At 38.9% G+C, this 144,179-nt stretch overlaps 1 long non-coding RNA gene across 1 annotated transcript; it reads right to left on the bottom strand.

Moving 5' to 3' along the window:
* Positions 1 to 71,392: 71,392 nt before the first annotated feature.
* Positions 71,393 to 142,252, bottom strand: LOC308058278. The gene is made up of 2 exons (XR_013925763.1): positions 106,537 to 142,252; positions 71,393 to 106,282 (listed from the first exon to the last, which is right to left on the bottom strand). It is a non-coding gene; the product is annotated as an uncharacterized lncRNA (long non-coding RNA).
* Between the last annotated feature and the right edge of the window lie 1,927 nt (positions 142,253 to 144,179).

Below are 144,179 nucleotides of genomic sequence, written 5' to 3'. Positions count from 1 at the left end.
TATGACCCTGTGGTGGGATCACGGCTGTGCGGAGCCCCTTGCTTCGTCTAGATGTAGCAACAAAAGTTGAAGAGCTGGAATATCGACTTCTAGGGGGTGGTTTCTGTGCCAGCTGTCTTGCAGCAATATAAAGCACAGTTTCAGGAGAAAGGGGCACTGGTTAGCAGGAAGCAGGAGTCTCTGGGATGAGTCAGATAAACTTGGCTCCTTTGTTGCACTTGCATTTGCAATTCTTGTGCTACTGATGTTTGTTCTGGACCTTTGCTACTCCAGAGTACTAATTTATTTTAAACTAGTGCCAACTTTGATTACGAAGACAGATTCAAAAAATTTAGAAAATCACAATCTCACACACGCTCACAGCTAAAGCAAAAATATTTCACTTAAGCAGCCTAAAATAATTTGTCTTCATTTCAGACCGTTAAATATAATGTGTAGATGTTTTAATGAATACCTTATTTTTAGTTTTTCCTTCTTTCCTATACCATCAAATTAACAAAGTTTTGATCCATCGGTTTTTTATCATGCCATTTTGTAATTCTTCAAAACTGAGGAATAAAACTCAAAATTATATAATAATAAAAAAAGGGAAAATAGAGAATTGAAGGAGGAGGAGAAGGGGAAGAGAGAGTGGGAGCTATTATTTTTTCCTGTTGAGGCTTTTGGAATTTTTAATCTTAATGAGAAATACAAAACTTTCAGGAAAAAAGGTTTTGAAGGCAGACCACTTTGAAAATAACTTTCCCTTAGCGCTAACAGATTTTGCTTTTACCTGTCAAATAACAGGAGGCTTTAAGGTTGCTGATTCGCTCCAGTCCTACAGGAGTTACAAGCATGTTACGTCAAGTTTTTTCAAGCAGTCTTTTTAAGATCAGGTTAATTGATGTCCTACAGGACTGTGAATGTAGTTAAAGTTAAGTACGTGATTAAGTGGCTCCTTGGAACCATGCCACAGCACTTAACACCTTGCAGAATCCACTTCTTAGACTGAATATGTGTAATGTGCGGTCATGGGGAACTGTCTCTTGTTAGGAAGGAGACAATTTCCTATTCCAAACCCACTGCTCTTCCTTGCTTTAGTTCTTTAAATGTATTCTCTTTCTAAGCCCAGCTCTCCTTGAACTCCCTTTCTAAACATAAAAATAGTGAAACACATAGGCTCTTTATTTTTGACTGTGCACAGGTGAATGTTTTTGTCTCTCCAGCTGCATAAAACCAAATGTAAGCTCAGAAATATTACCTTTCTTTTTTCTAATTGATATTCCAAAATGGCTTTTCCATAGGACTCTTTGTTAAAAGTGAATATCTGGGAAAAAAATAAATTAGGAAAAAAAAGAAGACTCGTGCCTTTTCTATTATGATAATTTTTTTTCACAGTAGACTAGCATAAGTGTTGCTTTCCTGGGACACTGATAGTTTGCTTAAGTGTTTAGCATGTGATAATGCTGGTTTGCATTTACAAGGACTACTAACAGGGAACTAGGAATAGATAAACATGACAGGGGATTTCCATCGCCTTAGCCAGCTATTCACAAAGTAGAAGAACTAAACAGTACCTACAGTATATTTTAACAATAAAAAAAATTCCTGGACAACTGGACTTTAGTACTGCTTGTTCTGCAGTTAATTTTGGATAGGAAAAGTTCAAGTAATATTGGCACTTTCATCAGGTGGGATTCTGGGATTAATTATTATTCAGTAATCAAGTTTTGGTCATTTTTTAAATAGGAATGTTGTGAAAGGAAAAGCTATTACATTGTTATATCGTTTTAAAGGCTGAGAGTTTTTGTTTGGATGACTCCATCACAAAGGTTTTGCTCATCCTTTGCCAATTAGGTGGAGTGTCTGTTTTCAGCAATAGTTCCTTGCCATGATCCTTTGCCTCCATCATCTGAGTAGGTGCAACTGCAAATCGTTATCTTATACTTATATGACTGTATGATAATGTTAGCTGGCACAGAGCATGAAGCCAGTAAATCTAAAGCTTTTATATTTAAAAAGCGTTTTGCTTTTATTAACCTTGTTAGTTAGAACAACTGCTATGTTTCAGAGGTAACAGAGAATTTCACCTCCTCCAACTTCTCTATTGTAGCAGCTGAGCTATATATTTTTTTCTAGCATGTAAGCGAAAGCATGCTCAGGTCTCTGGCTGCAAGTATTTAACAAAGAGCAGAATTTAAAGACAAACTGTGATACCTCTTAGTTGCACTATAGAAAATTTTACTGTGTGAATAGTGCTAGTACAGTCTACCAGAACCCAGCCCTTTCACCAAACTGCAAATCCGATACTCTTGCTAGGTTTAGGTCTGGATTAGGAGTGGGGTGGGGGTGGGTGGAATGTCCCTATGCATCTTGCTGCTTCAAGGAATGTGTATTTTCCTTAGCTGTCTGTAGCAGGTATTCTGGCAATCTCCTCAGGGTTACTGTTGCCAGCCTGTATCCCTCTGCTGTGTTCACTTTCGTTACTCACTTCGGAGCAATCCTAGTGATGGGGCTTTATTACTTTAGCCCAAACTTGTTTATGACTGCAAGGGAGAAACACGGCAGTGGTAAGGAAGAGGTAGGGGAGCTGAAAGGAAGGTGATGCTGGAAGGAGTGGGGACTCAGGGGTGTTGATACAACTTTTACTTGTACCTTTGCATTGTTTTCTCTCAAATCATGAATGTGTTCTGCGTAGCAATTATTTCCCTTTGCAACTATTGCATTTCCTGGTGCAGCAGTGTGGAAGCTGTACAGAACCCAAAAAGTGGTTTGGGAAAGAGGTTTTCCTAAGGATGCAATGGCAAGTTTTGATTTTTGCAATAAAAACTTGCAAATGTGTTAATTCTATCAAATATTTCTGCATCAGCCTTATCTTGAAGATGCTTCCATGTTAGAAAACATTAATTCTTGTACATTATTTGATTCTTCTGTATCTTTTTAGAAACAGTAATGCCTGTTTTTCTGTGACAGTGACCTGTAAATATACCCATTCTGTTAAGACCTTTGCTCAGCGTGGGATTCACAGGATAACATGCCTGCCTTTTTCTTAAGATCAGGATCACTCTGATATGAACAGGGAAGACTTTCTGAACTGTGTTTTGCATTCTAAGGATTACTTGAGTCCTTGCAAAAGTAGTCAGCTTTTTCCCTAGAAGCTTTGCTGTTCCTCTTTTCCAGTGTTTGTCCTGTTGTTGAGGTAGCATCTGTTTCTGTCTTTGAGATGGCTACGCGTCACAGCTTTTCAATTTCTTGTTGACTGATACCCATACTCCTCCTTAATGCAAGTCTTCGAGTCTTTACCCATTCATCTTCCACTGTTTGCAATTTTTTAGAGCAGTAAAAGCATTTTTTTATACCATCATGTTAGCGTGTACACTTGTTTCCAACATAAGGAAAAATGGCCTGTATTGTTTCTAAAAGATAATTAATCTTTCTGTGAGATCCTGTCTTCTCTAAAAAATTGTTTTGAGACAAGGGTGGCTATTGTCATGTCTGTCAAGTCCGTGCATGTTAAGCTGGCCCTCACTAATTTCATAGCCATGTGGTTGCAACTCTTCATAGTTCTTGCATCTTTTCCCCCAAATCTGAGTGATTTCATGGTTGTTGTTGGCTAGAGTGTAGTTTTTGTAATTCTGACTTTGAAATCTGTATGTCTTTTTACCTCATTTTATTTTTTAGAGCATTTTTGATTTGTAGTAACGTCTGTAATGGCAGAGGACCATCCACATTCCAGAAACCAGCTTATTTTGCATGGCATGTTCCCCATGCCTTGTCAAGGGTTAGCTCTGGGTCATTTAGTAGTGTCTACTGGAGTGTTTTGAGCCCAATTGTGATGCTTGGTGTGTTACCAGAGCCAGATGTTATGTGCTTCTCTGTGCAGGCTTACACTGGCAGCATGCAGTTCTGTGTTGTTGTCTTCTTACTGTATTCTGTTGAAAAATGTCTGTCTCTTGCATGTCATTTTTTTGCATGGAGTGCGTTTCTGCTCACATTCCTGTGTTGCCATTTCACAGTCAGCTGCTTCTGCTTGAATGAACTAAAACCTCCTGCAAATCTCAAATGCTTCAATGTATGCTACTGTCGGGCACCTTCTGACAGTCTCTCAGATGAGACCACTGACACAAGTGGCCGTTGAAGAGAAAAAGAGATAACATATGTTACATGAATAAACTACTCATTCCCTACTGATAGGGGGCTAAAGAGTCAGTATGTATCTCATCCCTGCAGTCCACAGGAAAAAATACCATAAAAAGTGATACTGTATTTTCAGTTTTCAACAGGACTGCGTTAAAAACCAGGTACTTGTTCATTCATTTTAACGGTGGCAGCCAGCAAAGGGAGATAGATGCTCATGTGTTAGCATCCTAATGGTGGTTTTCAGGTATTTTATATTAAATAAATTAAACTAACGCATCTTAAAAAGAAATCTGTTTTGCCCATCAAGACAGGAATATGAAAGCAACTAATACACTGCATAGCTAGAAAATAGCAGAATGTCGAAGGTGGCTCCTGCAAATGCATTGGGAGACAGTGAGTGTGTTGCTTTTGCAGATACTCTTACATATGTATTAAACTGCATGGGCAGATAGATATTTTCAGGGAAATGAAATTGCCACAGGGTGGTGGAGATAAGGCTGGCGTTATTTATAGGTATTGAACTGTGATCAGTAAAGATTATTTTGCTTGGACTTTCAGCTGAAATACTTTGTCTACAGCTGTTATGCAGGAAGACTTGCTTTACTGAAAAGAAAAAATAAATCTGTTTTGTCTGTACTGAAGTATAAAGATTCATATATCAGAATTCGTCAATTTTAACATAAGCTTAAAGCTGGGCCATGCTGATAGTGCTCACTGTGTGTTTCATCTGCTTCCCCTGATGCATGCTAATGCTTTAGCTTGGTAGAAAAGTTTGGGAGTGCCATGCCCAAGCTGGTAGCATGAAAGCCTTGGGGGAGCAGGGGTGCTGGGACTGTCCTGGCAGCGTGGTGGCAATTCCTTGGCTTGGGTCATTCCCTGATTAATAAGGTGGATCAGTAACTCTAGCAGGTGTCCTTTGAAAGCCAGACGCAGCTGAATTTTGCACCCAGAGTAGTCCAACCTGAGAGCGCTCACTGTTCCACGTTGTTTTTTATCATCCCATGACACTTGTTGGTATTTCACATTCTTCATCTGTCAAACATGCGGTGTGTGCTCCTGTCTCTGGCCTCTAGTGTGTCCTGAGGGGAGGAAGCCAGAGGAGGAGGTGGGGAGTGAGTGGGTGATCAGTCATCTCTGGGGTCTTGTGTGATTGCCTGTAGCTGAAGATGGCTGGCCCAATGCAGGTGGTACTTTTCCATTTTATTAAAAAATGCATGTATCTTTATGATCAATGAGATAACTGACCTAAATATGCTGCTCTATGGAATTCCAAAGGAAATAGTTTGTCCCATTACCTCACTACTATGTAAGATGAAATAGATTTTGACATCTGATATTTGATTTTTCTGTGAAGGCAGGTTTCTCAGTCTCTTCCTGTAAATGCTTAAAAATGCCATGTCATAAGAGCAGTCCTTTTATATTCCTTCCGGCTTACATTTTTCCCGCCCTGATTGCCAAGGACTAATCTGGGCGGAGGGAAGGTCTTCGGCATAATTTCCTAAAAAGCTAAAGGAACTCAGAAGAGTGGGAAACGGAAAGTGGGCTGCGGGTCCTGCCAGCTGGCTGGAGCTCAGCCCCAGTGAGACAGCCCCTGCTGCCAGTCCCCAGGAATGCGCTGGCAGCCAGCCCCTCACCCAGCCCGCCTGCTCCTGGGGGGGGGGGGGTGGGGGGAAGGCAAGCGGAGCAGTCCTTTCCTTGCTGGGGATTTGCCATGTGATCTATTGGACTATTTTAGATCTATTACATTAATATTTCTGGCTTTAAATTGGGAACGGCTGTGGTTAAAGTATCCTGGACTCTGTGGTCAAATAGTTGGTGTTGGCAATTTCTGTGGTCACATATTTGGTAGCTAATGCTTTTTATGAAATCCAGATTTTTCTCCTCTGGGATAATTGTGTCTCCGAAGCTAATGCTGGAAGGCTGTCACTTGGTCATATTTGTTGCTTTCTCCTTGAAGATCACAGCTCGCTCTTTACTTCTACCGCAGATACTCTGGTGGGGAAACAGCAGAACATCTCTGTAGCTACATCTAGTACATCTGTCTGTGCGAGTGAGCACGCGTTTTCCCCAGATTGTTATTTTGTGCTATGCTGTCAGGATATTGATTTGCTTTAAAGCTTGTGCTGAAAGGACTCTTAGTGAGTGCTATTGGTTTGCTTAGGAGGTGGAATTACTCATCTTTTCTGAATGAGAAGAGCTATGTTCTGAAATACGCTGTTTTAATTCAGTGAATTCAGTCTGATTAACCTAAGCTACAGATCGCATCCAGTGAGGTCTTTTTCATTCAAGGGGGAAATGGCAGTGGCTGACTACTAAATGAGTAAAAAAAAAAGAAAAAAAGGGTGTTATGAAAAAGAAAAAACATCCAGTGAATTTCTGCTTTATATTCGGGAAGGTTCTGAACGGGCCACTTCCCACCAAGAATGCGGTGCAGGCACGTATTTGATGCCATTGCAAAACCTGGTAAAATTCCATAGTACTGCCCAGCCTTTGCAAGGGCAAGTCACAGGTGCATGTCTTAGCAAGGCATTTTGAATTCTTTCAGCCTTTGATACGTGGATATTTGTTACAAATCTAGGAATGTAGAGGCACACACAGAAATCATACGAACTGAATTTATCAATATTTAAAGGCAACAGACATGGTGATTTGGTTGACCATAGCGTGGTTAAATATACATCATGTAAAGTCAGGCAAAGGTTGACAAGAACTGTGGGGTGTTTTTTAGAAAAGGAAAAAAAAGAAGGGGAAAGATAGGAGCATAACTGATGCCAATGAGCTCAAGGAAATGAAATCTTTTTAAAGAAGTCTAGTTTCTGTCAGATTGTACATTTTGCTGGCAAAAGTATCTTATTGTAGTAATATATTTAGATGTTGATAAAGTTCTGAATTTAGTAATGCACCAAATTTGTTTAATCAAACATCAGTATGCAATAAATGCTGTAAATTTTAAGTGTGTTTAAAGTGTTGTTGAGTAAAAATCATATATATGTGTAGATAGGAATGCTTGCTTTATTTTTTGCTTGTATTCTTACTCTAGTGGGAAAAAAGAAATCAAAGGATACCCCTTGAAAGTTTTTAACAATCAAGTTACGCAAAAGATGCTTTTCATTTACCAGTGCCTACTTGCAGTTGGAAATCTGAGCACATAGCCTTGAAGGCCAGCTGTTTTCTCCTTATGGCGTTAGTAAAAAGTAAAAAAACCCCAAACAATATGCTTTGTTTAGAGTATTTCTGGGACAAATTGCCAAGAATTTTCCTTCTGCTTTTTCAGTTCTTTAAGTAAAATACACATAACCGCTCTTCCTTGATGAGGTGGCAAAACATCCAAATACACTGCCCGATTTTTATAAGATCGATTGCTAGCTCTCCTTTTCTTCTTTGTTCTAAAATGTGTCTTTTTGCCTACTAATTACTAAAAGGGTATGCAATCTGAGAGTATCAGACATTTCTGTATTTCATTAAATTAGACTGAGGCTGTGGTGAAAAAGTGGAAGATGATGATTCTTGGCTGTTCTCTTCTTTCATACTGACATACTTGGGGAAAGAAAGAAAGAAAAAACCTCCTTTGCCTGTGTGAGACTGGTTTGTTTGTGTGCAGTTTTGTGCACGTGTATATATATCTGTATGCCATATAACCATGAAAAAAACTGCATTAAAGATAATAAACTTATTTTCTTTCCTCTTTTTGGTTGGCTGGAATTCACATTTCAAAATCATTCGCTGTATTGGCACAAGTGAGACATTTCACTGTCTGAAATAGAAATCATGTGACTGAATGGCAGTTCGGAGAACGAAGGGAAAGATCAAAAGCTGTGACACTGGTTGTGAATTTGCAAAATTTGCCATGCTGCGTGCATGTACTGGCACATCTGCCACTGGCTCACTGAAAGAGCGAGCCCCTGGAGCAGCGGTCCTGCTGTGGTGGGGGTTACAGTCCTTACACACCCCTGTCCTGCAGCTGAAACTTGGCCTCCCCCTTACTGTCAAGGGAAACTGCTCCTCAGTCTTCCTTATCTTTGAGATTGTCTTCCCTTCAGGTGCTGTGTTTTTGGTGAATAAAGACAGAGCGAAATTCCCATCCTTTGAACTCCAGTGTGAAGATGAAAAGAAGTTCTTGAAGGGAAGGAGTGTATTTTCTAGAGTAATAGTGAAATTATAGGATTATTGTTTTCAATCCCATTACATCTCTGGGCAGTTGACTCCAATCCATGATGGAATTTCCTTCTGTTTTGGCTGGAAATTTCCTCTGGATTTCATCTTGATATGGGACATAGTGAACAAGAGATAGACAAGAACGAATGGCGATGGCCGAACTAAGAAGAAAGGTAAAAAGAAAACCAGTGAGAGCAGAAAGGGCAGAGAGCTGTAATGAATAAGTGAGAAGAGCACAATAAGAGGTTTGGAAAATGCATTTTGTGGAAAGGAAGACTTCCATTTTAAAATACTTGTTATATTACATTATGTAACTGGCAGAACTTCTGATTCTTCTAGCTTTAATGAGAATGCAAGCCGATGTCCGGAGTCTCTGTAAACTAAGAATCGATCCTTTGCAGGCCTTCCCTCCTCTGTTCTTGCTCTTTCTTTTTCTTGAAGTTCCAACATACTGTTTCTTATAATATTACTGTTCTGACCCTTGGATTGATGAGAACAAGGGTCCCTAGCCTTTCTGTAGCTCTCAGATGGTAGCTGGTGCTTTTCTAATGCTTTTCATCTTCCTAATTCTTTCCAGATATTAACTAATTAATCTTAACCACACCCTGTCAGGGAGGTACAGTAATTCAGTGACATTATGTGCAGATGAGAAATCAAAGGAAGGGAAGGGGGAAGCATATGGGTCAGAAAGACAGTGCTGTTGGGAATAAAAGCCACTGGTGTATGCAGGTCTGACTGGCAATCAGGTAACTGTAACATATTCCTCATGTTTAAAAGCTGTTGTGATTATTTGCTCCTACATGTCATTTTTCTTTCCCAGCTTTTAATTTTCCTTTTGGTTTGAAAGAAGCAGGAATGGGCTTATGATTAATTTGGCAAATTTTAGGCAACTTTTTATTAAAGACAACCTTGTTCACTAGAAGGGTTTCTGGCATTGTTCCATCCCTTTTGAGACCATTTTAAGATTCTCTTACCATGTAAAGGCTTTCTTAATTATTATGCTGTTCATTGTGCCATACAGTATACTACATTAAGTTTAACGTTCCCTTCATCTGTCTCTTGGGGAAATACGCTAACATTTATGAAAGCAGTATCTACTGAATTGTATTTTAAGTAATTTTTATGCACTTTAAGTAACTTTCCAAAAAGAAGGTTAAACAAGTGAAAAAATGGTATTGTCAGAGGAATAATATTTAATAAAGGCAGTATGGTCTGCTAGTCAGGAAATAAAGTATGTTTTTAAATACATCACATAAGTAAGAAAGCATCTAGAGTGACAAAGATCTTCAGTTACAAAGAAAAAACAATTCCTACCCTAGTAATATATTGAAAAGTGAAATACCATCTTTACTTTCAGTTGGCCTAGTGCTTCTTAATTAACATATTTGCTAGGGATTGATCAGGGCTTAAAAGACTGATAGGGTTGCTCTTTTATGTAGAATAATTTTTGTTCTAATTGGTTAACTGTCAGAGCGCTTGTAGACCCTCAGTAAGTCTGTGGTGGGCATGGTCAAAATGTATACTGAGCAGATACATTTTCCAAGGGGGAAAACCATTTTACTCCTGCCCTTGCTGTTCACCTAGCATTTGTTTGCAGTGATGGAGCTTGTCCATGTACTGCTGAGGGAGAGACTATCAGAACTGAAGCTTTTAAAAGATTTAGATTTAGCCTTTAGATTTAAGTCTTTAGACTTAACATATTTTAAGTTTGGGATTTGGGGGGGTGGGGTTGTTTGTTGGGGTTTTTTGTTGTTGTTGTTGTTTTTTTTAACTACTTTGAGGGAGCTGTAAAGCCTTTCCATTCCTCCATCCCTCTCCCACCACCTATTTCCCCAGTAAAAAACCTCAGTCTTTCTAGATTATGAAGTCATTTTTGTGGCCCAAAATAGCCCACCGTTCTCTACAGCCCTCCCTTTCCTCCTCATCTCTGTTCTCCCCCACCCCCCACTATGCTTTTAGATATAGGTTTGAGTACCTGCCAGCTGCGTACCCAGCCCTGAAAAGTGCAGTTGTGGGGGGAATCATCTTTCTGCCTTCCCTTGCAACCAGTGAGGAAAAAGATCTTATAACAGTGGAGGATATTTCATATTTTGAGTTCTATTATTTAATTTAATCTCCTCTTTGCTTACTTGGCAAAGCAGCTATCCACCAAGAACTGCACATGTCAGATGTTTTGTAACTTGCTGTGGTTAGAAGGAATCAATATTGTGCCCCGGGAGGCTCAAGTTGAGGATGCTTTACTCCATAATCTTCCCTAGGTCTCCAAATAAAACAACAACAAGAATTTCAGACTTGCTTACAGTAGTTCTGCTGGATCAGTAAAGCAGTTTGGGCGTAGACAGCTGTTTTCCTTTCAGGATGTGGGGGAGTTGAATCATGGAGTGTGAGGGCAAAATCATTTAATGATAGAGGCTGTTAGGGAAAATTTATCTTCATGGAAGGAGACAATTCCAAACAGAATGGAGAAGTGAGTGGTTATGGCTATAGGTGAACTATCAGAGATGATAATTTGACAGATTTTCTTCTTTGCTCTATTTGCGTGATCCCAGTGAAGAGACTTGTGCGCTTCATTCTGCTGGGTTTGGTCTAGCTGTGTGCTACAAACAGGTGAATGTGATCTCAACAGTGAAGTGTTTCCACCCGAACAAATTCCATCGGGAATAAATCAGCTCAGTTGTTCACCATTTGGTATTTTTGGTCTGTGGTTCATGACCGTTGGAAGGCACATTCTCTGCTGGATTCCGTGTGACAGAAGTAAACGAGAAGTCAAGACAACATTGACCCCCTTTGATGAGAACCGTTCCATGGGTGTCTGTACAACTGTTGCATCTTTCGCTTACTGCAGGTGTTTGGTCAACAGCAGATGTACACATCCACAGAAAAATAAGAACGCAGCAAATATATAAATGAGAGATTGCTTGTAGATGTTAGAATTGTACAGGACTAATCGTCTTGAGGAAGTATCCTTCTGGCTTGCCTACATGCATGAAATAATTCAAATGGACTGAAAAGGAGAGGCCTCCTCTAACCTTTTTTTTTGTGTGCCATGTTCTATTTGACACGTTTTGTTTTCCTTTACACAGGGACAATCAGCTTGAGCTGAGGAGCCACAACATATCAAGAAACCAGTGCCGACTGGGATAAGGGAATGATTTTGCCCCAGTTTCTTCCAGCCCTTTTTAAAGGGGACTTAAGTCTTGTATGCTTGAGTGTGGAGGCATAGAGGATCCTTCAATAAATTTTTGGTTTTACTTTTAATTTCACAAACATGGAAGGAATGGGAAGAGAAACTTTTTGTCCTGTGGCAAGGTATAAGGTCAGATGGTCCAAGGAGACAGCTATCTTTTACCTCCTTGGATATTAAAAAACAGTGAAAGCTCTTTAAACTACCCATGTGGCAGCAGACGTGATGAATAAGAAAAGGTCAAGTACCGCACTGATAACATCATAGAAATTGATAGAAAAGGCCCATTAAGTCATCTTGTCTATCTGCTTGCCAGTGCAGGATTATTCCCCACAGTATATTTTCTAATGCTCTGTTCACTTTGTATACGAGAGTCGTGAGTTTTATGACTTTGGCCTTTTGACAGTACACACTTTATGGAACTTACTGATTGTTTTAAAGGTCTAAGTAAGAACATGTTTCATTGCCTGAAATTGGAGCAGAAACGTATTAGCAAAAATTACTAAGAAATATGTAACATTTTAATTAAAATTGCTAAAATACACAAGGGCAAAGCTGAGCCATAGCAGATGAATTTTGCAGCTGACAATTCTTTAGCTGCAGACTATCATTTAGTTTTTCTAATAAACTATATGATGTTTAGAGTAAAATAATCTCTGTGGTTCTCTCTTTCTCTGTCTCCCTTTCCTCTTTCCACTTTGATATCTTCCCATCTTTTATTTCTGTCCATCTGGAGCTGGAGTTGAATTATGGCATATGATTTGTATAGATTTTTATCTCTAACCCTGGATCATAACCTTCTTATTGATTCCCCCAGCTCCTGGTGTTTACTCACTCTCTTGCTTTTTCTCCACCCTGATTTTCTCCAATGGTTTTGTCTGTTTCCTGTTACTCTGTGGGCTTTCAGTCAAGTTAATTTGCTTCCCTGGTTTTAGAAAAAAGAATGTATTGGTTTTCAGTTAAGAGTTTTTCACTTCATAATTTTGATATTTGTGTCTGTCCCCCTCCGCCTCCCAACCCATCCCACCTTTCTTTTTCTTCCTCTGGGCTACAATACTGTCATCTTGCTCCAACAGAGAAAGAATTAGAACAACTTATCTAGCTGTGAAATGGAAAGACTTTGTTCCAAGTTGCCATCCGGAAGTTTCTGGCAGTGAGAAGAGGTGTTAACAGCTGCCATGAAAGGGCTACTGAACTTGATATTATTACAGAGGTTATTTCTGCCTCAGCAATGTGACTAATTTGCTAAATTAATTAAAATTTATATTTGCTTCCCTCAAGAAAGAGCAGAGTATGTCCACATGGAATTTTGCTCCGTGAATGGAACAAAAGAAAGCAAAACTGAAACAGAACAAGAAATTCTAGAGCAGACTGCAAATACGTTAAAATATTGCCTTGGGCTGTAAAACTGACTCCTGAAACGGACACTTATTTTTCATGCACAGTGTTTAATATTTAGTTTTGGTTACTGATCCTATCAAGGCAAAAGATTATTGTAGCCTTAAGCCACAGTGTAACTCAGCTCAGTGCTCCACTGTTGGAGTTTTCATTAAAAAAGATGTATTTTGACATTCTAGAGTGAGTGCACCCACAAGGAGAGAAATGTTTCAAGTATAATTTATAGGTCCTTCAGTTTACAAAGCAGGGGCAGACTGCAGCTGCCTTGGGGAATGTCACTGAAACCTCTGAATTTTAGTGAAGCTAAACTGAAGCTCCTTGATTGCATGGTGCAGATCCGAGGCAGAGTTCTTTGGGATATCCTTTAATACTACTGGAAACTTGGTTCTGGGTCAAATGTCTCCAAAGTTACAACTGTTTTGTCACCCTAACCCTAAACAAAAGTATAAAAATCTGGCATTTTCCTGAAGATAAAATAATATAGTAATACTTTTTCTGTTTTCTAGGCTTTAATTAGAAAGCTCCATGTCTTGCTGTTTAGTTCAGGTATGAAACCTTGCAACCATAGGAACACCAGACAGTGCTAATGAAATCTGAATTGTCTCTGGATGTTGGCAGTGCCTACCTCTGCGTTATGTGTGTGCCTTCCTCATTCTTCCTGTGATCACTTTAAAGATTTCCCTCTCCAGCCCACCAAAACACTTGTGAAAAATGGGAAGGAACTGATCTCATTGGCAGAACCACAGAGTCTTGCTCTGGGCGCGAGTATTGCCCGCGTGGAAGGAATTAAAACAACACCTTAAATCTCTGTTTCGTAAGTGAGCGATTACTTGTTAATTCCACTCTAAAGCATTGCTAACCAATACCTCTATAAAAATCTCTGCCTCTGTGAAAAAACTTTGAAAATAGGCTGGAGTTACACCCATAAAACGTATTTGTTGCTTACAGCAAAGAAGATAATCTTGCTGCTGGGTTACTGCTTTTTGAAAGACAGAAAAAGCTCTATGGTTTGGTGTGAAAATTAATTCCTGACCAAAAGGCAGCATATAGAATTTTATTACCTCACAGATTAATGAAATTTCATATGAAGAATGCCATACTGTGGTGACAGTACAGCCCTTATGTTCATGAAATGGCACTTTTTTCAAGTAACAGCTCCAGCTCCGACCTTGCACTTTGGGTTTTCTAGAGGTCTAAGCCAAAGTGGCTTTTAACGGGGGGAAGAGATTGTTTTGATTAAACAGAAGCCAGATATGAAATTAAAGAAAGGGTTCAGAGGTTGCTATTATATTTTGGCACAGAAATGTCCTTCAATTTTTAGCTTTTTATTTAGAGACAGCTACGCTTTTAAACACTTACTCGCTTATCTAGAGGGAAAGGCCTAGTATGTGAAATAGCATTTATGATTTATAGAAAGAAGTACAACATGCCTTTCCTTTAGGAAACATAAGAAAGTTAGGACTGCCATGGTGGCAGGCTAATTCCATCTAGTTCGCTATCTCATTTTTGACAGCTACCAGCCTCAACTATTTGAAGTGCAAGAATTTGGTTTTATTCAGCTGCAGCATACCCTGCCTCCTCACTTAGGTCTCATCCTGTCTGGCTTCTATAAGCACATCTATCTTCCTCCCACTCAGGGTCACATTCTACCTTGTGCCAGAGGTCCAAAATAGCATACAGTGGGTCAGAGCGTGTCAAAGAAGTGTTTCTAAGCTTGAAGAGGCACTGCCTCCCTGGGACACCTACGGCTTTTCCTGTTTCTCTTTCACATGAAGTTGATTAACTTTGGCTCTGTCTTCTTTAGGGCTGGCTGGAGTGTTTGAAGTTTAGGTGGTGGTGAGTTAAAAAAGATGTGCTGCTAGTATCTCCTAAAAGGGTTACAGTCATGACCTGGGTTTTTCTTTAAAATCCTAGTTGGGTAACCAGGTCAGGGATGATGGGCAACTTTTTTTTTTCTTTTTTTTTTTTTCCAGCTTTCAATTTCTAATCCTTTCTAACAAAACCAAAATCTCTTGCAGTAGGTTGCAAACCACGTAGACTACTTGAGAAGTGGTGCTTCCTTGCAGTGGGAAGAAACTCGAGACAGTTTCGCAAGGAGTGTCATCTTTGGATATGGCACTGATGTTCAGATGCCCAGACGAGGGGACCAAAGGTTGGACAGGTTGGGAAGGTCTTAGATGTACAATTAAAATTTTCCCACTAATTTCTCAAATAAACTGGTAGTGCTGGCTGCAACAGACCTTGCCATTTTTCTCAGTAAACCTAGAACAGATGGTAGCATTTTGGCAATTAAAAAAAAAAAATCATCCTAACAGCAATTTTTCTATACTCTAAGTCTATTGTGTCTGTTGCAGTGTGCAAGAAGCCAAATCATTCCACGGAATTTGTTTCACTGTTTAATTGTTCATGCCCATTACAAATAGGCAGATTTGACATCTATGCAAAAGCCATGCTATCAGATCCAGGCTACGTGATTTACCTCTGTAATTGTCCTAAGGCTTAATACAGATGGTTTTAATTGTGCTTATGGTGTTCCCTGGGCAGCAGTCCTTGCAGGCTGGGAGAGAGCAGGGACCTCCCCAGCACAGCCAGTGATCACCAGTAGATACCTTGCAGTGGGTATTGTTTGGAGTGGAAAGAATAAAAATATACCATATGTACCCTGTACTCTGTAAAAAGAAACTGGTTTGGATTTCGGTTTGGGGTTTGCACTTTTAATATGGAATGTGTATTGACTTTTTCTGCTGCTTTGCATAGCTGAGCTGCATAGCTGAATTAAAAAACAAAAAAGTTAGCAAATGCTGATTTGTGGTCTTTTGTGTAAAGAGGCAAAATTGGCAGCTTTAACAAGGAATGAATGGGCATGGAGACAACTATCCACTTGTGCCTCCGAGGCAGCTCCCTCAGATAAGGACTGTGGTTTATTGGCAGTTGAGGCTTTACTGCAGAACCTTCTCTGGGGATAAACTTTTGTTGTCTTTTGGTGTTTTCACTGTTCTAGCACTTTTCACAAATACATGTGGCTTTGCATTAGTGTTCTTTAAAGACTGTTTTCGAACAAGCCTGAAGGAGTACAAAATTTAGGTGTTTGCAGAGAGAAGCCACAACGAAAAGGTCAAAATGAGGTGTGTTTGCAGACTCTGATCTCTTCAAAATCAATTCTGTCATGTGTACGTACAATACAGAGGAGAGAATGGGGACCTGTGGTCGGTGATAGTACTGTTGCACATCATAACGTTTTTCTACTCCATTTAGCAGCAATTTCCTAGATGAACGGTGCTTTCAGAATTTGTACTGAATGTAACATGGGATTTAGAAAGGACTTCGTAAACAAAGGAAATGGAAAGTTTGGTTAAGATATTGTTGGCTAAGAGAAAAAGGCTTATTACCAGTCTGAGTTTGTTTTGGGTTCTTAGCTTGGAATTAAAATGTAGGTTTTCTATGACTGGAAATATAATAAGAAAACACTGAAAATTTCCTCTACATAGCAACAGTGGAATTTAAACGTCTGTGATATTATTCCATGTTTTTTTTATGAGTGATAAATGTTGTTGTTAAAAACACTGAATTTGAGAATATACATTTCAAAGAGCACGAAGGCTGGCCTTGGTTTCCTATGTTTCTATGCTAATGCAGAAATGGTCTAGTTGTATTTAAAGCATCTGGGTCTCTCTAAATGTGTGCTCAGTAGCAAGAGGTTGAAACAGCTAGATAGAACTGTAATGTGAATTTGTAGGTGGAAAAAAATGAGAGAGGAAATCACCCTTAAATAATGATAAATGTGCTCATTTCTGAAATGTAACAGCAAAAAAGATGCAGCAGCAAGAATCTTCAAAAGAAAACCAAAGGAAGTACAACTGGGAAAAATGGGTGTTTTACTGAAAGTTACAGATTCTGGAATAAATAAGATTAAGATGTTATACATAACTGTGCAATGAACAAATCTCCTTAAGTCCTAGTTTACTATAGATTTGATCTAAAATAATGCTTCAAGGAGTGCACTTTGTTACTTTTTTCAGATTATGATGTGGGGTAAATGTTTTCATTTAAAGTTTCTCTGCCAACTGGCTTTTGGCTGAAGTTTTAAAGGTTTTAATATCTCTACCACTGGAGTGTTATAATTAAGCTCATTCTAGGTAGTCTTGATATCTGGAGAAGGAAATGAATTTGCTAGAGTCAGAAAATGTAGTCTATCGATGCGATACTCATATGCTCTAGAAAATAACAGGAATTCTAATGGGAGTTTCACCATTAAAGCTTTACAGAGGCACGTTCTGCTCGGGTATTTTGACAAGGCTATGGGGATAAGAGGATAGTGGACATGTCAGGTTGTGCCTTTTATTGTTTCTCATAATTAAAATACTGGGTGTATCTCTTAAAAAAAACCTCTGAGTGATCTCTCTATGAGTTTTGTATTTCCAGCTTTTAGCTGCGGTCTAGTAATCGTGATTTATAGATTCAGACACAGCTTCTGGCTAGTGTTGTGATTCTTCTGGGGAAAGAGTAGAACTGAAACCACTGGGGAAAGAGGTATGTGATTAGTGGTCAGCTGTGTGTGTCACCAGTGTGGGACTGAGACTTAATGTTATCGTCTATGCTACTTTTATCAGATTTTGATCCTGGTGTAGTTTGAGCAATGAATTACTCTGAGAGAATTCTACTTAATCTGGTGGCTTTGTTAGGAGAAAAGTTTTTGTGTTGTGTGGGTTTTTTTTTTGTTTTGTTTGTGTTGTTTTTTTTTTTTTGGTTTTTTTTTTCAAATAAGGGTATTGTTGAAACCTTCATTGACTTTTAATGTAATAAATTTTGTTACCATGGAGTTGCTTTTCCTTGACTTCAGCAAATATTTATTTCTGGTGCTTGACATTTAATTACTGTTTCCCCGCTTTGGTTTCCTAAGGGTAACTTGTGTCTGAATCACTCGTGGGAAATTCTAACTAAAGTCATTAGTGCTATCACATCAGCTCTCAAGTACTGCAATGACTCTTGAAAATGGTATTTAGCAATTAAAAAAGTTTACTTTTGTAAAAAGACAAATGTTGGCTATATGATCGGAAGAAAAGAAAACAAGTTTCCACTTTCATTGCTATGTATTCCGCAAAGGACCGAGACTTGACACGGTTCATGCGGTCTGCGACTGTCATGAAGCCATATGACAGCCAAATAATGTGAAAGGGAAATATATATGTACTTATTATATTTTCGCTTTCCTAGGAAAGAAATGTTATTTGCACCTTGAAACAGCCTTACTACTCCAGTGAGGATTTAGTCAATCTATAAACTATGCTAAATCATTTCCCAAAGAAGCTGTGTGAAACAGTAAACATATAGAAATTAATCTTTTTCTAGTGCTTCCTGTGTCCTACCTCTGTTTCAGGGAAGTGTCCAGTTAGAACATTAATGCAACATCTAATCGTGTAGTCAGTTAAAATGGTACAAGCATTTCACAGTGTGAAATTTGTTGGTTTGGTTTGTTTTTTTTTTTTTACCCTCCTCTTCCTTTGCTAGCTCCGTCTTATCCCACATTAAAAGCTCTGATAAATAGACAGCAGATCTGAAAACTTTCTTGTTTTTTTATGGGATCTGCTGTCAGAAGTAGGGAGGCTTTATACCCTAGCTGGCTTCCCACAGATATAGGTGGGTACGGCCATATCTACGTTAGCAAGTGATATGGTGCAAGAGGAACAGTTGAGTTGATTGAAGGAATTGATGCTGACACCTCTGCATTTGCCTGATAGGTGATTTTGAGGGTTTAGCTTTGTTCTCAAGAAAACACTTCCTTAACCTTCTTGTGGTCTTCTGAAGAAGCTTCTTTCTGAAGCTTCCCAAAGAACAAAGGTCTGGTTTGTACCCTTGTGTCCCTGGTTGTGTTGGGTGTATGTGTTGTACTTAGCTCAAGCTCACCAAAAGTGCTCTAAAGAAATGAATCAAAGTATGCAAGTGTGAATGATAAGGGGATTCACTTCAAACCATGATATGTCTGCAAGCTGAAACAATAATACACATGCAGGCTTGCACTCCTTTCCAAGTTTTTTTTTTTTTTTTTTTTTAAAAAAAGGTCTGACAATATCTGTAATTTTTTCCCCTCTGCAAACATAATACGTTTTCATGTGGGTAGAGAAATGGATGAGAGGTAAGGAATTTTTGGCAGTACTAGATCTGTAATTCCATTTAGCTATACATCTGTTCTCTTTTAACTAAGGACCTTCTTAAATTTACAATTAATATTTTATTTGATTTTTTTATAGAAATCTACAGTCTGTTTGCTGAAGTTCCCTTGAATAGGGAATGGTCATGGATGTTTAGAGATTTATGAGTTGTCAGAGCAGATTTTGAGATGGCGGATCTTGACATTCATATTGACTTTTGAAAGGTACAAAAGTAAGCAACACACTATTGAGCAGTAAGGTTTTTACAAAGTATGATTTTTGTATAGCATTTAAATTCTCTGTTCTCCTTCTGAAGACACATTGAATGTTCACTTTAGAAAAAGAATATTAAATGAGAATCCTTTGGAGCTTTTTACTAAATTTCTTCATTTTCAGAGTTTTATTTATTGGAGTTAAGCTTAACTGAAGCTAGTGAGCTTGAGATGGGGGCTTGAAAAAAATCAGGATCTACTTGCTACATTACGCATTTTTTTTTCAAAGAACCTGGTATTCTTGCTGAATTGCCCCATAACTCAGATTTAGTCTTCATGTCATCACTTCTGTCTGAGGGAGTGTGAGAACACAAATGGCAGCCAAGGAGAGGTGGCACAGGCTGGTACTTGTTCACTTTAGCACTGATGTCATGAAGGTTGGCAGAAAGTGAAGTAGTTTTTTCCATTAAGAGGTGTGACTTTTTCTCTAGGGGTTGCATATCATTTCAAATGTATTGTAATTAAGATCTTTAGGTCCTTGGAAGTAGTATAAATGGAGTATTTGGGGTTTAGTTCTGCTATGTGTATGAGACATTTGTGGTTTTGTCTAATAGTATAACTACTACAATTATGTATTTGATGGTCACTGTTTATATCCAAAGGTAAATTCTTCTCTATATCCCTTCAGAGCAGGAATGCATATTTTTTTTTTCCTTTATTTTTTTGTTCAAATATCCTCTTTCCTCTGTTCTCCTCATTCCTGTCTCAGGTAATCTCTACTGTATTATGGCCAAAGCAAGACAGTGTTTTTGGATGAGTACTGGCCGACTCCTGTGTTTGATCTGAAGACTGTTTTAGTTCAGTCTGTTGTCCACTGCTTTCCATGGGGACAGATTTAGATCCAGACAGGATTCAGACTTGTGGGCTTTCAAGCCTTAGCTGTTTTCGTTTGTTGCTGAATGGTGTTCTGTTCAAGCTATTCCACAAAAGCCACTTGAAGAAAGTGATTTAGCACATGACTTCTATTAATAGTCATGCAAAGATGGACTTCAGCTTCTATTTTTTTATTATTTTTTTTTTTAGTGTTTTGGTTTGTTTAGGGTTTGCAATAGCACGAATAGACGTTCTTCAGTCCACAGGCTCAGAGCAACAATGTCCCTTACAGGGGTGCGTGTGCACGTCCCTCGTGTAATTCATCCGCTGCAGGAAGGAACACTTTTTTTTGAAAGTTAGTTTTTGGAGGCTGCGGTTCTTATGGCTAGTCAGTGAGGTAGGACAGTCACTGTATTTCTGACACTGGTTTGAGAGTTGCTCTTCCCTCCTTTTATCATCAGCCATGTCTCCATTCCAGCACTTTGCCATCCCATCAGATGTGCCTCTTCAGCTGCTCGGTGGGCCTCTGCTCTTAACCAGGTTAAATATTCCTTCTGTCCCTTTATTCCGAATGTTGGTTTCAGGGTGGGTGTTGTCAGTCTAAAGTGGTACAGCTGACACAACAAACTGCAGCGTGTGGCTGGGAATTAACATATCTGGTCAGGAATTTCTGAAGCTGATTTTGTTGTAAAGTCTTACTAAAATCTAGCGAGAAGCTCATGTTTGGTTTTTTTTCTGTGTGTAGTAGAGTGAGGAAAACTTGTTTCTGCTGTTTCTTTTTTCTAAATATACTCAATTTGCAAGAGTTAGAATTCATCTAGTCCGGTGCTTTATGCACTGTTGCTTGTAACAATTAATCTATAGAATGAAAATACTTCCTACACAGTTACAACAACTAAACAAGTTAACAAGTACTCTTTTGCTCTAAATGGAAAATGTTGGAAACTGTTGATTAAGAACAAACAACTGTTTATAACAGTATATGAAATTGCTCTTCTCTAGTATGGGTGTATCACGTGCCTCTTGAAGGAATAGTGTAGATGAAAACATCATGATTATACATTCAGAAATGTGCTATTTTTCAGGTAAAGAGTTTCCTTTAGAGGTAGGCAACTTGCAACCTGAGACATTAGTACTGCTGTGAGTTCCACATAAGTGGTGCTAATCCTTTTGTGCTGAGTTAAGGAGCAGGCTGCTGAAACATGATACAAGTGAGATATAAAAATGAACTAAAGGTGACTATTGAAGACCATAGAGACCATTCTGTCTCCATACAGAATGACTGCATCAAGGAGATCATATTGCCATTCATATGTGTCCAGAGATATAACCATCAAAGATGGTTAACTTTCATCTCTCGCTGATTTCCTTGCAGTCTTTTTTTTTTTTTTTTTTTTTTTTTCTTAGCCAAGGCAACAGATGCTTCTCCTGGGAAACGGTGTAATGGGTAAAGAATGGTTTAAGAAGTTTTGGAAAAGCGTGTTGCATGTTTGAGAGAGCAATGGAAGAATAAAATTTTAGCTGGTTAAGTGCTTATTCTACTTTTATTTTTCCAACTGTGAATCATTTAGCATCTAGATCTTGATCTGACAATCCTTCTGGTGTAACTTCAGTGGCACTTTTGGGTGTGAAAAGAATATATGAATGGCTGTTACTAAGCTATGGAAAACAGATGACTAAAACTTTATGATTTGGTACTTTATGCATTTTGAATAGTACTGTCTTCTCTGTTCCCCTTGTGATATTAAGAATTATAACATTTTTTTTTCCATTTAAATTTGCACAACATACTCCTATAGGCTTCTCTCTCTGATCACCTGCCTGATCTTGCTTTAAGTATCCTTTTGCATGTGTAGGCTGATCTGAGTTAACTTGCAAAAGGTCATGGGGAAAGGGGTACTTAGTCATGATATTTCTGACACTGAAAGAATTTCAGTTAGAATTTTTTTTAGCAACCAATTCTTGCTTTCTAGCTTGTTTTTCCAGACCAGAAATCATGCTGGACAGAATAGAGTGTCTCATTCCAGTGTGTCAATTGATGAGTAAGTTAAGATGTGTTTAGGAATATTTATATAGTCTATGAAAAGCTCTGACACTGAGATATTCTTGTTGTCTGCTTGTTCATAGAATAATGAAAAGTTTGGTGGTTTCCTCCAAATTGTATGTGTTGGCAGAACAATCTGAGACACAGATTTCACACAGCATGTGGTATAAACTGCCTTGTTTTCTCATTTTTAGAGCGCAGTTAAAATGCTTTATGATATTTTGAATGCATATATTTGATGCTGTAAACTGCTTTTAAGACTGTCATGCTTTTTTAATGTGCTGATTTTACCTTATTAGTATCTGCATTTTTTTTTCCACAGAAGCATTTAGCTTATTGGCATTTGTTTTTACTGCTGACATTTTTTTTTCAGCATTAATGTTGCTATGCAATTTCACTAGAAAAATGTTATGGTAAGCTGACTGAAATGTCATCCTGTCTTTATTTCCCTACACATTTTATGGTTTTAAATAAGCACCTGAATAAGCTTTTTAAATGTGTCAGATAATGTAATTGCACAACATTATTACATGCTTGTTTCAGTTGGCACTTCATGCAACAAACTGTTTGTATGGCTGTTTGCCTTTCTGGAGCATTTTAAAAATAGTTTTGAACTAGCATATAAACATATTTGTAAGAGGTATAGTTATTAGGTTATTTTTACCAACGAATTTTGGACCAGAGATGTGTTGGCTTCTGAGTATTTTTCTGATAGTGGTTTATGTTTTAGTGATTTACTGTATGAAAAAAAACTAATGGTGGAAATATTTCATATTTACCCAGTTGGGCAGACAAATGCCCTTCTCATCAGATTTCTTATTAATAGTTCTTAAGAAAGCCAATTTTTTGTTGGCCAGGGTTCATTTTTTCCCCTCTCATTGGCTATTCCTAGGGAAACTTGTTTCCAACCTAAAGAGTGCTAGTCACATTTGAATGACATATGCCTGGTGATTTTTATTCTAAAATACATCAGAGGCCAAACCTTATCCATATTATATTTCCATTCCTTGATGTCAGTTGTTTTATTGAAATTTTTAATCTATAAAATATATTAGAATCTGCTTAATAAAGCTGCTAGCTACACTAGCTGAAAGCAGGGGAAACCACTACCATGGTCTGTTCCGCAGTTAGACTGTGACTGAACAGTTTCATTTGAACGTGGCGATAAGACCTTGTACACGGAAATGGAAACGAGAAAAGGGGTGGTTTGGCAGCTGATTATTTTTTTTTTTTAAATGTCATTGGATGCAATTTAATCGGAGGGGTGGCTGTGGGGTGTACTAGATGAAGTAAGAGATAGACTATCAAAATTGCAGTACAGCTGCCTAGCCACATCCACTGTGAAGGAAGGCTGCATTTTCCCATAGATCCATGCATTTACTCATGAAAATGTGTCTTAATGAAAAGGTCGCTTATTCTGTCCTTGTTTCCGTGCTAGTTAGAGCTTAATTTCTATCACTGAAAATGAGCATGCACATCATATCCTGTGAGCAGAAGGATAATGCTGATGGGACAAACAGGAGTGAAAACCATAGCATGGTAATGAATCACAGATAATTTTACCACCATGTATCGTACTCTTTGAGTAGAGTTACACTACAAAGATTAAGGGTGCTGGAGCAGAATAAGTTATTCTAGTTTTCCTAGTGCATGTAGCGAGACCTCCTCAGCTGACTGCAAACCTTAAATAATTATCTGTACTTCAGGCATGCCCAGAGTTACCCCGTGTAAACATGGAATGATAATTTAAAATAATTTTGCCAAAACTATGATCTGCTTGTTAATGTGTCTCAATTTTTAGGAATAATTAAGATTAAAGATGGGAGATATTTAATTCCCCCCCCCCCTTTTTTTTTTGTTATCATCTGGCCTAATTCCTCATAATTTGTTTTTCTTTGAATGGTACAGGTGACCTGTGTTTTGTTGTGGAGATGGGGAAAAGCTCGATTTTGAGCATGTGATCCTCTTCGCTGTGCAGCAGGTAAGTGAAGGGAAGGTACCTCTTTCAGTTTTCCTCTTTAATCAGAAGATTTCTGCTATTCTGCTGCTATGAACCAGCGATGGCCATTCTGTGCACCATAAATCTAGATGACGTCTGGAAAGAAGGGAGGTGCTTCCACTCCCTGCGTTTTTTCATCCTCTGTTATGTTACATTATTTTTTTTTTTATTTTTTTTTATGGAAACCTGCTCAGGGTTGTGCCTGCTGGGGCGGCTCATTCTGTGCAAGTGAAAGGTGTTCTTCCTTACTGCTGTGTGACTTGGAGGGAGCTGAGCAAGGTCAGATTTTTGGTTTCCTAGTTCTTACGCACTTTGTTATTTACATCACAGTGTTATTACTAGAATCCTAAATCTTGATTCTGTGTTATCCAAAACAGCTGTTACAACCTTCTGTTAGAAGGCCCCTAACAAGTCAGTACTTCTGTGTTTCTGTGGCTCTTCAGCATGAGATACTGACGAGAAATGTGCCTGTGATGAACTGAAGTTTTTCTTAATTAACATGAAGATTGTTATGGGAAGAAGGGAGGCCATAAACATTCTTTTATTATTTGGAAAGCCTCATGCTTTGCTGTGTTGTTTGAAAGAGAAAGGAAATTGTCTCCTCTGCTTATATTTGTTCCAAACATTTATGAAGTAGCCTTTTAATCTTTTATTAAAGTTCATTACAGAGATGTCTGAATGCTGGAAGGTTCTCAGCACTTAGGAAAAACCCCAATGTATTGAGACAAATATATTTTGGTTTTATTGGAAATTAGTTAAATAAAACTTGTTTAGTGTAATTATATTCAAGTTTTAAAGTACAAATATATGTATAAACATTTTTCTAAAATGTATGAGATGAGTGCAGAAGGGCTTCAGGACGGCTGGGACCTTTAGGCATAAGTGAAATAAAAGTGATAGTGCTGCCAAAGATACCAATGTGAGTGTTAAAGCTGGAATCGAACAGTGAGGTCTGGCCATGGCACATTTCTTCCTTTAACCTCTCTGGCTCTTAAACCTGTCTGAGCACTCTTAGTCTTTCCTGTTAGCTTTGACTGAACTCTGCTCTTGCCTCTCTCTTTTGCAAGAAAATAATTCTTTCAGTTGGTATTTTTCCTTCTTTCTCTGCCTTGAGGGCTTCATGACTTCCCTCACGGAACATTCTGCTGTCTTTTGGTTCTGGTTTTTTACTTCCTTCAGTTTCACACATTTCATGGGGCTGGACCGTCATGTGCCATGTTGTCCCTCCAACAATCAATTAGAACAGACTTCCTACTCATCTTTTACGTTAATGAACTCAGTGTACTTCCCAGTTGCCACGACTTTATTCTGCTTCCACATCAAGACAAAATTCAGGCACTTGCCATTCTTTCTCCCCCTACATGTTGGTTTCTGTTGTGAAAGCCACCATGCTTTGTATGCATGCAGTGTAAATTGTCCATGCTCTTTGGTCCAAGGACTAAGACTGGGTGTCGGAGTGCCTGTTGTTGTGACAAACTGCCTTTCAGAAAATGTCACTTACATGAGTGAAAATTACTGTAGTATTAAGGGCTCTGTTGCATAAAACTAGTTACCTAAACTTTTATCACATACTTTGGCTCTAAGTGATTCCCAAATAATAAATATTTGTAAGTGTAAAAGGAGAGATGAGCCTTAAGTTACAGAACGGACATGAAAACACGGCCACAGCTGAAATTCACTGCAACTGCAGGAGGCTGCTGAGGAGCTGCAAGGAGCAGGCTGGGCTTATTCACAGAGCAATGATTGGGGTCTGCAGCTGAAATAAAGACCCCCACCTGTCCTGAGATGCATTTTCATAGGCAAATAGCGGTCAGTTTAAATCGGAGCTAAAATAAAAGCAGGAAAGGTTCAGGCCTTTGGGTCTCACCATACCTAGAAGCACCAGCCAAGTGGGTAGACTTACCGGTCTTTGCACAAGACAGACAGAATGTTTCATTTGTGTATAGGCCCGATATAATGGAATAACTAAAAACGGAACGTTTTTCCACTACTTACGAGGGGATAAATTCTGGGGCTAAGGGATGGTTCCAAATATTTTCCTGCACTTGATGCATCAGCAGGGATCTGGCTGGTCCCTTACAAAAACAGAGCACATGTTTGTGCACATTCACCATCCCCTCTGAGACGGTTTCCTCAAACTGCCATTGAGGTTGTGTTTGGCACCTGAGGTGTTTCGGAGGAAAATGCAAGACATTCTTGATGACGTACTAGGGGGAGAGTATGGAGGTCTGCAAGAGATGAGGTTTTGATCCTGGGAAATACAGTAGGTAAAATTGTGAGCAGGGGTTTGCCGTAGCTGCGAGCCTACACCTTAGGGGGCAACTAATGCGTGGTGCGTGGTGCCCATAAAAACTGGGCCCCATTGGGGTGCCTGAAGATTGCTTTAGGATTCTACCATTAGTCATGTATGGTATAGCACAGACATTTGTATGCCACCCCCAATAATTTAGGAGAGATCAGGGAGTTTGATTAACAAAATGAATAGTTAATGAGCTTTTTCAGTTAACCAAATTATTATCTAGCATTTGTCCCCCTTTTGTGGCTCTCTAGGCCATGAAAACTTCTCATTTTAGATTGCAGCTTTGTCACATTACCCTTGCCATTTTCCCCTCTCCTGAGATATCTGAAAACAGTGGACACAGAGAATTAGTGTCCCTGCAAAATATTCAGGTGTCTGTGCCACTGAAAACGTTTATCTTTCAATTTTTCTCTTGTCACAGTTTAGTCTCTATTGACTTAATCTAGTCTTTCTTATCCCTGTGTTGAAAGCATTGTCAAAATCTCATAATCTTGAGGTGTCAGCATCATTTACACTGTTCCAATATTTCCATCAAGTTCTTGATTTAAACATGTATTGTTCCTTTTAAGTAGCAATTAACAGTTGATTAAGCAGAGGAATCCCTGTGGTCTTTTGGAAAGCTTGGGTGTACTACTCAGAATTAGAGGTCAAGCTTAAGAATTTTTCTGACAAAGTCACTTTAATGTCAAAACTTAAACTTTTGATGCAAGCATACCAGTTTCAACAAAACTTACAGCTGGAAAAGTTTCTTGGTGCCAGGGTACGATTCCTGGTTAAATCCAGAATCTGACACTATGGTCCAGTTTTGGGATTTGGTAGACGCAGATTTGAGTGCCTGGTCATTTACTTAGGGATGTAAAAGCGCAAATAGGGCTGGAGAAGAACCTGCTGTAAAAGCCCACGAGCTCATGTTTAGGGAATCTTTTTATAGCCTTTGAGGCAGAGGGCTTGAGCACGGGTCTAAGCCCCTCTGCCAGGGCTCTTGGGACCCATGTCCTTTATGCTTGGGATAGAGCAGGGAGCCCTGCCCTTTTGTGTGACACCAGACTGAGCTTGGTCAGGTGACTAGAAAGCGGTTTCAAGTGTCTGCAAGTGGTTCAAACAAGATAGCTTCCTGTTCACATGATTTAAAAGAAGCTTTGGATGCAAAAATTTGAGGGCAGTCTTAATTTAGAATACATCTCCTCTTCTCACACAACGGATCGCTTCTAATTCATGTTATCCCATAGATCATGCTTCACTGTGTGAAGGAGTCAGCTTTATTACTCTTACATTTGTCTTCCAATTCAACTCTGTCGTTTAAATGTTGGAACAACTTAAACATCGATATACAAATTGTGATTTTCTTTTATTATTATTTTGAAGACGAATAGCTCCTAATAATAAAACTGGAATTATAGCCTTAAGGTGTAAAATAATAAATACTTTGGAAAATACTGCTGTAACATACCTCCACACTGTCAACTAATCTGCTAGAACAGTCTTGTAAACATCACACCAGGTTAATAAAAGGTTGTGCCAGTTTTAAGGTAGTAAAAGTAGAACTAAATAAAGCTTTTAAGTAGAGTTTTTAAGCTGTCTGACATGACACTTGCCAGAAAGCATCAGAGGACTGTGCCACTCGGGCTGAGAGACGAGCAAGGCAGCAGCCATTTCAGCTGCCTCCCACCCAGCTCTGCTCTCAGCTCCACTGCCGGAGTCAGATGAAGCCTTGTCCATAGCTCTCGGCAAGCCTGAAGCTCAAAAGCTGATCTGTAGTTAATAAATGCAGGTAATTGGGAAAACACTGGAATTCAGGCTTTCCCCCGTGTGTGTTCATGGTTAAGAAGCAGATTCGGGGAAGGGAGTTGTTTGATAACAAAAAGATTGTGCATCTTGTTTTAAGCTGTTGCAGGAGTCAGAAGAAAGCTCTTGAACCTTGATGCTGTAGAGCAGGTCCTATCGTGTGCACATATTCCAAGGTCAGATTTTTCCTTGGTTAACATTCATAAATCTTGTAAATTCTGTTCTGACTGAAGGGCTTCCTGAAGGCCAAACTAATGTGGCTGAAGGCAATGTAGCAAAAGCTATTGATGGAAAAAATATGAGTGAGAGCATGAGAAGGAAAGTGATACGGGGACGTGGCAGGATTTGGGCAGGAAAGTAGTCGTGTCTAGTTGCTGAAGCAGGTGAAGAGTCTGGATTGTGGTGTGGGCAGCTGTGGTAGGTATTTGAGAAGAGGTTGGGTCTGAGACAGAACTCCTGGCCCCAGACGTTTGCGTTGCACTGGAAAACATCACAGTTGCAGATAACAAGTTGTAATCCTTCACCCTTCTGTATTCAAAGCTAAGCTTGAGCAATCTTCAGAGAGGCAAATACTTCATTGGGTCTACCAGTAGGTTTTAACCCCATAGACGGTAATAACATGAAAAACTGATGTAGTTGAAGTAGACTTGTGACTTGCATGTCATCAGTGATGATCACATCCTGTAAGACCCAGGAGGACTTGCTGAGTCTGAAGTCTTTATTCATCAGCCTCCCACCTTAACAGCATTTGATGTTGGTTCAGAGTAGCATAATTTTTTTGAAATCTGAATAAATTGTCTGGTTAGACTAAGCTGAAAAGTAATTCCTTTTACTCTAGTATGTTTAGGAAGGAATATGGGTGCAGACTGAGTGATGCCGGGCTGCTGACAACCTATAACTGCCTGATTTTCAGAAACTGGTAACTGGCAATCACAGCATGTTCTAATCATTAAAACACAAAGGTACAGCAGTAAGTGTAACTTGACAAGTTATCTGGAGTAGTTGTTCTGTTCAATACTGTTTTGCTAGCTGTAATGTCACCAGTTGAGAACTTTAGCTGCTGAACATATCAGAGAATGTGCTCTGGTACCTGAAGCCTTACAAATCACAAAATAAGCCTTTACAACATGCTGCTTGTCTACCAGATTTATTTGTGTTGAGATCTAGTGAGGTCTCCACTAGGGCTTTCAAAGGGAGGAACCTAGAATGATGGAAGATACAAGGGGTTAAGTATTTCTTTCAATCATAGGTGAACAGTTTATTGAAAACATTGTCTGAAGAAAACTGTGCTTGATGTAAATATTGCTTTTGGGGTGTGAAGGCAAAAGCAGAACTCATCAGAAGGGAAGGATACACCTTTTTTTTTTTGTGAGGTTGCCTTTGTTCTTATGTCTATAGCCCAGGCTCAGCTGATAGATCCTTTAAAAGTGATCAATCTGTTTAGAAGATATGATCATTAGACTAATCGTCCTCTTCTGCAGCAGAAGTTTATGGAATGACACTTAGGGATATGACCAGGACCCTTTACCGATATCCTAAAATACTGCTTCTCTGTGCTTGCTTGTGACTCTAGCCCCTGCATGGGTCCATAGACCTTGAGGAGGGACCAAGATAGAAAATTTTATCATGTTTTACATGTGCAAGTCCTGAGGATGTTGTTTGGATGCCTATTAAACAATAACCTCCTCCTGCAACTTTCTGAGAGTCTTGAAATCTCATGTAAGTCAGGCCCAGTATGAAACACACTGGTTGCCAAAAAAAGAAAACTCTTAACAGAATGTTTCTAAACTTTTGCCTTTGTAGTTACCTCAGGTCTGCTGCTATAAGGGAGCCATTGTTTTATTATTTTGACTAACCTAATGCAGAATACAGACAAAAATAGAAATCGTAAAGTACCTGCCAATGCTTCTTGAAGTGGCTCCCTTTAAAGAAAATATGTAGTTGAATATAAAAACATAGCCCAATTAGGTAGCAATTTGGTAAAAAAATCTGGAAAATGGAAATCCTTGAGATCAATATCAGTCTCAAGAAGTGTGGATACCATCAATTTTACTGAATAGTGGGAATCTCAGAACCTCAATGAGGGAAAAAACCTAATTACATCGGAAATAAACCAGTTCAGGAAGAAAATCATAAAAGTGCTTTAAGTTAGGCCTGATCAAAAACATACTGGTGAGAATACTAGAAAAGAAAAAACAGAGAAAGATTTATTGTGTCTATCAAGCATTGAGTTGTGTTCAGAAACACTTGTGTTTCCATGGGCTGAGAATTACTGGAATAAAACATTTACTTAGAAACAGAGAGAACACGCAGCCATTACGCTGATTATGGTGTGTTTGTAGGGAAAAGGAAATGCTTTGCAGGCAAGGATGGGTTATTAGGCTGGGATACACGATTAATTTCTTTTACTAGAAATTTCAAGGCTAGATTTCAAAGAATAACTATACAGTGCCAGACACTGCATTATTGACTGCCAGCTACAAAAACATAACATAAAGGAGGATGGATCTTACCTGAATATAATTCTTTCAAGAGCATCTTAGGTATGTACAGGGTTGGAACGAATTGCTATCTCAAGGTGCTATTCTTTCATGGCTCTCTGCAGGGGCTGCCCGCACAGCTAGTTCAGTGTAGATGCCAACATCTAGGGTAGGTAAGTGAAGAGGAGCTCTGTCGCAAAATTCACAAAGTATAATCATTGCAAAATTTGTGGGGGCCCTGGCTTTTATTCTTCTCCTCCTACCCAGATGGATTGTTTGTTGTATTACCTTGTGCTACTCTTTCTGTCCTGAAAAAAACCTAAGATTACTACTAAAACCAGCTTTCTCAGAGATTTGGCAGAAATAGAATGTTTAACTGTTAATGTTTATGAGTGGTTTGGGAGTTCCACTAAGTTAACTGTCTTGTAGCTGATAATTTTTAAAGAGCTGTTGAGTTAATGAGATGATAGCTGTAAAAAAAAAAAAAAGGAGAGGTTTTAAAAAGAGAAAGATCAGCTTGTAGCAAACAGAAATATTGATCCATGAGTAATCTGAAGATAGAGTTTCATCTGTTTTCTAAAGTAAATTGGTCAACAGACCATAAAATAAACCTGGTCACTCTAACTGGTAAAATTGGTGAAGTTCGTGAGAGAAAGGAGATACGGCAAGTGGACTGGCTGGGGACATAGTACAAAGAAACTAAGAGGGAAAGACTAAAAATCAGTCATTCCTAAAAGAGGAAAGGACAACTGATTTCAAAGAACTGTTATTGCTGAACAGTCTGAACATACTAAATGAGAACAAGTCAAAGCAGGATACTACTTATAGTCTAATTCAGAGCTTTTGAATGATATTAAAAAGAGCCTTTGACTTAAGTGCTCTTTGCATCTGACTTAATTGTAGGAGATAGAAATAATGTTTTGTCAAGTTTTTGGTAATTTGTTGATGATTTAATACCGGACAAGACTCTTGAGGGTCACTGCATTTGCATATGGAGTATTTTTTTTCTAAGATTTTTAATTTCCATACTACTTCCAAGATACCCAGACGTAAAAAAAAAAAATCCTAGTTTTTTATTATTCCCTTTGAATAATTTTTGCTTTGCCCTACTGTCAGGAGAACAACACAAGACAAAGAAAAAAGCCAAGAACATGAACTGTACAAAGCATTTATAGGAAACATATAGGAAGTCAGCTTTGATGTTGCTAATAAAAGAGCATGTGGAAAATCTAGCATTAGCATTGCAAAAATATTACACATATAAATCATTAAAAAGCAAACAGGGCCAGATGCTGCTGCTACAATTTCAGCTTCGTCTAATGTGTGAGGCAGGTGCTTTCTCTGGTGGGTGCATGAACATTGGTTCTGCGTTTGTGTAATTTGGGACAGGAATGGAGCGTCCTGTGGGTAGTGCTTGTTCTGTGCAAGAGAAACCCAGCCAGGGTATGAAGCAGGAGAAGGCATGTAACCTTGTGTCAGCACCTGTGGGATGTGTCTTGTGTCCACCTTGTGTCTGTTGAGGAGTCTAGTAGAAGAAAACTTGTAGTAGAACAGCTGGAGGAAAACCTAAATGTTTAATTTTGTTTTGCTCATCATTTAAATGTTTCAGATATACCTAAATTTGAAGCACTTTAACCAGCTTTATGGTAATTTCTTACCCTGGCCAGCACGTGAACATTCCCTCTTATCTCCTGTGTTTTAAAGATGGACCTTTTAAATCAATTTTTCATCTTTTCAGGATAAAAAAATCTTGGGCTGTCTGCTGAGTTTCCTGAGACCACCTACATCTGACAAATCAGTTTTAAGTTCTCGCTGCAGTTACTGTGAGAAGAGAATATCAGGTGAAGTTCTAAGTTTTCTTGATATCCATTTACATTTATTTTTAAAGATCTTACATTATTAAAGTTTTCAAGATTCCTAGACTTTTGGCTTAAGGTCTTGTAAATTTGGGGGGCTTTTTGCTGATTTTCCAGATCTGTTGTATTGAAGTTTGTAACCATGTATGAAAATGAACAATAAAAATCATTTTCCGTTACTTAAAAAAAAAAAAAAAGTAATTGAAAGGAGGGGAAGTCTGTTTAACGATATGACTATATAAACATATGAACATATGAGAAAATAATTTTTTTTTATGTATTAGCTCACATAATTAGATATTAGAGCACTATTGGAAAACAGCTATGGGAATAGAGGAATGGCACTCATTGCAGCCAATATAAGGCAATGGTTGTGGCGCAAAGATGCCAGAGAATATAATAAAAAATATCTGTTGTGATCTAAATTTAGTATTATCAGAATCTGGGGAAAATTATGACTGAGAAGTCATTAGGGCAAGAACAAAGTCTAATGCTGCAGAGAAAATAGCTGATGCCAAGCTAAAGGCATCTTTATTTACAGATGATTCAGATCTGAATAGCAGTTCAGAAAATTGCTCTCTAAAAATGGAAACCATCATCATATTAAACTTCACATGGAAGTGAGAAAATGGGGAACAAGAGCCGCAGTGCTGTCACAGCAGTCCATGTGGACTGGACTTTCTTGTGATGTTTAAATATCTGTTCATGTATATTTACTAGGGGACAACTCTCTGTCTGTGTGGTGGTGATGGTGGGAGGGGAAGTTTGTGGAAATCTATTGGGGACAAACATTAGGAGAGGTAAAGGGCGGGCAGCTGTAGCCAAAGAATAAACTGATGCATGTCTCCAATGTAAATGATGAAATAATTGTGTTTTTGTCACGAAGAGCAGTTTTTCTTAGTGTAAAATCATCTTTTCATTGTAGATCACTGAACTTAAAAAGTGTATGTGGCTGGACTACACCTCTGAATGTCACAACTTTGAAAAAGTTCAGTATTTGAACTGGTTTTAGATCCATGATTTTCATCTACCTTCACTTGCTATAAGGGGTTTATCCAAACCCCAGGTTCAGATAGTTTGAAATTTGCCATTGTTCCAGATGCTGTCCTGCATTTCTGTTTCTTGGGCCCATAAGTGATATTAAAGTTCTCCATTGCTTTATACCTCTTGCCTTTTGTGGTTAGCTAAGTAGTTCAGTCTGAATGTAGTGTGAAACTATTTTAAAATCAAGTAAAATTCTCAGTATTTCTGAGGTTTTTCAGAAATACTCAAAGCTAAACTTTATAGCATACAATCTGTGTGTAGCAATTTTGATGCAACTTACATTTGACCTGATCACCTTAAAGGAAGATCAAATGAATATATCGGGAATATCCCACATAATAATTACTTTAAGAATTTTTTAAGTAGCTGTGTACATTATGTGACTGTAATGTGCCTTCAGATATTTGACTATGCAGCTTTGACAGATGCAACTTTGAAAGGCTTCAGTGTACATTTTTTCTGAATGCAGAAATGGATCAAAAAAGTCAAGACAGCCATGTCTGTACTTTGTGGAGCGTACTGAGCGGCTGCAAACTTGTTTGAAGTCATTATGTCAGGGAACTAACTCTTCCTTTGAGAAAATTATAGAAGAGTTATAGAAAGCAAAGAAACTAATAGAAAAGCTCAAAGCTAACCCTATGAGATGGATGAGAAATCACACATCTTGCACAGTTTTGTGAAGTGAAACTTCCTTTGGCAAAAGAAAACCAACACCAAGTGGTTTGGTTTTTTATTTTAATATTTTTTATTTTATTTAATGTCTGCTTCCATGTTTGTACACAATACGTAGTTTAATAGATTTTGTAGTCAAAACAATAGATATTACCCTCACAAGCCCTACAGGTTTGTCTTAAGTTTACAGTATCTTGAGTTGTTTTCTTTCCATTTAATATTCTTTATTTATGGTTCACATGAAACAACAGTCAGTGAGGAATTAGAAGATGGTTTTCATTATCTGGCTGTTGTCATTGATGGTGTATGAAAGCATAAACCATCTTGAAATTTGTGAGCTAAGGTAATTGTGCAGGAATTTTGATAATGAATACTTGTTTTGACTAGTAAAAGATATGGTATGAAATTAATCATCGTAGTATCTAAAGCATGCTCCAGAAAGGGGTAATTTTTCATCTAAGAAGCACTTTGAAGTATACTCTGTGTTTTCTGTAGTATCTCTTGACAAAAAAGCAAATTATAACTGGGATGATGTTTTGCTGCTTTTTTAGTGTGATCCTCTAAGCAAAGCCTGAGTGCTGTAGTTAAGCTCAGAGCTGTTTTGCTTGGAGCCATTGGAACGTCCTTTTTCCACTGGAAATCTACAGCTGGGGAATAGAAGCCATTTCTGTGGTTGCTGACCCAGACACCACTGCAGTTTGTCCTTTCTGGCTCTGCTGGTGGGTCCCTTTTAGACGGGTTTGCAACTTCTGAAGGATAAAACTCCTGAGACAACTGGACCTGGAGAAACCAAAAGTGATGTGGGAAGAATTTTTGAACTTTTACAATCAGAAAATAAGAAAGTTCACTTCTTTATTGGTGAGCACCAGGTGGCACTGTTACATATGATGTTGCATTTCGCTTTTTGTTGTCTTCAAACAAGGTCTTCATAGTTATTATGTCCTGAGACAATTGCTTGAAAGGAAATAGAGCAATAAGCAAAGTTGCTGCTATATTGTCCCTATTTTGAAGGGATTGTTTAGATGGCACTGCTTGCAGGGAACAAGAAGTTTGTATGTCGACTGAGCTTACTGCAAAGTGAACACTGCTTATGTGCTCCTTGTGATGGACACTGCACCAGGATTTGTGCAGATATGTGAGACAAGTTATAGATCACTTCTGGAAAGTGATCAATGAGGCTTCCACTGAGATTGGTATTGTGTTAAAATTATCCAGTAATAATCTCATTGGTACACTTGTGTTCTTTAGGAATAGCCAAGATAATGGGAGAGCGGAGCAAATAGCTGTTGTGCTCTTATGGGGATGGGCACTGATTTGTTTTTTTGTTGATGTCCTTTATGCTGACTTTATTTTGTATTTTGGAGCCTTTTCTTACTAGTTTATTTCTTTACAACATATACATTGTTTAAAACTTAAAGCAGTTTTGTAAGTAAAATATTATTACTTTTACTTAGTTCCATGTCAAGCCTTGGTCAGTAACAATTTTTAATGGAATTGTTGAAAAACTGCTCGACTACTAAATGCTGTAGTACACTGGTGTTAGCTTTCACCTATGCCTCTTGTACCACATACAAATCCAATTTATTTTCACCAAAAGTAGACATACCTCACATTTAAATTTCTCTTCATTTTCAGGTGATTTTTAAGAGATGGGTATGTAAAACAGCACTAACGTACCTGTATTGCAAGTTTGTGTTTGAAAGGTGGTGAGATGAACTAAAAGACTTTAGGTATTTACTGCAGAACATTGCTAGATCTTTTGACTTGTTTGAAGGGAGACAGGGCTAAAAAAACCCTCAACTATTGAAGGAGGAGGGATTTTTATGCCTTCTATTCTTTAAATACTTATCCAAAATCTAGTGGAGAACGAAGTCCAGGTAATAAGGGAGTATACAACAGGTGAAGTCTGAGGAGGCCTTTCAGAGCTGCAAGGCACTTAATTATGGTTCGCACCTGTGATGCCCGTGGCTCTTAAAAGTCGGCTGCTTCTTGGAAAATGTTACAGCTCTAGAAATCTACTCTGTTCTCCTTTAACTGTAATACTATATCAAATGGCGATATCTTAAATGGCTCAGAGCAGACAGGGAAAACGGTCTTATTGTAAGTGGGCTGTTCTGGCACTTGGGAGAGCATGTTTAGATGTCCTGGTTTGTCCCTGGGTAAATCACTATGCGCCTGAAAGGCCTTCTGATGCTGGTCCGCTCTCACCTCACACCAGGAAAGGGGAGGAGGCTACTTCAACATTTTAAATAAAAATTAGAGCTGGCCAACATTCAGAATTTATTCAGTGTGCATTTCTGGTTGAACTGGGCTAAACCATTTCCTCCCTGCCTCCCCCCCCAGTTTCCCGAAAAATAAAGATGGAGAAATGACTAACTTTGTAACAAAACACAGCAACTGTCATCATGCCCAGAGGGTGTCCTAGCTGTTGGGTTTTGCTTAGCAGCTGGGGCTCCAGAGGTCAGTGGGCAGCACTGGGACATGGCAGCCTCCAGGAATCGCCTCCCAGGGGGCCCCTCTTCTGGCAGTCTGTGCTTAAGGAGAAGGTGGCATCCTTTGCTCGCTATTCGGTAAAGACCCACTGCCCCAGCCATTAACTTCAGCTCACTTGCAAACGTTCCTTGCTTGCAAACAAACAGGAGTTTCCTTTGGGGAAAAAAAATGGAACTGAATTTTATAAAGATTTGTAAGGGACCATAGTAACAGAGATCATATAAACAGTTACAGATACAGAAAGCTAGCAAATAAAATCAGCGGAACAGGGAGAGGGGATTTATTAACATATTACATCTAGCCTAATTTTAGGGCTCTTTCCAAATTCTGATTTTGAAGTCTGCTTTCCTTGTCTTAAAGCTTAGCTAAGGTGAGTAGCTGTTTGAATCGTTCAGTGTATGGGATGTTATGTTTTCCCACCTATTATCAGAGGACTGTTGAAGTCACTACGAGTGACTTTTCAAAGCTGTGTATTGATTCTGATTGAAGAATTTTAAAGGATAACTGATACCCTAGATCCACGCAGCTGTGAGTATCTCTATTGAGGTGGCCAATGAAAGTGACAATTACACTTTTGGTCAGTTTAAAAAATCTATAGATTAACAATTTACACCTGGAAAAGGACAGGAGGTTTTTTTCATGTGGACCACTAAATGACATTAGAAAATAAAGTTCTATTTTCAGCTGTGGCAGAGTTCTGAACCAGTTACATAACCTGAGAAAGTTGCGTTTTATTTGCAGGAGCCCCTATTAACATCCAAAGATGTGCAGTTATCTCCTCTAATTCTTACGTAGGATCCACAAAAATGACACTGATGTTCTTCTCCGCAGGCAGGCTTTTACAAGATCAAATGGAATTAACAGCAGATTTAAAACAAACCAAATCAGGTATTTCTCCACACAGTGAGAAATCTAGTCTGCAACTTATGGCTAGAAGATGATATGGATGCCAGAAATTTACATGGCTTCAATAAAGCAACCATGAAAGAAATTGTACTTGGAGCTATTAAAAACAGAATTACATGAAGTTCAGGAAGTCTGAGAATTGCGGGTTGCTGGGGCTAGGCAAGTATCAAGGAGGTACCACTCTCTCCTATGTCATTCCCTTCTCCATGTGACTGCTGTTGGCTGCTGTCAGAGTTTAGAGAGGGGACTTCATCCATGTCCTGACATGATATATTTATTCTTATATTGTCAATACTATGCAGGTTTTACTTCTGTGCTATCAATAAGTGGGTATAATGGCTTGGCGTGTCAAAATAGTTGCTTTCAAAAATGACTTTTAAAGATGTTTTTCTTGCAGTGAGTAATCCTTTTCTAGATTCAGTTAGATCAGGGCGCAGCTAATAAATACATGTTTTTAAGCTGTTTAACACAGAGATCTACTTTTCTGATTTGTGTGTGCATTCTTTTTCTCCAACAGTGCTTGTGTATTGAATTACCTAGACTTCAGAGCTGGTTCTACCTAGTTCCTAAGTGCAGTGTAGAAGAAGGCGTAAGAATTTCTTGCTTGAGCACTCAGCAGAGATTTTTTTGTTACAGGAGACTTCCACATTTTAGGCTGTGCTTTAATAGATATTGATTAGAGATCTGTGGTGTTTATTATGCTCAAAAAATGCTGTAATGTGAGCGTACAACTATGAGCCAATACCAAGACAGTATGCTATGTTTGTAAGAGTGTAGTGTTACTCAGGATTTGACACAAGAATGAACTGCTGCAGGACACATCTCCCAGGAGAGAGCTGAAACCAAAAGTATGAAAGGAATAGCTGGTCTAGTGTGGTTTATGAATTTGGAGGGAGCCTAGTGCCACTTGTACTAGAAGACAGTGAATCTTTTATCATCAAGGGACAGTCAATACATGAAAATGCATAGCAAAAATGAGGTATAGAGATGTATAACAGTGATTTTTTTATTTTACTTTTTTACAGACTTGGTATAGTAGCAACTTTAAGTGGTGGCCCATATCGGCCTATCTTAACAGGCAAGTTATGACCCTTGAATGTCACGAAGAACTCTTGAAGAAGGCAATATGAGGCAAAGAAAAGATTGTATCTTTGTTTTGCACATGTAACATTTTTCCATCAAACTCTTGAAATCTGTATTCCGGAATTTTTACAAAACTATCATTGGAAAGGGTATGAGGCTATGTTTTGGTTGGCAATGTGGGTTTTTTTTTGGTTTGTTGGGTTTTGGGGAGGGTGGGGGAGGTTTGGGGTTTTTTGGTTTGTTGGCTGTGTTGTGTGTTGTGGTTTTTTTTGCTTTTTATTTTAATGTCTTCTTGAAAAATTTGAAAAATACTATGTTTTTGCCCACAGATTCTTACTTACTCATTTCAGCAGATCTTACCTGTTCCTGGAAAACACTTTGCCAAATTATGTTTAATTATATTCAGTACTAAGGTGTGTGTTATATCTGATGATCTGTCTCATTTGTGACCTCTCTGTTTGTTTGGTTCATCATTTGTACCTGGGCAAGTGAATACACAAGCAGTATTTGGTAATACTGTAGGAAAACCTGTTATGTCAGTCTTCATGTGTAGAGGCTTCTCAAAGCTGTGTTCCTCAGGAAATTCAGAGCTCGTTGTGATGAGACTGAGATACATAGGCTTGTTTCTGACAAGACAGAACCATCATGGTAGTTTACCTACTGGTGAGGATCAAAAATACTTTCATGTGTCTGTTACCATGTCCTGGATGTGATGGTGCGCCAAGTGCTATGGGTTACAAAGTATGTCTCTCTGTCTTAGCTTTCACACAACATCTTTTTCCAAATGAAATGTCACTGCTTCAGGGTGTCACAACCGCTTTTACTCATTTTCCTCATTCCATTCCTCCTGTTAAAATGCAGACTCCAGCTCCCAGTTTTCTTGGGAGAACTGAATTTCTCAGTTCATGCTTGACATAACATAGGTAGAAGTTACTTGAACCACTCACAGAAGAGCCTAGCCTGGCATCTTTCTGTTGCTATTGCCAATAAAATGTTACTGAAGTCTGTGCATGGCAGTTGAGTGCGGTAGCGGGTGGTATAATGACTGCATGGATAAGCAGAATTAATTCCAGGCAAGTTTTGATGGGAAACTTGAAAAAGCCTTTAATGATGTTGCGTTAGTTCTTGCCAGAAAACATGGCAAGGCTGTGGTAAAGTATCTTTTTATTTCTGTTTAACATGAATACGAAAGACATACACTATAGATCTTTAGTAAGTTTATTTCTGAAGGAAGATATTATTTTGGCTCTTGTGATTTGTTAAATAACTTGCAGACTAACAGTCAGTTAAGAAGTTTGCCTGGAGGAACTGGTGCTGTATATCTGTCGTTCCCTGGATGGGCATGAATTCTGTAAATGTAAAATGGTCTGCTTATTTTACTCTACGGATGAATTGGTCTCTTCAGTTAAAGACCGGTAATAGTTGGTTGGTCTCTCCATGTCGAGCTCCTGGAAGGCTGCTGCCAAGGTTTGGAGGTGGTAGTTAACTATTGGCTTCCAGAAATTCCTCTGCTCTGCTGTGAGCTGTGTTGCAGATGGCCTACTCAGGGTAGTTAAGGGCATGGTCCCGAATTCTTCACAGGACCAGTGTTGAGTAAGCAATGTTTATATAAACATTAAAACTCTAAAAAATTGCATTGAACAAATATTTATACTATCAGATGAAATCTTTGGTTCCTCTGATTGGAAGAATTTATATGGCACCAAGCACTGAGCATTAAAGAACAGGATTAGAAAAATGCTGAAGCTGGTGTGTTTTCTATAAAACAATTACATTCCTAAAATAGTTACATCCTTTCTCTTGTTTGTACTTTTCTTGTTGTTGTTGAAGAACACACTGTTTCGCTTTAGCACCTGACACCCTTTCATGCATTGCTTGCAGTCCCAGTAGAGCTGAAGAAACTAGCCCTCTGTCCAAGAATTTTGCTTACTTCTCATTTCTTTCTTCAAACTTAATTAGATCCAAAGAGTCTGAAACTTTGAAAAGAAAACAGCAACTTATTTTCAGAAGGAGTAGAATATTTGCCCCATTTTTACCTTGTCTTCCGTCCAGGTTTCCCCTGCCAGACTATCTCGGCTGATGCTGGCTGCTTGTTGCAGTCAGTAAAACCATCTGTGGCTACGTGTTTGGCCAACATTCAGTCATCTCGCGTTAGCTGGCAGATAGCGTGCTTCTGCTGTGCTGGCCATTTTATGTAGTTTCTCTACATGCCACCTGCATGCCTGCTGAAGGTATCGCGCTCGGCTACAGCTCAGCATTCGAGGGTTGGCTTGCAATGTGGCTTTAAGTCTTCCTTTGCCAACCAACCATATTTTCTTCCAGCTGTGAGGTCTGGGACTTAGCTCTTGCTGAATTCAAGGGAGATGGAGTGGAAAGGTGCTTTTACAGCACGTTTGTGGCTCTCCATATTTTTGGGCTGGCGGGGGACTTATCTAGATCCTGATTTAGTCTAGGTTCTCTAGGTTTTCTCTAGTTTACACTAAGCCACTCCTTTTTTTCCAAGGGGTTATCAAAGAGGTAGCAGTGCCAGCCATACTCCTAATGTCTGCAGTCTTCTGGGATGCCACTGTATTCTGGAACTGACGTGTACGTTGAGGGTGGGAAGCAGGGGGGAAATATGTGGTACCTGTCTTTGCTGATAACGTAGTTTTTCCTGATCCTTAGGCTGTTGGTATTCCCTGGTGTCCTCTGTAAACAGACCTTTTGAGCTCACATGTTGAGAATGAAAGTTGCACAGTTGACTTCTGCCTCCTTTCCTGCTGTTATGTGTGCATTTAATTCTTTTCTCATGTCATGGGGTGTAGAAGAATTAGATATGTTGTAGTTGGACGAGCTGTACAGCTAGCTGTGTGCTCAGAGGAGCTTGCTAAACATAAAGTCTAACATCCCTCTCTTCACAGGGCTTCCCAGCTTCCACCCTTTGCATCTCATGGGCCCACCTTGAGGTTTTGTACTTTGGGATGGAAAAAATGTTCAGAATATGTTGCAAAGATAACACGTACCTGGAATTTCAATGGGCATTTATTTTGCTGGAGATCTTTTTGAAAACTTTGAAACAGCTGCAGGACATTTTTTATTTTCTTGTTTGTTTCACAGGGTGGTATAGGAAAATCTATACAAATACCTGTTAGCTGTTTGCATTGGGAGGAAGATCAAATATGAAAGGACTGGGCTGCTTTGTGCTGTTACAGACGGATACCTGGCTGGCTGGCTGCTTTGGCAAGGAGATAGCAGTGTCTTCTGTGACACCTCCTTACATGCACAAGCAAAGCAGCTAAATCTGGCCAAGGTGGCACGTAGCCATTTTTAAAATTCTCCTGTTTTTCCCTGTCCATATGGAAACCGTCAGTTAGACCAAATCCCAGAGTCCATAATTTCTTGTAGTGTTCAAGCTTCTTCACTTTATTCCATGCATTTTAGCCTATACCAAGTAGACCTGAGGACAGGAAGGCCCATAGCCAGCTTGAATCATCACCATTTATATTCTTCAGTTGTATCATATTATATCATGTTCCCAAAGCGCTCTCTAACTTAAAGAAACATAAAATAAAATTCATCCCTCTTTCAAATAATCAGGTTTTGCTCGCTTACTGCTTGTCACCATCAAGTAATCCTCAAGCTGCTTCTAGCCTTCCAAGAGAAACAGGGCTAACCAGCTTGAATTTCTAATGTTGAATGCAAGTTGCATTTTATGAAAACTTCATGAATACAAAATATTCTGGCCATTGTTATTAAAAATATTTTTAGTAAGGAACAAATTACATGAAAAGTTCTAAACTTGCTGTCTTCATATGACTTAAGGATTCCTTCTTAAATATGGTATCTGTACTGCAGAGGTGGTATTGAAATCAAAATAATGTCATACATTCATAGATAGCATAGCATCAGACAGGAGCATGGACATTGGGTTTACACATGTAGTAGGCATATACAGTGAAAAGTTGGGCTTGCATACTAGTGAAATGCAGTCATAAATGTGACAAGTTTTTGCAAAACAAGACTGTGTTGTTGCTGTTGGTAAGACCCAAAGCATGAAACCGTAGGAAGCGTGGATATAGATCAAGCCTGTCTAAAAGGGATTTTTTTGGTTGGGCTGGTGTTCCCTGAGGTATTGTTTAAAGTTCCTTTGCACCTAATAACAAATGGTTCGTTGCAAAGCCCCAGCTTGGTTCTTCTGGTTCTTCTAGGCTCTGTCCAAACAGCCCAGTGCTCTTTTTGCATGATTGAAGGAGCACAGCTCACAAAGGAGAAAGACCAAGAACTGAAGACAGGCATTTTTTTCAGTTGTCAAGGTTAACAGAAACGTTTCCCTTTCCATGTCTCTTTTTTTTTTTTTTTTTTATTTTATTTTCCCCTGAAATATGAGTCGGGTATCAGCTAAGTATGAATGTATTTAGAAAATGAGTGTCATAATATTAGCTTACATGGTCTTTTATAATGTAAGTATTACCTCTGGGTAGCAAAGATATTTCTAAAGCAACCCAGAGCTCAACTGCAGAGTTGCTGTCTCTAGAAGCCCACACTGCTGAGAACAAAACTACTCCTTAGTACCAACCTTGAGAATTGGAAACCTCTTGACAAATCATTGTAGGTCTCTTTAGTGACTTTTGCTACCTCTTACCAGCAGAAAGATTTTAAAGCTCCACCGATAGAACCTCAGAGGCAGTAGAGTGACATATGCATCAGATTTGGGTTTCAAAAATACTGATACTCTCATTTAACCAAAACAGGCTTAATTCAAACTTGAAAAAATGAATAGAGTGCTAGATTCTTTTCTTCTGAGGTAATGTCTTTTCCAAGGTTATATTTTGTGTGTGGGTCATTGAATACTAATGCTAATGCATCCTGCCACAACAGTGGAATGAATGTCTGTGTGCTAAAGAAATGTGGTCCGTCCCAGGTGCAGCATGGTATCTGTCCTCTATACTTTTCCTGAGCCCCACCCCAAGTTATTCTTCTCCCTGTCCAGACGTGAGATGTGAACGACTGGAAAAGAGGTGGTGGTGCTTGGTAAGCAGAATAGATCCTGCTCTCTGGTGCCTGTAGCCAAAGTAAACAAAACCGGAGTAATTGCCACCACAAGCATTTTACAGTAGATCTGCGTTTTTATTGATGTTGTTATTAAACTGCTATAAATGTTGTAGGCTGCTGTTGGAGATGAAATTCTCCCTTCCCCCAACTTCTCAGTTGCTGTCTGTCACTAAATGCTATTAAGTTTATCATCTAGCAAAATCAGACAGTGCAGGAAGCAGTCTGAATGTTAATGTTAGCCTATAATAGGTTTTAAATAGCTATAAAGAAAAATTAGACTGCAGTGGGACAGGAAGGCTAGTTTACCTTAACATAAAATAAAAGAGGACACGTTGACCTGATTTACTTAAACGTAGCTATTATGTGCTCTTTAGGGAGGAAACTGGTGTACCAAAGCTTACACAGGCAGGAAAAATGTCCTTTACCTCACTCTGTACAAATTATATCAAGGTTCTTGCTTTAATTAAAGAGTAATTCCATAGGTGCTGCATGTATATATTAATGCAGATGTCTGGGTACTTTTAAAATTAGTTTCTTCTATAATAATATTGTAAAAAAGAGTATTCTGAAATGTGCTACATCTTGTTTGGGTTTGTGTGTTGCTTTCCCTGCCCCCCCCCCCCCCCCAAAAAAAAAAAAAAAAAAAAAGTTCAACATGAACTATATTTGCAATCGAAATGTGAAGGTAATAAAAATGGATGATCTGTCATCTGGGAGTTCCCATACTGTCCAAGCTGGCCTAAAACTTTTACAAAAGTGTGTGGAAAAGTCATGCGTGAGCCCAGCTCGCTTCCTCCAGCTCTCTCCATGTTTGCTTCCAAGCTCCTGGCAGCCAGCAGCTCCCGGCATGCTCTTCATGCCAGCATTTGAAATGCAACCACAACAGAAGGCGTGCGGGTCCCTCGATGTTCAGGGAGGCATAACTGGACTGTGTAGGGAAGTCAAGAACAGGTCACTGGTATGTGATGAAAGCCCAGCGCTGAAGGAGAAATTAGTCTGGTTTTCTATGGTTGCTATGAAATTACGGAAAAGGTCATGGTTAATGACATGTCTGCTCAGAACCATTATAATGTGAGGCTGCAATTCGTAAAAGATATTGTCGGAGACTGGGAGAGGACAGGTTACTGGCAGCTTCAACTGCCTCATTTCGCTCCTTTGGGACATCTGAATTGTGAATGTCGTGGGACCAGCAGGGTCCACGATGGGAAAGCTGTGCCTTCAGCCTCTTCAAGCTGGGGGCACTCTAGGCTGGGCCTGGGTGTTTGCTTTGGTTGCGGTCTGCCTGGGAGTTTTAATACGTGTTTTCTTAAGACAAAATTTTACTTGCTTTTTCTGTTCTTTGTGCAAAATAAAACCCTGTAGATCTAAACGTTTAAGCACAATTCTAACACATTTTATTAAAATCATTACAGAATCGGTAACTCATGCTAATCAGTCCTAATAGAGTCAATTCTAATAATCCACTTAATTGATTTATTATTTAAAAAACCCCACAAGACTGTGCTGTGGTAAATCAGGCATATTGCTTGGGTCAGTCTCCTTAAAGGAAAATCAGATTATTACTTACAATCTCGAACAAAGCCTCTGAACCAATCTTAAGTATTTATTCAGGATTGTATTCTTCCTGAAAGATAAAGCTTTTCATTCCTTATTTAGCTAATCAGCTTCCTTCTTTTGCTGGCAGTATCCGGCATTGCACACAACACGCTATCTTCCCTATTATTAGTAACAAGATGCTGAAATTCATTGTTTGTGTATCCGGGTGAAATTCAGGATCGGTGGTATAAAGAGGTTAGACTAAGTGGTTTGATTGTCTCTTCTGGCCTGTGGCATAGGGCAGTCCACCTCAGATTTTGTGTTTGGTCACCATAGGTCACAGAGGGATATGGGAACCTTCTGGAGCTGTTCATACCAGGGTCTGCATCTTCTAACCTGAGAGGGCCTTTCTATTTCTTGAGAGATCCAGATTAACTTTTAGACTCTAATTTTGACTCTTATCTTTAAAATTAATATGAAACAAGGATTATACAGAAACCAAAAGGGATAACTTCCAGTTTTGTAGGGCTTTGAAGATGTTGAAGTTTTATGTGATTCTCTCTAGGCTTGTTGAATCACCCCTGTGTTGTTTCCAGTGCTTTTCCTTTTGAGTTTTATAGACGTTCATAGACATGTATGTGCAGGGCAAAAACTGCTCTGGCAGTCTGCACCAAACAAGACTTACATTTGCAGTTGGATTGCGATTTAAAATGTTTGTTTACTTTCTAGTCTTCAGACAGATAGTGAGGCCAGCCTTGAAGCAGGGTTACATTGTGAATTATGTATATCATCACCTTTTGTTTTATAAATTTTAAAATGCAGACATGTTTTTCCAAGTACTAGCACAATGAAAGCAGGACTGAAGTACCCTTGAGATTACATACAAAGCAGATTTTATGCCCCCAGACCTACAAAGGTAAGAACGGAAGAAAAAAATCTGAAGGTTTTGTTCTTAGATCTGTGGAATTTTTAAAACTTGCTCTTAGGAAGATAACCCCCAACCCCCAGCCCCTTAAAATTGTATTACTTCAGATAATTTGAGTGACCTAGTGAACAACAAATAAGAGTAGTAGAGTTTTAGTAATAAGTAATTATTTAATAACAATAATAAAAATTATTAGATTTAGAAAGTAATCTATAAATAGCTTAATTCTAAAAAATCTCCCAAATTAATGTCATTTGAGCCAATGGAGTTGTAAAGTCAGGGAAACTCAGACAAGCCACTATGCATTCTCAACGACGTTGACACAAATTGGGATTAAGTCTATCGAAGTGAATAGTTTGGTACTGATAATATGCCATAGCAAAACTTCACTCACTGGGAGTTGGTCATTCTTCATTTCACTCTACTGATTTCGCTTCGCTTTACATCAGATGATTATAGCTTCCTGTTACTTTGGAAAACGTCATCTACATTGGATATATTTTTTTACTTCACAGTGGAAGCAAACTATGGCACAGGCAAATTGCTGACAATTTGTGTGGTTTAAAAAAAGCATCTTCATGGTAAAAACGAAGTAAAAGGTAATTAAATAGAGTAATATTAATGCAAAATGATCCCTCCTAGTATGAAGAAACCAAAGTTCTTCAGACTTTTTTTTTTTTTTTTTAATTCAACATAGAATTTTAGGAAGTAACTCTTAGTGAGTTTGTTTTCTGATGTAATGTAGAGAGCTGGTTATATGCTATGTATGCAGTATACAAATATAGCTCTACTAAGGTTTAGTATCTGAAGTATTAATGGTTTGAGTATTTTATCCAGCATCAGATGTTAAACATCATTATGTTTGCTTTTGAAATCAGATTATTTAAAATTTCAGGTTTTTAATTATTTGTGAAGTGGTTTCAAGTCAGTACCAATTTTTGTGATATCTCATGTTTCAGTTTGGGATATTCCCTCCAGCCTCTTAGTGATGCTGCTCCAAGTGTCAAGAAAGCTTGGGAAGTGGCAGGAGAAAATAAAGGGCGTCTGTGTGGCAGAAAGAAAAGTGGTTGAGCAGAATGTTATTTGACCTGAATTCTCACATATGTAGTCTGTAGTAAATGTAGTTTTGAAAAAAATAGAGCCACGTATATCTCTGAGGATAGGTGAAATTTTGTTCTATTTTTCTTTGCAATGGAGTCAGGGAAAAGCTAAATTCCTCTGTTTATATATCTGTATTACAACAACAGGAACTATTGCATATTTCATGTATCCACTAGGAAAAAAAAAAAGTAATAAAAAGAACGATGATAACATATTCAAGAAACATCAGATGTTTCACAGTTAATTTCACTGCCAGGTCTTTCAGCAGTGTATGAAATGTATATGTTCTAGCTGAAAGAAATAAATTAGAGGATATAAATCAATTAATTATGTGCTTGCTTCATTCCAAGAGCCCATTTCAGGCTGCAATAAATTTAAATAACAGATCTGCATAGACTTTTGGTCACTTACTAACAACTTCACATGCCAGCTGTTTGCTTCTGAAAATTAGAAGTGGTAATAATTTTCTGAATTCCATCTCTGTGTAAGTAAGAATTCATGATTTATTTTTTTTCACTCTACAGCTTATCAGTTTGTATTAACGTATTTGATTTAATTTTCTTGCTGTGAGTTACTTTTGAACAAACACACAGCTAACTCATGAAACACTGTTAGAACCAAAATGGAACAACCTGAAATATCTTGAAATTAATGGTACAATTTTTTCTGGAATCTGGGAAGGATGAGAAAAAACTGGTGTGTTTATTTCTGTATTTAAACATTTAGGAATTCTTCTTTGTGAGACTTAAATAGACATTGGTGTCATAGAAACCTTGACTACTTATTTTATTAACATTAGTTTAGTAAGATTAGTTGATTAAAACTTTTTTACATTTTAAGTGCAATTTTTGATTTTCTGTGAACTGTAGGGAGAATGCTCAATTGGAATTGTTAATTGTACTGCGGGATTAAAATTGAAATCCATTGCATTGTTGTAGATTGTGTTCTTTAGGGTACTTTCATGTTTTTTTAGCCTTTCAGTAGGTAATTTGAAATTTTTTTAAAAAACTTACATAAAAATGAGATTTTGAAGCGGTAAAAAGAAAATGAATTTGCCAGCTTAAAGCTGTTGCACAGGAGAAATATTTAATTGGGGAAAGTCTGTTTTCAAAAGTTGACAACTCTTTTTAATACTGTATCCAGCATGATGAACTTAGGACAGAATATGACAGGCTTCCTGGGCCTTTTTTCAGTTTGCAGGGAGCTGATTGCCCTTCAGAAGTCCGTTAAAGGCTCAGCGTGTTGTAGCATTTTCCAGAAAACACTGCTTGAGATGACAAAATTAAAGTGATAATATTTGTGATTTTAGTGCATGCTATCTTTCCTTAGGTCAGTGGAGGATAAAGCAAGCATTAAAAAGGAAAAAGAACTTTGGGTGTGCTGCTGAATGAAACGGCTGCTGCCTTGCTCAGCTTGATGCCCCACTTCTGTTGCCTGCTACAGAAAAGGTGGCTCCGCTTTCCACAGCGGAGACTTCCCTTATCTCCTTCCAAATTGTGTAATCCCGACTGTCTGATGGAACGTGAGACCCAATCACCAAATAATTTAGGCTGAAAGGGACCACAGGACCTTGCATGGTCCAAGCCTAGTCAAAAAGGAGCTGACTGTGCAGTTAAAGGCAACTTAGAGGTCAGTTGAGGTTGCTGGGGCCTTTTCCAAGAGAGTCTTGAATACCTCTAAGAACGCAGATTTCCCAGCAAAGCAGCTCGTTCCAGTGCGTGACCACACTTTCTGTAAGTGGTGGGTTTTTTCCCTGCTGCCTAACAGTAATTTCCCCTTTGTCCTCTTGCAGCTGGGGTCCATTGTCCTCTTCTTCCTTGTCCTCTGAGAAGAATCTGTCCCAGTTTTCTCGTTCCTGATGCTCTCCCCTGGCTGCCACATGGCTGCACTTGTACCATATTCCCTTCTGCCTGCCTGCGTTGGGAAGGATGGTGAAGGTTTAGTGAGTTAATGTCTGCACAGTGTTTCAAACGTCTGCAGTGCTTCATAAATACTGGTTATTTAGCTGCTGTGCTGGTCATCTTGCTGTGGTAACTTGATATTACTCTTGAAACAGCTATTCTTTAGAAATAAATTCCTGGACTAACATGAGATGGGAAGGAATATAACGTACCTTCCTGTGTAAAATGGAAAGCACACAGCAGCAGCCTCGTGAATTGCATCAACATCAAATTGTTCTGCTGCCAGCATTGTGTATATCACTGCTCTGTAAATTATTTTACACTTCCATCCCAAATCTTTGGTACCTCTGGAGCTGTTGCTGAATCTGTTCCAATTATCCAGAACCTTGTAACTTAATATGCCCAAGTTGTAAAAAATGGTTGTAAAATGCAGGTTTAATAAAGAATTACATAAATAAGAAGTAGTGAAAGGTGCCTGAAACTTGATATTCTAGCTAGACACTAGAAAAGATGCTGGAATTCAGTTTGGTAATGAGTTTGTAGACTGAGATTAGCAAAACCATTTCCCAGACACTGGGAAAGCAAACTCATTTAGACATTAGGAGTGTTATGGCTGCTGAAGTAAAAACATGGATGTCGGTGAATGGAAAAACGACTTCTTGTGGCTAATTATCTGAATGTTAGAGCCGTTCAACATGCACAATATATATGAAAAGGTAGAATATTACTTTCTTACTGCCTCTACATTCGGTATGCATTTGTTAACATGTTAATTAAATTGCAATGCACTGCTCCTGTAACATTAGTAGTTATAAGAGCACTGAAAGCCTTTTGCCAGGCTGTAACAACTGAAGCCAAAAGTTAAATTTACTGTATACAGGCATTTTCCTGTGTCAGAACCTTATTTTGTATGTATTGAAAATTCAGGACTGAATATCTCTTTACATTGTATTTGGATACAAGCATTCAGAATCAAGAAAGGAACTGAGACTTGCCTTTTAGGCAAATGTTGACTTAACTACTTCAGGGTGTTGAAAAATCAGAATTTTCAGGGTATGAATAACTCTGATGTTTCAATATCGTTTTTGTTCTGGAATGGGAAAGAAAAGTCGAGGGCAAGTTCTGATCTACTTTCTCAAATAATATGTTCAATTTTTGTTTTGCTTGCATACTGCCCAGCACTTCTAAGACTGACGCACCACCAGTTAAGAAAGGTGGAATTTCCAGTCTCCAAGACAGAAAAAGAATCATGGAAAAGGAGTCTGAAACCATCATCAAAACAATGAAAACATTAATTTTCCAGTGGAAGTCTAAAACCTTCCATCTTTATCAGTTCAGAATCTGGAAGGCTCTGAGCACGGTTAGTGCCAGGGCTTCTGCGTTTCTGCCTGTGAGCTTTGTGGAAGAGTTAACACAAATGTTTGTTGCCCCAGTCAGGACGCTTATGGCCTCTAGACTCTCTACGGTGATCTGTGACTTTTTAGACCTAATGTTACCAATATCAAGGCAGGCTGTATGGCAAAGCTGTCCTAGGCTGAGGACCCCAAGAGTCCTGGACTATTAAATTACAGGGTCCTCTAAGTGGTGATGCTGACCTAGAGCTGTGAACCTGGAAGAAGCTTAGGGATTCCTATTTCTGGCTTATTAAGAAAGCTAGCGGGCAGCCAGGGAAGCTGCTGATATTCCTTGCACATGCACCTCCCCCTACCCTGACGCTTTATATTTTTGTTTATTTATTGTTTCAAGTTTTTTAGAAATTTTTTTTTTATACTCAGAACTTCTTTCATAATGAAACTATGAATACTTATCTGTAGGTAAGGCTAGGAAGAAAAATTTCAGATGCACTTTTTTTCTGTTAGAAATGTTCTGAAGCTCTTTTTAGCAGCAAAGTACAGCAGGCATGTACATTTCTTCTATGTCAGCATGAAAGGAAGGATGTTGGCCATGTTTCCTATGCTAATCTGCAGTTAAGAGACTCTGGTTTTCTTATTAGCAGTTACAGTCTGTGATCTGGCCGTGCCTCCCATTGAAGAATTACAGGTGTGTTATGATTCATCTCCATTTCCCATTTGTAGGAGTTATTTGATACACAGTACTGTGCGTTCCTCTTTAGTGCCTTTATGTATTAGTTTATTACATTCTTTGATTTGTGAATAGGAACAATCAAAATAACCATTCCTTAATTTTCCACAAGTATAGATAACAAAATATAATATGTTTTTGTGATAGGGCTGCATTAACATCTTGATTTTTCTTGTTAAGGATTTTATTCCAAAATTAACGTCTGGATTTGAGAATGTGTGATCCACAGCCAAAAAAATGTGTTTTGCTGTCTAGATGAAATAATTCAAACCTGAAATGTCATAGTTGAAATGGTGTACTTGTCTCTTCTCGCTATCTGGAGAATCAGATTCTGGCTTTAGTCAAAATAAGAACGAATTTACTCTTTTCACAAATTTGTCACATAATTTCATATTATTATCTGGGTCTCAATGAAGTCTTGCAGTGGGACTGTTCACCTCCAGGGCTAGAATCAGGACAGATTGATGTCTATTGGGAGACTTGTACAGTATGCCAGCATCAATGCCTTCCTCACTATTTCTGGCTCCAGAGCAAATAGCTTATTTTTTTTCCTGTCAAATGTGAAAGAAACTTGAATACAGTGTTGAAATCAATGGATCTGCGCCAGCTTCACAGCAGCTGAAGATCTGGCATAGGTTTTTACCTAGAAATGCAAGAAGCATACATGAAGACAGCATTTGTGTTGCTAAATATAGGCTGCCCTGAGAGTTCTAGGCCTAAATTTCTGTTCAGGCCATGTAGCAAAAGTAACAGGATGCAGTATTTTTTGTCTAAAACTATGCACTGAAACTGATAAGTATTTGTAATGTTTAAAAACAAAGGAACAAAGACCTTATATTTTCAGTTATCTTAAGATAAATTTTTTGAAAGAGGAGTGCTGCTTCTAGGCAGAAAGATCTATCTGTCTGTAGATATATTTTATATATGCTAGCATGTATAAAGCTGTATGCCTGTTTGAGACATACTCCTACAGCTGTTCACATGCGTATAAAACATTTGCAGTTTATGCACAGATAGGCATGATTTGTAAATGCTGAGTTACAAAACTGAAATAACAGAATTTTCATTATAGACAGATCACATCTCTTTACATAAAGTTTCAAAAACAAGTGCTAATGTTGAAACTGGCTATTAACCAAAATGTTTGCTGTCAAATTAAGTGTTCCCATCTGAGATGATAAATGGAGGCTACATGGCTATAAGCTGTGGCTTATGAAAAATAATTCTTTGACATCTGGCTCTAACATCTGGTTTTATAATTAATGTTCCAAAGCAAATGGAATATATACTTTAAGGGTTTGTTTTTAATTAGTGTTCAGAAGCATGTATTTCTGCATTGTGCAACTATCATACAGTTACAGATGTCTGAAAGAAAAGACTTCAATTCACACCAATACTTGCAGGTATAAACCCATATAAATACTAGTGCTTTACCATTTAACACTGGACCAAACAACATCCAGGGAGACAGAGGAGGGGGTGATTGTAGCACCTGTTCAATGCCTACCAAAACAATACTTAAGGGAACGTTCTTTTCTACTTAGGATTAAAGAAAAATAAGCCTGGTAGTTTTACCTCTACTGTTACTGCTTTATTTCTATGTATTTAAGTTAAAGACAATAAGGAAACCTGTGTCAGAAAGTTGTCTAGGTCACTGAGTATTAAGAGACTTCACTCCCCGCCTTTCTACTGCTAACATCTTTAAAATTGTGAGCAATTTTAAAGGTTCAAAATGGTCTTACATCTTGGCAGCGCTTGCATGCTGGACTACTCTGGGCTAGTCTTAGTGACTAATCGCTTTTCTTCCTTCATCAGTTTTTCAAAATAGGTTCTGCAAGCCACGTGCAAGCTCCTGGTGTGTTTGGTAAATTATTTATATCGCTGTCATGCAGGTGAAGAGCTCTCATGATACATTTAAACATTAATATTACTATTAATATTGCTGTATTTTTTTTCTTCATTACGGTAGCAGCGCAAGACCAACTCTGCAAATCTGTGAGAACTGTTCCAGGCACATAGTAGATCCACTGCCTTGAAGAGTTCATAGGGAAAACAGAAAAAGAAGGATAAAACATAAGAACGATGTGCTTGTTACAACCATAGATACACATACTTTCAATTACCTTTTTCTCCAGTTAGTTATCACTGGATCTATAGGTATTTGGAAGAACAAAACCAGATTTAATTTACACATGATGTACTCCACTCCTGCACGTATTTTCTACACGGGGCACCCATTATCTACCTGTTTATTTTTCATTTGATTTCAGGAGGCCTAAAAGAAGCTGAAGTTAAGGAATGAGGAAATTCTGAAGGTCAGTTTAGGAACAGTTTTTTATGCTCCAGAAGCGATACACAGTGAGTCAGAAAGAAACAATGCTTTCCTGATATCCTCTTCCTATCACCTTTGATTTTGTGACTTGTGCTATTCAAAGTATCCCTCATTAAAAGAGGCACAAAAAAGGCTGAAGAGGAAAGTAAGGCCAAAGGGGACTGCCTTACCAGCATGCGGTTAGTAGATGTAGTAATGTAGGAGCCCTGGAAGTTGTAGCATGGCACGTGCCCCAGCAAAGCGGCAGTGGGCAAGGCGTGCTGCTGCTGCCTGACACGCTCTGCAGCATGAGTTGTTGTATTGGGGAGGTGGTGGGAGACTAGGTCCGTACCTATAAATGTCAATTAGCAAAGACCTACCAAAACATTAGTGCTATTTTTTTCAGTCTTATAAGGTGGTGATGTTTACAACATCAGACATTTTATTATTGAATCGGTATGAAAAGCCCACATTCATTGTCAGTATGTACATCCTTTAAATAACCATTTTCTTCCTTTTAACCAGACAATGTTTTCCCAAGTTTTCAGTGGCTATGTTTTTACACAGCTCAGGCTCAGCCTGTGCTATAAATTTTGCTAGTTTGGGGTATGCGAACTGGAAACTGGGAAGATCATGTCCTCCTCCTCTCTTCATTGCTAGTTTCTTGTTGCCAGCAAAATGCCTTGGGTAGCTATATCTCAGCATTGGATTAAGTCCTGTTGTTACCTGTGTTTATGTCTTTATGTGACTAGTGTAGCTATTTCAGTATGTTGTCTCTCAACGAGGGAGTCTCCTGGCATAGTTTTGTTGGCTGACGTTTTCTGCAGTGTAGCTACGCCTTAACCCGTTCTATTTTCCAGCAATAAAAATGGCCATATTTTGAGAACATGTTAAAACTGCCATGAGTACTCACACTGACAGACATGTGTATTAGAGATTAGAAAGCTTCTGTCTTTTCCTGTATAAATTCCTCATTTTTGAATGTTTATTTGATCATGTATTAAAAAGCTTAGTTTTTTAAAAATAAACTGGGTTCTCAGTAGTGCTGAGATTTATCTCATAAAAGTCCACTGTTAGTCTTGCAGATTTATGGGGTGTAGCTTGATACTGAGGAAGATCTGTAAGTCAAGAAAAAAAATGGATGGGACATACATGAGGATCTCATTTTAGTAAGGTTGGTCAGTGTTTTTACTGATAGGTCCTTCCCCAGCTCCACAAGCCAACCCAACAAATCAGAAAGGTTCTCAGGATTTCCACTAAATGTGTGCTACTCCTAAGAATGATTTATATCCTTTGAGTTTTCCAGTGATTATGCTCTCCTCTTGTTGACTTTTATATTTTTGGCTTCTTCAATGCACCTAAAAGCAGGGCTGGAAAAAAAGGGATGGTTTCAGAGAGTTTAACAAGGAAAATGCTCTGTTGTGCTGCCAGAAGCTCTGAATAGTAGATATTGTTTCCCAGCTGTATGAAATATATACATTTTATTTTACAGTACACAAAAAGAAATTTTTCATAGCTTTGCAGACAGACCAATTAAATGCAGTTCAGACTTGCGGGGTCAAGGGTGGGGGTTACGTGTTACTGTCAGAGTCTTACTGGGATTGACAAAAGCACTTCCTGATGTTTTCTTTCCACTAAGGAAAGAAAACCCTTCCCTGAACCAGTTTCAGTTGCTTTTCTTTACATATATCAGGGTAATTACTTAGGATAAACTTTTAAATATCTCTCAAAACACTGCAGCTGAAATCTTGCATCAAACAGGCACCTTGTCTCCAGCCAGACAAAATGTCTGTTACAAGGTGGAAGTGCAAGAAGTCATTTAGTAGGTAATTATGGAATGACCTACCTATAAATAACTAGTTCTTAATCCTCGTTTCTCAGAGATAATTGAAGACTGCAGAAAAATAGTAAGTCACTCCTTTTTTTTTTTGATTGTGTGGGGTTTTTTTGTTTTGTTTAAAACCCCTATGTTTAGATGTCCTTATTCCCCATAGGCTGTTTTTGAAAGATCAACTTTGCAAAACACGCGTCTTTTAAAATGGTTCTGTTTCTTGGATACATCATAGGCTGTTCTATTAACAGGATCTTTCCAGAAAATTTTAGCAAGAAAATTCTTAAAGAGGTATCAGTACATCATCAAATGAACAGTGTTACTTCTTTTTGATGGGCTGTTGCCTTCAAGTGCCAGAGTACGATATGACAGCCAGTGAGTAGTTATCTTCACTGCTGTCTATTTTGAGACACGCTAAAGAAAACCATATATTTTTATTGGTAGTGTGATTACAAATGTCAAATTTACAGAGTTTGAAATCCTAACTTAGTAAGTGCAATAGGTGAAGTATATGCTGTAGAAAGAATTGCATTCTAGTTGCATGTCAAGATCTTTCTAATCTCTATCCCCCTCATCTCCAGTTTTGGGTCATACATTCTATTCTCTGGCTAATTTAAAATCTCTTTTCACGGTCTGTTCTTTAATCCAAAGTATAGCTGGCTATAAATTTTGAAGAGTCTCATTTGCTTACAGTTCATGTAATATATAGCCAATGCAAAAGGAAATATAAATTATTTTGGTAATAATCTGGCCTTCCTACGTCTCTGTTTAATCCAGTAGACCATATGTGCAGTTCTCTTTTAAGTCAATCCAAGAACACTTCAGAGAAAGAGAAAAGGTGGTCATAAAGTATCATAAGACCTTGACTTCAAAATTATTTTCAAATTAGGCCAGTTCAGAACTTAATGATAACCGTGATAAGTTTCATCTGCCTACAGTTGACTCCAGAATAGAGGAGAGAAAATCTGAAGATGTTTTGGTGTATTTTAAAACCAAAAAGCCCCCACTTAGCCTGTGTGCACAGTTGAGTGTGTTTGAATAAGTATTATCCCGCTTTTCAAACTGTTGAGGTTTTAGGTTGACAGCTCCAATCTATTATTTATTGCGTTCATTAAATATTGAAAGTTTATTTTACTATTGTAGGGAATTATTTGTTTAACTATCAATCTTATTTCCTATTAGAGTAATTGGCAGGAAAACCCACTGCAGTTCTCTGCAACCAGGCAGAGATCCTACATCCCTTAAATCCAAACTTTGCACTTCAGTTGCTAAACCATACTTCCTAAGCTATGGCTGTGTTCTTCTTGTATCTTAATATTTTAGATGCCCATTTTACCCAAAGGAAAGAACTGGTATTATGATACGTATACAAGTCCTTAGGGAGATGTTTTATATACATAGGCTGAAATGATAACTATAAACACCATTTCTGCTATATAATTGAACTCCAGTGATATGTGATTTTATACATAAAGTACGCTGTACAATCATATATAAAATATTTATTGTTATATGAAAAAAATCAAGAATAATAAAGGGGCTATGTAGGGTAAACATCGGAGAATAATAGCAAGTGATTGACATGGTGGGGGAAGAGAATTACGCAAAGTCTGCAAGCAGTGTGGTCAGCCTGAGTGACCTGAATAAGTAACTTTAAAATGGATTTTCCACAAATACATGGTAAGAAATTCATGGGTCCATTTCATATCTGTCTATAGATACACATTTATACTTTCTTTAAGCAGTCTCAAATAATGGATTTCTAAAGTTGCCGGGTAAGATGTGTAGAATATCAGTACTTAAATAATTGTCACTGAACTACCACGTCAAAAATCTGAAATGCTTTTAGAAGACTCTTCTAAGAACAGGCAATACAGTTTTAGGTGGTTCAAGAAACAGCACTACTTAAGATTATTTCCTGTGAGTTCACCTGTTATTTGGGTGTACATAACTCATTGGCCCTTAAGTGAATTATATTTCTAATGCTTTTCATTTTGATTGAAGAAAAAAAAAATATTCTGTTCTGATGTGGAAGTATTACACAGTACTCGAATTTCAGCCATGGCAGAGAATTGCTGGGCTTTGAGAATGCTTTTTGCTGAACTGTAAAATTTTACAGTTGGGTTCAGGTCCTTGTCTGTGTTTGTAAAGCACCTAGCAGAGCAGACTCTGATTCTTCCGGAGAACTTCAAGCATTACCATAGTGAGAATAAAGAGCAAACCCCCTTCCATCGACGCAATGCTATTTTTATTTCTAATCTTACTTTATGTATTCTGATATTCTTTTATGTTATCTGTATCCTAATGAAACATCACGACCGGACTTTTCCTGTCTTTGTGCACACGCAGCACACAGAGGGAAGAAATCTCGCAGGAACTGGCTGTTGCTTCACTCAGGGCTAATTAAAGCCTTGAGAATAACAGGAGTTCAAGAAGCTTAGGGGCTATGCTACCGCAACACAATTGATCTAACAACTAAGTCTATGTCTCTATCGCACTGTCACTGTAATTATTATCGTTGCTTCCCAGCAGACTTTTCCCCATGAAGGGTATCTGTCTATGCCTGAGGCAAGTACCTCTCATAGCAGCCCCATCCCGGTAGGTTTTGGAGAGCTTACAATGGCAGTGTTCGAGCCCGTGCTTAGGCTCAGTGTATGCACAGCTTGCCTATCTGCCTTTGCTCAGGTGGTGCCTATGCCGGCAATATCGGTGTAACGCCAATGGTGAATTAAGAGTATTCCCGCAGTCATGCCTACATCCCTGTGCATGGAGCAGGGAGCTGACAGAGACCTGCCCTGGGACTGCTCAGGGCACTTTCAAAGGAAAGTTTAGTTTCGCCCCTGGGAAAAACAGTTCACAGAAATCTAGATTGTTTACAAAGAAAGGCTAGCTTTAAACAGCATCTGATAAAAGATGTGTTTCTAAGTATACTTATACCTGTTTCTGAATAAAAATAGTCAATATCGGAGGGTTGAAGTTACTTTTTTCCTTTGGACATGCAAATTGATGATAATGGATATACCAGTTCAAAGTGGAAACACCAGTTTTCAAAATGAGCCAATAAAGTTTTTATTAACCAAAACCAATACATTCATTTACAGTGATGTTTTCATTCATCATAATTTTCTAGATTTTGAATGGAACGGCAAAGGAAGAAATCTTGAACCTCTTTCTAAGGGAAAAAAAAGCCCTCCTGCCCAGATATCACTACCTGCCTTGGGCTGAAGGAGTTGGAGCCGTATTCCCATCCTCCTTTCCGTGATGTAGGTAGCAGCAAGGGTTTCCATGCAGGGCTATGTATCTAGCCATCAGCAGCTTAAAATCCACCCTGCTGCCTCCAGGTGCATTCACTGCAGCTGCTTCACCTGATGGGCCTGCACTTTTTCCTCCAACGTTTGAAATGCAGTTTGTTTTTATTTATAACCCTCCCTGGAACAGAGAGTAATGTCTGTTGGAAACTGATGCAGCTCAAGCTCCTCTGTAAGAACCCGTGAACATTTCCCTTTTGGACTCGACTGGAAAGTTGCAGTTTTCCATTTTAACTAAAAATGCTCTGTAGGGAACAATCCTACATCTGCAAGGGAGGCTATATGACTCAATGCAAATCTTTTCCTTCTTTAACTTCCGTTCTCATTCTGTTTTGCTAAGGCATTTTAGTCTCAACTTTCTTCTAAATGGGGGATTCAAGAAGACGAGAACTTAATGTAAAAAGAGTAAAAATGTGAAAGATTTTGAACCCCCCTATTGGTTGTTGACCTCTAGATTTGGAAGAATGAAGACATTATTTCTTTTTTAAATTTATTTCATATTTATATTACTACATATAAATAGATGGCTTATCTAGAACTGAGGTTTGAAAAATGCTGTTAAGGAGTTTTTGGGGCATGCACTGCTGTTGTAATAAAAGTAGACTGAGCTTGAGATGGGAAACATGCATCTAGAAATGAAAAATTTGCTCTTGGTCAATTTGTAGGTCCACAGTCAAACAAAGGGTCAGTTGCTTGTCTTTGATTCTTCTGTTATTCAACATGTTGAAAAAGGAGTAGCTCAGTGTTTTAGAAAAAGTGTAAGGGAGCTAGACCTGCACACACTGAGCAAGACCACATACACGTGTATTAATTGTTGAATGATCAGAATTTTTAGAAAATGGAGATTAATCTGGAAGGGAGTGTATAATCTTAGGCCATCCAAATAGGTGGTGTAGCATTAAGTGACTAACAGCAGACATGCAAACTTTGCCCAAAACTTGCTGTATTGCCTTAAGAAAAGGCACTTAGTGGAGCAGTTGCAACAGCTGCAGTCATGTCTAGTGGGTGAAGCTAAGGCTTATAAAGCATTAGGCAGCGCAGTGGTTCTGGGTCAGTTGTTCATCTCCAAAGCCTGAGTATTATGTGTTGAAAACATTTGACAGGTTGAGCTAGAAACGGATTCCAAAAAGAAATTCAGTTTCGGTGTTACCCTGAAATAGAGTTCCTCATGAATAACTATAAAAATAATAAACCACCTGGATAATAATTAATTGAACAGAAAAGGGTATGTTCAGTCCAAAAACATCATAATTGCCGGAAAAAAAATTGGTTTAGCTAGTGTCTGTTCTGCCCACTACCCCCCTGTATTTCTTTCCCTTCTTTCACCTTCTTTCATTTTTCTAGTCTACTATTGAAGAAAGGAAGGGGTTGAAGAACAAGCTAAAAAGAACAAGACCTAAAAAGAAAAAACCCAACCAAAAAAAAAAGTTTTCAAAATAAACTGTCTGTTTTAAGAATATTTGTTTTCGCAATAAGAAGAAACATCTGAAAATACTTGAATGCCATGTATGCAACAATGCAATTTGAGTAATGTAAATGACTTTGCTGTTGCAGTCTTCATTCAGATAAAATCAATATACTTATTTCTAGAGATATGTCTGGCTAGATTGGATTTCAACAAAATAATGAAAAAAGGGCAACTATTACTGCCCTTCTGGAGTTACTTTTAAAAGCAACATGCTTCAGGGGATGTGGAAAAGAAGGGAAATGGAACCTACAGTAAAGGCACTATGGAGTCCTTATGAGAGTAGGATTCAGAAGGAAAGGAAGAGCAAGAAGCAGGAATGGAAAGGGAGCAGAAAGAAAGAATAGATGTTAACTGGAGCTCAGCACAAAATAGCTTTTTTTTCTGCATTGTGAAATTCTCTAACTTTATAAAAATGTGCCTGTATCTATGATAGGATGACTCCAAAAGAAAGGCTTGGTGTAATCCTATTTAATTAAAACAAATAAAAAGCAAAATAGAGTGTAAGCTGTCAAGTTTACAGTGCTGCTGTTAGGAAAAATTTTGAGGTATTTTGTGTGGCTGGGTTGTGGAGGAGGTTTGGTGTATTTTGTTTGTTTGGGCTTTTATGGGGGTTTTTGTCCTGGAGGTTTCCTGCAACAGTATAAAGAGGAGGACAGCTTGTTCAAAGAAATGTTTGGTGCTATAGGTGCCTGAGTCCATATGATGGTACTAGAAATATTTAGTTATGTTCTCAAACAGTTCTGGAAACAGGGTCTTGGTTTGTGTTCATGTTTGCTGTTGCTGCTGGGAAAAGGAACTGGAACCGAGGGTCAGTAGTTTGCCTGGTCTCTCCATTTGCCACAGGGAGGCACCTTCTCTTCAGCTTGTGCCTTCTCTGTTGCCCCGCAATATATTAAAAAGCACGGTCCTCTGGTGTTTTAAAACTCGGTGAGTGTATGTCTTTACATCAGTTGTGCTGCTTAAATTTACAGCCGGACTGAGTGCAGTCCTCCACTCAACCGTAGGTAGAAATATGTTTGTTCATCAGTTTGGTATCACAGGGATATACATTCTGTAATGAGAGACTGCATTAGAATGTTGGCGTTCTTATGCTGATACACTTTTCTTTAAGTATTCCTGAAATCAGCAATCTGATTTATTCCTTTTACCCCGCCCCCCACCCCCCAAAAAACCAGCACCCCCGAACAAAGCTGAAAATCAACAACGAAAAAACCAGCAGACCCCAAAATCCCAACACTGTCCCCAAGAAAACTGCCTGTCATCACAAAGGGAAAAATCTGTATGTGCTTGACGAATAGTTATCCCAGCAGTTTTCTCAGGCTGAAATATAATAGCTATACACAAAGAAAAATTACTCAATTATATAAAACGGGTTTATTTCAGGAGTTTTGGCATGTATAGCCCAGATTATGAATATATTCTGAAGTATAAAGACACTCATTCTTTAAAAGCTATTTAAATTTATCTTTTTTTTATGTGCAAAAAAATGAATCATAGGGAACTTAATTTGTAGTTTGGAATATTCAGAGAGTTACAGGAGGCTTTCTTAAAAAAAAAAAAGATTTATTAATTCTTTCTTAGTCAAAGGTATAGTAAGAAAATATTCTAATGTCTGTCTCCTAGTCTGGATATCCTACTGCATTTGAAATGATGCAGTTCAATTTGCAGCAGGCATAAGACTTATATCTTGCAAGGAGGTTATTTTAGATGTAATTTCATCAGCTCTTGTTAAGTGCTTTGAGTTGCTTTAGTAAAACAAAAAAAAAAAAAAAAAAAGAAGCTGAGATTCATTAATATGTTAGCTTTTTTTGTTGTATTTTAAGTTCTGTTCTTTTCCTTTCCTGAGGGGAAAAACATAAACATAATTTTGGTTGCAAAATGCTGTGAAGACATTGAAATATTGCATTCTAGTGTGAAATTGTAAGGCTTTTTTATTATATTCAAAAATGAAAATTATATATGTGAAACTGTACCACTACTATGCTTTTAAAATCCAGGATATATAACTATCACAGTAATTGCAGGGCTAGACTATGAAAGTAGTAGCATGGACGAGAAACATCCTTTTCAGTTTGGGTGTTATTTTAGCACAAGCTAAATCGAGGACAAATTCGTGTTATACAAATTTTGAAAAAGTCCTTGTTTTGTACTATCATCATTACGGTGCAGTGACTATTGCAGAAAATGTTAATTCTTTGAGTGTGGGAACTGAAATATTTCAAAAATAAGCTATAAAGTGTCAGCACGGAACTGAGGGTAATGTTCATGCTTTTTAAGATCAACTCTGTGTGATCCATTGCTTCTTCTTTTATTGATGTCTTAATTGAAAAAATAGCTGGTTTCAAAGTCATGAATACTTATGGTATGTATAAAAGGATACATAATCACACCCAGTTGAAAATTCCCAGTAGAAGGCTCTCCTCTTCACTCTTTTTTCCAATAATATAGTGGCATTTCCACTAACAAAATTGGTTTAACTTAAGTGTACCCTTCTGAAGCCCTGATAATATGGCTCATTTTTAGAGAGCATTATTAGTAAACTTTAGTACATCCTTTGTAACTTCTGCCTTGGAGTGCTGGGTCCTTAAAAAGTATTAACAAATCAAGTCCCATGCTGCTGCCACAGAGATGAACTTCTTCAAATCATAAAGTGCAAAAGTGAATTTTCTGTTTTGGATATCCTATCGGGCAACTCAGGCTTTGGTTTTCAAAGAGTATTAGGATTCACAGTCAGTGGGAGCTGTAGGTAGTCAACTTTTCAGAAATCAGTCTCCAGTGAGTTGGTATTTGGGACATGTTCGTATTCACAATTGAGACCAGATTTTTAGAAGAACTCAGCTCTTGTTTAGGTGTCTAAATATATCACTAGGTTTCCAAGAGCTTAGCATGTTGAGTGTGGTGAGAGCTTCCAGCTGCAGATCATTTCTGGAAATCTGACCTTTATTTAGGTGCTTAAATGTGTTCCGGTTGCTTCAGAAAGTCTGGCTTCATGCATCTATATATAGGCATCCAGTATTAGAGATAATCTTGAAAAGAATTGGCTTTCATTTTTTCCTGAAAAACTGTTATGGGTTAATTTCAAAAGTAAAAATAGAATTCAGACCTTCTAGTGCCATGTGCTAACTGTGATAACATACTTTGTGCAGAGAGCCAAAATCATTCAGCGTAAAGTCCTACGTTTGGATGGGTTGCAAAGCCATGGCTGAGCTGAGGTTTTTCCAAGTCTCCTGGAGGAGAAGTCTCGTCAGAGAGGAGTGGACAAGATGAAAGCTAGCTTTCCCTTCTCACAGTGGCACCGGATGGGAAAGGGAGGATCAGAAACAAATTGTAATGTAATCTACTGGAGAATGCCTAGAAGTAACTCATAAAGATATGATGTAGAAAACAGAGCCCGGTGGGGTTATACAGTGAGGCAGAGGTTGGCATTTAGAGAACAAGTGAAACTAGCTGTCAGGCTGCAGTCCAGCAAAATACTCTGAATGTATAGGTAGTTTAACTGAATACCCAAGACTGCTCTTTTGCAGAAGTTAAATCAGTAGGACAACCTACATGGTTGATTTGAGATCCTCCTATCTTAATTTTCATTGCTCTTTCATTCTTTGCCCACTGTATCTCCCACGCTTTATTTATGGTTTTAGTTGTAATTTCATTCTTGCTTTAAAAACAAAATACAAAGCTAATTTTCATTTCAGGCATAACAAAAAGAATTGATTAGAGAGAAAATCCTAGAACTCAGTGCTCATTATTGAGCCAGAAATGACCTATTTTCAAGAGAACTTACACTGTTGTAGCCTGAATTTAAAAAGCTGTGGTTCCCAGGCAAGCACCATACTAAATTCAGCTTTGCCATAATTTACAGTAGATTACTATTTTTCCTTTAAGAATATACTATGACATGTAGAGATGGAAGAAAATATCGAGTATAAAATTAAACAATCTTATTATACGATTGTAAGAAATGTCTGCAACAGATCAGAATATTCAGCACTGGGGAAGGAGGAATGGACTTCTGTGCTACATTCTGCTGACAAGGATGATGAAATATAAACAAGAGAAATAATGTCTAACGATACTTAAACCCACAAAGTCTACTTCAGACTTCTCTCTGGTTTCCTTTCTAGATTCTAGCTAGAATTCCCGAGACCCTGTTCTCACCATTCATCTATACCCAAACCTGTATTTCAAAAAATTGCTTTTGGTTTCTTGATTGAGAGATGTCTCGTTAGTCTTGGAATAAGAAATCAGACCATCGTTTTTCCTTTGTTGTTGAATTTAGATGAAATGGGAGCATCCGTCCAACTGCTTGCTGACAGGAGTAAAGGGGTGACTGAATGTTTTCGAATTTCTTTCTGTTGGTGTGTTTGCAATTTTCAGGTACAGACTACCTGCTCGCAGTTCTGCATTTGTAGTTCAGTCTCAGTACACGAGCCTTTTGATCTCAGTCAATTGTTTTGGTTGATTCTCTGTAATAATGTTGATTTTTCCTTTTACTAGTAAAGCATCCATGAACAAAAAAGATCTATATGTAGGGCTTAGCAAAAAACCCAACACCCACAGCTTCATTGTTCAGTGATTTTTTCAGGTCAGCGGTCACAGAAATCTTCAGTGACCATCTGGGACTTGTCCATAGCTGCTCACACTAACATCCATGTAATGATAGTATAGGGATGTCAGTAGTAAAAGACCCTGTGACAGTTTGGAAAAGTATAGCAAGTCAGCTGGGTTGGCAGGAGTATCTAAGCCACATGACCCAACATTTGGAAGAAGCTGTAGTAGGGAAGGGGCAGACCTGGAAAATAAGCTTGGCCATGGGGGGAAAGAGGCTAGCAAGAATGAGAAGTAAAAAAAGGGATAGAGAGGGGGAAAAGAAGTCTTTACCTGGCAAATATACTGGACTTCCTTGACCAAAAAATTAGCCAAGTAAGAAGTCTGTGTATAAAGAAAAAAGAAAGGCAGAAAAGGCTTACGTTCAGGACAAAATGTACATTCCTTTGAAGTACGTCTCAGAATGATGAGGGAAAACAGTCAAGAATGACCCATAATTATCTCCTGACCTTATAAAAATCTGTTTAGTGTTATTTAAAGTAAAAAGTCATCATATTGCCTTAAAACCCCTTACGGACCTGTGTATTATATGTCCTCAGAGAGGTAAATAGTAAATCAGAAAGCTGTTTGGGGTGAAGTTATATGATATGGCCAAGCTGGTTTAACTCCTTGGTGTGGTAGAAGGAGAATGGTCTTCATGACAGTTTCCTCATCCTCCCCACTTATTTCTGCTGCTTATTTTGTGCTGTCTCTGGCACTGTTTGGATCCCTACCTTAAGTTGGTTCAGCTCGCTAACTGGTGACATTTCTGTGAATTGTGTTTGCCGCATCACCCCCTCATTTAGTTTTCTGCCTGTTGGGCAGCTGAACCAGTTCACCAGATGTGTGGTGGTCTCTAGCTATCAGTACAAGGGAAGGAGCTGAACTTTTTAGCTTAAGCAGGGAAGAGAAAACCAGCCAGGAGAAAAATGCTGAACTTCCAGAGTGGCTCAGCTCACTGCTTCGTCCTCACCTTGAATTCAGGTTACAAGTGTTTGTAAGTTAGTGGGGCTTTGGGAGAGCCAGTGCTCAATCCAGAGAACCTGATCTGTGAAGTCCCACTTCTAAACAGGATGGGGCAACTCTGCCAGAGAGGCCAGAGAAGGAGACGATGCTGGAAACCACCCAAACCAAAGGAGGAAGCCTAAGAGCAGAGCACGTTAGGACATGAATACAACAGCCTGATGAATGTTCAGTAATTCTGCAGCAGGCCCCATTGGTTTGGTTCCGACCAGACATGTGAAAAACAACATCCTTGGCCTTAGTTATAGTCCTTTTTAAGTACTGCTGATTTCTGTCTGCCTCTCTGCAGTTGAGAAAAAGTTTCTGGTTCTTTACTGTATTTACTTCCTTTAGTCTAAAATAAATATTATTTATTCTTTCCTGCACTTATTTTTAAATTCTTCAGACTGATTCTGTCTTTAATTTCCTTCCAGAATACTTATATTTGATTTCATTCCCAGATCACATGTGCAAATGAATCATACCAAGTTCAGATATCTATTTCTATCATTTATTGTTGGATAATGTTCCGGAAACCTCTGTTCTTTGGTCACATCCAAAAAACCCGCGAAAGAATATTTTATTAGTTGTAGTTGCAAGTCCTTGATTTTCTTTAGTAAGTATGGCATATACTATCTGTTTTGGTATGAGAGATGTGTATGTAGAGAACTGACTGGCACGGAGGTTAAACTAAATGCTGAGCAGCTTTCTGGAAGGTTGCTTAGTGTTCAGTGTTACAGTTCCAGTTCGTTTCATATTTTACAGATGAAGTTAAGACACCAAACTGTTTTAACACTCACTCAGGAGGGTAGTATCTCAGTTAGAACAGTTATGAGTTCTAATATTAAAGGCAGAATGAAAAGAAGCAGTATTACTATGATGTAGGGAATAAGTTTTTTTTTAAAAGATTCTGTGCCTGATATAATATTTTCCTTCTTGTAATATTTAACTGGAAAAATTAGTCTGTTCTGTAACGCCAATAAAAAAGTTGCATTGAAATAAATAGTCTCCAGTGTTTCCATTGTGTTTTGGGCACAGTAAGTGGCAGGTTTTGTAGCTAATAAAATATTTGTAAATTTTCAAGCACTGCTGGCTGAAATGTTTTGTTTTGACTGTTAGAGCCTATCTGCTTGAACTTGCTGTCATGCTAAATTCCCATCAGTAGCTGTTACATTCTCCTTGACTTCTTACAAAAGCCCTCCTTTTATCAATGGGGTAACATTTTTCCCCCCAAAGCAGGAACATAAAAATCACTGTTGGTCTCCTCAAATTTTGCAGCTGAAAATACAGTGCCATAATAAATAGGCTAAACAATCAGCATTATTTCAGAAAGGCAAATATGGCCATCTGAATAGTCCTGCAGAGCTGGGCATTAACCCAGCGTGCGAAGAGTGGCAGGAGAAGGCAAGGCAGAAGGAGAGGGACCACAGCTCAGGTGGTCACAAGGTCCTTGTCAGCAAGTAGCTCAGTCCTCCGGCATTTGGAAAGACAAGCAGAGCAGGGTGGCAGTGGTAGCACAGCAAGCATGGGCAGCTCAGCCTCCTGGCCCAGCCTCTCTCATAGAGGTTGTTTGTCCAAACAGGGTGGCTTCTAACCAGGAAGGGATGCAAGTGAACCTTTGTCGTATGGTTTATCTCTTTTCATTAAAGAATGATAATAATAAAATTACATACATATGTATGTATGTATTTAACTATCCTTTTCCTAACGCTCCCTAGCTCTTGGTTGGCTTTGTGGACTGTGGACATGGGTCAGAAAGTAATTCTGCTGTTGTTCTTCAGCAGTGCTGGTGATGTTCTCTGCAATGAACAGAAGCGTTATCGCAGGAACCGTGATATACCCTAATATAAAGCAACCGTGAATATTTTAAAGTAACTAAACCATTCTTTAGTGCTTCTTTATTGACTTTTTCTACTACATCAGGTTTTGGAGCAGAAATGGACAGCTCATTCATGTATCAGTTAAGTTTTATCCCGTACAAAGCCACAGTAAGTATATGGCTTGATAGCAGGCTGACCGTAACTTACCCAAAGTCACTTACAGAGAACAATGTGGAAGTTTTAGTTTTCCTTTAGCAGAGAATGTTATCTAGAAATGGGTTTTAAAAATTCTATTTTGTGTAGAAACTAAGGAAATGGCTTTTATACATTTCCTGTGGAACACGATGAGATCCTCTGCTTCTTGACTGAGCAATAACTGAAAAACAAAACCAGTGGCTCATCTTTGTCATTCATGCACAATTTTTACATGCTCTTTTCCATGAGAAAACACATGTGTTTAAACAGATTGCTGGGAATGTATTTTGATTTTACCTAGATGTACTTTCTTTCTTCAGGCACCCTCGCTTTCTTTGTTGTTTGCAACAGAAAGGTTGTATCAGGAAACATGGGATCCCACGAATGCAGTGTGAACCAAAGACATCGACCTTGTGACTGTTTGTGCTTGGCATGTTGTCACCATGCCCCATTTTGTCTTTGATAGATTGAGAGAGGTGGGAAAAGCAGTAACATGGAGGCAGCTTGAAGAATTGTTTTAGCCCTTTGCCTTAGAAGATGGCCTTGGTGAGAACCTTTGTGACGTGCTGTGAAAGAGCTGGCATTGTGGTGGCCAGGGCTCCACTGTGTGTTATCTGGCTGCAGCTTTTGTGACTACAAATGCTAACTTTGGCCCTTCTCAAGGGACATGAATAGTCTTGTATAGGACTTGGTAAATGAGCCATAGAGAACAGGGAAGGAATCAAATCAAGTGAAATAATCTCAGTGACTGCTGTGAACTCCTAATAGGGGGATAAACAAGAAACAGTTTGTACGAGCTCTCATGCAGAGGTGTAAATGTCTTATCTCTACATGCTAGCAATGGCTGGGACTTTTAACGTTTAAGATGAAACAATTCCTGATGGTTTGCATGGTCAGGAAACAAAGCTTATTTAATTTCTTCCTCTTAATCTTGTTTTTCTTGGTATTTTGGTATTTGGTTTTGGGGTCTTGGTTTGTGTTTGTTGTTGTTGTTGTTGTTGTTTTTTAAACTCGGGGATGTTTAGAAATTCACATTTTAATTCATATAGAGGCATTTTAAACAGCCTTCAAAATTTGTAATTATTATGCTATTACTTAAATAAAAAAATGAAGCTCTTGGTGAAAAGGCTTGGAGTATATTCATTACCATAGTGATGTGAGGAATACAGAAGGAATATACGTAGTACTTTCAAGTAATTATCTGTATTTTTTCCAGCTTTCCAACTGTTCCTCATCTCCTCCCTCTACCTCCCCTAGTGATGCCACTGCAATTGTAGTGGGTTCTTTGTTTATAATAAAAACAGTGAAAATAAACCCTTGATCTTTGCATTCCAAGAGTGTCAGTCTAGCTTCCTGAGGTTATTTCTCAATCCTTGCAAATATTTTTCTAAGAGGTTTTTGAACAGTTCAGTCCACTCCAAAATCTGAGGAGAGCATGATAATGCTACATATATAAATATACAAAACCTGAATTTTGTTAAAAGTAGGAAAAGTATGAAGCATGTGTTCTGAGCAAGTATATGCAACTCTGGTCGTTGAGAGTGTGTGTAAGCGTATGTAGTAGTTATATATGTATCTATCAGGTTCATTCATGACTTAAAACAACTTTTGTTTTTCATGAGTTACAGCATGTTAAATGAGGGATAAAGTGAGATAGCATTGGCAAGCAGAAAGCATTTTTTCATGCCCTGGTTGTTTAAAGCTTTGCATTATCCTTTTGGCACATGGTAATATCCTGTGGTTAGTAGTTTTTAAATGTGATAATGTTTTTTTGTAATTTTTCCAGTGTCCTAAACATAGATTTTTGCCTCCTGCAGTCACCTGTCAAAAGTTAGTTTTCTACAGGTGTCTCTGATTTCAACTGCTAGATTAGCTGTAATGGTGAAAAGTGAGGCTGCACTTTAATTGATCCAGGAGGCAATTTATAACCCACCACTACACTTATTACCCCTGTGCAGTTCTTCACTTCCATTGCTTCAGTTTTTAAATATGTTGTGTCCATTGCTGGAATAAGTATTTCTAGGACCAAGTGTTTCAGTTGGAAAGTCAAAAGGCTAGTACATGTCTGGAAGGAGACAGTGTATGCCTTTCATTAGTGGGCTGTTAGTGATGTAAGGCACTTTTTTTTGGCCTTTTTTTCCCCCAATTTTATGACTAAATGAAAAAAATAGGGAAAAATAATTTCATAATGTTTTTTTTCCCAGCAAAAGAGAAAAAAAGATACATGGTTTAAAATCAAATTAAATAGTTGTTTTAAGATGATAGTTTTGGTTTGGGGTGGTATTTTACATAAAAAGGGTTCTTGGCTACATTTTTGAAGAATATGTCATTTTGATATAAAATAATGTTTTGGAAATGTGGAAATGAAAGAGTTTGGTTTTTTAATTCATAGTTTTCAAATCGGAGGCCATTAGCTTGGTACAGCACACATTTGTGAACATTTACCCTTGACTCCAAAGAGTATTTTTGGCAAATACACTGTTCACTTTGCACCCACCCCAACTGCTTCTAATTCAGGCATCTAAGTGAAAAGCTGGAGCTCCTCCTTGCAGGAGGGTGGGGGGAGGGAGAGGTGCCCTGGGAGAGCGATGCAGCTCGTGGTGCAGTGGGGCAGAGGATGCCCTCGTGGGGTTTTCACCTTTGTGCTCTGACCCCCCACGTTCCCCGTTCCTGACTCGGCCCGAGACCAAAAGCAGCTGGGTGGGGAAGTCTTATAACCCCTAAAAAATCAGTATCACCCAGAAATCCCCCTTCTGATGCTGGTGGTCCTTTGGAAAGGAGCCATCGTTTGCTTCTCTCTTCCTTCAGCGTCTGGCATGTGGCGGTGCTGTTCTGCACGTGGAGCACGCTACCAAAAGGGATGCTAATACCAACATTAGAAATAGCCTAGAAGCCACTATTCTTTCCAAAGACTGTCATCCTCTGCCTCTTCTTGACAGGTGCTACGGCCTTGATGCCTGCTCATTCCTGGAGCTCTTGCTTTCAATCCATTTGAAAGTTTTATCACACTGGGTTACCACCTGCCAGCAGCAGTGCTGAGCTTACCCGCTCCCCTCATGCCGTCCCCCTGGTTCCCCTGCTTGCCACAGCCGGGGGCTGTGTGCTGTGTGCTGCCAGGGCTGCCTGCCTGCCCCTGCCCCCCTGGCTGGGAGGGCTCTGGCCGGCGGGTCTTGCGCTGGCCCCTGTGCCCCAGTCAACAGTGCACAGAGGCGGCTGGATCCGGGCTTACTTGCAGCCCCTGGGTGAGTCCTTGGTCTGTGTCTTACCTCGAATATCAGGCAAGTGTGGCTTGTCACAGCTGGACTACTGGTGATGGAGGGACTGGAGTAAGAGTGGCAAAGTCCTGACTGGGTGGCCATGGTCTCTCTATCCTGGCAGTGAGAAGTGACAAAGAACAGAACAGAGTGTGCTTTCTGTGACATAGTGTGAATTAATTCTTAGGGCCCCCGTGAATGGTCGGTCATGTTGTGTCCTTGGGGAATTGCTTCTATGGCTCTTAGTTGTTGTTGTGTGGTTGTTTTTTCTGTTGTTGTTGTTTTCTTCTTAAACCTTTTCCTGTTCTTTCCTGCTGCAGGAGTGAGTTTCTGCTTCTTTGCCTGAGTGCGTTACTGCACTGATGCTCAGAACACCCTTTTTCTGAAGGGAAATCCTGCTTCATGCTGGCACTTTTCTAAAGATATTTAGATCTGGGTATTTCTAACTAGACACCTTAATTCTTGAAGTTTTTATTATTTTTCAGTGCAGGGTGGCCTTATGCTGTTCATACTTCACTCTTTAAATTTAGGAACAAATCCTCTCTTTTCCCACATAAGATTTATTTCTTTTCATTTCCACTGAAATAAAATTTTCCTTACTCTGTATTACAGATCCTGCTTTTCCAGGGAGGAAGCTAGCACCATTTCTCTTACATATTACATGCGGCTCTCTCATAAGGTAGACTTGTTCATTCATGTCAGACTGTTCAGAACTTTACATGTAAGACGCGTCAGCTGGGATAGGTAAATGTTAATTATAGGAAAGAGAATAAAAAGCTGGAATAGGTTTTTAACTTCCTCTTTCATTTACATGAAATGATTGAGGGTCACTTCACATTAAAGGGGAGAAATGTTGTTTTAAAAATGAGAATTGGAACCTTCATCTCACATGGATCACTTCCTGCTGAGAGGAAGTGGCAGCAGCCACTTTATAATGAAGACAAGAGTTGGCTGAAGTCAGTTACTCACTGTGTAATTTTGAAAGAAAAAAGATTAAATTAGTGCTTGCAGTGTGCAGTGACACTGAAAAGGGATGCAAACTTACTGTCTGCAAGGGGATGCTGCTAGTGTGATTGTTTAAATTTCTTGGTCTAATGTCATAGAAAGCAAATAGGCACAGAGAAATGCTGAAGTACTAACCATACCGAAATCTGTAAGGTGTCTTGTCTGTGGTTCTTCCCCGAAAGATCTTACAAGCTCATTTTTGATACATGAGATCTTAGCACCGACTATTTATTCTAGGAATCTTCTTCTATTGGGCCACATTACTTGCTAATAGCCTTGTATTAGAGAGTTGAATTCCTTGGAGTTAACAGTTGATAAAACAGAGAATGCCTATCGCCATTATTTTATGTACCACCGTTAATTGCTATTGACTGATTTAATTTCAAAGGTTTAAAAGAAATAATTTGCTCTTTCCTCTATTTTTCTTTAAGCATTTTTTTTACCTTAGAATGGTTAGCCCAAGCCTTCCCAAATCCTAAATATTTCTGTAATGCCTGCGTTACCGTAAGAATGGCAGCTATAGAATGTAGAAAGTTGGTGGCCGAGGTAGTAATCCAGTTTATCTTTTGCAATGGTCTCTTAGTACGAATTGCTAAGGTAAGTAGAGACACTCAGTAATTTGATTGTTTAAGGATCAGAAACCAAACAGTTGAGTCAGATATATTTTTAATAGCAGTACTTGCAGGAAGACCTAAGTTTTTAAGGCTTGGTGAAGGAAAAGGAAGCAAGTTATTTTAGTTTTGAAATTACTTTATTGACAGCGGGGGAAAAAGTATTCCATCATTTATAAAAATAACACAGATTTAGGAAAAATGTGTGCTGAGATGAATGAAATCCATTGGGAATGAACAAACTTGGCCTAATGCATGTATTTGGCTCTTCTGCTCTGCTTTGGAATATACATCAGTTCTGATAAGCGATGTGTGCCAAGATAAATGAAATACAGCAAATTGCACAAAATACTCAACTGTGATAGTAGAATACTGGGTGGGACTCCACTACCCGCCTCTTCACTGTCTAATGAGTGAGATTATGCATCACTCAAGCTGTGTAATCATTCTAATTTTGCAGAAACAAACATTGTGTGATATAAAGCCTGTGTAACTTACTCTCATTGCATTCTTATGCATATAGAAAGTTCCACTGGAAGCACTAATATAGGTAGCTAAATGACAACAGTCTGATTTTTGTTATTAAAAATAACAAAAGTTAATGAGGAAGAGGTGCAAGTTGGATTAAATTTTGCAGCCTATGTTAAAAATGTGGAATCCAGGCCCTTCCTCATGAACCAACACCTAGACACATTAATGTGTCTTTCCAGCTCTCTGTATATGCCTAGGGTTTCCAGAATGTTAAAAACAGTACTTCTCGTGACTAGACAACGTTTGATACCTAGGCATTCAAATTTTAAGCTTCTTTTTCATATTTTCCTTGGTTTTTGGTTTGTGTTTTGTTTTTTTTTTAATACTGTGGTTTTCTTAGCAAACAAACATGAGGGCTGGAACATTCACTGATAAGGAGAACAGAAATAGACTGCACCAAAATAAGAATAAACATGAATTTCAAGTTTGTAGGCAAGTGAATCAGGATGGGAAATGTAATTTCAAGTATTATCTTTCTTCAGAGAAAAAACAGAAGCAAAGCATACATACAAGTTCAGTGTTCAAAAGACCTTGAGTTCTGAATATTTAATGTTCACTGAGATTTGATTGTAAATTGCCAGTAGACCAAGTATCTTTTATAAATCCTATTTGGTGAATAAATTTAAATAATGTATACATTAGAGAAGATCGTGATCCTTTAGATTACAACTTTAAATGATAAAAAGGATCAGCCATACTTTCTTAAAGAACTACTCTGGTTCGTTAGTCTCTTGGTGATTAGTTTCTGAAAATCACAATGTTGAAAAACAAACATTGCTTTTCATCTTGCAGTTGAACAATGTTCAACCTTTGAAAATTTTAGCCTGAAACTTTCAGGCTTTGTTAATTTGTTTTACATTTGACGATATTATGGCATTATTTAAGATGGTTGCCATCGGTTTTCAAAATTGGAGTTTACTTTTGAAAAGTGATAACTGCTGGAGTTGTTAACTGACCCCAGTACTGATCTAAAACAGTTGGTTTTCACTCAGTATATTTCTGTTGTTTGAGTCTGGCTTATTGATGGGTCTACAATAAAAAATAGTCACTGTATATATTCAGTCTTCTGCTTATAACCCTTGATATTTACGAGAAATAATGAAAACCCTGTCATATTCTTGACATTTCTAGAACCCTGACCATTTGCTGTTGGCATCTAGAAAGATTAGCTTCCAACGATTACATTGCTTTTAAATTTCTAGGAGCAGTGTGCATGTCAGATGTTTTTTGCTCCTACAATGATGCAAAGTAGCCATATGCCTAGTTAACCCTCTAATTAAGCTTTGCATCACTGAAGCAACAGAAAAGGCCTAGAGTGTTTATTGTTCACATACCCAACATTAATTCACCAGATACACTTGTCAGCCTAGGAATTAGAGAGAGGAGCCAAAATGAGGGGCCTATTGTTCAATACTTTGAAGCAGACTTGTTAAAAATCTCTGGTTTCCCTCAATATTTGTTTTTATGAAACACCACAGAAAAATAATTCCCAGGGTCCTGGCTTGAATGATGGAAGCAACGTTTACAGCATAGCATGGCTTCAAAACCTGAGCTTTCCGGATTTCACTGCAGTTTTATTAGCAGGTAATAAGATGTATGCGAGTAGTGAGCTTGGTATTTTGCTTGTTGTTAGAAACCTTCCCTGTGTGGAAATCCCACAGACAATACTTCCATCATATCAGCTGGGTTTCTTACCAGTTTACCACTGTCTGTATCCTTCAGTCCTAATGGAACAGCCTAATTTATCATCCAAATGTATAAAAGATATCTGATAAAGTGAAAATAGCTCCTTCTTTTGTTACCTTTTTTTTTTTTTTTTTTTTTTTTTTTTTTTTTTTCCCCACAGGGTTATACAAACATCTTTTGCTTGCTTAGGAGGCAAAAGGGAGGCAAACTGCACTACAAATGGCAGGTAATCAGATTAATTGGAAGGTGGTATTCTTTCCTTTTACATGGCCCTAGTAGGAAAATACATGAATATATAAAAATAGTTCGGTTTTCCATTGTTAGCCTCTTTCCCTCTTTTTCCCATTCTTTTGAGTATGACCATCAAATTCTAAACCCATTGCAAAATTATGCCTGATGTAAAAGGAATACATTTTCTTTTTTCCTGTTACCAGGTTCATAAAAAGAGATAATAGCTTCTTCCTCCATAGCTCTAAGAATACTCAAATTTTTCTTCTCACTAGACTTTGGGATCAGATGTGGCTTGGAGGTTTCTTCCTCTCTATTTCCACCTACACATCAATGTTCGAGAAGAGCATGACCAAGTTTGTGCTGACCGTTTCCCTGCCTCTTTGGCTTTACTTTTAGTTTCGCCCCAGCTGGGCCTACGTATTAATGCACAAAGGAAGAGGGACTAGCTGTGTACAAGTGGTCCCATAATGCTTGTTTGCTTAACCATGTCAATCTATGTTCCATCTTGAAGAGTAACTAGTAAAAGGAAACCATTTGGACTTAGGATGTTTTAAAAAGGCGTTGAATAATGAAAATGGGAAAAGTCAGGGAGACTGAGGGAAATGTGATCAGATACATTGGTTACAGATCTTTCTGTGAAGATTGTCCAGATTGTTCCATAAACATAGATCGGAAACAACAGTATATTAAGGGTACATTGGAAGGAATGACCTTCATTAGCAAAAATGTGGGTTTCTTGAAAGGCCTTTTCTGTCTAACTTCTACAACCTGCTGCCAAAGAGACAGATTGAAAATCGATTTTTGGAAAATGGTTTTCATGTTCAAGACTGCCTTTTTTTCAGATATTGCAAAACCTACAATACATTACATAGAGTGGAAATTTCACCTTGCACTAACATCCTGAATCTGTTTAGTCAAAGACTTTGGACGAGTGGATTGACCGAGATTTGTTTTGGCAGTTAAAACTACTTGCTGCATCTGTCATTCATCTCTTGGAAATCCATGAACTATAGAATGGGAGACAATGCATAAAAAGTGATGTATGCAAAACCTATTGTCAGTGCAGCATTTGCAGTAGCAAGCTACCAACATTTTTTTTTTGGCTTTCCGTCTGATTGTAAGGTTGATGAAGTAAACAAAACCTGTTCTACTTCAGGCTAGAAAGCCTCTCGTAAAGAAAGTGTGAATGTCCACCCATGACTGAAGATATGGCTTCACCTTACCTTGGAAATTAATTCCTGAAGCGTCTAAAATGGGTGCATTGTTACTCTTAGGGAGATGTGCTCCCAAGACAGTGATAATTACAGTAATCCATAGAATAAATGCGGAATGGCCCAGATAATAACATATTTACCTTGTTAGATGCAGTAAGGACGTCTTCTGACCTACTTTGGCGAGGTAGGTACTTGGCTTGTATATGTCTCTGGTGTGCACGTGCTGGGAGTGGATGAAAGCATTAAAAATGCTAGTTTCTAAGTTTGTATCCGGCATTTAAGTTCACATGGACTGTGAAGGTTAAATTCAAAGAATTTTACAAGTGTTAGTCTTACAGAAGCAGGAATGAACAGAAAAAGACTTCTTTATGATCAAGATCTGAAACCTATTGAAATTATCAGAACTTTGTGGGATCAGACACTCTTCAATCAAGCTGATGTCAAGGTGTATGTAAATTAAAGTCTGCTCCTGTAAGCAGCTCATTCTTTTTATAGGTCTCTCACTTGTATGGCTTCCATTTTTGATTGTAAATCTGTTGTCTGCTAGACACTGGAGCTCAAATGGCAGAATAAGTTATTAGGCTCAGATAGACACAGGTCTCTGCTGTCTCATGGCTGTAGAGCCGTCCCTTTGTCTCACTCCTCAGTGTTGCAGCTGCTGCAGCCTGAAGGGCGTATGAGTAATTTTCTTTTTTCAGGGCACTTCAAAGTACAATGGCTGAAAGGAAGATTAACTATGAAAACATAAAACATCTTTGTTGGGACACATTGTGTTAGAGTGTGTGCCCACCATTTGTAGTGCGCTGCTTCTCAATGCTTCGAACAGATGGGTAGCTTGATTATAGAAGAATTTAAACTGGGAATATTTGTACAATTTGTACAATTGTCCTACTGCTAATGTTTTCCTTAAATTTTGGAAGAACATTGAGGGTGATACTGAACAATTCTGCCTTTAATTCCTGCTTGGTACAGGACAGGCATTGCAAAGATTTTCCTCTAAGAGAGCGCCTGAGCACAGCTTTGGTCTGGGTCCTGTTTGTGCTCTGGTACATGCCGTACATTTAACTTCTCCCTCTTACAAAACCATGTTTGCACATCCCTTTGGGTCTAGTTTTTTTCTTTTTAAAAAAGAAAAAACAACAGTTAAGGTGAAGATTAGCAAATCACCTCAGTCTGACATCGCTCCATTCTACTGCCCACATGTCTACTGTCTGCCTCAAACTTATTGTCCATGTAATACTTGATTGACTAGCCCCGCTACTGGGCCACTGCACCCTACCCAAACCTTTTTACGTGGAAAAGATAATAAGATTCCTCTTGCTAGCATCCAGCCCTGCTGCTTCCCGTATTCCCAGCGTGCCTCAAATTCTGTCTATAAACTGGGTTTTGCTATAGGGAGAAATAGGAAAAGATAAAGATGCTAAGAAAACCAGTTGTTGCTTATGGTAGTATGTTAGCTTAAGCTTCTAGACTTAAAAATGGCTTTGCAAGTGCAGGACTATTGGAAGGAGACTGTTATCTACTTCACACTGCACGTTTTCCTGTGGCTTTTTTTTTTTTTTTAGTTTTCTGTCGCTGCCACCCGCACTAAAGGATTTGTGTACAGGAGGCAGAGAATCTTTCAAAAGGTTTGATTCAGCAATTTTGTGAGGCCTGTAGTCCATTAAACTGAGGGACCAGCTGAATCAAACAGGCTGCACAGTCCCTAGTTTCAGTTCTGAAAGCACTGGTCCCCAGGAACGAAAAGTTATAAAAGACAGCAGACCTAACCTTTTATTTTTCTACCTTGGACTGAGTTCTACTTAGCAGCGACACGAAATTTCTATCAGGTTCCCTCCATACGGTCTTTTCAAGGCTCCAATAAAGGACTGAATGCCAGAGCAGAGCCTTTACCCATTCAGTTTTCAGCTCTGTTAGCTTTCAATACCAGAAATGTATTTAAAAGTGGGTAAGGTTTGTTAACTCTAATGTACCACTGTCACTCATCCTGCTCCAAAAGAATAAAACTATGTATGTGTTGGGATTTGCAATTCAAATGAAACCATTTTACTTCTTGAAAATGGGCTACTGTGGAAGAAAAAAAGGCTGTATAAAGGATCACATTAACCTACAGCAATAATATTATAACAGCACTGTTCGTGATACTATAGTTAGGACTGTGCCAACTGGTTAATTTATGAGTCTTCTCCTTCCTTTTCTGAAATACTCAGCTGCTTCTCCCCCAGCTTTATAGTTTTTTGATTAAAAGTCTCAAGTAAAAATGCTCTGCTTGTTAGAAAATGAAATTCTGTACACTCAGCTATCATCAGTTTTACTTCAGAATGGTTGAGGTGGGTTTTTCCTGTCCTTTTTATTTGTTTATTTTAAAATAGGAATATAGCCCCATTTATTTTGTTTTCAATATGTTGCATATGCGTGATCATGGTGCCATACTTCCAAACCGCTTAATTTCCTAAGGAACATTGCTGTTTAGCTTATTGCGTTATTGTAGAGACTGGAAAGGGGCTGTTAGGGTGTATTTCAAAGTTTGTAAACACAGAGTTACAGAAAACAGTAGATTTCATCTGTCTTACAGAAATTGTCACCAGTGACTGAGGAGTTTGTTGATAAAGTGTCTGGGCTGCGTTTTGGGGGAAAGTCATTGCAGGAATAGTTCTGTCTGATGTTGTCAGTCAATGATAATTAAATAAGAGGGTATTTGGAAAGGTATTGCCTTTTAGGCTAAGAGTCACTGGAACTGTACATAACTGACAGGTAAAAATCACGCTAATAAAAATTGCAGTGTGGTGGGCCAGGTAAGAACGAAGCCAGAAGTATTGATGTTAACATTAATATCACTGACATCAATGTTAAAAGTGTTAATACCAACGCTGCTGTGTTTATGACAATTGAAGCCCAGGGTGTATGAGGAGAGAGAATAGATCTTATAGCAGGGCTGAGTGAGTGGACCGAATTTTAAAGCTCGACATTCACTTGAAGAGAGGGGAATTGTTTTCAGTGTCCTTATAGCAAGTGCGCTACGGAGTACAAAACTACGTGTGATTAAGAAGGGGGGAGTATTTCCAATTCTAACTGGATTCAGAGATCGAGACTTCCAGAAAACCAATATGCCCCTGTATTTGTCTGTATAAAATATGAAGCATATTGGGAATAGGAGCTTGAAGCCTAAAGAAAAGGTCAGCTTTAAAAAATGGTTACTGTTGAGCAAACCTGGAAAGTCTTGAAATACGGTGCATACTTTTCATTTCTGAATGTGTGATTTAGTGCTGGAGAAGGTGATTACCTGACCCTATGTTCTACTTTTTGGTCTGTGAAAGGTTTTTTTGTGAAAATCCAGAAGGAATTAGAATAGAATTCATCATGCTAGCTAGAGTGGTTGTCTGTCACTCATTGAAATGACCCAAAACATGCTTTATTTTTGCTGAAATGCTCAGAAAGGGGTGCTTCTGTATTGAAGTTGTCCTGAAGCTTGTGTTAGCTTTTGTGGGAGGTTTTGAGTGTGTGTGTGTATGTGTGTGTAGTACAGGCTAGCACAGGGAAACACAGTCAGGCCAACACTTGTGGTGTTTTTCTAGAAGATCACTATTCCAGTTTCATCTTTAGAGAGCACCTTTGCCAAAATATTTCCGGGTGTATGTCATGAACTGCTCCCCAACCAGTATTTAATGTATTTTATCTGTATTGTGTGTGTGTGCACACGAGCATATGTCTAACCAAACTTAAATAGATGCACATATATGTACTTAGATATTTATACCCAGCATATGTTTAAGAAATTGGGTAGCTACAAGTACACCTATTGTGTACACACATTAATACGTGTATATGTATTGATATTTATGGAAATATTTTGGTCCATGTGTGTTTCTCTAAGGTATTTTGTCAGCTCTGCGCAGTTTGTGAAATGGGGCCGGGGGGGAAGGTTCAAGCCCAGAGCCAAGGACCTCTTATTAACTCCTGTCACTACTCCTTGTTCTCCTGTTCATGGCTGAAGTCACTGAGCACTGATAGAACTGTAACTCCTGTATGCAACAGAAACTGCTGTTTATGGGGCCCTATTAATGTTGTTTTACAATTTTTTGAATCCTACTTTTTCACAGAAGGATTGAAAAAAACCTGATTTAGCAGCCCTTGTATTATGGAAAAACATTATATCATTGTCTGAGAGGGATATTTTGAATGCACGTTTTACTGTGAGCACATCAGCTCAGGATCTGGGAACACTGAGTTCCTGGAACTGGAATGCTGTCTGTCCTCACGGTAATGCAGGCTCAGAGCAGCTTGCTTGGGAAGAGCCAAAGGGCTCTGTGGTGGACAGAGCTATGCTCTCCCTATGACTTATCCATCCACGCTGCTTGAAAAAGAAGCTGGGCCAACATTAACACGTTATGTTGTCTCGGTTTCTCTGGCTACTTTTTACATAGTAAATATAAAGCCTCAGGGATTGTTTTCTGGTCCTGAAGCCAACTGGCCCAGCCTGGTTTGCATCAGTACAGCTAAAGTCACCCTCACAGAAGAGGGTGACTGCATCCAAAGTACCACTGGGAAAGAGTTCAGGCTCACGCCTGAGTGTTGCCTTGCAGAGTGCTTGGGTGCTCAGGCCAGAGTGGTGTCACATAGCAGTGCTGAGATTTTAGCAGCCTGGACGGTACGTGAGGACTTGGGCTCATTCCCTGGCCCAGTTTAGTTTGCTAACATAGGCAGGTTAGAGTCTCTCTGGAGAGACCTGGCTGTTGAGCTGATGGTTTCTTGAGCGTTTGCTCCAGAGGGTTGCAGTGTAAATGCTGGGTGAATCTGGTCTTTGGAAATACGCAGATTTGCTTAATTCCTGTTCCTCTCTTCCTCTACCCCAGCCTAACCCTCATTAAATATTAAGCCTTACAACTAAAATTTCTGTCCATAAATAAATTCATGTGTTACTTCCTGATAACCTTTGGATCTGCTGTTTAATTCAGCTAAATTTGCCAAGGGTTAACAGTTGAGAGGTCTTAAATTGCAGAATGTATGGTGAAACAACAAGAGCTGGTAAGGATGAGGGCTCCAAATGAATGTTTCCACCAAGAGAAGGCAGGAAAACCTGCTTTCTCTTGGTGGAAGGAGTCGTGACACAAGTACATCTTGCTGCGTGGCTGATCAGCGCAGCTGCTGCTTGCCTGTCTGATAAGGTAGCTGGGAGTACTGACTGGAAGAGGAGGGAAGCCATAGGGAATAAGAGACAAAAGACAGAAGATGCAAATCTAGAGGAAAGTAGGCTTCCAGAGCCTGGCTGCTTAAAAATGTGCATGTTTATTTTATTTACTGGAGGGTGCAAAAGACTTTTAGGTAGCAGAGATCTGCTATAGAGGTAAGAACTGTAAATTTGAGCGTCTGGCTGCAAAGAGGAATCCAGAGTCCAAACACTGAGTGCCTTGGTGGCGGCATGCCGTGAAGGAGGTGTCTCAGAAGAGGAACATGCTAAGTGAGGAGATGCTTCCAGACAGTTAATATAAAGGTGCTGAACACAAAAGTACAGAAGATTGTGTCCAGTTCTAATCGCCCTCTGAGATTTAGGGGCCTCACTCAGGACATAGCCTAGTGACTTGAGTTGGGTGCGCATTTCTGAAAATACTTTTTCTCTCAAAGAACTGAATAGAGATCACCCTTTTCTTTTAAAGGAAAAGTGGTAGAAGGAATTAGGTAGGGTTTATATATTTCATGCAGTGGTGTGAAATACAGGTGAAGTCTTGGAACCAGAACCCAGGCTGTCCCTTTCTTAGTGAGTGAGATAACTATTAGACTTTAGAAACACGGTCTGTTGTATGCTTTTTTTCTGGACCAGTGGGTCTCATATTTTACAGGAAAACATGACAGTGTTTCAGCAAAAAGGCTGAACAATGCCCTTTCTGGTGTCTGGTGGTTAGATCATTCGCATGGGTGGTGGCAGAGGGTAAAAGAGAACTGCTTGGATTGTAGGTGCTCTGACAATTAGATTCTGGTATGAAAGCACAATTTACAGTTTAAAGCAAAGCAATTTTTACAGCTATGTTTTGCAAGGAGCTTTATCCTTTTGAATAGATATGTGAATTTATATATTTCTAAATTAAGTATGTCTATTAGATCAACTCTTTGAGATGTGACAGTTTCATTTCATTTTTCTAAATCCAGATTGATTTCATGTAAGCTAGTTTTTGACCTGATCGACCTTGTTAAGACCATGGCTGTTGTCAGATATTGGCAGTTTGTAGCTGTGTGACAGACTTCCCACTGCTCAGATGGTACGGTTTAAAGCACTCTGTGGTGCCCTGCAGTGAAATGGGCTAAGGGTGCTCATGTAAGTCAGCTGCTGCATCTCAGAAAGAGAGGAACTTGTCTGATAGTAGCATACATTTGTTAGGAATAGGGTCTTTAACTGCTCCAGCCCCTTGCAGAATGAACGCTTGTGAAGTGAAAAAGAACATTTACTGAGTACCCCTTCTGCTCGGTCCACATACAGGCATCTGGAAATGAAGGCACTGTATCTTGCAGAGAAACAGTGAAGATCGTCGGTTTACGTCCGTGCAATTAAACTGGCAGACAGCATCAGCCAAGGTTTCCCCCTGTTGCCGCGTCCTCTGTGCCTCTGCGTGCATTACCACAGGATTAGCTCAGTCAGGAAGACGGGTTCTCACAGCTCTGCTTCCTGTGCTCAGATGTGGTGTATTCCAAATGCTCCTGAGGTTTTACTCTAGTTACCAAGGTATTTGCAAAGCAGAAGAAATTGCACCTGAAAATGTTAATGTACGATCCGATTGCCAAACATGTGTGCGTTTTAAAAGATATTAAATTGGCTTGCTCTGCCTACCGTTCTCAGGCTGTGGCTCTACTTGCCTTCATATGGGATTTGAACTGTGCTTCCCACAGCAGATTCCTCTCAGCACATCCCATCTAGAGGTACAGAAGAATGAGATGTAGATGATCTAATGGAGAGAACCTCGTGGATGTTGAATACCTAATTTAGATGATTGGGGATTATGTTCCCTAAGTATTGAGCAACTAGTCCCAACCAGAGCAAGTCATTACAGGGTTTTTCATCGGTTTTCAATTTTCAGACCTTCAGGAATTTCTTAACGGAGTTATGGACGCTGTGCAGCAAATTCAAGCCTACTGGCAATAGCTATTTTGTAACTGGTTTAGATTCAAGGGAACAACAAACCTTAGGTTTAAAGTCATGGGACTATATGAAAAAGTGAGACAAGTCAAGCCAGTCCTCCTAGACAGGAGCTGTGCTGCCCTACCATGCTTTGGTTAGCTTTACCGTTCCTCGTGCCACCTCGCCGCATCAAGTTCAGAAGTACAACAAGTACCGGATCGGGATTCTGCCTACAATATACAATTAAAGCCTTCAGCTTTGTGGCTGTTACTTCCATCATAGTACCCACATAACTAGATATGTTTTATATAAAAATACTTTTTCAGTCAAGTGATTAGTTTGCAAATACAAAAATTATTTGCTTTCATGAGTAAAGGACCCTTATAAGAAGCACTGTTGAAAATAAGCCCAAACCCCCTTCTGTATTACAGAAAATTACTTGGTTGAGCCTTTAGCCCAGTGGTTGTTCTCTGGAATGCCTCTGAGGCTGAGCTGTTATATTCTTTAAAATATTAATATTAAATCAAGCTTACCATTCTTTAGCAAATGTCACCATAATTTGTAACAGTTTTATGAAACAGGTTTCTAAGACTACAAATCCATAACTGGCAAAATAACAGGCTCTATACTTGGTAGCTGTTTCATGTAATACAATTTCCATGTAAGTAAATATGGCACTTTTTCTGAATATGCTGACTTTGGACCCGAATAATGTATGCAGCAATCTCAGTCTAGCATGATACTGAAAGAAGCTACCAGTGACCAAGGGTACGTTATTGTCTTGTGGCTAGTTTACATCCCATATATTATTGTTAAACTTGATAATAAATCTTTTATTCTGTTGGAAGTCAGAAATAATTAAGTTGAATCCATCAGAGTTAGACTGGCCTCAGGCAAATAAACTAGAAATTTGGGCAGTCTTAACCCAGAAGCCTGGAAATTGATGATGCAGGGACTGAGCTCTCCGGTGGTGTTCAGGTGTGTCTCCAGGTCAGTGTTTGAAGTGGTACATGGATGACTCGGTCATACTCCACACAGTGTATTTGTTCACTCCACCTTAATTTCTACCCTTGTGACTTTGGCCCCTTTCCTTTACAGAAAGAAATACTCGAGTTCATGAATATAACATATTTTAACTTTGAATTTATGTGATTATGCAGTGAGAGCATAACTAACACACGTTCTTCCATGATCATATGAGTAAATAAAAGTAGGAAAAAAAGACTTTTTTGGATACATTAGAAACAGGAAAATAAGGCAAATTAATGTCTCTGCATAATTCCATGAGTCTTTTGTCTTAAATAATGCATGGATTATTATAAATATAACAAAAAGTCAGACTTATGTGAATGACGCTGAACAGCTGTTGAGAAAAGCTGACAAATAAAGGCTTTGGGCTTGCTGCATTTGCACATAGCCAACTATGTGGTAGAGTCGCCTCATAAATGGGACTTCTTAGATCTATAATGTTGTTTATATCCATATATTACATCCTAATAGCCAAAGTTCCTTATTAATTTGTCAATACATTTATTTCTTTTTAATTTTTAAAGATATGAAGAGGTCAAAGTATTGCATTATTATGGTTAACTCAAACCAAAAATGCTCAACAAAATACTTTTTCACTTGAAAGGAGATGAGGAGTAGTGTGGAAGGGTTTTGTTCAAGAATGCATTTGAATTCAGGAAAGAATATGAGCTTGTAAACAGGAAATTCTCTTTTGCAAACTGCAATGACAAACACATTTTGATACATACAGAAACGATCATAAACTGCTTTTTGTTTACACAGCTATTATAGCTTTAATAGAAAGATTATATTTTGGAAGAACTGTGTGGAAGTTGTTGTGGAGGGCATCGGACATCCTGCTTCACAAGCATTTTAGTTTGGTAGAAAACTTTAGTTTGGTAGGTGTCAGTACCTTTTCCTGTTGCTCATGTGCAAGTGCATTTTTTAAATATACTTTTTTACAGTCATCATCAGTTTTGTTCTATATGCAGCAGAGGGGACTACTGCCCCTATGAAAAAATGGACAGAAAGTAAATGTATGTAGTATTGTAGTAAAACCACTGAAGGTAGAAAATGGGGGTTTCAAAGCTAATGTAGGTACGTGAGGTGATTGAAGTGAAAATTATACTTTGTGAGAGAGGATGATGCCTTTTTAATGATACTTGAGATAATGCTTTTGAATTAATGGCTGAAATTGAATTTGGTTCAGGTAATTCATATGCTATCTGAAGAATAAAAGGTCTTGGAAGGAGTTTTCACCTTTTACTTTAACTAGCATTAAAATATTCAGCTGGGAGGGTTTCTTGTGCCATTGTTTATTCTTTCTTGACCTAAAACCTATGCCAAAGCAAGATTTTTATGCCAGATAGTGTTAATACTTGCCCTGCTGAATAGCTCTTTCTTTCACATAAGGTAATTTCCATGTGTGCTGCCCAGCAGGGTATTTCAGATGAAGAATTGATATGATGTTGGGCATTTAATTTGAAGGTTCATATAACAGGTTTGCTATCCATGCAGTTTTGTTATTATCTGGAAGGAAAGTTTTGACATATGTAATTGTCCACCCACCACTGAAATATTCAGACATGCTTTATAATTATATGGAGAAACCTTATGGGCTCAGCTGCAAAACTTACTGTCCAAAGCAAATAGTGGAGACTTGGCTGCAGACTACGTTCCCCTCCTCAAATAAGACATTAACAGAGAGAAAAGAATAAGACTCCTGTGTGAAAAAGTGCTGTGGCATTTAATAGAAAATGATAACCTTTCTACATGAATTATGAACCAACCTATAAAAATGAACAAGAAAAGGTATGCTTCTTCTCTAATCCTGCATGACAATTAAAAAGTTATATAGAACAGATGCTCAGTTTCTAATGCTACGCATTTTTACAGCAATTATTTTAGAATTCTCATAAATTATCTATTCCTAAGGATTAGTTCATATTGAATATTAAAGGACTTCTATTTTATTCTCTTTTATGAAATTCTAAAAGATCTTGCCATATGAATGTGAAGGCCATGGTTGGAAGGCCTGCTTTTTCTTGAAAATCAAAGGAAAACACTGATTTCAGTGGTCTCGCCACCCTCTGCATATGAATTTTCTCAGTCCAGGATAGCTGCTGTTCTGTGGGGACCTCAGTGACCGACTCGGTGAGAGAGGTTTGAAGTCTGCTTTTGAACTGTGGGGCCACACTGTTCTCGGTTTTGTCAGCAGAGCTGCTATAATGAAATTCAGAAATTGTTGAGAGCGGGTTTTGGACTGCTACCTGTAGATCGTAAGTTTGCAGATTCCTGTAACATGTAATGGGATGGGCAGGACGTTTTAGGGCAGCCATATGATACAAGGACTATAAAGATTTTTGGTAATGTTCTTAATAGTGTGGGATCTGAACATAAATATGTTTGTTGCTAAATCCAATACTTGCTTGTAACAGGTACAGGAGAATAGAAAGCCTGTTTTCTCTTAGAAATTATTCTATACTGATTTCCTGCCTTTTTTGGTCAAAATGCACTTTTAATTAGAATTTCCTGGCAACTTCTTCTGCTGCTGTTCATTGCAATTTTTTGTTATATTTGAACTACCAATGTATAGCCGCCTTATGCTTGCATCATGCCGAAGAGTGTTCAGATTTTTATACCTAGGGCTGGCACTTTGTGTGTGTGTGTGCAATAGGCACGTGTGTACATGGATGTCATTGCTATTTACTAACATCATTGGTCTATATTCCCGAGTTGAGCACCACTGCCATGCACAACAATAATTTTCCATTCTTCATTTTATATAAATTTGTGAACTGATAGCTTGTGAAGATGATTTTCCTTCCTGGCTTTGCAGGTCTGACATTTCTTGGTTATAATAACCTTAGTTTGTACTGCATACAGTAGCTGTACTCTGTGAAAAATCTGCTTTGGTTGTTCCAACATGTGTAGTTATATGTGGTAACTGCAACTTAGTTGTAGAAATTTATACAGGGGAATATGCATAAGTCTACGTGTTGAGTTGAGGGTACATTGGTCTGAATAAAGACAAAGTTTCCAACTTTGTAAATAAATGAGTATTTCTCTGGATCCCGGTTTCCCACAGTTTTTATTGTATATAATAGCAGTATGTCTCAGACAGCTTGTCATGTGGAGAGAGGTTTCATGTGATGGGTTAGTGCATCACATGATATGGATTTACATGTTCTTTTTTCTTTTGGTGGTTGGTGTTTGTTGTTTTTTGGTGTTTTTTTGGTTTTTTTTTTTAAGCTGAGATTGAGGCACCATTGCAAATTGAACTTTTGGAAGAGAACAGCAGTGACAATATTAATATAAATACTTCATTAAAAAAAGGCAAGCTTTTGCTGTGGTTCACTGATTGTTGCCAAAGACATACAGCTGGCTCTCTGCATCTTTTTCTAGAAAGGCTTAGCAATAACTAGGCATCATTTCTGACAGACCATTGAGGTTTCGGACTCCTTGGAAACCCACAGGGATTGGTTTGTTGGAGATATTTTCCATGAGATTCCCTGGAGCATCTGTGTTTTCAAAGAAGTTTCACTTCTCAGCTTGACAGGCAGGGACGTGTGCTGTGTTTCCCTTTTCAGAGGAAGGAACACTAAAGCACAGCTTGCTCGCTGCTTTTAGTGAGAGATGCCAGAACCCATCTCTTCCCTGTCCTTCCCGGGCAGCAGCTCTGTTGGATTCAATGGCTTCTTGCATCTCTGTAATAATTCATAGTACCTCAAGCTGAGGTTAAGTTGTTGCTTCCAAACCTATAAGCATGTACATGAAAACTTACTTTTTTGAATTTTGCAAAGAAATCCAAAGGCAAAATACATGGAGTGTGCAAAGCCGGTTTGCCTTCACCAATAGCAATTCTGCTCTCTTCCATTCACTCTTACTGAAGCAGGGTAACTCTGGAAGGCTTCTTTCGGAAGTTTGCTTTGTCAAAAGTCATCACAAAGAGGTTTTATTGCAGTTAGAGGCAAGGATTTATATCAGAGTAAGTCCATGCAGGATAAATCCCTCCCTCCTGAAATAACTGTTTGGAAATAAGATACTATTCTGTCTATCAGAGGCTAGGTTTAGAGAGCAAGGAATGGTGTTCTGGCCAAGAGGTACCCGAACAAAAGCTTCAGTCAGACTTCAAGATATTGAGCTGTGTGGGTGGTTCTTAATCTTTTACCTCCTTACCTTCTGTCTGTGCTAAAAGATTAAAGAGGCACAAGGTGTCAGATTAGGATTTATTTGGCCATGACCTTTTCATTTTATTGTGCCTTTTTTCTGTACTTTCTGGTTTTGTAGCTCACTTCTGTGATACTTGTTTATGCCACTGCTATTTTATGCAGGGCTAATCAGTGTTATTGAAGAGTTAAGGAGAACGACTTGAGAGCTTAGCCTTAGTTCTTGGATGGTAACAAAACACTGGGGAAAGAATAGAGCTTGTTTTAGGCAAAGGCTAATTAAACATAGATTTTTTTTTTGGTGGATTTCTTTAAAGATTTTTGAAAGGGATGCATGTAGGAATAGAGTTCATGTAGCAGAGTTAAAATCAGCAATCCGTCTTTACCATCTATATCTTTAAATTTTTTTATTTTTTTATTTTTTTTGCACTGCTAGGGAGTTACTGGACATTCACGAACCTGTACCCTATCCCAAGAAGTTGTTATGCCTGTGAAGGGAAAGGGAGCTTGTGCCTGCAGCAGCATGTCCTTCTCACCCCTTGTGGGTTAGGTTGTTCTCGTCTCCTGAACAGGCTTTTCAATAGGTGTGTGAAATACCTGCTCTTTGCTAGTTTCACCCTGGCAAGTGAAACCCTGGGTGAGCTGAGGAGACAGAAAATGGAATGGAAAAAAAATGGAACTTTCTCAGTTATCATAATCTTGGTGGTGTTTTTGACTCTATTGCTTTTAATTTAACATTGTGTGACTCCAGATACTGTATCGGGCAGCACAACATGTAAGTGAACATATAGCACTGTTAGGTTCTCCGCACTGTGGTCTGTTAGTTAATTATATTTATAATTGTTCCAGTTAACTTTTATGATCAATTGTGGTGTTTGGGAACGGAGTTTTGTCTGAAACAAGGTACTGTGGGGTCAGTTGGAAGTCCTGAATGATTCTACTGATAGCATTAATGGGCAGCCTGGCTGAGAGTGTCTAAAATGGGGGCCCTTGGGAGCATCCCACTTCCCAGAGGACAGCAGGTCTATACTAATTTCATGTTGGGACACTTTTTCTCAATGGCCTGTATCCCCTGATTTCCTTCACAAAGGAGCTTTTAATGAAGGGTTAGGGAATTAATTATCCTGTTCTCTACCAGTCCTACAGCCCAGGATAGCAAAAGCTCAGGACTGCAGTGTACACTGTGATGAACAGCTGAGCTGCTGCTTAGAGACAGCCACTGTTACTAGTCACACCTGGAATCTTGGCTATTTGAGATTTCATCCCAGCTTTACTTGCTTTACTTCACCCGAAGCATACTTGGCTTTCTGCATGGACTTGAGGAATTTACAGGAGACATGTAGTTTAATGCATAAATCTGGCGCATAAGCAGGAGTAAGGTTTTGGTGAGCAGCAGCACAAAGGAAGATCAGAGGGGACTGAGAGCGAGCAGAAGTCAGTATTGTCACGCTGTTGTAGAGGAGGAACTTGGTTCTGAAAAGTATTTGAAAGAATAACTTGTGAACAGTAATTGCTATGACTAGCTGAGTACTTGTGAGGTACTGGCGGTAGCGTTGCATCCATATTTCAGGGAGCCACATTTTAATGATGTAATTAAAAAAAAATAATAAAAAGGAAAAGAAATGCGATAATAAGAGAGAATCGCGAGGATAGCAACAGGCATAGGTTTGGAAAGCATGATCTACATGGAACAAATAAAGGAAAACTTCAGCAAAGTATTTTAAGGAGTAGCCTGCAGGCTGTGGGCCAGACAAAGCTTGCCTTGCCAAAATAACTCGTACAGCTTCTGTCAGCTCCTGCCTACCCCCTTTCTGAGCCATTAACTCATGGACAAGGCCCAGGTTGTGGTGCCCACTTACCCATTTTTTTCTTCAGCATGTGTGCTGTGGGGTGCTGGGGGACCTGGAAGCCAGTCATTTGGTGAGCCATGTGTGCACACGTGGGAGCGCATCCCTGCCGTGTGTCCAGTGATGGTGGGAGGTACCAGCATGGTTTACTCGTGGGTGGCTGTGTGATAGACCTTGCAGGCTCTTCTGGGACAGGTGGCATTTCTGGATTAGATAAACAGCTGAAGAGTATTTGCAGAGTGATATTTAGTCCTCCTTCAGAGAAAGAGAAAGATATAGGATGGTTGTTTAGAGGTCTCCAACCGGTAATATCTACCTATTTTCAGTTTTGCTTTTTAGAGGATATAGTGTGAAAGCTTGGGGTGGGGGAAGAGTGGAACACATGGAGAGTGAAAGGTGGGAGGATGTAAAGCAGTGGTCAGACTTCACAAACTGTGAAGTATTGTTAATAAGTTCTTTTTGATGATTCTCTCTCATGAACAAATTCTTCTTCCAAATGCATGGGAAATGCTTGTCAGATGCACGCTAAAATACCAATACCGCTGTGCTGCCACCTGCAGAAAATGTCACATGTCTTGGCTGGGAGATGCAAACCTGACAGGGTGGAGTGAAGCCTTCATAAAATGTAGGAATAGTTATTCCTCCTTATCTTGACCTTTTTCTATTTAACGTGGTATTTCTGAATGCTGATGAGACAACACATGGCCAAACAAGGATTCGTTTAAAGGATATTAAACTCTCTAAACTAAAATATTTTGGTAGAAGTCATAGATGACATTGCTCTTATTCCAGTGAGTGGTTTTGCTAGTACCACCGTACAACTAACAGTTTGGAGATTGCTGTGTTGGTCCATTTCTAATTAAAATAGTGAGCTGCTGCCTGCTTTCTGTTTTCTGGCCTTCAATCCTTTTACTACCTGAATCTGGAGAACAGGCTGTAAAACATTAAATATGGGAAAGCTGGGAAATGTAACACGCTGTAAATGTATGAAGGTAGGAGCTCAAATATGTGTGGACATAAAGATTTTATTTCTTTACATAAGGTTTAAATGAAGAGTCTGCAGTATAAATCTCTGCTTTCAAAGCGAACTATCACTTTTCAGCAAGAAGGAAGGCAAGAATGACTATTAAGAAATGAAATATTACACCTTTAGGAAGCATCAAAGCAATTCTAATAAGGTCATCCATATATGCAAATAAGTGAAGACCCTACCCTGCCCCTAGATATATCATAGGACTTTTTCTTTCAATTTTTTAATTTTATTTTATTTTTTTATCTGCAGTCTGGAATTGTATAGTTTTGTGGTTTTTTTTTAAATGTTGTGAACAAGACACGCAAAGGTCACCATTATGCAATGAAACTGTCAGGAGACAGCTGGGAGGTCTTAATTTAATGCCCATTATGCCCCATATTTGATATCTGTATCTGGCTTCTAATGTGTGGTAGGCGGGGGTGGAAGATGATTGTAGTTTGGAGGAAACAAGATGTAGCAGCTCACTGGAAATTGCTGGGAGGACAGGATAGAAGTGATGTTTTTATAAGCAGTGTTGCATTTAACTGAAAAATATTACTTCAAACCAAATGTATTTATAAACAGAATTGCTGAACGCTCTGAGAAAGCTGTTTTAACACTTAGAAATGAAAACTGAGAAATCCTAAACGTTTAGTGTGAAAGAGTGGCCGTTCAGATATCAGGGCCAAATCTTGTGTGATTTATCTTAAATGTTTTGTCCAGTTGGATTGATCACATTATTGACTTTTTAAACAGAATTTTGCATTATGATCTATGTGATTTATGAAAGGGTTTTTTTTCTCAGCTGATTATTGAAGTGGTGGGATCAGCAGCACTCCCCAGTATGACTGCTCTGAATATTTGTTACTTAGATGGACCTTAAAGGAAATCTCAGTCTTCCTAAACCTGGAACAATGGAGCATCGTGAGTGGAGATTTTTCAGCAAGTGAGCTTGACTTTTCTCTATTCAGTTGTGTGACAATATTTTTCTCCTGTGTACTCAAATAATATTATCTCAACTTCATTGAAAAGCCACCCCAGTTGAAAAAGTAGTAAAATCCATGTTATGTACAGGGGGTACAGTCAACTAACCAACTGATCTGCTTGCATCCTGTGTAGTGAAGTATCAGGAAGCTCTGTTGGGTCCAGGGTATGTGGAACAAAACCCATCATTGTTCTACTGAAATGATGAACCCCGGGCAAGGAAGAAACGAGCACTAGGCTGAACTGATTTACTATTCAGAAGAAACATGATGCTATCATACTTCATATGAAAACCTCTGGTGGCTGGCGGAAGGCAGTCTTTTCCTTTGCCCAGCAAGTCTGAAGTTAGTTTTGGCTTGAGATGGAGGCAGAGGGTTGAGTATCTCCCAAAGACATTTGCTAACTTCATATTGCTCGGTCAGCTGTCTGGAATGGATGATTGCAATGAGGTAGGTTTCTGCACAGTATTGATGTTCTGAGTTGTTGGCATGGGGTGGATCTTGAAGAAGGAGCCTGCATCTCATAAAGATCCTATTGATAAAATGTTAATAAATGACCTCTGCGTCTAGCTGTTATTGGTATTCTGGGGCATATTAACTGCACCTGAATTATTGCATAGGAAAGACCTATGAAATTTATTTGACTTCAATGACCTCCTTAGAGAATGGGCTTTGTAATATGCTGAATGACTTTTTTTTTTTTTTTTTTTTTTTTCCCCCCAACATACCTTTATGAGGTTCCCTGTTAGGAACACTGTCTGATATAAGTTTTCTTGATTTTGGCCCTTGCCATGGGCTTGTAAATTACTTTCAGCCATATACGGGACTGTGTAATACCTCCCAGAAGTCTAGAGCATAAAAGAAATGAAGATACAATCTGGGCTATGGTATCAGACCATGCTATTACGTTTATTGCTCTTACATGTTGTCATCCCGCTTCTCAGATTCTGCTCCTTCTCCCAAGAGCTACCTTTTACTTGTATAGCTGCCTCTGAAATCCTGGTGTCTCTCAAATCCTTGTTTGTTCAGACCTACACTGCCGGTTCTGGGACAGAAAGGTCTGACTTAGCCGAGCTAGCCTGGACACAAAGCAGGCTAGAGCAGTGACACCGTGGTGTTTCATGGAGTGAATGTGACCTCTCCTTTGCAGCTCAGACGTGTCCACTCTTAATATTTGGCACATCTTGCCCTTACATTTCCCAAATCCCTGTCATTGTCAGAAGTTTTTAATAATCAGATCCTTATGGATAGTTTATCACAAGCAGCTGAAAGAAATAGCAGTGACTATAATGACTGCTTTTGTACAAGCCGCTGAAGCTCACGTAATGCAAATGTCATAGGCAAGTAATTAAGTTTGTGGTGGTTAATTATGTTTTAATAACATCACTGATTTTCTAATGCTTGTAACTTTGCCTTCACAGAAGAAAAAACCCTTGAAAAAAACCCCTATTGTTCTCCTGTGGGTAATTTGTAGGTATAGCAGTTACGCAAAGTCAATAAATATCTCATTACGGTGATATGATCACACTTATACCACCATATGAACTGAAATTTCTTCTTTACATTGAAGACCTATACAGCACAATAGGAGCTGTGAACTGAAGTAATCTTTAATTTTCTGCTAAAAATTAAATAGAGTCTCACCAGAGCAGAATGCCACTAGATGGCAGCGATACACAGCAAAGCTGCTTTCCTTACTTCTGTCCTTAGTGTGCCTCGGAAAACTTGCAACAGTTTGGAAGGATAAGAAAATAAAAATGGATCTGTGCATGCATTTAAAATGATACATTTTAAATTGAAACCGTTGTATTATGGGTTTTTTTTTTTTCCTTAATAGTTTTTACTACAGAGCGAGGACACGTTCTTACTGGAAAACACATTGTAGAGCAGTCACTAGTTACCATTGTAAAAGGTTTGTGTTTAGGTAGAATAAAGCAAGAAAACTTTCATTTTTCCAGCATGTTCCCTAATTAGCTCAAAGGTTTGCTGCTGTTGCAGTCATGGGTCTTGTGGTCCCCAGGATGCAAATACAGGGCAGAGGAAGGAACTGCAAATGCTCTGGATAAATTTTGATTTGCAGGGTAACTGTCAAGCAAATGCTGTAGTAAAGCCTCAACCAAGTGCTCGAAGCATCTGTCTCTGAGTATGCAATTTTTGTCTGTTTCTCCATTTTCTCTGAAGTGTATTTGTGCTTTCATTTGGTTTTGGACATGTGTGTGTTCTCCATTGTGATAGACTAGTGCAAAGATTTTCTTCTTCCTCCTGCATTCTTCCGAAGCTGCTGGATTCCAATGCGTTTCCCATGCACATAGACCAACTCTGTACATCCTTAACATAAAACAAGTTCCTTCCTATTGGAAGGCAGTAGGAAGAAAGAACAAATGTTGAGTTTCTGAGAGAAACCAAAGTGGGCATGTCTTCTAAATAGGTTGGAGTAATTCAGGGTGAAAGCACAGACTAATCTGACTGCAGAAGTTTAAGAACTTAACCCCACAGCTGTCTGCTTCATCCTTCTGCTGGGGACAATCATCCTTGGAGCAGAGCTTAACACAGGACTAGGGCTCAGCTATCTCAGTGCACCATCTTAATGTGAATGGCTAGTAAAAGGATGGGATGGTCTTTGTGTTGTAGGTAAGGATGATCCAGTTCCAGCCCTACTAATGGTAACTGGGAGGCAGTTTCCCTGCTAGTGAATCAGTTCTGGTTGAGATCCACAGTGATATCTAAAGTCACTAACTCCTTATTTTATTGTTCTTTCACCCAAGGTTTGCTGTGTATGTCCATAAGGTACCTGGAGCTCCACTTAGGTTTACACGTAATGTGTATGTGTGAGGGATAGGCAAAGAGTTCCCTTTGTTCAAATGTTATAATTGGGCAACCTCAGTTTTCCTAGTAATTCTGCTTTCCAGATTTTCGTGCAGCTCCTCGTCCTTTTTGGTTTGTTCGGTTTGTTTGGTTTTTTGCTTGTTTTGTGGTTTGAGTTTGGGGTTTTTTTGTGGATTTTATTTTTGTGGGGTTTGGTTTCTTGGATGTGTTTCATGGATTTTTATGTTGTTTGGTTGGGTGGGTTTAGGTTTTTTTGTTGTTGTTTTGCATGTTGACTTTACAGGAAGCTCTGAAGAAGACTTTAAACTGCAGTGTCGTTAAACTAACATTTTGATTTTTATCTTCTTTTCAGAAGAGAAATTCTCCACTCTTAGTATTTTCCCTGAATAACGTTATGGTCTCACAGTTATACTAAATCAAGTTTATGTGCCCAGAGTTGTATATGGCCATTACTTGGTGATCAGATAAGGGTCTAGCTGAGAGTGGACCGTCTGTGATTCGACACCGATAAAACAGCAGTGAGGCTTTTTTTGCTTGGAGAGACATTTGAAAGAATGTGTAGAGCTGGGTTGTGATTCATTCCTGCTGGGAATGGAAGCTGACTTAGCACGTCGGAGGGCACAGGACTGGGTGCAGGTTAGCACGTCATGAGTTGAAGTGTAAAGAGTTTGTGCATTTGGTGTTTATTTTTGGTTTTATTCCTAAATCTCTTACTGTAGTGTGTTCCATGGACTTCATAAATGCAGACTGGGCAATCATTTTGTATACTGTCTAATAACAGAACAGCTTTCAGCTATGGAGAAGTACTAGTGGAATAGGACAGCATCACCAGCTGTGTCCATTTGGACAGGCTGAGGCAAGCTAGGGGAAGCTTTGTGCTGCTACTGTGGCTCTCGTTTGGAGAGGGTGCCTGGTGCAGGACCTTATGTCTCCATTGTGGGACTTGCACCTAAGGATCCTGTGCCTTGAAACCAGGACGTGGAAGACAGGACTGGTGCATGGATGAGCCTGCCCTGATGTATCTGGGATGCAATTAGGGTGCAGAACTAGGAACAGAAATTACTGCTGATTTTTTTTTTTTTAGTATAGACGTAATCTAAGTGTCCATAAGATGTGGCTCTTGCCTTACTGTAGTCTTCGTATTGCATGATAAAATCCTGTGAGCGTGAATGAGGAAAGAGTTTAAATGCCTGTGGTGATTTGCCAGAAAGGAGTTAGGGTAGGCCAGCTCAGGCTGATTGTAGGAATTCTCAGCCTTCTTATGTTGTAATCATTCTTCTCACCATGATGTAGTTTTGCAGTCTTGGCTTTCTTTAAAGTCTGTCACTGCCCTTGCAATCTGGAGTAGCAGCAGTAAGCAATAGTGCCTTTCATCATCTGCAGCTAGGCAGGAGACTGGGATCACTCCTGCAGAGTGTGTAATGGCCCTCCATCCCTCTCACGGCAAGGTTAGGCTCTAATTAAAGCCAATCTTTGAGGAATTTACAGCTATTACCGAGCACTCCCGTCTGTGAGGTGAGCTTCTGAGAGAGGATAATGCTTGTGCTCTTGTTTCTGCACTGGTTTCCTGTTCCCATCCAGGTGCAACCCAAGCTGTTGGTGATGACCTTCAAACCCTAGCGTGTCTGGGACCTGTTGTCTAAGACATAGCCTCTCACCTCATACTAAGCTGTGGGACATACAACTAGCTGTTTGTTCCTGAGGCAAAGCTTTCCGTGGGAGGTTATGGGGTTTTCCTGTTAGAAAGCTTCTCATCTCAGGAATTTGCCTCTTCCCCTTCCTTCCTTGTCTCCTTTTGACAGCCTGCCAACACACAGGTCTAGGATTTTCTGACAGACGGTATGAATTAGTTGTCCCTTTTCCCCTGTTTTGGTACATGTCATTTTCTAGTTAATATTTGTGGGGCAGTAGCTTTCTCAAAGTGGTGGTTTGCTAATGTCATATGTTGTGGGTACTTCGTGGAGTGATTCTCTACCTATTCCTCCCTGCCCTCTGATTTTAAGAGGAATGAGTTTGGTTGCCATGGCCGTAGGAACTATACAACTCTATTAATGAGAATATGTGATGTAAACATACATAAACGATTAATAATTGGTTTATGGATGACTTTAAATAGTTACATAATTCAGCCGTTAGGATAGCTAGAAAGAAATACCTTCCGAATTTTAACTATTTGTGATACATGTGCCCTTCGTGTCTGCAATGTGTCATTCCTTTCTCACTACCCCTTTTCAAAGTATCGTATAAAAGAACGTTAATAAGAAGTATCACTAAATAAGGGATTTATACTATTTATTTGTGTGGGGAGGAAAGATCTCATTTTCCTGTGCAAGAAATCATCACTTGCACTTAGTTTAAGAATGTTTGGGATCTGGTGGAAAGGGTCCTGAAATTTCTTTCTCCTTTGCTCTTGCCCTCACTTTTTTTTTGGCGTCTGTTGGCAGCTCTTCTTGTCATAGAGCACTGTTTCAATATCCTCATTAGGATTCTCCAGAAAAATGATTTCTTCCCCTGTCTTCTTGAGGTTGATGGCTGCCTTCCCATTTCCTCTTCTGGAAGTTGTCTGTTCCAATACCACAATAGTAAAGATTTGGATTCATTAATACGGCACTGGTTATGGTTCCAATAAGTTTTAATTGTAGTGAAATGGCAAGATGCTTCATGTCATTTGTCCTGATGTACCCTAACTGCGGAGGAATAGCCAGTATCATATTTGTTCAGTCAATCCTATAGGGCCGGGCTCAGCCACAGACAGATTTTGAATTAAAGGCAAACCATGAAAAATGGGTGTCGGCACCCGTCCATCTTTCTGTAGCTGAATCCAGAAGTGCTCAATTATATATATTACTGTAAAGGGAAGAATCTTTCTGTCAACATATATAAAAACGAATGAGGTATCCAATTATGTAAAATGTTATACCTCTAGAAATTGTGAATATTTAAAGAGTACTCTTTGCTTGCAGAGATTTCCCTTACAAGAGGAAAAGGGAACGTTACCGTGGTAGTTGTACCAGCTCAGTGTCTTGTGATAGCTTCCTTTTGCACACAATTTGTAGAAGGGTGAGAAGGTGCTACGTGAAACTTAGAAGGTTTGGAGCTCTGTGCAAGGGCGTAGAGAGCTGATGGGTCCATAAATGGGTAGACCACCAGCCAAATTTTATGGGACACTGGAGGAGATAAACAACAGTACGGTAACTCTGAAAGAGAAGTAAGAAGGATGGGGCATGGTGGGGCTTCCCCCTTCAAGCAGGACAGATGTCTGGGTTTTCCATACTTGTTTATTCCTTATGGATAAGGAAGGAAACTTTGAGCTATCTCACTCAATGTTGAATGTTGAAGGATGTTGAAATGTCATACTTGTTGGATTGTTGTAAAAAGATGACTAAAGTACCCCTCAAAGCTTCACTCAGAGCAACTTATGTTTATTCCTGGTTTATCCTGAAACAGCTGGTCTTGCCTCAGTTAGGCAGGACTTAATGAAAAAAAGGTATTAACCACGATTCTTTGGTAACATCATCTCCCACACAGTTGTGCTCGTAAAAAGAAAGTAAAGCAGCAGTGTCAGACATGACTTTTTAAGAGTGTGATTCCTGGAGTCTCTTGCAGTTGGTAGGGGATACAGCTGTCTTTTTCAAGGCTACACTGATGACCCCTCCACCTGGATTTGTCTTGAGCAATTTTTATATGAGAACTGGTCCTCGGTGCTGTTGTAAGCTGCCTTACAGTAGTGCTGGACAAATATTCATGAAGATAGCCTTTGTCTGAAGAATGAGTGACAGTCAAAAGGCATATCCCCACTGTCAAAATGCCAGAAAAATCATTACAGCTTTCAAGAGCCCTTTCTGAATCTCAAGTATTTGGAGGTTTTTCTACCTCGGAGCTTGAGGCCTTGTCCTTTCAGGACTCTGAATTCTGAATGAAGCCATTGCTGTATGAACATTAATGGATTTCATTATTCTTCAAGAACGTCCTCTCTTTACATGTTAAAGAGCATGTGACTTGTGGCTTCACTCCCAGGGTCACAGTCAAAATTTTTTGTAAAATTTTTTGCATTCTTTTTTCCACATAGCCCCTGCAGTGGCAATGAACATTTTCAGTATTCATCGTGCCCTAGGTAATAAACCAAAACCATCAGTGCTACAACATTTTCTTATGGTGGTTGTTATCTCTAGAAGTTTCTATTTCATGAAGGTAAGCTCACAAGGAGTAATATATGATAGGATAGACTCCTTTAATCTGTAACATGCAGTAAAGTACATAGATGAATGACAACCAAAGAGGGCCAACAATGTAATCATCTAAATGATTGCAGACAATAAGCTTAGGCATGGCTTTAAGCCTTTCAATAACTATGAAGAATCTTATCTTATGCTTTTGATTAATTCCTGAATATACTCACCTGATCTCTCCCTTTTCTGTATTGTCATCACCAAAACCCAAATGCAGACATTCTGCAGATGTGCCCTCTATTTCAAATCCAGGACGGCTTTGACTTTAGGGACTGTAGGTGGGAGAAGAATTTGGTTTTCTACTTCTAGGTAAGGTTGAAAGTTTAAGACAGAAATGCTGTGCTAAAATACCCCGATTTCTCAAGGAACAAGAGAGACCTCGTGAAAACTGAAGGTTGAGAGAATTAGGGGAGCTGGCCAGGAGACCTCAGAGGTGACTGACTGGTCTCCCTAGGTTCCCGTCAGTTGGCTGGGATCCCTAGGGTCTGCTGTGTGAGCGGGAGGTGGCAGCTGTGCTCCACGACTTCAGTGATAAAGCACATAGTCTTTATGCACTCCTCATACTTCAGCACATAAAGCTTTACAACTGATTTTCAATATTCACACTTTTCACTTAAGCCATCAACAGCTGTGGGAAAAACTAGAAAATTATGACAAGTGGGGGTTTCTTATAATTTGGGCTATTAGTAACCAAGAATTTATAAACTCTGCCGCATGCAGCTGCAACAAGCGTTCCTGTAACTAGGAAACTGCAAATATGTCAAAACCAGCAATAAATATCTACGAGTTTCTATAACAACAACGAGTCCTCAAACACCACCACAAGAAAACGCTTGTTAAGGCCTAGATCTGCTTAAAATAGAGAGTTATAGACACTTGAGCAGCTTTTTTTCCGAGATTGAACTTGCCAGAGCTGATTCAGTTCTCCTGTAGGCTTGAAATGGCTCAGCCAGAGGAGTCCCATTCTCACGGCAGGAAGCTACTGTCTTAAAACTGCATGTTTAAAATATAACAGCCTGTAATACTAAACGCCTATGGCACCAGAGCTCTAATTTACAAACCTTTATAAGAAACTTAATTTACTAGGCCAGAGGTTTCTTACACTCTTTGGGAGAGAAAGCAGGCATCCCGTCTCACTTTAGGCCGCTTTATTTGCAGTTTGAATTAATTAAAGAAACACAGTGATTGGCACCATTCAGAGAACAGCAAACAGTGGCACAAGGAGAACAGCCTCAGCCTGTGGGGAAGGATGGGGAGAACTTCTGATTCCACTTCACTTCTGAAAGCAAATAGATTGTGTGAATGCAGCCATAAATGTCTTGGGACATCTCCCACAAAAACTTGGGAGATTATTGCCTTTCCGTATTTCTTCTACTGGGATCTGAAACAGGAATTGGGAGGCAGGTAGTTACGAGGACATATTGGAAGAGTGGGACACTGGTTGAAATGGGTGATCTGTAAAAGGTTTATAGGAGGACTCCTGTTAGAGTTAAGTGGTCACAACATCTTCAGGAGGTCCTCTGGGGACACAGCAGTTCCAGCTGCCTCTTGCACTGAGGGGGGCTTTAAATATTCACTTGGTTTGTAATCTCAAAGCGTGTATTTTCCTGCAATGTTTGGTTTAAGAAATCATGACAGAATAATGTATCAGACTAATAAGAACTTTAAAGCTTTATTTCTTTTTCAGCATGTAGTAAAAGTTCTCTGTGTAGCTTCTGAAGTACTGCTTTATCACTATGTATCTTGCTAGTTAGAAGAGGATAAGGAGAATAATTGCCATTTTGAAGCTGAAGGACTGAGGCACAAAGAAGGCAGGGCTTATTTAAATTCACCCTGAAAGTCTGTGGCAGAGCAGGGATCTGGCATCCTAAATGCCAACCTGGCAGAGGGCTGCATCCCTAAATACTTAGTAAATAATCATGTGGATTATGATGTGTGCTGTCTGACAGATTGACTAAGCTGAGAAATACAGTCTTTAGAACTCTTGTCTCATAGGAAGTCTCTGGAAGTGAATCTGATTTCTCCAGGGAGTGTTTTGTCCTTGGTCATTGGAATGTGTTTTTGATGCTGAATTTATGAGACTGTGCATTGAGAAGGCTTAGTGGTGTACCAGTGCGCTACCAGATGCAGAAAGCAATAAGCTGGTATGTACAGCTCAACCATGTGTGCTGGTGTGGAGCATGAAGGCAGTAAGACTTGCTAGAAAAATATGACGTGTGAATTTAAAGTTTGGGTAAATGTATCATTCTGCTTTAGACCTTTAATCGATATGGTTTTAATATCTGCATTCTGAACTTCCAGAGGTAGACAAGAGTCAAAAGAAAACAGAAGAGATTTCAGATCTCAACAAATATCAAGGTTTTAAAGCTAAAAATTAAATATATCTATATATATTTTGAAAAAATGAAGTATATTTACATATACATATATACGGATACTGAATAGCAAATAGTAGGAGTGTTTTGAATGAGATCACGCTAACATCTGCAAGCATGTGACTGACATTCCAGGTGAGAATCTCAAGTTATTAGTAAGGTATCATTCAACTGCATGTTGTGAAACCTCCTCTATCATTAATTGGGCTTTTCATACTGTTTGTGCTCAAGGAAAGCTCTAATGACTTTATGGGTGTGGACGTTGGGCAAAGTGACATGTTAAAAATTGCATGGAGTGGAATTTTCACAAAGCGGTAGAGATTTCTTTGTAACTTGAACCTTTTAAATCAGGAGTGGACCTCTTTCTGAAGAACATGTCATAACTCAGATGGAATCAATAACCTTGATGCAAATTGGGAGTCATGTTTGGTGGTCTCTCTTGTGGAGAAGGTCATATTGGAAAGACAAATTGGTTCCTTTCAGCTATAGAAATCACAGAAGCTCTTGACTTTTAGATCTGTAACTTAAACTTTAAACATGTCTGCAAGGAAAAAAGTGTGTGGATATGTGTGATAGGGAAGATTTTGAAAAAATTGCTGCTATGGTGGACAGTAAAAGACAGATCTCTTCTGTATTTTCCCAAAAATTTCAGCCAAGTGCAAGCTAGAAGAAATCAGCTGGAAAAGCTGCAGAAATTTGCTAAAGCTAGGTATAAAACCTCTTCAAGTCTAAGTACTTTATCACCAAACATGGAAGTAGATTTGTAGCTTGCAAAGACTAATGTAAATGTAGCCTTAGGAAGGAAGACTTTTGGTACAAACAAACCTTGCCTCCTTTTGAGTCCAGTGTGGTTAAAGAACAGTTCCTGCTGTAGTGTGGAGTGATGAAGTGGATACGGCAGAATGTTATGGGAAATGTAGATGCAAAAGAAAGTGTGAGAACTCAAATACTTAAGAAAACATCAGGACGACGGGCATTCATCTGGTGAAATTCAGCATAAGTCTTTGTAAAACGTTCAGTGGTCTTGCAGTACAGTTATATGGATTTACACCACATTGTGTCTGGGCTAAGAATGATGCACAGAGTTCAAAGGGAGACAGCTCACCTATGTGCTTGCGATCATTTTCCAAATGCCTAACAGATGATTAAATACTTGTCTACTGCTGTAGGCAAAACAAAACAAAAATTCCCTCATAAAATAGTCCAGATAAATCTAGTGGCTTAAAAGGTAGCTTTCCTCAGCTAGTCAAGGGGCACGTGAACAAATGGCAAACAGGGAATAACAGCCCAAAACATGAAGTGGCAGACAGATGACTTGCCATTAGAGGGCAGGATGAAACGGTTTAATCAAAAAGTGGAGCAACCACAACATTCCACCTGTGATAGAGAATGTAAATCAGTGGTGGAGATAGTATGCAGAGCTTCAGGGCTTGCTTAAATACTTCTTTCTGTTATAAAAAATGAAGAAATACAGCGTACGTTTGAATCTTAAGGTACGTTTCAAAGAATGTTTCATAACCAGCTCATCCAGGGAGTAGAGTCAAATCTGGCCCAAGCAATGTCTGTTTTGGTTACAATGTAGTTAACTACTTCTTTGCTGTAGTTTTGCATATATGCAGGACAGTAAGTTCTAGAAATAATACGGAAATATAATAATACATCTGAAATAGCTTGGTTAAATTAACATATGAGACAGGAATACAGTCTAAAGACTAAATATCCCAAGTTGTGTGGGGTAACCTGCACATTGATTTTGAGAGGGGCATGAAAGGCTGTTGGTATCAAAGGATCAAGCCTATCGTGTCTGTGTAAAAAATGATTATATAAGGGTCGTGACTAAAGCAATCACAGTATAATATTTTGTATTCTAGCCTCCAGAATTGTGATGTGGGGTGTGTGCAAGTAACAGATGGGCATTTAGACACACAGATCATCTTAGGCAAGATGAGATTTACCTACCCTAAATTAGATGGCTAAGTCTAAGCTAGTCAGCCTAAGGTCACGTCACAGTCAGTGGGTATGATGTCTCAAGGGGCAAGTCATTTTAGCCTGAGATTGGCCCTGCAGTAACACAAGTGAGTTGTTTTCTGCAAGTGCCAAGCTGTCTGTGACTGCATTATTTTGACTCTCTCTTTATTTTTTCTTTGTTTTCAATTTTCATTTTTAAGTTAACTGTTTTAATTTCCCAAGTGAAAACCATGAAAAAAATCTCCTTCCTTTCAGTATATTTAAAAGCTTGAAAAGGGCAGGAAGCATTTTGCTGTAAGGTCCTGCCATTTTTTTCCACAGTGCCTTATTCTAAGCCTTCTAGACAATAAAAATGTAATTTTATTCATACAGCACCCATGGACAGACTGTCACCACTTTCCTTCTTTTTTTTTTAAAGCAGCTCTAAGTGACAGCGAGAAAGAAGAATGGAGTGCCTTGCAACTTCATGCTTCATGTGGTACACCTGAATCGGAATATTCCATGGGAGAAGATGAATTCAGATTTAAATCTTGTAGGTTTACCAGAGGAAAATATAAGACTTTACATTTACAACTGCAGATCAAGCCTTGAGTTTGGATTAAAAAATCCTAGGTACTGACAATTGCAACTGAAAAACTAATTCAAAGGAGATCAGGCAACTAGATTTGAAGGTGAATGAGGGTAATAATTTATAGCCAATAACTGTATACATGAATCTGGTTCTGTTAACTCAGGCAAAATCAGGTTAATTTCCAGCTAGCCAGGGTATTTTGGTAGAGCTCACTTATCCCTTTGTCATCCAGATCAAACAGCAGAAGTGGAAAATTCTGCTAGTACAGTCTTCAACAAGCCTCAGGGAGGGATGTTTTGGAAGGGACTTTTCTTACCCGTTCATTGAGCATGGAGAATTGTAAGCACAGTTGTCCTTAGCTATAGCTTATTGAAAAGGATTCAGCCTCATCAGCCATTTAACACTGAATGCGTCAGGGCAGTACACATCCTTCTGAGTTTAAACACAGCACTGTACAGGGTGACACTAGTTTTTTTTCTCGTCCAGAACGTCTCATCTGTGCATCTCTAGGTCTTTCCTGTTATGACACAACCAGCCTTCTCTCCTTTCAAAGGCATTTTACTTAAGCACATGACTGCTTTCTTAATCTTTATTTATTTATTTATTTATGTAATGATGGCACTTCTACACTTACTGTAGATGTGAGCTAATGCTGTTAAGGGAACATTGTATTATATAGAGTTATCCTGTTAAAAACCAACACCATCAGAAGCCTTGTAAAAAAAACCACTCAAGTGATGAACTTCCAGAAGATGCTAGTTTAGAAAAAGTGTGAATTTGTTGTATTCGTAAACAGAGAAGTTTTAAAGGAATTGGTGACTTGAAAAATGAATGTGATACATCTAAACTCCCTGTCTTTACTCTTTTCTGGGTTTCCCTAATCAGTTGCATGCCATTTCTTCTTCTCTGTTGCAATGCTGCATTGGTATCCCTCACAAATTTGAACAACCTCCACCCTTAATACCTTTAGCACCACATGGATTGTTCCTTAGTTTTGCAATACATTTATCTGACTTAATTAAAGTAGGATATGTTTGATAACAAAAGGCAGATTTTTCTCAGACTATATTAACACGCTGCCCTTGTTGAGTGGCATGTTAAAACATTGGTGTCTCTTCAGGTATCTGTTAGAAGTGTGTTCAGCTGTGGTTTTCATGGGACATTCTGGTGTAGGATGGGCTTTTCTAAAGGAATTTTGCTTAAGGTATATTCTATCCTTTTTCCAGGTTGTGTGGCAACCATTTAATGTAGGCTGGATTAGAAGAAATTGCTGATGTGATTAACACTGTTTAACATATTGTAAAAGTAAACAGTTGAGCTTGTCACTTGTCTTTACTTGATGGACATCACCCTGCGAAAACCTTTGCTCAGAAAAAAGATAATGCAATAAGTCTTCTCTTAAAGCTTTTAAAGTCCACATTACTGGAGGTTTCTGTTCTCACTATATGGCCTGCTTGACCTTGAAAGTGGAAAAATATATTAATGCCTCGTATCTGTACTGTTTGAGCGTAAATACTGGCACAGAGATCTAGAGATGTGGTACTGTTTTGTTAGCAAATCTGCCACAGGTGGAAACCAGGGCAATTAGGTAAGTCTTAGAGGAGCCTGGGCAGAGAATGTACAGGTGATGTTCCTCAAGTTATGACCCCACTGTGTTCCTAAAGGGACAAGTCATTGTCAAAATTGCAAAGATACAAGCCTTTCTTTGCTACTTCACTATGTGTCTGTACCACTGGAAAAAAAACAAACCAAACCACAAAAACAACCAGCAGTGGAAACGAAGAAAAATGGGTTTTGAATTAGGTACACTCTAAATTGGATGTATGTTATATGTGTCTGTAAATACGGTGCAAATATTGTACTTATATACCAGTTGCCTGCTGTTGTTTTTCTATTGCTTTCTCTACAAGCTCTTTAGCTGTCTCTGCTTTTCCTCTGAGTTCTGTGCCTGAGCAATGTTAGGGTGCTGGTTTGCCTGGTGATGCTTTATTGGGCTCCATGAACATTACTTTCCATTTGACTTGACTATCTTGAATTTGTTGCCATAGTTTATCAGTTTAACTCTACCCTGTTATGAAATGTATAGCAAATCTAAGATGTTTTGGGATCTATGGTGTGATGCTATCTCCATCTTTCTGCTTTTCTGTTCTACCCTACGCTTAGACTGAGAGAACTGAAAAATCCTCAGTAATCACTGAGGCCATGACAGCCTTTCTATGTGGTCCTAACTGCTCTCCTTGTCCTAGGGCAAAGAGCTGTAGCTCTTTGGGATCCCCAGACTCTGGGCAAACACTTTCTTCTAATAAGGATCACTTAGCACCTGGAGGAACCACTAAAAAGCTAAAACCACTTGAAAGAAGTACTTTGAAGGGTTAGAGAATATGACAGTAGAGAAAAAAATGAGTGAGTCAGTAAAAGCCCTGAGTCCTTCAGGTTTTCCAGCTGAAGAGTAAGCAAGTGGAGGACTACCTTCCAACCTGCAATCAGCAGACAGATGCTGCCTCAAGGAGATCAACTATCAAAGCCATAGGTAAAGAGTCAAATTTTATCTCCTGCGCAATCTGATTCTTCCAGATTTTGTCTCTGGAAGAGACAGCCTTGACCTGGGGATGCAGATCCTACCTGTCCTGTCAAATAGCCAACTCAGCAGGATGCTGGACTAGATGACCGCCTGGGCTTCCTTTCAAACTCTATTACCATGCAACCCTGTAATCCTAACCTTTATTGAACCAACCTTTGCCATAAGAAAGCCAACAGTGTAAGGAAAACTGTCAGTAGTACAAGAATGGAAAGTAATTGATGCCAGTAGGATTTTGTTAGTCTGAGCCCCAAAATGAGTTTGCTGTATGGTGGAACCACTGCCTAAGCATTTTCTTCTGAGCTGAAAAGGATGATGAGAGAACACATTGTCTTCGAAAACATTGGAATAAATCCAGTAAGTTTCTTAGCCCTAAGAATGCTGTTGCTCCCCTGGAGTACTTTTATTTTTTACAACTACATCCTGGACCATCCTAGTGTGAGTCAAATATTTTATGTTTCCCATTGTACTGCATGGTTGGGAAATGCATTATTTATCTTTCCTTTTTTTGATTTTGATTTTCTCTTGCATTCCTTTTTGGGTGGCACAAGCAGTTCAGAACAGACCCTCCTGTTTTTCTGTGCTTTTACAAAATGTTGTCACTGAGAAGTGTTACTGATACACACAGAAGGCCAGCTTTTTGGGGAAAACAAATCTTACCGCTTTCTACTGTGTCTCTGTTCTCTGCCTTTCCTCCTATTTATCTTCACTCAGTTCTTCCTGCTGACCCTGTAGCATGGCTGCAGTGATACATTCTTGAGTGTTAGAGATTAAGTGAAGGTTTCATAACGTCGCAACCTAAAGATCCTTTTGCTGATCTGCAGGCCAGGTGAAGTTATGACAGAGAAGTCTGCAATGCACTTTCCCATGCTTTTCTGCCAGGCCAGTTTGTTCTTTTTCAATGTTGTGATTCCCTGGATGGGTTCTGTGCATTTTTGTTCATTGTACCCATAGTAGATGATGTTTTCGACTGGACATTTCCATTTTTCTTTTTCACAAAGCAGAGAAGAAATGTTCTTAATGCATTTCTTTCAGTAGTTTTCTGGAACCATCCATTTGGGGAAAAAAAAAAAAAAGAGCAGAATGTTTTCTTTTTCTCATTATTTAATATTATATTTTATATAAAATACCAGAGGATTTATTAAACTGAATCATTTCATTACCTTTTTATAATGAGAAAAGTTTATTGGAGAACACAGAGTCATAAAGCCTTTTCCTATAAACATCTTAAATGATCTATTTGGGCTTCAATCTGCTCTTTCAACTCCTTCAAACACCATCACCTCAGTCACTCGCTGCCAGCCCGACTAGTAATCTGTTCAGACTGCTGATAAATATCTGTTTCCTTTGCAGACCTCCCTGTGCCGCACCTTCTGGCTTACTCTTACTGTTCCCTCTAGCACAATAGTATCAGCCGTTTCAAGTCTGAAAAAGATCCATTTGGGGGCTCTACACTGATCTTTTCTTTAGCACAGGGAGAACTCCAAAATGTAAAGGGAGAAATATCCACATCTCGTCTGGCATGTTTGCCAGGACTGAAGTCAGTGATGTCCACCAAGAAAATGAGCATCTGCCTGCTACTTTGTCAAGCTGCATTTTCACTGCTCTGACCTGCTTATGGTGGCCCAGGGGAAACTCATGGGCATAGGAATTAAATTACCCTCCGTGGGCGGTGAGTACAGCATCCTACTGGAGTTAGGCCTGTCACCTGATGGCAGTGCGCAAGGATAAGTGAACAGTACGGCTCTCATGGACCGATTGTAGCTAAACAATCCCATTGTATGAATCAATACCCCAGCGAGTAAACATTGGCTTGCATTTATGGAATGAATACACCCCTCAAAATGAACCTTTGGTGGAGAACTGGAGCATTTTGCCACTTCTGTTGTTTCTTGTGTTCCATGAAATTCAGTTGAATACCAAATTTTGTCTTGACAATTAGTGAAAAGCTGGTCATGGAACTGTCATCATGAATTTTGAAGGCAACACTTTTGCCGAAATGGTTAAGGAATTTTGTAATGTTCAAAGGAAAGGGTCTGGAGTAAAGTATTGTTTAGCTCTGTTGCCCAGTGAATCCACAGAGTTGTTGTGTAGGCAGAATTCTGTCACTTGTTTGTTCTCCCCATAGGCCTGAAAGATGCATTTGTACACTATTTTTCTCTGTTCTTATCACAGATAGAGCTATATGCATCAGAAAAATGTTAGAGTACATATGTCCTTTTCCTGCATGACTAAAAGGGAATTGTATTGTTTCATGTCTCAAAACCTCCTTTGGCAACTCTAACTCCTTATTAATTCATTAGCGAATTGGCAAATCGGCTGTGCGGGAAGAGTTTCAAGAGTTGCATCAGTTGGATCTGGATTAGTTTCTGACTGGATGTGAGATATTTCTGTTGCAGAAACATGCGCTCGACTTGAGATGCTACCTGCCCATGTTTGGAGCTCTCTACCATTTGAAACTCTCAGAAGAGTAACTGCAACTAGATCTCAGTTTATAGCATAGAATTACTATAGAAACACAGTGTTGAGTAAGTCGTGTGCTTTTTAGGAAAGAGCTGTTATTGTAATCTCCAAAAACAGTGGTCAGGCCTTAAAGGTTAAAAAAAATAAAGAGAAGTAAAACCAGAGAGTTGATGAAGAAAGTTTGAAGTTGCTATAAAGACTAGTTTTGATGCTTTAACTGATTATCAAGAAAGAGAAAATGTGAACAGTGACGGTATGGAAAATAATTGCAATAAATCTAAAAGTTTAAAATTAATTTGTTTTGAAAATGTCCAGAAGCCTCTCTAAGGATACATTACGTATGCAAGACTTAATTTTTAAGAGGTAATAACGTGAAATCAAGTTCTTTTTCTGAACAATTTTGAAACCTAAGGAAACAAAAAAGTCTTGAACAGATAATTGTAATAAAATGTTCATTGATCTTCCTCCCCCTTTTTGATGACTTTAGAAAAACTGTAATACTAATGATAACATCTAATTTTTTGAAATTATTACATGAAAGAGTTTGAATAGACTTGGGTTATGGGATCTTGTTCCTAAAAGATCTGAAGCAAATGTTACTTTGACTTCTGCAAATACAGTATTAAGTAGTCTTTAAAAAAAAACAACAAACAAACAAAACAAAAAACCCCACACCACCTTAAGTAACACAGTATCATTTCTGTCTCCTAACTAACTGGAAGAAGCAGCATCTGAAAAAAAATAAGTGGAAAGTAAATTATTCTTGGATTGAGAGTGTGACACACCAAGGACAAAGAGCAAGGAGACTAGCAGGCCTTGGGAAATCTTTAGGATGTATATAACCTTTTCCGGTGGTCTTCTCCAGCAGAAGTAGCATTTATTTTTGGCTATGTACCTGGACACCAGATTTAAAAATAGCTGGGTTCCTTCCTGCCTGAGGAAGAGAGAAAGACGTAAGCCAGATTTATTGGCTGACCTACAAGCTTTACATTTAATGTCTTTCTGGTCACATTTCTTGAAGACGTTGCTTTACAGACAGGGTGGTCAAAGCAGCAGTTCCACTGCTGATCCACATTAATCTAGATATTTACATGCAAACATATTTGTTCAGGTGCTGCATTCAGAAGAATACATACTCCATCCCAAACATTTGTGTACACAAAAATACTTTGCACAAATATTCCCAGAAAAGCAAACCAAAATGAATGCTTGCTTAATAATACAGGGGGGAATTTCTAAAGTGCTTAGCATTGCTTGTATTATGCTCCCCTATGTTTGTGAGAGCTTTAACTGCAGGCAGCAATAAAAAGAGAGTCAGAGGTAGCTTAACTCTTTGGAAAATTATATGAATTTTTGCTTGCACTTGTTTTCTTCAGAACCGGTGGAGATACATTTCTGTGGCAGTGTTTAAGAGGTAGAAATTCTTCTGATGTAGGATGCGAGTACCATCATATGGCTTTTTTTGTCATTGCATTGTGAGCTCTGTCTCTGAGACAGCCTTTGCAAACTGTATAATTGGGGAGACGGCAAGTGGAAGGACAGACATGTACTAATTTTCGGGCCTGGTATATATGTAGTGTATAAGAAGATGTTCATTCCAGAAGAGCTGTCCCAAAGCATCTGCAGGGACACGGCCACAACTGGCTCGTATTTTGGCAGCAGTTGAGGAAGTGTGGGAATTGGTCCCATTATATTCAGGGAAATTTAGGAAGTGTATACCCTGAAGTAAAGCTGCCCAAAATCATAATGCTTTTGCTACCACTTATCACTCAAAAAATAAACTTATCCTAAAAATATTTGACTTTCAAAAAAAAAAAAAAAATTCCACACATGACCTTAACTCTGTGATCTATGATAGTTTATGTAGTGCTGGTATAGATTAATGTAAGTTTTGCAGCATGATTTACCGATTAATGATGATGGCATCCAATTGTATGACTAAAATAGATGTCTGAAATTTATATAATGACTGATCATGTATGTCTACACAGTTGCAGATATGCACACTCAATATAAATATATATAAATATGAGTGGGGTTTTGTGTATCGTACCTGTCATTTAAATAGACAAAGACATATGGGCTTTACAGAACTTTCCCATTTTGGGAGATGTTTCCAAAGGTTCTCATACCCACTGGGCTGCATTGGCTTCCAGCACCACAGTCAGTGTGGCTTTTAATTTTAAGAGTAAATCCGTATATAAAAACAGAGGTATTTGGCATGTGCTTGCATACCTGTCTTAGCTCATTCTACTTGGCGTGATAAAATAACAGTGAAGCTGAGATGGCATGAGTTTTTATATATAACAAAAACAGAGTGCAAAGTCTCTCTCAGCTGTGGTGGTTATGTCCTGTGATCACAGACACAGGGCAGAACCCATAATGCTGTATATTCACTGCTATTGTTACCTGGATTAGTTTAAGCTATGATGTTTATCATCATGTGTGCTGTAGTCCCATTTAATTTTTTTTCTTTGATTACATCTAGGTCACTGTAGGACTTTCAAAAATCCTTCTCCATACCACTGAAATAAGAGGAAGAAAGAGAAGATACCAGCTTTTAACATTTCTGTTGCAAGACAGCATTTTTGAAAGCAGGAGGGAAAGTCCCGTAACTAAAAGCTGCTGATTACACTATAATTCATGGATTATTAATTACTGAGGTATTTTGCCATGTAGGCAGGTAAAGCTCCTGTTACCTTTTGAGCTGGTGATTCCAAAGCCACCTTGGTCTACAATTGGTCTACGAGAGCCGTACTGTTCACTTATCCTTGCGCACTGCCATCAGGTGACGGGTCTAACTCCAGTAGGATGCTGTACTCACAGCCCACGGAGGGTAATTTAATTCCTGTTCCCGTGAGTTTCCCCTGGGTCACCATAAGTGTTTTGTCTGTTCAGATGTTGGACGACTTTGTTTTCATTTGATCCACATAAACAGGGTCGTCAGATTTCTAGAAAGTGCTCAAAGTCTCAGAGGATTTAATCAGTAAATCTGAAGTGTCCTTCTCTGCCTGCAGCAGAGGTGGGATTTGGTGAGTAAACCGAATGCTGTTGTTTGCTGGGGCCTTTCCATGGCAGGGAGGCAGATACTGTTCTGTGGCTCAAGCCAGTAGCTTCCTAAGTAAGCTAAGTCAGGATAAGATTTAAACAGTTCCTTGTATGTAGAATAAAATCTGTGATCTGAAAAAGCTGTAAAATGACTGCACGTTCTGCACACCCTGGTACTTAGGATCTGTCAAATGAGGACAGATCTACTCTGCAATGACAAGGAAACAGGAGTATTCAAATAGTTGACTGTTAAAATAAAGTGGCAATAGTGGGATGAGATTACATGGCCAAAAATCTTTTGAAGAACCAGCACCTAGTTCTAGAAATGGATTTGCCCCTGGACAATTGGTTTCTTTACAAGTAGGATCAAAAGTTTACACAACTGGAGAACAGATCTGTTTTCCTTCTGATTCTTAATTTCTTGTTCTTGAGGCACCTGAAGTGTCATGGAAAGGCTAGGAACTTTTCATCCAGAGATGAATATCAGTTGTTTGGTTTTATTATACGAATAAATTTGCTTTCAGCTGGGACTTTATTTTTAACAAATAAGCTGTTTTACAGCTGAGCAAAATCTATAATCCCAAGTGCTAAGCTATGAGCAACAGTTCTTTCAGGGCTCGAAACACTCAAAAAGTTGGAAACCACAACAATTTAGTTGTGAAGTGGAATTACTCCGCTAACAGTAGGAGGGGTTTTCAAGTAGTCTTTGGTTTAGTCACCAAGTTATCGTAACTGTGGCCCTCTGCTTCTGATGTGGGTATTTCCAGTACTAAAAGGAAACTGTGAGTAGAAGTCTTAAGATGCAGTGTGATTAAGTCAAAGATATAAAGGCATGGATCTCTGAGGACCGAGGACATGAACCCAAGCAGGATTGATTTGCTTTCCAATTTTTTAAGAGCTTATGTTAAAACACACAGCTCTGTCAACAGAGCTCAAGAGATAGCTTTTACATCGCAGTTACATGATGTCTGTAATAGGGTTCAGTTATCGTGCTAACTGTATGTGAGGGATCTGCAAAAATTTTCCAGATTTGTAGGAGAAAAATAAAATGAATGCAGTCTGCTTCATATAACTGTCTGCAGTGAACAATAAAATGGCTGTAACAAGGATAATTTCTTCACATATGGAAAAAATATGGGTTTTCTATATACTTGTAATATATTTGCTTAAAATTTATTGCACATATATAATATATATCCCCTGTATAAAGTACTGTATGTTTAAAATGGGACAACTTTGCCAATTTCCATAATATTTCAAATATGTGGTATAACAAAATGCATTCAAAGTATCATTAGTATCATTAAAAGTTGATACTTCTAGAACATTTAAAATGTAGTTACATGTTGTCTTGAGTCTTTTTAAAGAAGCATGTGTGCAGTTGATTTTTCAGATATATAATTGATAAGCAGAAAATGGAGATCCCCTTCCCCTTTTGTGGAATATGTGACAAGATTTGTTCCAGAATAATAGTGTACAGCAGACTGAAGGTATGTGCATATGTTATCTCCCTGTGCTTCACGTCGCAGTGGTGTAAATATTTTCTGTCAGCTAGACTCAGTAGAAAGTCCTGACTTTTCTGTACTCTGATGATGCAAAGTATCCATAGGCTTGGCTAACCTGAGATAAACCAGCTTTATAGCTGTTTTGCGTTGCCAAAGGACTGCAAAGCAGCTGGAACTTATTGGTGAATCTGGTCTTGTATCTCTTCAGTGCATTTAGAAACCAATGTAGTTGGTTGGGTTTTTTGTTCTTTCCCCCCTCCCAGACATACAGCAGGTTGCTGTGCATAACGCTGCTCTAGAGTAGAATGTTTGGGAAAGGCTGTTTCGTATCCTGAAATGAGAAGCCAGCGTAGGTCAGAACTTAACAGCTCCTTGATGTGCAGTACTTGGGCCAAGCTCTGCCTTCAGAGATAGGATATAAGTAACTGGGAGCAATACACTTGCTTTGATGGATATATTTTATTTTTGGAAGTCACTCAAAAATGAACCTGGAGCGCTAATTCCCTGATGGCAGTTTAACAAAAATGGAGAGGATAACTGAAGGTACAGAAAATCCTACAATGACCAAACGGTGCAGTGTTGAGAAAGCTGTGCCTGAAGCTGAAGAGGAAATAGATTTCCTGGCCTGCAAGGCGGGGGCAGGGGAGAAAAAGGGGGAATGTAGAACTGTTCATACTTTTTATTTGGATGAAAATAGCAATTAAGAAAAAAAAAAAAAATCATAAGCAAGACTATTCTGTCCTTATAGCTTCTGCTTTGCATGAGTCTGAGGTTCAAGACCTCTTCTCTCGGAGTCAAGCCAGGACTTCAGCTTCAGCCTGTATACCAGCAGTGTGCCTGTTGTTTGGCCCTTCAGGTAGTGGAAGGGAAGGGGAGGGGTAAGAAATCATGCGATTTAAACAGAATTTGGGTCTTGGATGTGGAGCACTTTCCTTGAAGTTTAAATTGATACACTCCTACAAAAAGTTTGGTTTTGGCAAATCCATGCTATTTGAAGAGAAACACTCCTGTTAAAAAATAAAATAATAAAAAAAAATCGGAACAGCTGTAGTTATGTGGCCATTTTGGACTAAATCTACTTTGGCACACCTGTGTCTAAATCCTGTGATTCATGTTCTAAGCCTCTAACACTGAAATTCAGCCCCTTGGAAGCTCCTGTCCAATACCAGTGTTTCCAGCAGCCTTTGGTTGCTGCACTGATGTTCTTCGGGTACCAAAAGCGTTGCAGCTTGCTGGGCCCAGAAATGCATTGCCTGTGGCAGCATTAAACGCCAGTGCACCTGCCAACAGATGCCATGTCCAAGGCTGCACTCTGGGTGTTCTCCCACCTGAGTCGCCAGTGGGGTGCAAACCCACCAGTGTGTGCCGAGCTCACCTAATAAATAGCATTGGCTCTCTACACCGAGGCGCTGCTGCTGTGGCAGCTGCCATCTTATTACCCAGTTGCTCAGCATTTTGTCTCATGTCCAAGGTGCCAATTCATTTTATTTCTTTTCCTCTGCCTAAAGTGAATCAAAGACAGACTTCTGTGAGGATGCCTCGCCACTAGGCTGTGGGAGACTGCAGATGACGCTTTCTGCCCATTCCACAGATGCCATTAAAGTGTGCAGTGCTCCAAAGAGTACAGAGAACTTGCATATTAGCGCTTCATCCAAGATTTTGAAATGTTAACTAGAAGAAGGACTGTAGCTTAGCTTTTCCTCATGCTGGGAAGGTGCCTGATGATTTCACACTCTCTCTTCGCTCCAGTTACTATTTAATTATTACATGTGAAACATTTAACAGGAAGGACTGAGCCTATTTCTCTGCAAACTATAGAATATTTTGGAACGGGCAAACATCTTGTGGCTATTAGGGCACAGGAAAGCTAAGCATCTTGTTTAAAGTCCCACCAAGAGGTTCTGACAGCTGGAAATGGAACAGGCACTTTTTGATGCTTCATCCTGTATTTCAGCCATGAAGTGTTTCCTGGGTCCTTGATAGTACAGTAGGTATTCTGAACTACGATATTTTCCAATAAACTGACCATTTACTCTCTTCGTTTTCTTCTGGATGTGACACTGTTACATGGCACTAGCTGTGTCATGGCGGTTGTGATCATCAGTCACTTCCCTTATTTTGCAAGAAGGAGAAGTAGAAGAGGGGGAGCATTTAATGACTTACTACTTTGTGTGTGCAGCCATTCATGTGATTTCTGGATCTTTATGTGCCTCCCTTGCTTGTCAAGGTAATTTATTCTTGTGGTCCTGTACACCCTCGTTCATCCAGGAAAACCTTGTTTCCTACTTCCCATTCGTGCTAAAGTACTTTTTCCTTTAGGGAAGATGACAGAGAAGCAGTTTTTCCTTTTGAGATGTTTTGCTCCTGCAAGTATCTTCTGGTCAGGTAAACATTGTTCTCAGTGGTTTTCCTAGATGTTATCACCCAGATCTGCCTGCAAAACACTGGGGCCAACTCATAGACTATTTCTGAGGAGGGGAGGTCATACTGCATGTACACCAGGAGCTGTTAGAGCTACCTCAGACAGGTTATTTTCCCCTCAGGATACTAAATAGTGTCTGTGGCTTCACAGCTGTTGAGTTCTGGTAGACTTCAAACTACAGAGCTTTAATGGCAAGGGACAAACATGGCTTTGTTCTTAGTTTTCTACAAATTAAATTATTTTTAAGGGGTTGTGAACTTGATCGTGAACAGGCTTTGACATATATTCTTTGTTGATTTTAAAATTTCCATTCTATTAAATGGTTTGACAGTTACAAATTTATCCATGGAAATTACAATCTACTGTACTAAATACATAAAATCCAATAATAAAATTATGGGGAAACCCCCTGAAGACATTTATAAAGCCACATATAGAAAAATGTAAATCATTGAAAGAAACACCAGAGCATGGTGTAATTCATAACTATGTTAGTCAAATAGCCATGAATTGGTTTTATTAATAGGAAAAAAAAAAAAAAACCCACCAACCCAAATTATCTTACAGACTAAGCAAGCATTGGAAAACCCTATCTCCAGAGATCTCCATCACGTGCAGAAACACTGAAAGCAGTATTCTCCAGGAAGAAGGTTTCCATCTCTAAATCTCTTCCAAGAGCAAGGAACAAGTATATGTATAACATCTTCTCTCTCAGGTAACAAAATTTAGGTGCAGAACTGTTTTGAGGGAAGGGGTTGGGCATAAGCATTTGGACTTAGTCAACTGAAACTGGTAATAGACTTATGCTTGTTCTTAAGTAAAGGACAACAAAAGACCTAAAAAATATACAACACTACTGGATCAAATAGTTTTAAATGGTTTCTGAAAATGCATTTTCATTCAGAGCCTTAGTTATCTCTTTTCCTTTTTTTTCTCACAGTTATAACAGTGTTCTTTAATATTTTCATTTTTCTCCCTGGAGTTCTGGATGGGTCGTGTAGATGTTGCTTATCATTAAATGGCATCAAATGACTATACAACTTACAGAGAGAAGATTGCTTGCTACTTTTTGTGCTTACCATTAACTAACTACAAGTTCAATTAATTGGAAGTTAAACCCAGAGACTTTTTTCTAACAGTGGCCGATAACATGTATTTCTTGAAAACCTTGCTAAAGTTGCTTGAATAACATGATAAGCAATGAGCAACATATTCAAACAGAATAATAAAAACTCCCATCAGATCAAATCCTTTTCAAGCCAACCAGATGCTAATACTTTTCAGCAAAGTTCCAGTGAAATGGTTAACTTACTAAGGGGAGAAAAAATATGTGCACCTTTACTGTTTTAATTATTATTTTTAAATCTAAAAAGGCATAATTATTAAGAGAGCAATCTTACAGCTCTTTCTATCCATCAGACTCCTGGACTGCTATAAGTCTCAGGAGAAAGTCTTTTCTCGCAAGAGTTATTAGAACATTTCTAAATCAGCTGCTGGCCAAAATGAACCTCTAAAGTTTTAGAAGTTCATAAAATGTTAAGTACATATTTCTTAGGCTGTTCCTGGTTGTTCTGGAGGACAGCTTAATCAGTTCTCTCGTCAGCATTGTTTCTTGTTCCCCAAGGGAATATTCTACAATATGTTTCCTTTGACATGTAATACAACTTCAGTTCAGTGTAATCTCTTGCAAGATGATAGCGTGAATTATATAGAAGAAACATATTTCAGTAAGATTTTGGTTATTTCAGGAAAAGTCAACTGCTAGACCTAGAGACCAAAACCTGTAAAACTCCTAAAGTTGGCTGAACTAGTGAGTGGAGGGCCCTTTTATGCAGTTTGAGTTTTGAGAAAGCAAAAGCAGAAACCTGAATGGAATGCTGAAATGATTATTCGAGCTCATATGGATGAAAAGCTGCTATAAGACCCATCTCAATTTTACCTTTATTTTGCTAAACTATATATAGATTAGGCACAGTCATGTCCATTAGTAATTTCTGTCTTCCTCTCATGTAAGCATAAAACTAGTTTAACAGAGTTTCCTGGGAAGAGCATGATGCATCCAAAACACACAAGTCCTCATCCAGCTTCCTGTCTGTAGGTAAAGCTGCAGTCATTTTGGATTAGCGATAAACGGTCATGAAATTGGAAACAGGTTCTCCCAGCTTTACAGAAGAATCTGCAAAAACATGAATACTTGTACCCAGAAAGTATGATTCCAATTCAAACATCATAAAATAATATACAGTGCATGCTTAACTGCATGCAGGGCCATAAGAACGTATTAAATGACATTGCCAGATGCCAAAGACAAATATAGTTTCAGCATTCAGATGTATAGGAACCTGAAGGAGACTATGGCTTAACTTGAACTACTGTCAGGGATTTATTTCTGTAAAATTATTTTCTTACCCCATCACTTTTTGCCCTTAGTTTCTGTTATCATTCCACTTGTTCCTGGCACGTATGTTGCAACGTTATATCATGTGTCTGAAAAAGCTCTGATACAGCCTGAGCACTGTTCAGCTGTGTTGACTAGGTGACCTCTTCTTACCATTCCTTGAAGCCCTTGAGTGTGCAAGTCCCCTCCTGGAAGTGAAGAGTGATAGAGATACTGGGGGAGACCTCGTCAAACTTAATGTAAAATGTATGTTTTTGTTCACAGGCTGCGTAATTGAATTGCCACCCATGAGCTTTCAGCTGAACAGGTTTCATTTTTGCAGTCAAGTGATGCGAGGTGGGAGACCTGAGGGAGGAGAAGGTCGATACAATCGTCGTTAGTCCTTCATACAGCTACTGCAGTTTCTACACGGTACTACTGGGATCACAAAAACGAATGTTGAGCTGAACACCAGCCCCATGCAATCTGAGAGAAAAACACAGGTAGAGTGAGTAATTCATGCTATTCATTATTCTAAGGACTCGGAGCGTGAAACTGTATTCAAATTTAGATTCCAAACTACAGATATATGTCATAATTAAATGATGCAAGTTGGGAGGGAATGACCTGAGAAATCACTTTAGGTATCTCATAAAAAAATTGGGGGGTGGGTCATTTGCCAGCACATAAATCTAAATCTGGAGCTCAGCTGAAGCAGTCCAAAGTGAAAAATCAACATCTTTTTGCTCATGCTTCCTGAAATGTTTAGGCTGCGAAAGATGAATGCTAGCAAACCAAGTTTTTTCAACCATAAGATAAAGTAATAATGAGAAGTGGCTATGAGGAAGACCTGTAAAAATGACAAAAGTAGCCAGACTGCTGTTTTCCAAAATACTTCCTCTCATGCTTGAAATGAATTAGGGATTTCCATAGGTTTTCAAAGTGCCCTTGAATTATAGCATTGGTGCCAGATGATAACATCTGTCCCAGCAGGATATGAATCAGAACAATATAAACCAATGACCTTCAGCTGAAAATCAAAGATGCCCCATACTTACCATTGTAAATGTGGGTTAAAATCTCATATTTTTTTATTGCTATGACTGATATTGGTGCCTCTGCATGGGAGTTGCAGACTTGCAATCACAATTGCTCCGTATCCTGTAATTTGTCACACCAATGGAGTTTTCAGGTTTTCACATTTAATGCCAGTTTTGTGGTACTGGGGTGGTCACCAGTTTGGAAGAGACCACTTAAAGAGTCTTGCTTTCTCAAATGATCGTTCTCCTGAAAGACTAGGGCAAGTATTTCAGCTCCCTCAGGTGCCAGAGGTGGAATTGAAAAGCCTTACAGTAAGAGTGCTTGCTAGGGGTCTGCAGCTCTGAGGTGCATAAGGCTTGAGCAGGGATCCGAGTGCTGGTTATTCACATCCCTGGCAAGCACTCCTGCAGGCTGGTAAGTGAGTGACTCTTCAGCTGTTTGCTTTTCCTTCATAATCTGCAGTAAGAGCTCTTTCACTTTGCCGCAAAACTTTGAAACTTGCCAAAAGCTTTCAATTTGAATGGAAATTTCAGTTGCCTGGGAATAGACTTATATTTTGTCTTGGACCCTCCTCCTTTATGGATGCAATCTTGTCTCCAAAAGTTATGTTTACCAGAAAAAGAAAAGGGGGAAAAAAATAAATTCAGCTTTGCAAAATGTGGCACTGGTGGTTTTCTTACAAAGCAGGAGGAGAAAAGAAATCATAACAAACCAAATCTGTACTGCTGTGTACTTGAACACTGAGGTGGATTTTCTGTACTGAGTAGTCCATTTTCTTCTACAATACCTAATTTCACAGATACACATGTTACGGGAGGAACATGGAAGACTTGTGGATATACTGATAAAACTCCACCTCTCAAATATACCTGTCATGGTACTTGGGAGAATCGTTCTACCATTGTTATATTTTCTTTCACTTACAACAGCAGTGGCAGAAGGGCAGAATGTGATTTCACAGGTGCATTTCAGATTTACTTCGATAATCTCAAATCACATGTGTGATGTGCTGGACAGTTCCCCCCAGATCACACCTTCAACTGTCTGTCTGATCTCAGGTGTTTATCTTTGAAATGTTTTTCCTCAACAGGCATGCTAAAGCTTTGTGGAGTTAATAAATAACTTATTTTATACCAGGCTTCTGGTTTAGGCATCTTTGATTGTCTTTCTGCCCTTTTTCAGTATTTCAGGCCAGTTCTTTTTACCTACCTTGTCCATTATCTGTGAGAGAAGCAGGTCAGTTTTGCAAGAATAACAAAGACCTTTCCCTAGAATTTCGTTACTCAGATTTTCAGATTCCACTGCCATTCCCAGAAAAGTGAGTTTGAATGAGTTAACTGTTAAGATAGTTACAATATTAACATAGTTTCTGGTTCCAATGACATCTAAATTTGTGTCATTATTACTGAGGGATCAATTTTACCTGAGGCCTTTTTTTTTTTTTTTTTAACCTAGAAAAGAAAATCAAAATCCAGTGTAATCAAGAACAGCAAATATCTTAACCCACAGTTGCAGGTAAGCTCCGAGGGGGCTAGGTTGCATTTGCAAAGTTAAATAAATAAACAGAGGAACTGCTGGCTGGAGTCAATGAGCCATACTTAGATTTTCACAAAGCCACTGTTGAAGTGCTGTTTTTGCAGAACTGCCACACTCTGCAGGTCATAAGGACAAACTAGGTCCGTAAGGGAAAGCATTTTAGGGTTTTGGGGGAAAAGAAAAGAAAAAAAAAAAAGAAAAAAAGAAAGAAAGATTGTGCTGATTTGGGCATGTGTAATCTTTATGGCACTACAGATACAAAATGCAGTAGCTCAGGCAGCATGCTTTGTGTCAAACTGCTGGCCTGCCTTTCTTTAGGGGATCTGGAGACATGCAAAGCTTGTGTAAATGCAGTTTACATATCTAAAGCTTTCTGTCTTTTACGGCTCTGCTGCAGATGCAGTTTGTACTTAGTGCAGTGGTGTAACCTGGAGTCTAAATGGATGGACTAACAAGCCAGGGGTGTAACCTAGAGGCCCTGCAGTACCAGGTGCTGGCTTTCAGCTACTCGGTCTGTAAATTACCCCAATTTCTTACCCATTATGAATCCCAAAGCCTTAATTGGTGACATTCACATCAGTGAGAGATGGGCTTAGTCTGGGTCTTAGTCACAGCTGCGACAGCGGTAGTGATTAGTGAGAGATCAAGAGAGCAAGGTCAGTGAATCTTCTTGCTGTATTTAGTAATTGCCTTGAGACTTTTCTGGGCTTCTGTCACTATTCCTACATCTTCAGCCATAGTAGCATTTCTCTTGAAGATCAGAGACACGGCAGGAGGTAAAGATGACCAAAATTCAGGTGTGCACTTAGGGTTACCCACATGACATGTTCTGGTTTTGAGGTCTCTGCATCATTCCTTCCTCACAGGAGCTGTGAGTAAAAGAAGATGATAAAGTACTTTACTCACCCATTTTCACAGAGAGAGAGAGAGATATTTCTTGACTGTGTGATTTTTTTTTTTTCTTCTTTTCCTGAAAGGCCGGTGTAACTAACCTTGATTTCTTTTGCTTTGTATTTATAATCACTGGAGAAGCTTTAGCGGTGGAATTTTAACCCTTCCTTCTCTCAACAGCTTTTGCATCGACTTTAATGCTTCCCATGGGAAATAAGAGAATTTGTTTAATCTCTTTGTATGGTGCTAGCCATGGGTTATTGAAAATGACCTGTTGTTATTGTGCCAATGAATAAAATGTCACAAGTAATTTTGGCAGAACTAAAGAGCAAACTAATTGAAGCACTAGTCAGTTAAAGTCAGAAGAATTTCATCTGTTTTTAATATCTACTAGGGCTTAAATTCAGCTTTTATTTCACATTTAAAGATGTAAACTCTGAAGTATACACACCTCTTTCTAGTACTACTTACGGCATGATTTTTTATAAAGTTGCATTAAACAATCTGATCAATAATCAAAGCAATCAAGATTGAAACTTAAAGGCAAATTGCATTAATAGATTGTGCTTTGGCAGGAACCTTAGAGTTTTGAAAGGAACAGGCTTGTCTTAAAAAGGTTATTTTTTAAGGGATATCTAGGAAAAAATTATTAACAAAACCATTGTGCAACTGGTGATGTAGGATTATGTATTTATGAATCCCCAGGCCACATGCTGCATGGAGTTGCAGCAGTGCCTTATCCTCAGAGATGGCTGCTCATAACTGAGGAATGTGTAAATACAGAACACTCCCTGATTAAATACTATTGTTAGGAGCCAAGGGCTCTGCAAGCTAACAATGAGTTATTGTTGCTGTTATTGTTTATGATGCCTTTTAATGGAACTGAAGAACCAACGTGCAGCAGCTCTACACAGGAATGGACTTCTTACAGTGAGGAAAATTTGCACAGCAGTTGCACTCGATCTGCAAATTGTTTACTGGTAAATGACATCATTCTGCTATCTACACACTCCCTGGCACCTTTTGATTTATAAAATCCCACTGGACTGAGGCCTTTTATTTCTTTCACAACTTACAAAAAGGGTCTGGCTAACGTAGAATTGCAGATAGTCTTTTGATGTGAGGTTCTTGCCAGTTTGTACCCTTTATTCTTGTTGTGTTATGAAAATAAAGCTGCTACCTCCATCAAGATTTTCTGAAGAACAAAGTGTGAGGACAAATTCTTTTCAGCATTACACCAAGGTAACGTGACTAACTTTTCAAGGACTGTATGACGTAACTGGGAGCAGTTTGGCTTTTGCAGTATAGTACACATATAATAGAGATGAGTGGAAAAGTCAGCAAGGGGATATTTTAGGCTGAGTGTCAGGAGTTGTTTCTTTACAGTGAAATGTTTTATGATAGAGAATAGTCTCTGGAGGAAAATGGTGGGAGCTCCTTTACTTGGGTCATTCAAATCTGGACAAATCTCTCGGAACACAGTGTGGAGCAGTCTTGCATGGGCAAAGGCATGAGCTGACTACCTACGAGCTCTTTTCCATCCCCAGTTTCTGTGAAAGGCAGATGGATAGGTTGATAACCCTTGTGGTGGTTTTAGTAGTGTACTGCTAGCACAGCTCTTGTACTTGCCAGACCAGGTTTTCAAAAGACATTTGGACAGCTGTGTCTGAAGTAGTTCATAAATTACACCATGTTATGCCAGCAAAACCCTTTTCACTTCAGGGAGGTGGCCTCAGCAGAAAGAAGTCAGTAAGTCCACCATTGTCCTCACCAGGATTATTTCTTTTTTTCTCTTGGGCAGCCGGGTCCATGTGAAAGACTTTCTGGTGAACTAATGGAAGAGAGGCAACTAGGTACCTGTTAAACATCACCCAGACTGAGCCTGCCTATCATCTTCCTTCTCAGTTGCTTTAAAAAGGGCCTGGCTCAGAGAATCCCTTTAATGAGTTGTAGAACAGTCAGTTTGCCTTGTCCCCCAAGAATATCACCTCCACAGTACAGAGGATTTATTTACTTGTAGGGGGAAAGGGGAAATATTAGAATTGACTGAGAAAGAACATGAAATTCTACCTGACCAAAAAGGTAAGGAAGCTTAGAAATGAGATAAGAGCATACAAATGGAGACATTTCCCATTGCTGGTATGGACTGTTTAATAGAGAATTTAAGCCATGCAATATTTGCTGGCTTTTTTTGTTTGCCTTTAACAAGTCCTTTAAAAGCATTTCACAAGTAGTGATGAGAACCAGTGGTCTATGTTCGCAAACAGCCACAAAAGGAAACAGTTAGAGGTGGTCAGTTTTTCTGTATAGTGATTTTTGTTTATTGGGAGATGTCTAGGTTTTCTTTTCTGTCTTCTCATTTCCATCAGTTTAAGTTTTTGAAGTTGACAACTCTAAATTATATAAGCAGTGTGTCTTACCAGGAAAATTCTTGGCAGCTGATACTTGTTTTCAGTCTCTGCTTCTGGCGGAGACGGTGTCCCTGCTGTAGTCCCAGCTGAGAAGCTCCAACAGCAGGCAAGGAAAGAGAGAGAGAGAGAGGAGTGTCTGGTTCCCTTTCAGTAAAGACTCCTTGTTACTACAGGACAATAATTAGCGTCTTATGCTGTGTGATTTTTCTGTTCTCATTAAATATTTAGCAAGATCTAACTTCTCAAAGATTTGTATGACAGACCTGGATTTGAGGAATCCTGTTGCAGTCCCTGAAAACACAACAGAGATAAACTCTGTCCTTCTCACTAATGCTGAATCCAGGGGCATTTTTGGTTTATGTTTGTAGAGCACATTGCAGTGTTATGTTTGTAAGCATGGAAGGGAAACAAAAGGTAGTCATTGCCAGATGTTCTGTTGAATGTAATTGTTTTGAAAGTGGATACCAAGAGGTATATGATACACCTGTAGAATAATTCTTTATTAAAACATAGCAGGAGCTGCTTTAGCACAGGTGTTCCTGATGGTGATATTTTCTTTATTATCTCTTTCAGGTGGAAAATCTATTGGCTCTTGATGTTAATCTCTTACTCTTATTCTCCTGTTCCACGTCCAATCTGGAAATTAGGATGTACACCCCTGCTGAAGGTGGCAAAAATACCAGGTAAAACCAAAATCTATTTTTCTATTTAAACCATGTTTGGCACTGCCAGTCAAGAAAATGTAAGTTACATTATTTAGTGAAACAGTTTGCTGGGATCGTGTTGTGGTGGAACTAGCTACAGCCAAAATGGCTCAGGTGAATAGTGATGTGGGAGAAAAAAAGAGCAAGGATGTTTTCTGCAAAACACAGTGTACTGGATTAAGCTTAGAGTAAAATTTCTTACCTTTTTATTTATTCATTGAATTGGAGATACAATTAAACGGTAACTAACTTAATTTTTAAAATGAGACTGAAAGGCTGGAGGCGGGAATTGTAAGGGCCCCAAGTGGAAAAGGTGTAATGATTTACTACCTTTATTAGAAATGTTCACAAAACCTCTAATTAATCAGATTGAAGGTTTAGAGCTATAATTGAGGGTTAGCATGGTTTTCAAGAAGACCGCCGCTACTCTACTACTTGTTGCACAGGCACTTTCAGATGAACTGAGGGATATCTGCTCATCTTATTTAGCTCAAAGGGGTACTTTTTAGATAAAAAGAGAAAATTTGGAAGAGGAAGCAAAGGTCTTAATTATTAATTATTAATTATTAAAGGTTGTTATTACCAAAAATACTAAGTAATTATAATGCAAAAGATCTGACAGAACATAAACTATGCTGAAAAATCCCCTCATCTTGTTAGATAACCTGCCAAAAGCTGAATATATACTAATATATCATTTGCTTTGTTGTAGTTATTTTAATCCCACAAACTAATACTGGTGGGGGAGCAGGGATCATAGATCAAACTATTTTTAGCCGCCGGTGAGTGACAAGGAGCTTTTTCCAGTGCACTGGGGTAAAGGAATGGGCAAGGAGAAAGGAAGCTTGGTATAGCTCCAGAAATCCACTTTTTTTATGGCACAAGCTGTGGGCTGCAGAACTAGTTTGGAGCAAGAAAACCTATTGCCACCCTGACTGTCCTGGCAATTTTGTGTTTGGCAGAGAAGCTGGGAAAGCTTTCCAACTAGGGAATTGGGGGTGGGGGAATCGCTCTGCCTGGGAAAAGGCCTGGAAAGGACTAGCGCGTGTGAGGAAGAGGGGCCTACTCTGTGAGAGGGCACCCTTGGAGGGATTGGCACAGCCCAGTGCCACTACTGTGTGAGATTATACTGGGAATTATGCTGTGGATCTCAGCAGGTTAAAAGGAGTACTCTGGGAAGACTTCTTCAAAGCTCTCTGAAAGTCATTATGTTTTCTTGGGGCAGAGTAGTCAAAAGATGATATATTAAACCAATCATCTAAGGCAGCAAAATGAAGTATGTTGAACCTGTTTTATGAGCCATCTCTCTCTCTGTCTCTCTGGATTTCTCTCCGTACATATCTCTTTGTAACCTATTTTGAGTGCACAGTATTTGAGCTCTAACACCATTTGAAATTGTTAGTTACACTTGGCGTAAGTTAGAATTTCTAGCGTGCCAGATAAAGCCTGGGTCCTTTGGAAAGAAGAGGTGCCAGTCAATCTGGTTCACAGCAGGGGTTATATAAAATTTGTAAGTTTTTAAAACTCTCAGAGTTTTGAAATTATATCCTTGGGAGCTCATCCTGTTGTTTTCATCAGCTGATTGGCACTATTTGAACACTGGGAAGCCAATAATTTGGGGATCATAGCTCATTCCTCTGCAGAAAGTGTTAGGACTTATGAGAATACAAACAGAGCTTGATAGGTTGCAAATGTCTAAAGATTTCAGTTTTCAGGTGGGCTATGAACTTTGAGTAAGATCATGACAAACAGCAATCCTGGTGGGCTTGATTTCACAGAATTGCCTCAAGCAAGGCATGTTTGCAGAAGTATAAGACTCTGACCCCCAAAACATTTCCTTAGCTGATAAAATTCCCTTGGTTGTCTAAGCTGTGCCCTTGCACTTGTCCCTGAATGTGTTGATTGTTGTTTTTGTGAGAAGCTCTGTTTTTATGGCATCCATGGAGTTAGCTGAAAGAACCACACACTGCTGTGCTGCTGCCTTGGGTGGTGAGGGATGCCCACAGGTGGGGTGCTTTGAAATCAGCCGGCATGTGTGCGCACTACTGAGCCTTGGGCAAAACACATCACGGCAGCTACCCTTCAGGAAACAGTGTGTGTGGTATTGCCCTCTTAATAGAACTTCTGCTGCTACATGTGCCTTCTAAATGGGGAGAGGTCTTCACCTGTGATTTCTCCTTTCAGTGATACACTGTGCTAGGCAGGAGTGTTTCTTCCCCTTTCTGTAGAAGCTTGGACATAATCATACAAAAGTTGTGGGACCAGAGGGACTTGCTCATCTGGACTGGAGAAAGTTTAAGTTTTGATGTCTGCTTTTAGAACGCCTTATAAATGTTCTCCGATGACTGCTTAATAGAGGATGCACAGGCAGCCCTCCATGTAGGGGTTGGAATGCAGATCTCACCAACATATGCTGGCTGATAGAGGAATAAATTCATGAAAATGGGAAGAAAATGTCCGTTGAAAGTTTTGAAGCATTCATGTGCTATGGTTAGAGGTGCCATTTAATCAGCTACAGAGGTTGTTGAGATTAATCAAACTAGAGATTGACAGTAATCAAAAATAGGTTACATTGAAAACAAAGGAAAAGTATTTTATTAGGCTACTGGGCAGGGAAAACAAACTTGTAAATAGGTCTTATTGCTGACTTTAAATGCCTGATTCTGGCTGCCTTTTTTTTTTTTTTTTTTTTTTTTTTTTTTTTTTTTTTAACTGGGTATGTCTGCCTTCTTTTGGAGAGGATGTGTGGAGGAAAGAATTGGTAAAGTTTCATAATCTGGTATTTTCATAATAGTTGTCTGAACAGCTGGGGGCTGTTGTGTCCTGCAGGAGAAGGAAAATGATACTGCTGCAAGGAGAAAAGAAATACTGCGCTGAAGAGAAGTGTTCTCAGCTGGAGAGCCAACTTGATACCACCAGACCACAGCCGCCTCCAGACTGTGCAGCTGATGATATCATTACAGTACAGTGCTGCCACCATGGCACTGAAATAAATCTCTGTTAAACTATTAAGAAAACATGAATATCAACCAGATAGAGATTTTTAAAAAGGTACTTAACAGTGGAAGTGCATATTTAGAAATACAGGAGTACCATGAATATTTTCATTAATAACTTTTGACGGCTCTTCTCATTACTGCTGATCTAGTATTCCTTCCTCTTTATTGCTGTTGAAAAGATTATTCTTAGGAAATAAAGACATACTTTGGGATTTCTGGAGACAAAAATAAATACACAGTGTCCTCATGAAGTAATAAGTGAATAAGATCCTATTCTAAATATTTGGCAAGAGGGAGGTGGGGTAGGAACTGAGGCATAAGGAGCAAAACACGTTTCCTGAGGTCAGCCAAGAGGGAGGCAGTAGGAGGTCTGACGAGGGCTCCCTGCCCTGTGAGACCAGACCCTCCACAGAATGTATAAAACCTTACTTGGGATTTGGACTGAAGTTTGTACTTGGTGTGGCAATTATAAGTGAGGCTAATACCTCATGAGGTGCATGTTTAATCAACATGCATACGATGGCAATATAAATATAGGTGTAAACACACAACCTGTAGTTATTAACGGCCTTATGTCTGCCAGACTCCAAAGTAATTTACCACAATAAAACCCACCCAAATACCTAGTGATAGATTTCTTTTGTATTATAGTGCATTTATAAAGATACTACTGATACTGATGATGATTTCTTCGGAGTTTAATGTAAAAAAAAAAGCCATTAAAAATGCTGTTCTCTATTTCTTTCCTGCTTTAGAATATTATATTTTCAACTCAGAATTTAATTGTCTTTACCTAATTCTTAGCTATATCAATTTTTACATTGGTGCTTATCAACACCAAGAAAGCTTTTAATGTTAATGGCTGCAGTTTGTAAAGTGATTGTTTTTTAAGACAAGCTATTTTTCAAAAATACAGTTCAAATTCCTGCCGTGTAGCTATCTGAATTTTGGAGGGAATTGGGAACTTTGTTTTACATGGGAAATGTTTTACAAAAAATAATATTAGGGTATCCTTGAAGTGCCCACAAAAGCTCATGTATTGAGACCTGTTGTTTCTGAAAAATCCAAATGTGAGCAAATTTAGATTCTGGGCTTTGAAAGAAACAGAGTTATGCTTAGAAATACAGGGGGTGACGGTGGGGGGTTGGGCAGCCATGGATTCACTCCATGTTGGTGGTGATTAATTCCGGTTGTAGGACTTCTCATTTTGCTGCGAATGCCTCTCAGCTAATGAATATTAGTATGATTACAGCTGTTGAGCTGCGGAGCTTTGCAAGGAAGGATCTTAGGTGGGCAAGGGGGAGGTGCTGCTTTGGAAAGTTTTCTTTAAAGCTATTGATGGAGCTTTAGCTACGTTGCAGCAGAGGTGGGGAGAAAAGAAAGCCAGGACAAGATATTATATTGTAAGATTCTTGGGCAGGCACTGGTTAACTGAATAGTATTTTCCATGTGTCTGTAAAGGCAGTTTTTTGGTGTCCCAATTTAATTTTATCATAATGCCATGGGAGAGACAGATACTGAAATACATAAGCAACATATCAAACGAATCTATATGCCATGCTTATACTGTCAGATTGCTGGGAGCTCTTCTAATTTGTATAATGTAATGTTATTTTGTTAAGCAGGATTGACAAACTTCCTCTCTGGAGATACTAATACTGTATAAGTTATAATTTAATTTCTAAATACATAAAAAATATAATGTAACGTAACTCATATTACGGTAGGTTGCCCAAAACTCTGTCCCCATGTATATCGGTGTCAGTGTAAAATCAAAGTGGATTCTTTGGGGAAACTTTATTCTTCATATACTCCAAAATAATTTTATAAGATACAAACTTTCTGAGGATGTTACACTGACATTCTAGACACGACTCAAGCTTCTATATCAAGAAGCTGTGAAAATGGGGCTAGGCCACAGGTATTTTTTTTTCTCCTTTTCAGCAAGTTCATTGAACTAAGATCCTTCTCCTCTTCCTGGGAGTTGGTAAGGTACAAAATTAACAGCAAAATACATTTTCTCCACAGGCAGCTGAATCACGGTGTAAGGAAGTCCAAGGAGGTGCCGAGGAGACCCTCAGATGTATGTGTCGTGCTTTCATTTAGCAAGAAGAGTGCGGGTGAGAAGGGCAGTTGAGAGCAGACTTAAGGGCAGAGAGTAGAAAGTGCAACTAAGAAAGCAGTGGTTTGGTGTTTTTCTTTAAATACAGAGACCATAACAAAATTTCTAAAAAAGTTGAGCTTTAAGGATTACAAGGTATATAGCGTTGATTTTTATTTATTTTTTTTTTCCTCTAGGAAAGTTTTAGAGCACTTATCTTGGTTACAACTTGAATACATGGACTAAACCATGTTTTAAAATTTTGTAAATATTTTCTCTCTCACCAAATGCCCTGAAAAATTATGTGTTATGACTTCAATAGACGGGCAGGGGTTTTTTTCTGAAGTTTCTTCATAGGTCAGAATATCCTAGCTTTTAGTTAGACATGATAGTTAAAAGGAGATAATTATTTTTTTTTTTAAAAAGGTAAACTTTTATTAGATTTACTACCAAATGACACTTGGTTCACTCAGCTGTTTTTAATGTGAAGTGCCAGCAGGGGATCAGTTTTTCAATACCATTTGGCAAATAGCCAAGTGTTACTAGGGGTGGCATCCAGCCTTTTCAGATCAAGAGACTTCAGATCTCAGGAGATAAACGGTATTATCAATTATCAGCACTGCAGAGACTGTCAAGAGAAGAAGTGACAACATTACTCAATGGGTTACAAACTGAACTGGAGTTGCTGGGTAGAAACAGTAAAGCTTAGTCAGACTAAATTATTGTAATTGTACCTTCTGAAACTAAAATCTATTTAGCAATGAAACGAAATGATATCCTGGAAAATCCTTCTCAGTCTGACTCCATTTAGCTTCTCTCCACTTTGGATTCTCTGGGCTTTTTTTCTTTTTCATCTGGGGAAATACAGCGCTACTAAATTACTGTTCGGCCAGTAAATACCAAATCTGCTGTGGGAGTTAGCACAGGCAGCGGAGCCCAGAAGGAGGTGTGCTGATAATGACTTCGACAGAGCAAGAAAGGACAAGAATGACACCCATTTAGCATCCTTCACATGGAACAAAGCAGAATCAAGGTTTTAAATGTGTCTGTTGCAAACCTCTTTGGGATCCTAACTCATTGTTGCATTGTTGCATACAATTAATCTGTGTCAGTGTTTGATGTTTTAAGTTAGTAGGTTTCAGTTCTGCTCCCAGTTCAGTGAAGGTGTTTGTGCCAGAAATTTCAAGTAATCTTGTTCCACTACCTGGGGTGGAGGGGGCAACATGTAAAATAGTTAAGCAGATAAAGAATTCCATACATCTACCAATATTTTTCTCATTCCTCAAGAGTATTATTTTTCCTTCTCTTGGTACTGTGAATAATTATTTTTTAGTGTATTTTTGAGTGAGCTCACCTACTACATTTTGTCTTGCTAATAGGTTATTTTTCTGATGGTTCTAGTTTCAAGTGCGTTTGACACACTACCTGTGTCTTGAAATTAGTAATAAATGACCACAGCTCATAAAAGTTAATCTGAGAAAATGACAGTTCTCATCTTGTTTAAGTGCTCAGATACCATCGCCAAGAGCATGAAATAGATAATGATTATGTGTCATGTTGTAATGAGTAAAACAAGAACACTTATGAGTTTGAATCTACTTATGAGATCAGGTAAGACTCTTGAAAGAACTCTACAGAGCTGAGGGATTTCAGTGCTAGTTGAAAATGGCATAGGTATGTTGCAACAAAGGCTTATTTTGTTGGTTTTGAGACCCTTCCAGTAAGAAGTAAGTGAAGAATAAATAGAAAATATTGCCACTACTCACTGTGAGAAACTGTATAAAAGTTTTCACTTTTATTCTGGAAAGGTCTGTAAGAACAGTCAAGTATTTCCTTTCTGTTTCTTTCTGAAACAGGGCAAGTTTATGCCCTTCTTCACTTCACCATGGGGTGCTTTTGCTTTGGCAGGAGAAAATGCAGATAAATGAAAGCAGTCTTCACATCCCTGTGAAAGCTTTCTATTCATTTGCCTTCTGAGGAGAGAGGAAGACCTAAGAGCAGTTTAACCAGGTCAAATCACTTAGCCAGTATTCTGTCTTTGAGGCCAGAGGTAGGTGTTTATAGAAAAATGTAAGACGAGAGCCTGAACAGTGGTGGTTATGTATAGGATGACTGATATTCACCTGTGGGTTAAAATCAAGTTTCTGTGTAAGGAAAAGAGAATCAGCAGCTGTATCCTCACTAGTCAGTCTAGAAGGTTTTTCAGGTTTGTGCAAACATGTCTCTGAAACAAGTTTTGAGATGAAGGAGGTTGCTTTTTTTGCCCCTTCCCCTTTTTTTATTTTTTTAATTAACATGTCCAGCACCATGCTGGCTTGGTGAGGCTGTTTGTTTGAATTTTATTTTACTATTATTTCTTTAAAGCTACTGAGCTGATATTTTTGTAGCACTGTATATGACGACTCCAAGGTCTCTGTTATCACCACTTCAGAGTCCTTTTTTTATGAATAAAGTTTGTTTTTTCTCAGTGTGCTATAGTCTACATTCATCTACATTGAATTTATTCTATCACCTTATTCCCCAGTCATTTAGGCTCGCAAGTTGGCCCTACATAGCTGGATCTCATCTTTATTGGATAAGAGTCCCATATCATACTGTTCTCCATAACAAGCCAAAGATTCATTTGGGAGCTGAGAGACCTGTTTGGTTTGGAATAGGAATTTGAGTTTAGGTCTTCAGTATCACTGCTGCTTTTTGAAATGTCATATAAGGTTTTTCATTTTTTATTTTATTTTTGGAGGGGGAGAAGGTGTTTCTGTGTTGGACCCAGGCTGTTACATTTGGATCTCCATGTCAGATCTATCTGCTGTTGGCTTTCAACAAAGCAGTTTGGGTACTGCTGTATTTGTTAACTTGCTCAGTGCATCCTCTGCCTCACACTCTTCAGTGTCTGAAGTACAGTCCTCTGCATCAGATTTCTAATTCTGTTGTTTCTTTTCTCAGGTTGATGTGATAGCTAAGGAAAGAAGCACTGATGTCCTGGCCTGCTTCTAATACAGTTGCAATTTGCTTCATGCAGTTCTTTTGGACAAATATACTTGGAGTGATGGTTGTTTGTGTTATTTTTGTGTTTCTGTGATATTCTTGGCAAAATTCTCAGTGCATATATGGGAGTAGGAAAAATAAGAAATGTCTGCACTCAGATCCATCTTTCAGTTTCCTCACCAATCCTGGGCATTACTCTTTACAGGTTGCTGGACTCACTTTCTCAGGCTTTTTTTCTGATCTGAGTTACTTTTCAATTTCTGCATTTGGTCTCCTCTAGACCTAGGTGACCCACAGTCAAACATTTGCCCTTCTCTTTAAACCTGTCTGTCTGTTTCTCTTCCTATTCTTCAGCTTTTCTAATGTCAACAGCAGAGCATATTCTCCTCTCCAGAGGAAATTGCTCTGTGCCACACATTTACTGAGCTACAACTTACCATCACAGCAAATGTAGTGAGAGTAAGGAAAACAGTGGTCTCACTGAATCTAACACCTGTTCGTTTTACTGGGGTCTGGTTTTCCCCCAGTATTGAAGTGTCAGATTAAAAATAAATATTAGTGAATATATGAAAGCCAAAGAAAATATCCCAAAGATTCAAAATTTGTTTAATACCCACATTGGAAAGTCAGAGCAACAAGTGAAGTTAAACAATAGAGATTTCAATACTGGTGTGGAGGGCAGGAGGGGAGTTAGGTACAATTTAGGAACTGCAGTTCACTGAAGGCCTTGGTGGCTGTGGCATCAGCTCTCTGTGCCCTGGGCTGCCTATAGCTCTTGCAAACTAGGGATGAGTAGCACCATGGTACAGAGTCCCCACTACAGCAGGAATACCTTAACCCAGCTTGAGGTTGCCTGCGTACAGCAACATCTGTTCTTGAAAGGGCATGACTTTGGTTTAGGAAGAGACTAGCAAAAAACTGTAAAAAAAGTAGCTGCCACTGCTATAATTATCTTTTTTAAAAGGACATAAAATCTGCTTTATCATTGCATAGTGTTGTGGAATGGAGAGGACATGTGCAGCATTGTATGGATACGATGTGCCAGTTAAATGCAAGCTGGTGCTGAGTCTCATTGTGAGCAAAGACTGGAATAGAAGATGACAATTTTTAGAGAGCAGAGCAAAGGCTTGTCAATAAAAAGACTAAGCTGTGGAGGCTCTATCTACCCATCTCAGAGACTTCCAGCAGACGTGGTTGCCTTTCAGGAAGTAAGAAAGGGAAGCGGGTTATTTCCCAATCACACAGACTTGAGGTCTCACTGGTAGACAGTATGAACTGGCATAGCATGACTGACATTTTATCTGACATCCTGTAGATGCTGTTACCAATGTGGATGTAACCAAAAATCTAGTCTGTTTTTTAAGAGAGGTGGTGTAGACATCTTTCCATTTATTTGGCCATCTACTGTACATGTTCCAATTCATAAAAGGCAGGGACGTGGCCTGGAGATGTGGTTCCACACATCTGGCTGGATGTTTGCCCTGTATTTTGTTAGAAGACACAAACAAGCCTATTAGTTTATGTTGAAGTTATGGTGACGACTTCTACAAAGTGTGCATTTTTTCTTGTTTAGCTAAACACTTTCAAGAGTAATGAACACAGACAACTGTTAGAGGGTTTTACATATTTAAATGTTACAAATGGGAACTACAGGATTAAAACAAAGACATCAAAATACCATATGCTGTGTTTTGTCTGTTACAGAATCAATTCAGCTGCATGTAACTTTAGGTTCTTATTACTGCAGAGGTGAAAAATGCAACCTTACTGGGCCTTGTAATCAAATCCAAAACCTTGGATCCCAAACCACCATGCGCTTAAATGCTTTGGGATCTTGTTCTTTATCTTCTTGGAGGTAAAAATAAATCCATGAAGAAAGTGCAGTAATTCTTCCATATGTTTGGATGTACTGATTCCCCTCCTGTTCATGCATGCTCCTTAATGTTTTCCCTGCTAGTGGGTTTCTTTTTGTCTTCTGCAGATACCTGATGGATGATCGACGTTCTGGAGCCTTTATTCTCTTGGGCTCCCAGCCTAACCTTGAAGCCTTCAGGTGTCATATATATTCAGTGCCTTGGAATTTTTTTCCAGCCATTTTAATCCTCTATCATCAATCTGTTAACAATCGCTGCATGTTTTGTTTCATCTTGGGAAACATCTGGAATAGTCATACGTATTTAGCGTTTTTTGTTGAAAGGATCTTTTTTATTTGATCTCATATGTCATTTTTCCTCTTTCATAGACCTTGCTTAGCTACCTATTTTCACTGGAATATATTGGGTCATGAATTTATAAAGTGGATCCTTGGCCTACCATCAAATAATGTGTCTGCAGAATTAATTATTTATGCAGCTTTTTAATAATAATTCTTCTGTAATATCTAAGAGTTGTTTGACATACCTTTTCAAAATCAGTAAATAAAGCAAAAACTTAAGGTCTTTTCTAAATGACCAACTATCATGACTCGACACCAACTTAACAATGCAAATAATAAAAAAATAAACCTAAAAAACAATTAGCTGCCAGATAATAAAACCTGCCTGAAGACAGAGAGGCAGAGTTTATCTGACAGCACGGCAGCCACATTAATTTGAGTAAGAAAATAATTATAGTGCAAAAATTTGATATAACAGCCTGTTGGGTAAAGCACTTTGTTGGAGGGGGATGGGGAAAGATGTGGTTTGAAGACAACAGAGATGAGTACTGAATCTACATTTTGGAAGAGATTGCTTCAAGCACTAGGCTAAAAAAATAGTAATAAAATGGTGGTAAATGGGCTGAGGTGGAGAAGGCATTCACCTTTTCCTTGAAGTAATGTCACATACAACTAGAAGAAGTACAAGAATCTGAGGGAGGGCCAGAAAGGGAACAGAAATGAATTGAGTCCTGGATTAAGGCACCCTTCTGATACAGAAAGTCCTGGTCCTGACAAGATTTGCCCTGGGGGAAGGAGAGGGGAGTATGAGCAGCATCTGACTCTCATGGCAACATAGACTTGGGAGACAGAGACATCCCTGACCCCCACAGCTTAGTTGGAGCCCCTGTGAATCAAAGATGAATTATCTTTACACTGCATCATCTGGCTATGCTTCTGATGTCAGGGGTATACATCTTAAACAGAAAGGCTGGCCTTTATTTTTTAGATTTGTCCAAGAGTCCTATTTGTTGTATACTGATACTTGCTGGGTTTTGGGGTTGTTGCCCGCTCCGCTATGAGAGAAGATGATTATGTAATTTGAACCACAAGGAGATGAACCATCACTCTTGGCTAGTATGTGCGAGGACCTTGCTTTTAACCTGATTTTAAAACTTGCTCATCTGTACTGCTGGCTCCTATGTTTTAGGAAGGCGATCTAATGTCCCTCTAAGCATTAAAATTTAGCCATGCTCTGTTCCAATATAACAGTTCTTCAGAGCTCTAGGAAGTTTTATTTCTGTTGCACATCTGCAGCGAGAACCAGGCATTTGAAATCTGAGCCCTGTAAGGGCCCAGGTCTCGGAGATATTGATCATCCCCTGCAACTTTTTTGTCTGCTTTCAGCTCCCATTGCGGTCGGCAGGAGACGAGGCTCTCTGCACCTTGCAGGATCAGGCTCACAGAGGTTGCTTTTGGAGGCTGTCTGCCTATGTATTCAGCTGGCGGGATGATCTCTCGTCAGACAGCTCCATATGTTATTGCACATCCCAGATACTTCTGCTGTCAGCTGAAGGTAAAACAACGTCTGCGTTGTCTGGAAGCAAGCTGGAAAGTTCCTAAGTGAGAGCAAGATAGAGTAATGGATTTAAAGTTTTCTGAAAATTCAGATTTTTTTTTTTTAAAAACCCTATTTTACACATGTGAGTTTATTTTAGAATATTGCCTATATTAAGAAGGAACACTTTTTCTAGGAAATTTTGTGTTCTAGTAATTTTCATGTTTAATAATTTAATTATTAAAGTGGTTTAATAATTAAAAGAAAAGGAGAGATAAAGTCTCAGATGAGGTTTCCATCCATTCAGAGTAAGAGTCAGGTAGCAATGACGCAGCTTAGTGGCTTGAGAAGTTCAGCTCTTTGAGATGGTGGAGCCAATTCATACATCATGGGGTCCCCAAAACTTATTCAAACATAGCAGTGAAAATTTAGCATGACTGGAAATGAGAACTACAACTGAGCCAATGGGAGGTGGGGAAGAAGAAAACCTTACCTGGCCACAGCATTTTCAATGGAGGACTAAGTACAAAGTTTTTTGAACTAGGCCCCCAAATTTTAATACTTTTATGGGTTTGCACAGTCCCTTTTAGTTGCTTCTCATAGAATTTGTGAATCAGGCAAATTATTGATGTTAGTGCAGAGCTTTATATAGACTTATGCAGGAGGTGACAGTGGATAACTTCATGGCTCCTTTTTCCTTACATTCTGTGAATAAAAGGTTTTCTGGATGGAGACTATACTAGAGTAAGAGCCAAGTTCTACTTTCTACAGAACTCTAACACTTTAACTGTAAATTGTCATATAGTGTAAAAAAAAAAAAAAAAAAAAAAAAGCTGTGGCTAGCATTTGAGGCACTGAAAGAGCTCATTTTTTAGAAATTTGAGGCACCTGTTAATCCCATTGAGATCAAAGGAAATTGCACAGAACCTCAAAAAAGCAATTCTAAACTGTCTTAACTTAGCCTATAAAAGTCATAGGTATTATTAAAATGTTGAGCTTGACACTTGATGAGTAAACCCTTTTTTCTCCTCTATTTGCACATAGCTATTTTGAGTATATTTAACGTATACTTTAACTATACTCTGGGCCTCCTTTCTCAAATGGGACAGCGCACTGTTAGTTGCCTTCCCTGGTCAGAGCTTTGGCCCCGAGTTTTTCTGTTTTCGCTGGAGTCATACTTAGGCTGTATTTAACGAAAGTGCTCAGTGTACTGACAGGTGGAAGCTGGCAATTTGAAAGTATTCAGTCTTTTCCAGACTGAATCTATCCATATCCTGAACAATTATTTTGGTAGTGCAGTTTCCATTTTCCGAGCAGCAACACTGCCAAAGATTTTAGTCAGTGCAGTGCAAAACATTCTGCCTAAAAAAGTTAAAGCTGAATCAACATCACATTGACATTGACATCAACTGGTGGATGCAGAACAGTAAACATAGAAAAGGCAGAAATGTACCTGCAAAAACTTGTAGTTTACATAGTTCATTTTTTTTTAAGAGAAGCACATACTTGCTTCTTGGAAAGCAATTTAGAAAGACTGTTGCTGATTCCCTAGGGCGGGGGCTGCTTGGGTGCTAGAATTGTTTGGGCAATATCAGTTGCAGACAGAGGCTGTTGGTGAGGAGGGAGGCTGTACATTCTGTAGTCACAGAAGCTCCTCAGCAATGCAGACAAAACTGGTTTTCCTGTGCTTGTGGAGAAGGGTTATGGTGAGAGTGAGAGAGGAGGAGGAGATTTGTGCTGTTGCCTTCCCCAAGATCCTGCTCTTTCTTCCCAGTCCCCTGGAGCACAACAGCTTACTCTGTGTTGTTCTAGTACCTGTATATAAAGAAATACAGGTAACAGTAAAGGTATTAAACTAAAATATCTTAGTTGAGTGGCTTAACGTATGAGACCTCTTGTAGCTACACCTTTCTTGATTTTTTTGTTGTTGTTTTGGTGAAAGTATCTGATGTACCTGTGCAGGTTTGATAAAACTCTTTGTCAATTTAAAAGGACAATAATTTGCCTGCATAATACATAGTTACCTGAAGCCCAATGCACATGTTGTTGCTAGCTAGCCCTTGTAAATATCTTTGCAACCGATAAGCATTTTTTCCAAACGAGTTAAAAAAAAGGAGACGTATTTAGTAATTTTCTGAGACTGAAACTTTTCTCTCAGAGCAAAAATTACTCAGTTATGAAACCTCCTAAACTCACTCTGTGTGCCTGAGTTTCCTTGGTGTGAAAACCAGGGTGTGGGAGGACTAGAAACAGCGAATGGTGCATGTCTGGCTCCACGTTACAAAGTTAAGGTATTGCCAGGATGTGCGTCTGGAGCTGAGGGCACTCCCGGCTTCAATAATGTAGTTGTAGCCCCAGTGACACTGGTGTGGATCTGCTATGTCCTAGCTATTCATGCTTTTTCTCCTGGAATAATTTGCATGGAATATAACAAATGATAACACAAATCAGTGTTGTGTCCTGTACTTTGATTCATCCAGCTCACTGCTGGGCCATTGAATATGCAAGTATACGCTCAATACTAGGTTTCCTTAGTGTTGGATTTATTCTTGATGGAGAACACTGTTTCTCACTTGGAGTATTGCTGTGGCGCTAATGTCATGACCAGGCTTAGTCACCCTCAGCCTCCTGGTGTACTGGTCCCCTCCCCCAGGCAGCTGTGAGGGGGTGAGGTGTGCAGCTACCTTATATGCCTGAGCTTTTATGTCCATCCAGCTTTTTGGTACCCTTGATGCAGGTAATCCATCCAAGAGAGGAGATAAGAGTATACCCTATATATTGTAGTATTGCTAAATGAGTAGGACAGTCTGTCTAATGCAACGTGGAGCTTGGCTAGCGGCACTCAGAGTAAGAATTTGCAACTTTAATGAAAAATATTATTCAATGGAGTTCAAATAACAAAAGCCACTGAAAAAACTCTCCATGAGATTAGTCTCATGAGCAGGGAAAGAGGTTACATACAAGCAATTTTGAATTATTCACTCTAACTCATGGCATACATTAAAACAACTAAGTCAGATTAAAAACCTACTTCTTTATGAGCAGGCAGTGCTAAGTACAATCAATGAACCAGGTCTTTTCACGATGGTTGTATGATTGGTTCACTCTCTGAAATAGTTATTCTAGACTCTCTGAGGAAAAATTTATTTGTGCTTTTATTTAAAGAAAATATTTGAAAACTTGGGTACAGCTTGGTCTTGCTTTTCCCAAATGGAAGAAATATTCCTGCTTTTAAAGACTTTTAACAGATGCAGGGAAGCCACAGTCATCTTTGATCTGTCCATTGAAATTAGTTTTCATTGTTAATAAAACCTGGTATCTTGGACAGGATGTTTAAGAAATGATTGTGGACCAATTGTAACCATCAATGTGCAAAGAGGAGTCAGCATTAAAATTCTCTGATAGAGCAGATACACAGCTTGAACACATAGAGAAAATCGAGTCCCTCCAAACACACAGTCTGCCTCACTGTGGGCCTGTGGCTGCTCCTGCTGAGCTCTGCCATAAATCTCCCGTTGCCTTCCAGTTCGGAGTCACTGGCTGTAAGTGTGTAGCTGCCTTTGGTAGGAACCTTGGGTCCATCTGAGCAGCTGGCCAGAGGGTCTCAAGTAATTTACTGCTGACTGCTGCTGGCTTGTGCTGAAATATAGCTTTATTTATAGGAATGTGGGAACTTCAGAGATTAGATATGGGGTTTCTGGATATCTTTGTGATCTGTTTAGGTTCCTGAATGCCTATCTTGTTTTAGGCTCTGTGTAACTGGATTCGTGTGTCTCACTTATGTCAGTGGGACTATTTACCTGGGTTATTCATGCCCTTTAAATATTCTAAAAAGGAAGCCTCAGTAGAGGTGTATCAGTAACCGTAACCCAAAAATAGATTTAAAATAATGCTAATTAATTCAGAATTCTGCTTTTCATTACATTATATTGCATTAAGTCAGATACTGAGCAGGAGAAGAAACAAAATGATAGAAATGGTGGCGTTTCCTGTAAGGTTGCTGATACAGTGCTTGTCATCAGATAAGGGGCACATAAGTTTAGCAAGGCTAAGTGGACATTTTTAATATTGGAAAGACAAATCCATAAAAATATGCAGGGGAAAAAAGAGATGACAGCTTATATGAGGAATCTGCCCAGTATTATATCCAAAGACACTGTATAGCAGAGTGTTGTATTTGAGAAGTGAAAGAACTGTTGTTGATTTTACAGTTATTTAGTACTTAATCTGGTATTCCCAGAAGAAAAAGAATAAGAATAAATCCATGGTTCCAGCCATCTAAGCAGGGATGGCTGAGAAGAGGCAGTCTGGAGAGGTGAAAATGTAATAATTTGTGACAAACACACTGGAAATGAAACTCATCCATCTATGCCCTGTTATCCTTTGAGATACTCTAGAGTATTCTGCAGGCCTCGAATTGCAGTTCCAGAAGGGTGTGGGTCTCCTGTATGTCCTGTGCTGACTTTGCGGCTGTTTTTCAGCAACTCAAATGTACTGGATGCTTTTGTTTACGCAATGGAATCCCAATGTAGTAGACTTTGTTGAGTACTGGCTTTTACATCTGAAAAATTAGGCTTAAAGATGCTCCTGACGTTTTATTCATTTTATTGGGAAAAATAACAGCCTTAAAAAAAAAAAGGTCAAGTACAACAAGTACAAGTGCTGTGATAATCTGGGTTGCGAAAGGAACTTGGACCCACGCAACAACTAAGGACAGCTGTGCTCCATGAACTCATCCAGCCTTCCTGGGAACCCTGGTCTTGAAGAATGTGCCTTGGTTGCATGGAAGGAAACAGTACAGAATCAGGAATTTGGCTGGACCATAATGGGGGCACAGATCTACTAAATGCAGGTAAGAGCTGTGCTTTTATATATCATGGGAACCTTTGGTGATGCTTGCGCCATTAATCTTGGTCCCCTTAATACAGCTTCCTAGGAGACACATCTATTAGCTCGTTTTCCATGTTACTGTCTAGTTGGTCTAGCTGCAGAAAGCAGCTAGAGATGTTTTGTTGTGCCTGAGATAAGTCATCTCCTGGGTTAACGGTTGGATCCCTGGGTTAATGGTTGAACTCCATGATCTCAAAGGTCTTTTGCAACCCAAACCATTCTATGATATGATTCTATGATTCTAGATAAAATGAAGAGGGGAAATATGGTCTGCAGAAAATGCTTGCTTATGGATTGATAAATGTGAGAAGCTGATTGTGTATGTGAATTTACTGTGTGGAGCAGAATATGATTTAGTGTGTGTGTTTGTTTTAATAATTTAATCCTATTAGTAAAATTACACTATTTTAATGTTTTAACTTTGCATTTCTTTGAGAAATATATGAATGTTACAAGCAAGAGCCTAAACAGTAGTAATGATGTGACTCTGTGGATTGTGCTTATTCCTCTTGAATGTGAAGGGAGATTTTTATCTACAAAACCAGTCATTAAAACCCACTATTGAGTACAAAACCATGGGTGAGCCCCAGGACTCAGTTGTGCAGGCCAAAAGATGCGCTGAACTAGTATGAAGTCACTTTCATATCTCCTCACCTTAGACTGGTCCTGAGGAAAGCCCTGCTTTAAGTCCAGGAGCATCTACTGCAGATGAGAGCCCACTTGAACTTTAGGTAGGCAAAATTAAAATGTTTCCAAATAGTTCAGTATTAACTTTGCGGTATATTAAATATCTTCTGGTTTATTCCTTAGTTAGACAACACATCTTTTTTCTTCTACGCTTATGAAGTTTAGATTTCTATTACATACTTGGGTTGTTCATATATGTTTCTTAAAGGAATCTTGACTGTGGTTGTTCATCATACTTATATTTTTAGTTAAGATGGCCACAGCGTGATTTGAAGATGTTTTTCTTTGTTGGAAATCCTTTATTTGTCTACTTTTCAGCTCTTGTTTAAAACAAACACTCATTTACTTCAACTCCACTATTTAAAAACAAGACAAACCACCAAAAAAGCCATGCCACAAACCCAGAAAGGCTGATTAAAAGCTGGTTAGTCCTTCTTGTATGTGTGATCTTATCAGACTGGCCTTTTCCTTTCCAGATGTCACAGTTTTATGTGGTGTAAATGATACTCTCATTACCCAGATGGTCTAAGAAGGGAACAGCTTCTGGGAGGTATATGCTATTTAATTCTGTACATCCAGGGTCTATAAAAAAAGAAACTGGTCAGTAAAGTGTCTGTATACTGCAGTATTCATTTGGGAATGGAAGCCCTGAACCAACTGACTGCACACTTGACCAGATGTGGCCTCATCTTTATAGAAAACAACCAGACCACCAATAAAATTAATCAAAATAAGACTCAGAGTGGCAATCACAGGACTGCTATTCTCATCATAACAAGCTCAACTGTGCACAAACAGTAAGGGTCAGATTTAGTTCCCATTTACACTGGAATATAACAGTCTTGAAAGAAGATGATTTTTTTTTCCTGTTTTTTTTTGGTTGGTTTTTTTAGGGGCAAGGGTTGTTTTTTTGTTTTTGGGTTTGTTTTGTTTTGTTTTGTTTTTCCAGAGACATAGCTGACAGTGAATTTAGTCCTAATTCTCTGTACAGATATAACACATTTTTAGGAAGCAGATAGGTAATTTAGCACATATTAATAGAACCAATAATTGGACGCAAAGGGCTTAATTAATTTTGTTCTTGGATGATGGCATACAGTGCAGGAGTCTCACTGAAATGAAAGGCACATATCTGAGGGCAGAGCTGACCCATATAAAGTGAGTGTGGCCTCCCTCCTGAATGCCAAAAGCTATTGGATAGCTTTCAGTACGTCTCCTTGGAAATCATTCTAAGTCAGCAAATAATCAAACAGAGAAGTATTTCAAATTACCTTGTTTTTGTAAATGCTGTGTTAGTTTTCCTGGAAACGGGTCTACATGTGGCAGTTTGCTATTTAGCTGAATTAAGTTAAAAATAGACTGGATACAATGCTCA

Source organism: Falco punctatus, assembly GCF_963210335.1.
Source record: "Falco punctatus genome assembly, chromosome: 1".
NCBI classification, from domain to species: Eukaryota; Metazoa; Chordata; class Aves; order Falconiformes; family Falconidae; genus Falco; species Falco punctatus.
This window is presented reverse-complemented; position numbering and strand designations above follow the sequence as displayed.